Raw genomic sequence first — 103693 nt, 5'->3', positions numbered from 1 at the left:
CACTTTGGAATTTGTGAACTGAATTATTCCCTTTTCTTCATAGAACACCAGTTTTACTTGTAAGGATAATTAGCAGAGGAAATATACCTATTCAGTTTCTGGTTCTTAACATTTTCTTGAAAAAGAATGAAGTGATCCTGTAACTTTAAGGAAAAACACTGGTAGTGTTCATTCCCAATGATAAAACTTAAGCATTCATGTGAAAATTAGAATTTGGGGGACTGGGGATATACAGCTCAGTGATAAAGCACCTGCCTATGTGTGAGGCCCTGGGTTAGATCCCAAGCACCGGAAAAAAAAAAAAAACGCAGACAACTTTTATCTAGCACTGTGGCCTTAACCATCTAACAATACTTAAAGTATATTTTCTGGTAAGATATGTGATTATATTAATAAATGTTACATTTAAATAATATATAATGAAATGCATCAACATTTGGAAAATCTGCTCACAGTTTATATATGGTAAAAGATTGTCACGTTTTGCAAGAAAAACAATTGGATTTTAGTGTAACGGGCTATGAAAATTTTAAATATAAATTTAAATTTATATTTACATTATATTTACATTATATTTACCTTATTTAATTTATATTTACATTATAAACTATTTATATTTATATTTACATTATAAAATATCTTTTGGAAACTACCATCTTATGGTTTACATATGAGTCATGACCCCAAAGTTCATGCATGAGAGAATGCAAGAATTTTCAGAATTGGAATGATTAGATTATGAAAGGTATAACCTAATTGGTGGATTGATCCACAGATATGGATTAACTGGGCAGTAAAAGTACACAGGTAGGGTGTAGCTAAGGAAATAGATCACTGCAAGTGTGCCTTAAGCTCTGTCTCTGCTTGCTGATTGTCATGTTCTGAGCTTTATTCCCCCATCATGCTCTGCTGCCATGATGTTCTGCCTCTTCTTGGGTCTAGACCTATGAGTTAGCTGATCATGGACTGAACTCTGAAACTGTGAGCCAAAAATAAACTTTTCCCTCATTGTTTTTCTTATCAGACATTTTGGTCACTGTGATGAAATAGCTAACATACCACTCGTTGAGTTTCACTGTTGTAACGGTAGACTATCCATAATTACATAAAAAGACTATTAAATATTCCTACCTTTTTCATTACTTATCTGAGTGAAACTGGATTTTAATCATATACATTAGCCTGAAAAACATATTCCAATAAATTAAATACAGAAGCAGGTATGAGAATTCCACTGTCTTTTATTGCCAAACATTAAAGACATTTGCAAAAAAAAGTATAGCAATGCTACTCTTCTTTAAAGTATGTTTTGTTTGGAAAAACATGGCTATTTTCATTGTTATTTTTATTTGCTTCCTGTTAGTTTTATGGTACTGGGGATCAAAACTAATGCTGCACATATGCTAGCCAATCACTCTACCTACCTAGAGCTACATCTTTGGCCCTCATTGCTATTTTTAAGTGAATAACATTTTTTAACATTTTATCAGGTTTAGTTATTTTATTTTATTCTATTCATTTAATGTGGTGCTGGGGATTGAGCCCAGGGCCTTGTGCATGCTAAGCGCATGGTTTATCACTGAGTTACACATTTAGCCCTTATCAGTTTTAATTTTAAAATGGTAAATCTCAATAGATATAACGGATGTAAAACAAAAGTTCTTTAGGTGCCTCCATCATTTTTAAGAGTGTAAAGGTTTCCTAAGACTAATTCATTTGAGAACTGCTGATCTAATTTAGGAAACTGGAAGTCTTTGGAAATTCAGGAGGCAACTGGTCGACGGAGAACTGGATAGTCCACAAACTCTCAGTCTGGGCATGATTTTGAACATCATGAAGGCCAGGGTTCTGTGTGCTAGGCATTGTGTCAAGCCTCTTGTTCACTATCTTATTTCTAATGATCATCTGAAGTTGGTTTATTAGGCCTGCCCCTTAACAGTGAAGAAATTGAGACTCAGATCTCAGTTCATACAACTAGAAACTGGAGCAGGGACTCAGATTCAGCCAACCAGCATCAGATCCCAGTTCTTAATTACAACCCCATGCTACCCAGGACACATGTTCATTTTCCTTATGGTCCTTATGGTACATCCAGATGTCTCATTAATTATTTTTTATTTTTTGCCATTCTGGGTATTGAACCAGGGCCTTTCACATGCTAAACAAGGGCTATATCACAGAGGTACACCACCAGACCCTCCCTCATTATTTATCACCCTACAAATACCATAGGACTTGCACTGTAGCTCTTATTCAATTATCTGTGATTTTGCTAAATGAGTTCCCACACAAGATAGAGTTCAAAATTACCTCCAACAGAGAAATGAAAACAATAACCACCTAGGTCTTTATTTCTTCATTATGAGTTGACAACTTGCAATTTACCATCTACAGCTGTTTTTAGTTTTGTTATTTAGTTTACTAAATAGCACTCCCAGTTATCTGCAGTAGGATCTTTTACCCCTGCTTAAGTGGAAGGGGTGTTCATAAATATCAATATTCACAGGTTTTGTCTTTTTCGTTGGAAGGATTTAGAAATGCTTGAAACTAATTTTGTTAGAAATGTTCTGTCAAAGTAATCCAGGTAAACCAGAGTCCTAGATCAGAGGACCTACTCTGGGAGTTTCAACAAACCAGGTCTAAGTGGTTGCCCCAAAATCAAACAGAAATGATAATGGTGAAAAGCAGGAAAATAACTTTTAATCAGTGTAGCTACCCAGGAAGAAAAGAAGACCCATATCCTTAGGCCTATCTTTGGGGCACTGCCATACAACGCAGGTTTAAACAGAGGAATAGGTGGAGTCAGGGAGGTAGGCACACTTCAGTAGTCTTGGTCAAACTCTGATCCAGTTGGTCGTTCTCTAAGTTCTGGTTCTGTAAGGTAACTCTGGACAATTATCACTTGAAGGGGCAATTTCCACTAGTTGCTCAGGATATCTATTTCTCAGACTTGTGATCCTAGAAGAAGGTAATTTAGTTCCTTCAAGATGATTGCTCCTGTTTTATGAAGAATTTTTATCCTGGAGGTGATCCGTCTACAAGACTTGTGCTGTTCCTGGAAGGTCTAGGACAATGACTGAGGACTTCTAGGTGCCCCTTTAGTGGTCTGGAACAGGATGCTGTAAATGTTCTGCAAACCTTGCTTCAGTCTTACATGGGAATGAGGTAGGTTGGGTAAATGGAAGGATAAGAAACCTTATATTACTAGTTTCTATATGCACAGTCCTTAAATGACTAACATGCCTATGTGCTGACAGGTCACAACTTTTAAGGTAATAAAGGAGTCAGACACAGACTGAAGGCAGAGATGCCAAGGTTTATCCTACTTTCAGTGACCTATTGGATATCTGTAGACCTAAGAGTTGCTGCTTTTAACAAAGGCTGCCAAAGTTCATGTTAAAATTTACAAGTTCTATGGAAGAAGGTGAAAGGTAGAGACAGTTTTATGCTTAAGAATCTAAAAACGATTAATCCTTTATTTTTTAATGTCCCCCATTCTTAATATAGGTAGAAAGAGGTGGGAGAGCCCCAAAAAGAGAGTGTCTTCTATATGTCATCAATCCAACACCCACTCGAATTTTCTTTTTTACCCAAGCAAGGAAATTGAAACTCAGAGGGGTCAGAAACTTGCCCCAAATAACAAAGGTGCCAAAACTCTGAGCTTCCACCTAAAGGCTTGACAAGGTTTCCTTAATTTTGTGTCCTCAGATCTACCATGACCCAAGAGGGCTTGCTTGGTAGGCACTTGTGATCAACATCACAGATCAGGGATCCTAAGCAGGCGAGTGTCACCCTGAAGCCCTGCTTTCCTTCCTGGCTTACTCCTATGTGACAGGGTTGGTCAAACAGTATGAATGCCTTGATTGGGGAAGTTAAAGAAATCCCAAATTATTGATGACTGTGTGTGGAATACAGAGGCCTTTGGGGAGAAAGGTGAAATGGAAGGAGTTGATGGTAGCATGGTCACAGGTGCTACTAATTCATCTCATGCGCACAAAATTCAAGGTTTCAAAGGAAGTTGACTTTTTCTTTTTTGGCCTCTCCTACTTTTTCTGAAACAACCACTTGGGAGGCATAAGAAACAAACCAATCACAAGACAGCACCTTGGAGAGGGTTAGAATTTCTACCTCACACACTGCATTTCATAGTGTTCCCCATGGAAAGTGGATTGAAGTGGCCATCAACAACCCAGAAGGGAGCAGGTTAGAGTCTCCGGAGGAAAAACACCTGGCACTCCTTCCAGTTTGAAAATGTTGAAAATGGGGACCAGAAAGAACACATATACCATCAATCAACAAATATATGAAAAAATGTTCAGTATCTCTCACAATTAGAGAAATGCAAATCAAAACTAAGATTTCATCTTGTTCCCATCAGAATGGCAATTATCAAGAATACAAGAAACAATAAATGTTGGTGAAGATGTGGGGGAAAAGGTCCACTCATACATTGTGGTGGGACTGCAAATTGGTGCAATCACTCTGGAAAGCAGTATGGAGATTCCTCAGAAAACTTGGAATGGAACCACCATTTGACCCAGTTATCTCACTTCTCCATAATACCTAAAGGGCTTAAAAAGCAACATACTACAGTGACACAGCCACATCAATGTTTGTAGCTAAGCTATGGAACCAAACTAAGTGCCCTTCAATAGATGAATGGATAAAGAAAATGTGGTATATATACACAATGAAATATTACTCAGACATAAAAAAGAAGGAAGTTATGGCATTTGCCAGTAAATGGATGGATCTGGAGACTATCATGCTAAGTAAAATAAGCCACTTCCAAAAAACCAAAGGCCAAATATTCTCTCTAAATGTGGATGCTAACACACAATAAGGGTGGGGGGAGGGAAGAACAGAAGTTCACTGGATTAGACAAAGGGGAATGAAGGGAAGGTAGAGGGGATGGGGACAGGAAAGACAGTAGAATGAATCAGACATAACTTTTATGTTCATGTCTGAACACATGACTAGTGAAACTTCACATCATGTACAACCATAAGAATGGGAACTTATACGTTATGTATGGATAATATGTCAAAATACACTCCACTATCATGTGTATCTAAAAAGAACAAATTAAAAAAAAAAGAAAAGACTCTCATGATACCTCCTTGTTATCCCCTAGGGTGTTGTAGCCAGGAACTACCTTGAGAGGGGAGTTGGACTGCTTTAAGAGTCAAAAATCTCTGCAAAATCCCATTTCTAGGACCCCAAAGACATCCCACTGCACTGCTTCAGCCTGTTGCTGACTTGCAAACTAAACTTGTCCCAGCAGAGGGGCTCTGACTCAAACCTGCTGGGTGCCCTGCATGGCAGGAGAAAGCTGTTGCCACATGCTGAGGAGCAGAGGACACTAGCCTTGTGACCCAGGAGATCTGGGAGTCTGACTTCTGAGACCAGGGGTGGCCAGCCACATGTGGATTTGGGCCAGTGGCAGGACTGAAGGCAGTTCTCGCCACTCCTCCCAGCTCCAGCTCACAGACACCTGCTACTGCCAGGGCAGGAGGAAAACACTGGGTTCCTTGGCCGTGCCACCCACAGGGTGTGCCGAGATGACCTTGAGCAGTGTTGGCTCCGGCGGTCACCCCCCTCAGGGTACAGGTCAAAGGAGGTCTGGAGAGAAAATTTACTCCATTCTCGCAGCATCCTGTTTCCACTTGCTCTCAGGTGGGCACTTCGGATGAAAGTATCAGGAAGGGAAAAGGCACATCCATCACCCTGTCCTGGTTAGAAGTGGCCAAAGGGGCCCCTGAAGGAACCTCCCACACACTGGCTACCCCATCCATGCTCGCTCCTGGGTGGCACTGGGACTTAAAGCCTCTGTGTGTTGGGGGGACCTGGGCCATCATCCTCTCTTCAAGAGCACACATCTTGGGCAGGCTTAGGTACCACTCCTGAGTGGGCAGTCCCACGGCAGCAGAAAAAAGGAGCACCAGTTCCTGCTGCCACCACACGTGCCAGTTCCCAGGCAGGTCAACCCCACACCTTATCTGATCATGGCTGCTGTCAAGACTTGCTGTGAGCACCACAGAGAGGGTGCTGTGGTTCTCACCACTGCCTTTCCCCTTGAAGTACTGAGGCCTGGCAGACAACAAGGGCCTCAGGCCCCTCACCACTGCTGGTGCCGCCCATGCCACCTGTGCCCTAGGCCCTTGCTAATAACACAGCCAACACCAGCAGTGCCTGATGAAACAGCACCATTCAACTCGAACTCTCGTTGTAGGAGCAGCTACACAGGGTGTACCCATATCTACTGCTGTCTACATCGTACCTGTCTGAAATGCTAATGTCCCCATTCTTGTGTGGACAGCTGAGACAGAGGGTCTCTCCAATTCTGACAAGCTACATACTGTGCCCAAACTCATTAATTACAGCCAAAGAAAATACAGTATCTACATTACTGTTCCCAGCTGGAAATAAAGCCAATATTGCATAACAAATCAACACCCTAAGATACCTCTTCAGAAAAAAACTGCTTACTAAGAATGTCAACTCATAAAAGTGGCAGAGCTGGCTGACTCACTAGGTACACAAAACTCAATACAAGATCACTAAAAATATGTAAGACAAGATAAGATAATATGATACCTCCAACAGATCATAATTCTCTAGTAATAGATTTCAAAGAAATAAAAAATGGATGAAACGCCTAATAAAGAACTTTAAAAAGTTCAATGATATCCAAGAGAATACAGATAAACAGTTAAATGAAATTAGGAAGACAATACAGGATATGAATGAAAAACTCAGCAAAGGGACTTTGAAAAAGAACCAAACACAAATCTTGGCAATGAAGAGTTCAATAAATCACATAAAAATTCAGCTAAATCCTTGACAATAAACTAGATCAAAGGGAAGTTCCTTTTTTGTTTTGTTTTGTTTTGTTTTGTTTTTGTCTTTTTTGGAACTGGGGGGTTGAACCCAGGGCTTTGCAAATGTGAGGAACTTTGCCACTGAGCTACATCCCACCCCAAGAAAGAATATCTGAACTTGAAGATAGATCATTTGAAATATTCTATTCTGAGAAAGAATTAATTAATGCATTCATTCATTAATTCAAGATCTTTGGACAGCATTAAACCAATAAACATACATATCTTTGGAAAACCTAAAGGCAAAGAGGTAAAGATTAAGGGCATAGGAAACCTATTTAATAAAATAATAGCAGAAAAATTCCCTAACAATGGGAAAGACATGGTCATCCCAAATAGACATGACCAGAAAGAATTTCACCATGACATATTATCATCAAACTGTCGAAAGGACAAAACAAAGGAAGAATTTTTAAGTGTGCAAAAGAAAATCACCAAGTCACATTTAAGAGTATCCCCTTTAGGCTAACAGCAGATTTTTCATCAGAAATCCTATAGACCAGGAAGGAATGCTATGATATATTCCATTTCTGCAAGAAATTACTATACCCAACAAGGTTATCCTTCCAAAACAAAGACGAAATATCTTCCAAGGTAAGCAAAAATTGAGGGAATTAATGACACCAGATCAGACTCGCAAAAGATGCTTAAGGGAGCATTACACTCTGAAGCGGAAGAAAGAGAACTAGCATCAAGCTAACATGTGAAAGTATAAATCCCACCAGGAGAGTAGGCACACAAAGGAGAAGTAGAAAGTTATCAAACAATATCAATACAGTAAAACACCAAGCCACAAAGATGAACAAGAAAGAAAGAAAAGAACTATTTTCAAAACAAATGGAAGAAAATCAACAGAACAAGAAGAATACGCCCTTATATTTTTCAATGATAACCTTGAAATAGACTAAATTCTTCAATTAAAAGATACAGAATGGATCTTTTTATAAAAGGCAAAAACTATGTTTTCTATAAGAAATTCACTTCACAAGTACAGGGACACATAGATTGAAAGGGAAAGGATGGAAAATAATATTTCAAGCCTATGGAAACCTCAACTGAGCAGGAGTAGCTATACTTATATCTGACAAAATAGGTATTAAGAACAAAGCAGTAAGAAGAGACCAAGAAGGTCCTATATAATGATTGAAGGTTTAATTTATCAAGAAGATATAATAGGGACTGAGAATATGGCTCAGTGGTAGAGAGGTTGACTAGCATGCATGAGGTCATGGGTTTGATCACCAGCAATGCACAAAAAAAAAAGAAAAAGATGTAAAAATTATAAATGTGCATACAACTAATGTTGCAACACCCAATATTATAAAACAAACATTAGACCTAAAGGGAGAGAGAGCCTCTAATACAAGAGCAATGGGGTATTAAAATACCCCAATCTAATCAATGGGCAGAGATCATCCAGACAAAAACATCAACAAAGAAACATTAGAATTAAACTATACTATAGATCCAATGAACTTAGCAGACATTTACAGAATATTACATCCAACAGCTGCAGAAACACTCTTTTATCAGCACATAGAGCTTTCTCCAGGATAGACCACATTAAATCTCAAAACAAGTCTTAACAAACTCCAAACATTTGAAATCATTTCATGCCTCCTTTCTGATTACAATGGAATAAAACTAGATGTCAACAAGAAAAGAAGCTTCAGAAATTATACAAATACCTAGAGACCAAACAACACTTCTAAATGAATAAAATAGGTCTTTGAGAGAGTCAGAAGGAAACTTTTAAAAAAATCCCTTGAAATGAAACAAAATAGAAACATTATGTATCAATGATTGTGGATGCAGTACCTACAAAGAAGGAAGAAAGAAAGAATTCAAATAAATAACCTAATGATGCATACAAAGAACTTAGAAAAGCAAGAGCAAACCAAACCCAAAATCCATAGAAGGGAAGAAGTTATAAAGATTAGAGCAGAAATAAGTAAAATAGAGACTGAAAAGATCAATGAAACAAAGAGATGGTTCTTTGAAAGATAAACAGAATTGAGAAATCTTTAGCTAGAATAGTCAAGAAAAAAAGAGAGAATACCCAAATAAATAAAATCTTAAGCAAGAAGAGATACATTGTAAGAAATACTACAAAAATAAAAATGATCATTAGAGATTATTTTGAAAGATCGTATCCTAGCCAATAGGAAAATCTATTAGCAGTGGACAAATTTCTGGTCACATATGACCACCAAAATTGAACAAGAGAACATAAAACCTTGTTAAACAAATAAAGGTAATGAGATTCCATCAGTAATAAAAAGCCTCTTAACAAAAAAAATCCCAGAACCAAATGGCTTCACTGGTGAATCTTACCCAAATTTTGAAGAAGAACCAATGCCAGTTCTTCTCAAACTATTCCATAGCATGGTTTTCTATAAGGCCTGCAGTATTCTGTTAACAAAACCCAACAAGGCCACAACAACAGCAGCAAAAACTATACAACAATATTCCTGATCAACTCAAATTGCAAATTCTCAACAAAAAATACTAGTAAAACAAATTCAACAGGTTATAAAACAGATCATACACCCCCATCGAGGTGGTTTCAGTCCAGTGACGCAAGCATGGTTTGACATATGTAAACAATAAACATTAAATCGACACGATGAAGAAATATAAAAGAATCATACAATCAGCTCTTTCCAGCCGGCGCCCAGTGATGGGTATCTCTTGGGACAACTGGCACAAGCGCTGCAAGACTAGGGGAAAGAGAAAGCCCTACCATCAGAAGCAGAAGTATGAGTTGGGATGCCCTGCTGCCAACACGAAGATTGGCATACACACCGTCCAAGTGTGAGCAGGCAAAAAGAAGTACAGGCTTTGAGGCTGGACGTGGGGAACTTCTCTTGGGGTTCTGAGTGTTGTACTTGTGAAACAAGGATCGCTGATGTTGTCTACAGTGTGTCCAATAATGAACTGGTCCGCACCAAGACCCTGGCGAAGAACTGCATCATGCTCATTGATAGCACGCCATACCAACAGTGGTTCAAGTCCCATGAGGCACTGTCCCTGGGCCGCAAGAAGTGGGCCAGGCTTACTCCTGAGGAGGAAGAAATTTTAAACAAAAAGCAATCAAAGAAAATTCAAAAGCAATAGGATGAAAGGAAGAAGAAACCAGCACTCTCCTAGAGGAGCAGTTCCAGCAGGGCAAGTGTCTTGCCTGCACCGCATCAAGACCAGGACAGTGTGACCCAGCAGATGGCTCCGTGCTAGCAGGCAAGGAGTTGGAGTTCTATCTGAGGAAAATCAAAGCCCTGAAAGGCAAATGAGTCCTCCTCCCTCCTGTCTTAGCTCATGTAATAAAAGTGCTATTGTTCTATGAAAAAAAATCATACCATCATCCCTTGAATGCAGGAAAAGCATATGATGAGATTAAACATCCCTCCATGATCAAAGTCCCAAATAAATTAGATATAATGGATCATACTTCATCATACTAATGTCAATATGCCAAACCCATAGCCAAAATCACATTGAATGGGAAAAGGTGAAAGAAAGCATTTCCTCTAAGATTAAATAACAAGACAAGATGCCCAATCTTGTTGCTTGAATTTAAAAAATTACTAGAAATTTTAGCTAGAGCAATTAGGTAAAAGAAAGAAAGAAAGGGCATAACAATAAGAAGGGAGGAAATAAAAGTATCCCCGTTTGTAAATAAGATGATTCTATACACAGAAAAAAACCAAAGACTCCATTAAAAGAGCTTAAGAACCAATAAATTGGATAGAGTAGTAGGTTATAACATCAACATACAAAAATTAGTAGTTTCTTTATATGCCAATAACAAATTTGCTGAGAAATAAATCATGAACTTTATCCCAACCACAATAGCCACACAAAAATAAAAACAAAAATAGACTTAACTAAGGGAGTGAAAGACTCTCTAATTAAATACAAAACACTGACAAAGGAAATTGAAGAAAAGACTAAAAGATGGGAAAACGCCCACTTTTCATAGATTAGAAGAATTAATATCATTAAAATGTCCATACTACCCAAAGTGGTCTGTAGACTCCATGCAGTAAAAATACAAATGACATTCTTTTTAGAATTTGAAAAATCAAGCCTCAAATTCATGTGTACGAAAGACCCTAAACAGTTTAAAACGATCTTGAGCCAAAAGAACAAAGCTAGACACATCACAATACCTGATTTTAGTTTGCTACAGAGGCATGGTATCGCCATAAAAATAGACACGTGCACCAGCAGATCACGGTGGAGATACCAGAAATAAACTCATGCATCCACAACCAGCTGATTCCTGACAAAGGTGCGAGAAACACACATTAGGGAAAGGAAGCCTCGTCAACAAACGTGCTGGAAAAGTAAATATCCACGTGCAGAAGAGGGAAACTTGACCCTTATCTTCCATCTTGGACAGAATCAACACAAAATGGATCAAAGACCTAAATGTAAAACTTAAAACTGAAACTACTAGATGAAAACAAGGGAAAGACTTCAAGACATTGAGACAGGCATGATTTTCTGGATAGGAGACCTAAAGCACAGAAAACCAAAGTAAAAATTGTCAAATGGGATTACATAAAACTAAAAACCTGCACAGCAAAGAAAAGCATCGGCACAGAGAAGAGAACGTACAAAATGGGAGAAAATGTTTGCCACTTATACATGTGACAAAGAGATGATATCCAGAATATTAAAAGGACTCAGAAAAACTTAATAAGCTTTCAATTAAAAAGTGGACAAATGATCTGAATAGGTACTTCTCAAAAGAAAAAAAATACATTAATTTTTTTTAATTAAAAAGTACAGCTGGGCGTGGAGGTCCACACCTGTAATCCCAGGGGCTCAGGAGGCCGAGGCAGGAGGATCATGAGTTCAAAGCCAGTCTCAGCAAAAGGGAGGCACTAAGCAACTTAGTGAGACCCTGTCTCTTAATAAAACACAAAAGAGGGCTGGGGAGGTGGCTCAGTGGTTGAGTGTTCCTGAGTCCAATCCCCAGTACCAAAAAAAAAAAAAAAAAAAAAAAAAAAAAAAAAAAAAAAAAAGCACAAATGGACAATAAATATGAACAGATGCTGCTGAAGTCATCAGATAAATGCAAATCAAAACTACAAGGTACCATCTTACCCCAGTTGGAATAGCTATTATAAAAAATAAATAAACAACAAACAATAACAAATGCTGGATGGGATATGGAGAAAAAGGAACTCTTACATACTGTTGGCAGAAGTATAAATTAATACAACCATTATGGAGAACAGTATGGAAATTCCTCAAAAAATTAAAAATTAAAACTAACGTATGATAAAACTATCTCACTCCTCTATATATGACCAAAGGAAATGAAATCATCACATCAAAGAGACACCAGTATTCCCATGTTTATTGAAAGTCCCAGAAACAGATGAATAAATAAAACATATGTGCTACATATACGCGATGGAATAGTATTTAGCCACTGAGAAGAATGAAATCCTGTATTTGCAGCAAAATGAATGGACTGGGAAGACATTATGTTAAGTCAAGTAAGCTAGACACAGACAAGCGAGCACTGCATGTTCTCACTCAGATATGGAAAAGAAAAAAAGTGAACCTGAAAAGAAAACAGTAATTACTAGGAACCAGAAAAGGGAAAGGTGTGGGGTAGGAAAGATGGATGAAGTACTGTTGAAATGATCAATGCATACTTTATGCATGTATGGAAATGCACTGAACCCCATTAACATGCACAATTAATATGTTAGCATAAAAGAGTAGCAAAGGTCAAAACTGACTCTACTGTCATCTATAACTGAAAAGAACCAATAAAAAATAAAATTGAATAGAACTTTAAAAAATATATGAAAAATGGGAAACTCAGGTAAAAAAAATGTTATATAAATGGAATCATATAACATGTGATCTTATGAAATTGGTTTTTTCACTTAACAAAATTCCTTGGAAATTCATCTAAGTTGTTACATATATCAAAAGTTTATTCCTTTTTTATTGCTGTAGTATTCCATGACAAGAACTTACTATATTTATTTATTTTGTTGCAGTGCTGGATTGAACCTAGGGCCTTACCAAGCAAGGAAAGTGGCCTACCAATAAGCTGCTTTCCCAGTCCACTATATTTATGTTAAGTTGCTGAGGCTAGCTTTAAACTCATGATCCTCCTGTCTCAGCCTGGGATTACAGGCATGTAGCACTGAACCCGGCCTCATATCTATTTTAAGTGGTTAGTAAACAATATTTCTTGCAGTGCTGGGGATTTTACCATGCTAGGAGAGTACTCTGCCACTGAGCTACACCCCAGCTCAGTAAACAACATTTTTAACAACTCCATAATATTCCCATGGGTGAAAATGCCATGAATTTCCTAATTATTCCTTTATGGCCAAATTTGTAGGATGTTGCTGGTAAAAATAAATGTACTGAATATCTTATACACAAAGGGTTTCCTGATTCTGATTTCTTTAAGACAGATTTTAAGTAATGGAATAACTCAGACAAAAGCTATCACCAGTTTTCAGACTCCAATATATGTTACCAAATTACTTTTCCAAAAGTTTGTAGAAATGTTCCACCAGTGTTCTGGAACAACCTGATCCCAGCGTATGTGAACCAGCCCCAAGGTGCTGTGAGATTGAAGGAGCAGATAGATAGAGGATTGCACAGAGTGCAAGTTATTGACAGAAGCATGATTCTAGACAGCAGCAAAATGAATGTGTCCCTGCATTTTGGGTCAGAAGACAGGCTTATGAAATGATCAGGGCAAAAGTGACTTCATCCAAGCTGGGGCATACCTGGTTAAGCTCTAGCTAAAACAAACAAACAAAAAACAAAAACCCAGGCACATTCCCAGTGCTACTACTGTCCAGTTGTAAAGCTCCACACTCACCCTAACAGTTTTGTCTATTTATAGTATGCTGGGAAACCGCGTGGGAAAAACTGGCTAGTATTACTCAGGGGCAATCATGGTGGTTACATCTTTAAGATGGCTCTAGACATGTGAAGCTGAATACACGCTGTTTTAGTCAGCTTTTTCACCACTGTGACTTAACGACCTGACCAGAACAACTCTAGAGGAGGAAAAGTTTATTTGGGGACTCACAGTTTCAGAGATTGAAATCTCTGAAACAGACAGCAGACTTCATCCTTGGGGCTCAAGGTGAGGCTGAACATCATGACGGAAGAGTGTGGCAGAGGAGAAGCAGCTCACATGATGATGGTGAAGCAGGGAGAGAGAGGTTCCGCTCTCCAAATACAAAATATATCCCCCCATAGCCACGCCCCAGTGAACAGCTTCCTCCAGTCACGCCCCTGCTTAATTCTCTGATTAGGTTATCATTTCTCCTCCAAACCTTGCATTGTCCTACACTTGAGCTTTTGGGGGACACTACAACCAAACCATAACACACACAAACAGCAATGAAGAAATTTTCCTAAATTAAAAGTTTCATAATAAATATATAGCTTGCATTCTACGAAAGCCAACTCCATATTCATAGGAAAAACTAGTAAGTCCTATCATGTCCCTGTGTACTTGATCTGGGCATGTATGATCTAAAGTTATTTGGTATCATGACGTACTCTTTGTGGCCAAATGACTGGAGGCAGTGTGCTATGTGGTACTTGCTTGGTACAACAGTGGCCAGGAGACTTCAGCATGCTTTGATTTGTGCCTTCTCTGGATTTTTGTTGACTACCTCAAGAGGTTATATTAATTTGCTAGAGTTGCTATGACAACATCCCACAAACTGGGATATATAAACAATATATCTTAATATATGTCTACATAAACAATAAGACTTGTATTTTCTCACAGTTCTGGAGCTGGACGTCTAAGATCAAGGTGCTGGTGGGGCTGAAATCCTCAGACTTCTTTCCTGACTTAGAGATGGCCATTTTCTCCACATGTCCTTATGTGGTGTCTCTCTGTGCCTACATGCTTTTGGTTTCTTCTTGTCCTAATCTTCTCCTAGGACACCAGGCAGATTGGAATCAAGCCTATGCCAAGGCCTCATTTTAACCTAATTACCTCTGTAAAGACCCTATCTGTAAATACAAATTACATTGTGAGGAACTGAGAGTTAGGACCTTAACTTGTGAATTCTTTGCAGGGGACAAAATTCAATCATAACAGACTTATTACTGCTAGAAAGGAAGCACAGTGAGAGATTCTAGAAAGCCCAGAATTGAAAGGACAAGTGATTTTGAAGGATGCCATTGACATGTGCAACCCACTAATAGCAATACCCCAGGAGCTTCATCTTTAGGATTAACAGCTTAAAGCCAACTGATTGGAAACCTTTGTTGTATTTTTAGTGATATAATAACTAATTTCAGAGTAAAAATGGAATCCTAAAGGTGTCTCATCCACATAGTACAAAGATCTCTGAAATAGACATTCCTTCTTATTTAAGTAATGGAAAACTTCTAGTGTTTGATGTGCATGCATCCTATGTCATAAGGAACCCTCATGACAGGACATATTGGTAGATCTAGTTCAGGAAACTGCAATAAGATTCAAACTTACCTGGAGCCAGCTGGGAAGACTGACCAATATACAGGCAACCAAATCCAGAGCCAACCCTGGGAGAGCTTAGGTTCTTGACTGATACAGTAGACAGGACACAACAAATCATTTCTGTCCCCCCAGTTTCATGTGTTGGAAACTTGATCCCCTAATTCATACATTAATGGATTTGAGGTGGGGCCTTTGGGAGGTCATTTGGATTAGATGAAGTCAAGAGGGTGGGGCTCCATGATGGCATTAGTTTGCTTTGTACGAAGAGGAAGAGATACTTGAGCTATCACACTTGCTCTGTCTCACCATGTGGTGCCCTTTGCCGTGTTATGACGCAGCAAGGAGGCACTTACCATATGCTGAGCAGGGCTGGTGCCATGCTCTTCCCAGCCTCCAGAACTATGCACCAAATAAACTTCCATTTTTTATGAAGTACCCAGTCTGTTGTATTCAGTTATAGCAGCAGAAAATGGACTAAGAAATGATCTTTGCTTGAAGGGGCAATGGTTTTCAACAGAGTTGAGCATCTTCCTTAATAGCGCCACTGGAACCTAGAAGGGAGAAGTTGTAAAGGAGGAGTTAGGCTTCATGGTTCTGCTGATAGAATTCACTGTGACATGCTTCACTGAAGATCAGCCGTGTTGGTAGATTGCAGTAAGCAAAGGTTGCGCGTCAGGGCAAATGAGCCCATCAACATATATAACTAACTGAATTTCATCTTGCCCTGCTGTTAAGGTATGTAACTGTAAAAATCAGCAACCAAACATGCTTAGCATTGCTTGGACCCACACTCAAAATCCAGGTGACCCCAGTCCCTCTGGAGTGACTGGGTTTTATACCATGTTACAAATCTCTCACAAAGCCCTGTAGGAGTTGGTATGACAAATGTAACCACATGGAATCAGGAACCTAACTATAGGAAATCTATATAGAGCAAAAAACACTCACAGAATGGGAGAAAATATCATAACACTTTTATCTGACAGAGGAGTCATATCTAGAATATAAAAATACTCCTACAAATCAGTAAGAGAAAGACAAATAAAAGAATGAGCAAAAGATTGTAATGGGAACTCTGCAAAAAAAAAAAAATATACAATGTCCAATATCATGTGAAAAGGGTTAACTTTGTTAGTCACGAGGAAGGGAAAATTAAAAGCATAACGTGATAGTACTATACACCTGCAACTGGATTGGCTGCAAAGAAAAGCCGTTAATTGTTGGTGAATATGTGGACCAATCAGTATTCTCCTGTACCTGTAGGACAAGTATAAATTGATATAGTAATTTTGGAAAAATATTTGTCAGTACTTACTGAAGCAGAACATGCACATATCCTGTGACCTTAGCAGTTCTACTCCTGCGTATATGGCCAAGAAAAAGTGCTTATGTCTACAAAAACAGTTCCTCGAATGCTCATAGCTTCTCCACTCATTAGAGCCCCAAATTAGGAACTACCTAAATGCCCATCGACAATAAAATGAGTAAATAAATTCTTGTACACTCACACAATGAACTTCTGTATCAATTATACCACAAACTAAGTGGTTTAAAAAATACACACATGAACACACACTCACATATTCTCACACAGTTCTGGAAGCTAGAAGTCTGAAATCAAGGTGTCAGGGCCAAGATAATACTCTAGGAATCTAAGGGAAAATCCTTCCTTGGCTCTTTGTGTGTGTGTATCTCACTGGGCACTGAACCCAGGGCTTCCTAGACTCTTCCAGATTCTTGTAACCGAGGTGTTCCTTGCTTGTGGCAGCAATGCTCTAATCTCAGCCTGTCACTCCGTGGCCACCTTCTCCCCATGTGTAATTGTGGTATGAGCTGTCCCACTGCCTAGTTTTGTTTTGAACTTCCTGAAATTCTTGCAAAGAGACGATAAAATTTTTTTCTTGCCTCATACCAAAGTTACTGCTTACGCTTCAAGCTACCCTTAGACGGGAAATACATTATTATTAACATCAAGGAAAGAGAAATAGTCAAAGAAAAGCATGAGAATTTCTACGAAAGGAGGAAAACAGAATTGAATTCATTTAGGGCCCGGACACACCCATAAAGTCCTTAAAAAACAAAATGCTTAAGCTAGCTTTCAGGAAAAGCCTACAGACTCCACTTAGGGACCATTTGAAACAGGTTTTTCAAGAATGGATATGTGCAGAAGTAGATCCTCTGATTCATGACCTTTAGAATGTCATATCCCAGGTTTAAAATCCCCAGAGCAGAATATGTTACCTCCCACCATTAGAAACATTTGATCTGTAAAGAGACATGATAACCATCTGTGCCTGCATAAAAGAACCCTCAAACTCTACGTTCATGCCATCCAATCAACAAGAAACTTCACTCCTCCCTTCCTGTAAATTTGCTACTAGCAACCGACTGGGGAGACAAATTTAAGCTTTTATTAGCTCCTGGCCTCTATGTCCATGACACTGCAATAAAGCCTTTTTTTTTTTTTTTTTTTTTTCTTTTCTTTTCTTTTTTGAGATGGAGTCTACATGTTGCCCAGATTGGAAGTGAACTCATGACTTTCCTGTCTCAGCCTCCCAAGTTGCTGGGACTACAAGTTTGTGTCCCACGTCTTAAACCATTTTCTTTTTGCAAAACCTGGTGCTATACTACTGACTTCTGTGCATGTCGGACAGTGGGTCCTTGCTCCATATCAGAATGATGAAGCAAACATCAGGCAATATTTTAGCTTACATGTGAAAGGCAAACGTCTATCAACCTCAGCTACCTGCAACTCAGCAAGGAAGAAGGGGACCTATGGGGTCCTCAGGACTACACATAAACTGCACCTGAGAGCTGTTTTCGGTTTTTAAATACCCGATTCATAGTCCCTAGAGGTGGATCCAGGAACTACTATTCAAATGGGCTCTGAGGGTTTCTACAGCTTCAATAGGCCAAGAATGAGCATCCCACTGGCTAAGTAAAAAGTAGCGCAGCCTGCAATTTTGTAGATGAATATTTCTTGAAAAGATTTTCTCGAAATCTTATTAAACTAAACCATGTAAAATGGCTCATTTGAAATGTTCCTTTTCTGCAAAAAGAAATGTAAGGCCGGGAATTAATTCTGGTTATGAGAAATGTGTCGCGTCTTTAGTTATTTGCATTTGCCATAATTTTAATACTGATGTTATATTGAGAAAACTAGCATCTAAGACGCATTTCACAAAAAACAAGGTAGCCAAAATTTACTGGTAACGTCAGGCGCCAAACCTTGCGCTGGAGACTTGCAAAGTGCCGGCCTGCGCACGCAGATGCGCAGAAGCCTAGCCCCGTACAGGTTGCCAGGCTGAAGACGCGGCAAAGGGCGGAGCCCCGCCTCGCCGCGCCAGCCCCGCCCTCCCTCAGGCCCCGCCTCAACTTCCGCCCGTGTCGCCCTGCCCACCCGGCTTCTCCGGAAACTCTGCTTGGCCCAATTCCATCGGCTTCGCCTTCGCTGGGCGCTTGGCCCTCTTCCTCGCGGCCATCCAGCTTCCGCGGCGCGTTTTGTTTGCGACGCTGTCGTGTAACAGCACACTTTACGGCCGCGGGGACGGAGCGAGCCGGCGCCAGGGCCACTCGGGCCGGGAAGCGGGGAAGGCGAGCGAGGTTGATGCCCGGCGGCGGGGCGAGCGCGGCGTCTGGCCGGCTTCTCACCGCCGCGGAGCAAAGGGGAGCCCGGGAAGCATCGGCGTTCAGGAGCGGCCCGGGGGGCTCCGGCGGCGGCGGCGGCAGCAACAGTAGTAGCAGCAGCAGCAGCAGCAGCAGAGGCGGAGCAGGCGGCCCTGGGCCGGGCAGCGGAGGCCCGGGCGGCCCCGCGGGCAGGATGAGCCTGACCCCGAAGGAGCTCTCGAGCCTGCTGAGCATCATCTCGGAGGAGGCGGGCGGCGGCAGCACCTTCGAGGGCCTGTCCACCGCCTTCCACCACTACTTCAGCAAGGCCGACCACTTCCGCCTGGGCTCGGTGTTGGTGATGCTGCTGCAGCAGCCAGACCTGCTGCCCAGCGCGGCGCAGCGCCTCACGGCGCTCTACCTGCTCTGGGAAATGTACCGCACCGAGCCGCTCGCCGCCAACCCCTTCGCCGCCAGCTTCGCGCACCTACTCAACCCAGCGCCGCCCGCCCGCGGTGGCCAGGAGCCCGACCGGCCACCGCTCTCAGGTACCTCCCGGAGCCGGGTGTGCGGTGCGGAGAAGTAGACTGAGCAACTTCCCACCTGCGCTCCCAGAGCCCACCCCGAGGAAAATAAAGCCCCCTTTGGAAATGATCAACCCCCAGCCACTAGAGTAGGAAATTCAGGAGGTAGCTGAATTAAAAATTCATTACGAATTCGTGGCACCGAGAATTATTCGTCCCAATTGTACAGGCCATCAAGTCATTCAGGTCCCTGTAGGGCTAATTGTTTTAGTTTCTTAAATAAAGTTTCTCTCTCTAAATCCCATCTGAAGTGTGTAAAGTTAAATCAGTAGTGACACACTGGATCTGCCACAGTGAGTCTAAACCTATACCTCCTTCATACACTGCACTGTAAACACATTTGCAGGGGAGGGGAGGCAGGTACCAGGGAAGGAGTCTCTGGGTTGTAATCTCTGTGCCTCAGTTTTCTCATCTATAAAATGCAGATAATTCCTTGCCAGTAGAGTTGTTATGAAGAATAAAAGTACCTATGAAAAGTATTACTTGTTATTGTCACCAATACATTTTTTTGAGATGGATTTCAAACTCTCTTTCTGCCCCAGCATCCTCAGTAGCTGGATCACAGATGTGCACTACAGCACTCACCTATTGTTACCATTATTCAAATAGGTAGGGAGGATGCTTATATTATACAGAAGAGGAAATGTTATTGCCAGAGCTCCAATCTTAGTGCTTGTCTGGTACATACAGAGCGTCCAATGGGCATATTTTTAAAAAACTTATCAAATGATTCTGAGTTAGGATAGAGGATGTATTTGGAAGTAAGAAAGATGGCTTCCCAAACAATGAATTTGCAGTCTGGCTGGGAGAACATAAACAGTCAATAACAGCACAGTAAGGGCTGTACTAGGGGTCAAATAAAAAAATACAGGTAACACAGAGGAACAGCCTTTGGAGCTGGAAAGATTCCCAGAGGAAGTGATATTGTTGCTGGACATTGATTAGGGATGCAGGTAAAAGGGAAGAATGTGGCCTTGCAGGTATTGTTAAAAGAATTGGGTCTATTCAGAGAAGCGGAGAGATTTTGTCTGCCTGGAGTAGATTACAGGAATGGAAAGGGAATCAGGTGAGATTAGGAAGATGCGTGGTGACTAGATTATGAAGTGTCTTATGATGTAGATGTTCGGGGTTAATTTTATGCGAACTGGTCAAGTATTATGTTTAGATTTGTATTCTAGAAATAGAACTAAATGGCAAGGTGGGCATGATGGTGGATTGGCAGGGGCCAAAACTGGGATAGTGCAAGGTTGACTGAAGCCAACGAAGAAGAAAATCATAAAAAATTGGGAACTAAGGAAATCAGGCAGTCTGTCCTGCAGTTCATGCAAGAGAGGAGTGGGACTGGAGCTGAGGGCATGCAGTCTGGGGAGGTTGCTAGATATCAATAACTTGATAGATGAAGCTTGGTGAGTAGTTTGGGACAAAAGGGAACATTTAGCCTTATGAGGATGGTAACATTGCACTGTGGTGTACTGAAGAATCTCTGCAGCTTATACCCAGTCACTGCCTTAGAAAGCACTTGGGAACATTATAGTTTGTATATTTGTTTTCATTTGCATGTATAAGCTTTAGCCTTTGCAAGAATTGAGGCACTTAGAAAGCAAAGTTCTTAAATAGTTACAGAAATCTTAAGTTTCACTAATAGTGCCACAGATCATAGATTCCAAGTGAATTAATTACAGAGTTCACAAAGATACATATTTTATTAACCAAAACTCAGTTATAATTTAGTTTATAAAAATGTGTGGGTTGCAGTGACAAGTAACAGATGCTAATTTTTCTGAATTTGAGTTACTTTTTAAAAGTACCCATCAGAGATATTATTATACATTTTTGTTTACAGGATTTTTACCTCCTATAACTCCACCAGAAAAGTTTTTTCTTTCCCAGCTCATGCTGGCACCCCCAAGGGAACTCTTCAAAAAGACACCTCGCCAGATTGCATTGATGGACGTTGGAAACATGGGCCAGTCTGTGGACATTAGCGGGCTTCAGTTAGCCTTGGCTGGTAAGGAAGAATCAGTGATTTGAACATTCTTGTCTGTTTTTGAGATATTCTACTTGAAACAAAGGTCTTTGTACCTTCATTGTGCTAAGGGTTAGTTCTCTTTTCATTTTAAAGTGGTTCAGTACTGGATTCTAAATATATGCCTTTTTTAATCTACCCACCCCCCTCAGTGTTCCCCCTCCCCAGAAAGAAGTAAGCACATCTTGTTGTTTTGGAACTAGCTACACAGATCATCTCTGCAGAGTCTCAAAGTAGAGATGTTATTCAGTAGGATCTATAGACCAAAGGTGTGTTTGTGGATGATGTAGGGTGTGTTTTTCTTCGTAGTACTAGGGGTTGAACCCAGGGGCGCTCAATGACTGAGCTACATCCCCCGTTCTTCTTAAGTTTTATTTTGAGACAGTCTCACTAAGTTGCTTAGGTGGACCTCAAACATGAAACCTCCTGCTTCAACCTCCCTAGTAGCAGGGATTACAGGTATGCATACGCCACCACACCCAGCAGTTTGCTTTCTTAACTTAAAAAAAAAAAAAAAAAAAAAGGCAGACAAGTTACACAAAGGGATTTATCCTTTAAGAAGACAGTGTTCATTAAATAAATTTCATTAAAAACTCACCACTAATTAGTTTACAAGTTGCCAATTGAACATTTTTTTAATTAAGTCTGTTTTCTAATAACTTTTGTACTTGTTTGATTTGGATCAAAAAAAAATTGCATCAGGATAATTTTAATAGCATTTTTCTTATTTAGTGGACAATCAGGTCATGTCTAAGGCATTTTTTCATGGGTCTCTGGTCATTTTTCCTTTGGGTTGGTGGCCTTTTATTGACTTTTGAAGCTCTTTAATCAGGAAGATAAAGAGCTATTAAAAGCTGTGTTTTTAAAATGACAAAGTTTGAAATACAAAACATGCATTTGCATTTCAAGGAATTATAATAAAGTCAACCTGAAGCAGTTGCCTATGGGTTAAGAAAATGAATACCACTGGCATGGTGGTACATGTCTGTGGTCCCAGCTACTCCAGAGGTTGAGACAGAAAGATCTCTGGAGCCTATGAGTTCAAGACTAGCCTGGGCAATATAGTGAGACTCCACCTGAAATTAAAACAAAAAAGTGAATATTTTCAGGATCTGGTAGCTCCCTGTGTTTCTCCTGATTGCCTCCATCGGTCACTAACCCAACTTTTGTGATAATCATTTTCAGTTTGCCTTCCCTACAGTGTATGCCTGTAGTTTTGCTTGCATGCCCTCTAACTTGCCATGTGTGGAATCATACTGTATTTATTCTTTTGTACCTTCCTTCAGTTGAGTGTTGAGGTAAATCCTCATTGATGGCACATAGCTACTGTGGTTGCTTTTTATTATTGTGGTAAAAGCGTATAGGGAACACCATGTTCTTGATGGACACAGTAGGGCTGGGAGCATTCTTGAACATTCTTCTGGGGCACATGTCAAAGTGTCCCTTCTAGGTGGAAAGATTTGTATGTGTAAAACTTTACTAGGTAATGTCAAATAATTTTCCAAAGTCCTGTGCCATTTTTCATTCCCAATGGTAGCAAATGAGTTATTTTATTTCCTCCTTCATGTTTGATGATGTCAGGTTTGATACTTTTTTCCATTCTGGGAGGTGTCTAATAGTATTTTGTGTGTTTTGACGGAACCTTCCCTGGTCCTTAACATCTTTTCAGCTGTTTATTGGCCACGCTTTTTAAAATACTCTATTTTTTCCTATTGGGTTATCTTTTTTTTTTTTGGTACCAGGGATCTGAACCTAGTGGCACTTTACCACTAAGCGACAATCCCAGCCCTTTTTTTCTATTTTATTTGGAGACAGGGTCTCACTGAGTTGCTTAGGGCCTGGCTAAGTTGTCGAGGCTGGCTTTGAATTTGCAATCCTCCTGCCTCAGCATCCCAAACTGCTGGAATTACAGTCACGTGCCACCATGCCCAGCTGGGTTATTTTTTAAAATTGAAATGTAGGAGTTAAAAAGTATATTTGTGTAAATATATACACACACACATACTCTGGCCCTTTGTTTTTTTGTGTTGTAAAAAGCAAGTAGCTTTTCCCCTTAGTAGCTTGTCTTTTCACTCTTACTTGTGGTGTCCTTAATTTTTAAACATCTCCCATTTTAACCTCTTTCAGAACGCCAGTCTGAATTGCCAACCCAAAGTAAAGCCAGCTTCCCTAGTATTCTCAGTGACCCAGACCCGGATTCTTCTAATTCTGGATTTGACAGCTCAGTTGCCTCCCGGATCACAGAATCTTTAGTCAGTGGACCAAAACCACCTATTGAAAGTAGGTATATAGAGATTAATTTTACACCCTTGGTTTTATTTTATCAGCATCCACTGAAACTTTTAATGTTATTGAAATATCTTGTTATTTTCATTACTACTTAAACTTTAAGTAGTAATACAGAACTTCTAGGAAAGTGTCCATAGAGAACTCAGTGAAAATTAGTTTCTTCTTTAAAAAAGTTACAACTTGATTTATCATACATATACCTGAAGATGGAAATTCTCTGATTTTACTGAAATTAGTTTATTTTTATTATTACTTATTAGTTTTATAATTTCTTTAGTAATCTTATCACTATAATTACCCATCACTTTAAAGTTTTACTGATTTTACAGCTCTTAATTTACTTTAATTCAAAGGAAGTACTTAAAATTTGAAGTAATATAGCTGCACCTTTTGGTCTTACAGGCTTCCATGTTTGAATGATGAAGGCATGCTTTCTGCATCGGGATAAGAGCATTTTCTCCAGATTATAGTGTCACCATTAGTTTGAAACTTACACTGACTTTTCATACCATTTGGTTTACAGTGTATCTTTGGCATAAGTGGGTTTAATATTTGAAGTTTCATCTAGTCACAAGTGGGCGTGAAGATCCATGGCACATAATGGTTTGTTTAGTATTTACTCAGGCATAGCTTTGAATTGCATGAGCCTCCAGGAAGGTATGTGAAGAGCACATCACTCATGAGAAGTGAGTCTGGCCACACTCTGCATTCCCTCCTCACATAAGTAGCACTTCTCATGAAGCGTTAGACTGTTTCTTTTCATGAGTGTCTGAGGAGGGATTCAGGTGCCAGTCCTTGAGCTGAAAGCAATGGAACAGTGGAGATGTTTAAGTGTCATTTTGTAGCCAGAAAATAGTCATTTGCAACAAACTGGACAGTATAATCTCCAGTTTGATAGGGACTAGGATCCATATGAGAATAAGCCACTTTTTGGCCTGTGTGAAAACTGAAGTGAGGTGTGACAGTGGTTCACCAGAAACGTAGCCAGAGTTTATTTTAGTCAGTGTATAACATACAGGTCAGCCTTGTTTTATGAAATAGTTGAATATAGTCACTTCATTTTCTTGTTTTGTTTTATGAAATGGATATGGTATTTGTGAATTTGGGGATTCATGAAAGACTCCAGATTTGAACATTTCAACCAGTACTTTTTCTGTTCTGTCATCTCACCATACATAATTTGTCACTTGAGAGTTATAAGATGTAAATCTAAAACTCACACAAATCAGTGATCCTTAAACAGATTATTAGTAGCAATCAAGAAGAGAATGAGTGAAGAGGAATAGTATTTCATCTTTCCATTAAATGATTTACCATTCTAACAGTTGTGTCCTTTTGCACTTGAATGGTGGTCATGTGCAAATTAAAAGTGCCACCCACGGCCCTGCCTTCCTCTCCCATCCTCCAGAAGGTAATAGGTTTGTCTTTGGCATCATGCTGTTATATTGTTTTTTCATGCTCTTTTTTGTATTCTGAATGAAACCTGATTTTCTCAATCATTCCTGCTTCTGATTTTGAAGTGTGAGAGTTTTATCATGCTATTGTTAAAAGAGGCATTTGTGTACTTCATTAAGTAAAGTTTATTTGTGGTGTATGATAAATGTCATTCAAATATCACTTACTGATAAATGTCATTCAAATATCACTACTCTCATTACAGGCCATTTTCGGCCAGAATTCATCCGTCCACCACCTCCACTCCACATTTGTGAGGATGAACTGGCTTGGCTCAATCCTACAGAGCCTGACCATGCGATCCAGTGGGATAAGTCCATGTGTGTTAAGAATAGCACTGGTGTGGAGATCAAGCGAATTATGGCCAAAGCCTTCAAAAGCCCCTTATCTTCTCCCCAACAAACACAGGTATGTGTATCCCACATTTTAGCTTTAATCCATATGAGTTGTTTTTCATAAGGTGATAATTAAGCAGTACACTAAAATTGAAACATGAGTTAGCAGTAAGAAATCTCAAAAGTTTTTGGATCTCCGAAGCTTTGTTTTGCCCTTACACTTTTGATCATTTTGCTCTGGTAGGGCAAGAGGTCTGGTGACTCAGAATGTTTTGACCTAATGATCAGTTTGTTTCTGGCAGAGGTAAGGTAGGAGGGGCCTTACTTTTTGGCACACTCCTCCTGCTGTGTACCAGCTGTCCATTTTATATACATCATTGCATTAAAACTGGACCATAGCTCTTCTAAGTGAAGTAATTACATTTACCTCTGAGGGTAAGTGGAATTATTAACAGCTGATACAGGGAGAAGCGGTTCAGGGAAGATGCACTAGCTCCCAGCACACAACTCCCTGGTGGTAGATTAGAAATTAAAAATGCTGCTTGCTATCCACGGCAAGATAAGATGGCTATGCTCTGGGGAAAGACAGGGACATCCTTGTGGGAGGTTTCTCTGTGGTGAATTTTATTCAGTTTGCACACTTTTAAGTTAGAACTAGTAGAGAGATACTGACGTCTCCAATTCAGTCCATCACCAAAGTATTATTTTCATAGTCAAAATAATTAAGAGTTGCTTGTAGTTCCTTTTGTGTAGACCAGCCTGAAACACAGTCCACTGGGTAACATACAATTAGACAGGGAAACAAGCATAGAAAATTACAAGGAAAAAGTACTTATTTGGCCGGTGCTGAGATGGAACCCAGGACCTTATACGTGCTTGGCAAACACCTTACACTTGAGTTGTGTTCCCAGACCTGAAAACAAGGTTTTTGAGGATACTTCCTGGAATTGCCAATGTGGGTGGAACTTTGCAGTGCATCCTGCTCCCCTCCTTGGGTATTTCTGTTCTCTATCTGGGTGGGGTAGGATACAGCAGGCAGGCATTATTTCTGATGTTCATTAATCCTCTGTGGTTTGTGCTTTTTGGAGAACTAATTGGTAATTAAGATTGTTTCTGAGCAGGGTGCAGTGGCACACACCTGTTACCCCAGCTACTCAGAAGGCTGAAGCAGGAGGCTCACAAATGTAAGGCCAGTCTGGGCAACTTAGCAACACTCTGACTCAAAATAAAAAGGGCTGGGCATGTAGCTCAGTGGTAAAGTGTCCCTGCACTCAATCCCCTGTACTGCAAGAAAAAAAAAAAATTGGTTTTGTTTAGATGACAGAAAAAAACCTGCAAAGGACTTAAGGATGATATGACAATATCATTGCCAACCAGACAATATTGAGTCTGCTTTCCTGTCTAGGAGGCATCATGAGCAGATTTACAAATTGTCTTGAATGTTTGTATTTTAGTATCCTCAGAGTTTAAATCTAAATTTTAAAATGTTAAGACATAATGACCATGGGTTTGAGGGAAGAAATTGATGAAATTGATGAACATGATTTTTACACTTTGTGTGTAAAATATTTGCTTTTGTATGAAGGAAAAAAATTTCCAGTTTGACTTAAAAACCTCTATTTTTTCCTTAGCTCCTTGGTGAATTGGAAAAAGACCCCAAACTTGTTTATCATATTGGCCTCACTCCAGCCAAACTTCCAGACTTAGTGGAAAACAACCCTCTAGTTGCAATAGAAATGTTGCTGAAATTAATGCAGTCAAGCCAGATTACTGAGTATTTTTCTGTCCTGGTCAATATGGACATGTCCTTACATTCAATGGAAGTTGTGAATCGGTAAGTTTTGTATTTGATCTTATATGTGGGGTTATAAATGATTAAACAGCCAGAGAGAGAAGCTGTTACAAAAAGCTGTATAGTGTTGTTCCCCTGATATCGTTAGCCTAAGATAACCCACAACAGAAATAATCTGAGCCTCAGTGTTTACTGCATGTGAATTTAGCATCCATTAGTAAGAAATCTGAGGGTAGGATTTCAACGTATTTCATGTTAATAGAAGTGTAAATTAAATATAAATTGTTTAAATTTACTTCCCTATCATCTATTACCCTTATATAAATATATATATTAGGGGTTTTTTCTTAGAAACTAACATCTGCAGTATGGAAAATTCCTTGTCTTAAGAGCTAAAAGAGCCCCACTGGCTGCTCTGCAAAGCCATCTTTGCATCGTTCCTGGGCCTAGCTCCCTGCTTGTGCAACCACCTCCGCCACACGCCTCCTCCAACCTCGGATTCTGCAGCATTATTGCCAGAGTCCTTGAACTCTAGTTTCCTTTTTAACCCACCACATGGGATCACTGGCGTGCGCCACCATGTCAGACACCAGCCTTGGACACTAGCTACAATATCACCACTGAGGACTTCAAGAAGTAAGTTGTGGCGGAGGTAGAAAGTGAAGGCTCCCCTGCTAATGGGAATGCTAATGAGGAAAATGGGAGCAGGAGGATGACCATAAGGTAGAGGAAGAAGAGGAAGAGGGTGGTGAATAAGAAGAGGAAGGTGATGGTGAAGAAGAGGCTGGGATGAAGATGAGGAGTCTGAGGCAGCTACAAATGGGCAGCTGAAGATGATGAGGAGGATGATGTTGGTACCAAGAAGCAGAAGACCAATGAGAATAAGCAGACAGCAAAAAAGGAAAAGTTCAACTAAAAATAAAAGGCTGCCTGACCTATTCATCCTCCACTTCCCACCTCAGTCTAAACGTGGCCACCTTCGAGTAGACAGGCCCCATCCCACCCCTGTAGACAGTGCCACCCAGAAAATATGTGCTCTCCACCACCCAACCAGAACCACAGCATGAATTTGCAACAGGGGAAGAAAAAAAAACCAAAAGTACAAGGCCCTGCTTTTTTTCTTAAAAGTACTTTAAAAATGGAAAATTTGTTTTTATTTTTGTACATATTGTTAGGGTCAGCCATTTTTAATGATCTTGGATGACCAAACCAGCCTTTGGAGTGGTTCTCTGTCCTACTTATGATTTTATTTGTGGTAATTTCATGGGAGGAAAAAGCCTTGTGAAAAAAGCAAAAACAAAAAGTCTACGAGCATTCCAGTAACTTTATGTGTATGTACTTTAGCTGTATTGTTAAGTAGTTGGTTTGTATAAGATGGTTAAAAAGGCCACAGATAAAAAGGGTTTTTTTCCTTTTCCTTTTTTTTCGCCTGTGAAGTTGCTGTTTATTTTTTTAGCCTATGTATGTGTGGAATAATGTTGTCCAATAATAAACCAGAATTTTATTTGAAAAAAAAAAGCTGAGCAAATTCTAGGTATGCCATCATGGAGAGAGAGTCCCTGTGCCCTTCTCTCAGCTTTCTTATCCTGTTAGTAACCATCAGGGAAACGAACGTATGCCCTTCTAGATGTAATTTATTAATCTTATTTTCTTTACCAGTATATTTTAGCTAAATTATGAATTAAATGACCTTAAGGGGGTTGGCTTGGGAATCTACTGTTTTATCAAGTTGTTTACATCAAGGGTGGCAGTTAAGTCCTGGTTCACTAGAAACAGTACCAGGTTAGGCTTAATAGTCTGAGCTCCCTTTCATGTGGTATCTTGTTTGGATGACAAATTGTATGGTCCTTCTGCTCTGGGGGAAATCCATCCTGAGTGCTAGGCAACTAAATTTAGAGCACATTTTGGAACACCTTTTTGTAAGTGGAGACTTTAAAAACTGAAATTAAACTAATGAATGTGTCCTTTAAAGTTGGAGATTGTTTTAAACTTACTTGAACTAAAAATATGTTGATAAACTGGTGGCAGCTGAGCAAACATGAGTCTATGCATGGGGAGTGCCCTTTGAGGGACAGGAGAGGAAGACAAGAACGAGGTTTCCAAACTAACTTATCATTGGCAAAACCAGGTAGCTGCTCTATTTCCGCCTCCCTTGTCCAAGCCTCTTCATGAAGTCAAGACTCACTCTATTCAGTGGTTGAATGGTCTTTTGGTCTGTGCTGTGTTTGTGTTCACGGTATTCTTGTAGCAGTTAGTGTCTTTACCAGACATTTGGCCCTTAGTCCAAGAATAACTGTGTCTTGTTATCGATTGATTCTCTCTCTCTCATGTCTTGGAATTCCAAGGACAAGGTCCCATTTTTGTTTTCCCCCAGCACCTACCATAATGCAAATGCATTACTCTTGAGCATGGAACACACTTGTTATTGACAAAAATCTCAACTGAGTATAGTGGCTGGGGTACTTGTTTCCTTGAAGCATTAGTTCATTGGTGCCCTCAGGAAAGAAGTTTCAAGGTCAGATAAGTGTAGAAGGTATTAATCTTATTTTGGAAATTTGTACTTTAGTTAGCCTAGCAGACTTTGCAGTAACAAACCCTAACATGACCCAGGGTTTCCCAGATGAACTAAGCTGAAAATGGAATTCTCATCCCCCACCCCATTTTTATTTCTTTTTTAAACATTCCACACAATACTTCAAATAGTGGCCTTGGCCTTTACGACTCCAGACTCAGATTCTGGGTCTCCATGACATGCTCTTGTTATATCACAGCCAGTTCTTCCCTGCCATATTTCCCAACATGCTATGCTAATAATGCCAAGTTCCTAGCCTCTGTGCTGCTTATTTAATCAACTTTGAGGAAGGCTTCTCTCAGGTTTAAGTCACTTGCCCTTTTGTGGCTTTTTCTGGATTTTTTTACTTAGCCCTTATTTTAGCATTTAGTCATGTTGAAATGTTCACGTACAGATCTACAACTTCTCAGACACACTACCTCTTGGCAGTTATAGGTAATAGAGCTTCCCTGAGTGTTAAATGAACACAGTAACTCCTCAGGTTGTTGGTGCTTGTAATAGAAGAGACTTAGATTCAACCAGGAATACCTGGGAACATTATGCTTGAATAAATCATTAGTGATTAATTGCATTGTATAATTCTAAGTATATACTTAAAAACAGAAGTGTCACAAATCAGTGGCTGTGGTTCTTGTGTTTCTTTGCTGAAGAATACTTAAAACTGAAAAACTGGATCATGGTATCAAATTTTCACCACAGGAAACTTTGTATTTTACAGTTTTTTTTTTTTTTGTTATGTTTTGTTTTTTTAAATGGGTATTGAATCCAAGGGTTCTTCACCACTGAGCTACATTCCCCAGCTCTTTTTATTTTTGTTATTTTAAGACAGGGTCTAAGTTGCTTAGGGTAGCAGTAGTTTGCTTAGGATGGCTTTGAACTTGTAATCCTCCTGCCTCAGCCTCCCTTAGCCACTGGGATTACAGGCGTGCACCACTATACCTAGCTGGTTAACAGTACCTTTTGATGTTAGCAAATAAAATAACAGCCCATATTTTATTTTATGAAACAGACTGACTACAGCTGTTGATCTACCTCCTGAGTTTATTCACCTTTATATATCAAATTGCATCTCTACTTGTGAACAAATTAAGGATAAATATATGCAGGTAAGGGAAATTCTTATAATTTTATAAATAACTACTAAGAGAATGGGCACACTAAAACTTTTCCTTTTTCCTCCAGAATCGTTTGGTGCGTCTTGTGTGTGTATTTCTTCAGTCCTTGATCCGTAACAAAATTATAAATGTGCAGGACTTATTTATAGAAGTGCAGGCCTTCTGTATTGAATTCAGTAGGATACGAGAAGCTGCAGGCCTATTCCGATTGCTGAAGACACTGGATACCGGAGAAACGCCTTCGGAGACCAAAATGTCAAAATAATACCTCACCAGAACTACCCAATTTGTTGTTCAACTGTATTGTGATTTAGTTTTAAAACTGAAAACTGAGTGGATTGCTTGGTCTTACACATATAAATAACACTTTATCTACTTTAAAGCAAAAGTTTTGCTTTTCCTGGATGACTTTTCCCTATAGATGAATTCTTGGTAAGAACTTGGACAGAAAATGTTCTAAGGGTCTTGCTGATGACTCCATAGGAGGAATGATTATCCCAACAAGTTATTACAAAAGTAGATGAGGTGTGTATTTTTTAAGAGAACTTTTAAGCATTACAGAACAAAGTGCTTGTTTTTGCTTCAAAGGCAAGTTACAGGCTTCTGATAAATCAGGAATTCAGTTTTCCTAAGGTTCCAATGTTAAAGTATCCAAGAGCAAAGAAATTTTGAAGAAATTGTGATACTGTCATGTGGTGAAAGATGATTGTACCTCTAACTTCTTATTAAGGAGTCTGAACCAACGACATGCATATAACTTGGTCATGGGAACTTCGGAGACAGAACAAGTGTTTGGAGGGCCTCTTAAAAACATGGAAATCTTAGGAATGTTTTTTGAGGTTATAATAGCTGGTATTGTTTTTTAGGTTTTTTCACTTGTTGAGATGGTCCTCTGTTATTAGCCTAAAATGGACTTTGTTTGTTTTAAAGGAAAACAGGGCTTTGGGAGGGAGTGTCACCCCTAGGAACTGCTGTCTGGTGGGGTAGATGTGTGTGAGAGATGTAAGAGCAGCACAGTGCATGTGTCACCCCTCATGTCACTTTGGACAACAGTGCCTTCCAGTAAAGTTCTTTTTTTAATCAATTCTGTCATCTGATGCATTTTTTACTTGAAGAAATCATGAAAAATTCCTTTTACAGAACTTCCCAAAGCATATTTACAGGGAAGCAATTTGTTCAACAGGAATTGCCCTCTAATCCAACACTTTGCAAAACGTTAAAGAAAACCAAGCTTGATTTTTTTTAAAAAGTATTTTTAGTTGTAGGTGGATATATCTTTACCTTTTCTGTAGTGATGAGAATTGAACCCATTGCCTCACACATTCTAGGCAAGCACTCTACCACTGAGCCACAACCCCAGCCCCAGGCTTGATAATTTTTAAAAGTACAGGTTTCACACTTAATAACATTTGAGAAAGAGTAGTATGCCTAATTTATATCAAACTATATATTTCACTCTTACGAAAGCTTGGGAGTTGCAAATATGGTCAGAGGAATTAATGACAGCCCACATAACAGTTTAGTTGCCTTCAGACAACAAACGATGGCAAGAACGCCAATTTCAATGGAGGTTTCAAGATGGTGGACTAGGGGTCACTTTCTTGGCTGCTCCATAGTGCAGAACCAAGAAAGCAGATAGTTTCTCAGCAAAGGTGGGTGAACAAAAAATGGGGGAAAGAGAGTTTACTGGAATTTAAAACTGGACACTTGAAGCAGATCAGGGACTCAGAAGGCTGAATTAATTAAGGAAGAAATTTGTAGTGCCATTGCCACAGCTGGAGACACCAGCCAGGACAGTAGCTCAGCAAGCAAAGTGGGTGAGAAAATTAAAGGAACCTGCCTTTTTAGGAGGCCTGAGGCTTTGGGTAAAGGAGAGTCTGGAGATCAAAGACACTGCCCAGCTAAATTGAAAAGTGCTGCCCAATATCCTCGTGCTGGAAAGAGGCCACATCTCCCAGCTGTATGTAGGACTCAGGAGGGAAACATTTTGCAGCTGCAATGCAGGGGCCAGCAGCTAGGTGAGCCAATTCCTGGCAAACCTGAGTTTGACCCAAAATACAGGCCTGGAAAACCCACACTGCACAACAGTGTGCCTAAGTGACCAGGAAAAAACCAAGTATGGAGAGAGGCTTACCACCTGGCCTTACACCTGCCCCTCCAATCCACCTGCTTAGAGGACCTGCTGGGAGAGCCACACCTGGCCTGGAATTTGAAAGGGCAGGGCCAGCAGAGATTGAGTTTGAAGACAGAACCCAAGACCAGGAAACGGGTCTGCAGGTGACAGGTGACAGTGGACTAATTGGCTCCTTCACTACATGAGTGGAACCCAGGGAAGGTCGCTAGGATGCAGTCTTCCAGGGTGCACTGGTCAACGCCAGACCCTGGAGGTGTACTGATTTAAAACCTCCAGACCAACTGGCATCCAGTGAGAGCCTGGAGCCCACCTGAGCCTAAACCCCGCCTCCAGGATTAACTCACTCAAGCCACCCCACCTTGAGGGTGGAGCAAGCATCATCCTCCAGCCGACTCCACCTCACACTGCTGAGAAGCCAAGATTCTTCTGAACTCCAACAGAAAAAAAATTCTTTTAACTTTTAAACAGATTTATCTTCTTTTTGATTTTCTGTGACCCTAATGGCTCATGGACATTTATACATATTCGTATTTCTTTCTTATTTCTAGCATTTTTGAAGCCAGTTATTTTTCATGGATCAGTTGAGGACTAGGATACTTGACCAGTATATTTTTTTGTATTTTTATTTGTATTAATTTCTAAATGTTTTACTTTATATGTATTTTCTCTCACCTGTTTCCCTTGTTTCTTTTATCTTCTGCTAACAGCCAATCCCTATTGTTCTTTCACTCTTCAATTTTTTACTATCTTCTCCCTCATAATCATCACATTCTATATCACTTCTGTTCTCTCCCTGTTCACTCTTTGAAATTGTAAACACTTTTTGCAAACTTACTGTTTTTTTTTTTTTTTTTGTTGGCGGTGCTAGGGATTGAACCCAGGGCCTTGTACTTGCAAAGACAAGCACTCTACCAACTGAGCTATCTCCCCAGCCCCAAACTTACTGTTTTTATTGTAGGCAAAACTGCTTATTGTGACAACACTGTAGAGGTCACAGCAGGAACTATTTGGTTTAATGCTGCATATTTGCATTGGTGGTAGTCTTTAGGTAGTTTAGGTATTTAGGTTGTCTCTAAATAAATAGTGAGGTACTGGAAACTTTCAGGGACACTGTAAGTCCTCAGGGAACAAACTCTACTGGCTTAGATTCATACTGTTATATGGGAAGACATACATACAACATGAAAAAGCAAGGAACAAATTGCCCCAAGCAAACCAAAATACTCCAATAACAGAATCCATTGACACCACAGTGGAAGAAATGTCAGGAGTTAAGAATGTACACAGTTAAATTGAACTGCAGGAAAAAGGACAATGTAAGAAATGAAATCAGAGAGGAAAATACAGGAAGTGAAAGATCACTTCAATAAAGAGATATCTGGAAAAAAAAATCCAAGCAGAAATCCTTGAAATGAAGGAATCAATAAACCAAATTAAAATTCACCAACAGACTAGACCACTTGGAAGACAGAGTTTTAGGCAATGAAGATAAAAAAATATAATCTTGAAAATAAAGTAGACAGTGGAGAAAAGATGTTGAGACCATGAACAGAACTTCCAAGAAATATGGGACAACCTGAAAAGACCAAATTTAAGATTTACCTGGATACATGAAGGCTCAGAGATACAAACTATTGGAATGTAAAATCTTTTCAATGAAATTGTATCAGAAAATTTCCCAAACCTAAAGAATGAGATGGAAAATCAAACACAGGAGGCTTACAGGACCCAAATACACATAATTACAACAGACTCACACCAAGGCACATTATTATGAAAATGCCTAACATACAGAATAAGGATAGAATGTTAAAGGCTGCCAGAGAAAAGTGATAGTTCACATTTAGAAGGAAACCAATCTGGATTTCAGCTGATTTCTTAACCCAGACCCTCAAAGGTAGGAAGTCTTGGGGGGCTGGGGTTGTGGTTCAGTGGTAGAATGCTTGCCTAGCATGTGTGAGGCACTGGGTTCGATTCTCAGCACTACATAAAAACAAATGAATAAAACAAAGGTCTATCAACATCTTTAAAAAATTACAAAAAAAAAAAAAAAAAAAAAGGTAGGAAGTCTTGGAATACTATATACCAAGCTCTGAAAGAAAATGGTTACCAGCGAAGAATACTTTACCCAGCAAAACCCTGCACAACAAAATATACTCAATATATTTCATTAAGAAGGAATAAAAAATAAAAGCAAAAACCAGCAAAGGGAGAAACACTAGAATAATCAAGGGAGAAACTAATTCAAATTAAAAACCAGAAATAAAAATGACAGTGAATAAAAATTATTTCTCAGTAACATTGAATGTAAATGGCCTAAATTCATGAATCAAAAGACAGATTGGCAAACTGGATTAAAAAAAACAAGACACAACAATATGCTGTCTCCAGAAGTGTACTTGTTTCCAAATATTTGGAAATATTCCAGATAGCTTTCTGGTGTTGATTTTTAATTTAGTTGTTGTAATTGAAGAATATGTTCAGAATAACTTAAATTCTTTCATGTTATGTTTTCATTTTCATTCATTTCAGATTATTTTCCAATTTCCCTTGTGATTTCTTCTTTAATCCATTGTTACTTAAGGTGTTAATTTCTTTGTGTTTGTGGATACCTCAAATTTTCTTCTGTTAGTAATTTCTGATGTCTTATTAATTTCATCATGGGCAGAGAATGAGCTTTGTATCATTACTTATTACTTCTTCATGCTATATCTGAATCTTTAAGATATTTTAAAATCACTTTTCTCTGAGCTGTAAAGATTTTTATATTCTGAATGTTGTATTTTACTATTTGTAAATCCATATATTTTATCTGTATTTATTTGATCACTTTAATTCATTTTTCTATTTGATGCAACACAGGTATCAAGGAATATTGGTTTTGTTGTTGTTTACCATGGAAGTCCAATTATTTCAGCACCATTTGTTGAAACACTATCCATTACCACTGGATTACCTTGGCATCTTTGCTCAAAATCAATTCATGTATTCTGTGTGGGTCAATTTTTGAATTGTATTCTGTGCCATTTTTCTGCCAACATCACACTATCTTCATTAATGTCAGTTTATTGTAAAGTTTTAAGTCAGGTAATATGAGTTCTTCAGTTCTATTCTTTTTAACATGTTGGTTATTCTAAGTGCTTTCCATTTCCATATAAATTTTGTAATTTGCTTGCCAATTTCTCAAATGAAAAAATTTTAAAAAGAACACCAATTTCTCTCAAGGCCTAATAGTGGGCATCACTGTTCTGCAAATTAGATCCAACTATTCTTGGATAAAGAACAGTTCATTACTGAGACACTGTTTTGGAATTGCAGTTTCAATAAATGCTATTGTTAGAAACAACCCAACTTAGAGTCCATGTACTTCCGATTCTAGCAAAATATAGCACTGAACTTGAAAAGTCAACAGCACAGCACTTAATTCATGTCTGAATGAAGCTTAATCTAACACATATTTTACCCTAAAAGCATATCACAGTCTTGCTCTTTACCATGCTTATGGCCAATTTTAAACAGTGAAGTTGCAAACAAAAGTACAAAAAAATTTGGTACTAAATAGACCACGGAAAAGACCTGCTTGTACTATGACAGCAGAAACAAGGCAGATTGTTCCCTTATTCAACCAACCTCAGAAATGTATCAGGCGACTCAAAATTTCAACCCATGCTCAACTGAAAATGACTCCTGAAAGCGGTATGTGATGATTTTGGGGTTATAAGTGAATTTTAGTGAGAAGGCAAGTTTTTAAACATGAATTCTGCAAATAAGGAGGATCAAGATCTCACATAGTGTTTATTTGAAAAAGAAAAGAGTCTCAAATTTATTTCGCTTTTGCAGTGCTGAGGACTGAACTCGGGGGCTCTCACAGGTAAATCAGTCTCCCATTCTGCTATATCCCCAGTCCCTCAAATTTATTTTTAAATATGCAGCTTACAAATAATAATAGTTGTATTTAGAAAGTATTTTACAAAAAATAAGACTTGAGTTGAGGCTTACAATATCACAAAAAGGTTCATCACTAAACATGTTGAAAAGTAAAAGACAAGCTGGGCGTGGGGGTGGTGCCTGTAATCCCAGCTATTCAGGCAGCTGAGGCAGGAGCACCACTGTGCCCAGGAATTCAAGGCCAGCCTGGACAACAGCAAGATTCCCTTCCCTTCACCGGGATTCGATACTGTGCAATCAACTTTTAAGTACAACTGAGTTCAATTTAATTCTGTTAGACAAAAGAAGACATTAAAAATAAAACCTTGAGTTTTCAGGATTTTTCTGTAGTTTTAATATCTTCAAATCACCTGTTAAAAAAAAAGACAGCAATAAATAACAGCAGTAAAAGAAGTTATTTCAAAAGAGAAAGTTTGGGATCCAAAAATATAACCAAATAATACTCATTAACAGGATTTATTATTCAGTTAAGCAATTTTACAGAAATGGTTTCACTCAGACACTTATGGAGCATGTACTCATTCACCTGTTTTTAAATAGCACACTGTTCTATACATTCCCATTTTCTCGTGGAGAATGATGGATCACTCATTCTATTTTAAGCAATACTTCTGAGTGATTTCCCTTTAAGATAATGTAAGGGTATCTGGAAAATTAAGAAGAATGTATTACATGTTTATTATAATTCTAGCACCCTGTGCTTACTAAGACAAGTTGCTGTGCTGATTTCATTTTTCTATCCAGTCTGTTTTGTTATGCAATCACTACTGTTCAATTCAGGAAAAGCCATAAGAAACATCAAAAAGCTCCTGTATAATCCTAGAATTTGGAAACTAATATCAGCCCTCAGAAGGTACTGGTAGTCTCAGGCTTCTCTCATGAGCTCATGATACAGGCCCACAGCTCATTCAAAAGGATGGCCTGACATTTTCCTAAAATCTCAATCCCCTAGTCCCCCAACCTCTACTGGAAATTGGGCCAACATTCTCCCACTGAGCTACAGCCCCAGTCCTATCTGTTTGAGACAGCAGCTCAATAGGTCGGCCTTAAACTTGGCAATCCTCCTGCCTCAGAGCCCGTCCCCATTCACTGGGATTACAGGCATGTGCCACTGCACCCACATACTTTTCAACTCACAACTTCCTTTTTAATATGTTGCTGTAGAAAGAGGGCAAGTCTCTGATTATGTGGCTGATCATGACATGGTAGACATTTCACTTTTCAAACTAGTAATCCAATTACTAGCGTTTGAAATGCTGACAAGTGTTTTTAAGACTTTTAAAATTAAACTAGCTGGGAAAGGCACAGATGGCTCTTCTCAAGGGTGGTTGCCTTACAGAAGCATGTTATGCCACAAAACTAGCTTTGCTTCAAGCCAACGTCCTGTGCTTCAGGAAATGGCAAAGCAGGGCTTATCCTGGGCCCCTAGAAACTGCTTTTGACTAAAGCACAATTACCTCAAGTTCTAGTTAGTAACACATATACATGGACTTAATCTTCTCCTTCAAGAACAAATAAATTTTAAAGTGCTCAAAGCAACTGCTGTCAAATTAAACCATCTTATTGGGAAATTTGGTTACACTGGGTACTTCCTCCAGATGGACACACACCTATTTTTCAAGTTCCGTTATTATTTTTACAATTCCAATAATCCTTGAGGTGGTAAGTATGTGGGCACAGAGAGAGGTATTTACTACTTGGTCAAGCCCTAATGTCATCTTGAAGCCAGTGATTACTTTTTCTTTGAAACAGCCAAATCATTCCCAATCTCTGGGAATGCCCTTCTTAGCCCTCCCACTCAGAAAGCCTCCCCTAGGCATGCAGCTTCAATCCTGGTGTTACTGAGGTCAGGCCAGTGGGTCGCTTCAGGAGATTTTTGTCATTGTGCACCCAGAGAGCAAACTGCTAAGGGGGACACTGCAATTCGGCCTTTTATTGTCATCATTCCTCAGTAACCACAGGGAGCAATCTTTCTGGCATGGCGTTATGTTCAAGATACAGAAAAAGACAGCACATAAGAAACCAATACCTGCCAAATGATGCATGTCCTTACACCTCTCTGGTCCTTTGAGGTTTTCTGCTGGGAAAGTCAGAATGCCAATCAAGACTGCAGGGAGTGAAGAGGCAGGCAAGCAGAGAACCACCATGTGCTTCAGTGTCACCAACTCTGTTCCTTCACACCATTCCCGATTTTCAAAGTAAAAAACACTGTTCCACATTATGTGAACAAATGGCTTTTATGACAATTGTTAGGAGGAAAGTAACTAGATCTCTTATTCATTATACTCTTCATCTAGATTCCCTATATTCTCAGTATTTTATTAACTTTAAAGTTTCCATAAAGATTCTGGTAAGAATTAAGGGAAGCTATTTTGACATTTGCTGATTAAGAAGTTACACTTCTATAATTAACCTCAGTCTGTGACAGTGTTCTGAGACAGCTTCATTAGCTACCAAAAAGAATTATTAAAGCACTTTTCCTTACGTGTCTCTTGAAAGACAATCTACTTGATACAGAATCAAGAATGTATTTTTCTATTCACAGTGAACACAGAAGGTAGACTTCAAGATAACAGCTTTTATGGAAACTAACTTTGAGGCTGTCTGTGAAAACAAGTGCTCAAAGCAAGACAAATTTTCTATTTCAATAGCCCCTCTTATCAAATCTGGCTATACAGTTTATTTCAGTAAAACAACTCATGAAGTACTTTACTCCAAATAGCTAGACTCAGTTTATGTATATAGTACATAGATGGAGAAAATAAGCTTCAGAAACCCTTATATTCTAGATACAGCTATAAGATAAATTCTTTATACATTTTTAAAATTACATTTTCCTTAATAAAGTAAATAGTTCAGAATTAACAAAAGTGTATAGAATCTACACTCTACAGAAATAACTACTACGTAATCCTTGACTTCTACCTCCAAGAAGTGAGAAAAGAGCAGAATCTGTTTGGTCACTTTATAAAACAGCAATCTCCAAAAGCTTTACCTTTGACCTATGAGAACAGTAAACAAAAGTTTAAAAAAAAAAAAGGAGCGGGGGAATAGTTAAGCAAGGACTTGCTTAAGAACTAATCAAGAAAAACTGGTTACTTTATTCCAACAACAACAAAAACCAAAATTCTTCATCTATCACCTTTTAATTGTAAAGATTAAATTACAATTAGAACCAATATATTCATCATTATAAAAATGAATCATAGTACATCTATTTGATTTCCATAATCAAGCAGCAAATAACTTAATGCTTATGTGAAATATAAAGTCTTAACCTTTTATTTGTAGGAAAGGTGGACAAACTTCCCTCCATCAAGATGTCACAAGTAGTTGGTACTAAAGGGAAGATGCAATTCCTAAAGTCGTCTAGCGCTTTTCTCATAATTCCAGACGACAATGGAAATCGCTCTCTCAGGTTCTGAAATCTCTATGTACAATGCAAAATGTGCAAGAAAGCTATAGATTTCTCATCTTGCAAGTTTAAAGTAAGTTCTCGAAGTTTTTCCTTTGGAGAAAGCCTGTGTGATCAATTATTGAATGTAATCACACAATTCTACTTCAACTAATCTAAAATTGGTGTGCTTTGTCTAAAAAGCTCAAGAAACAAAATTAACCTTGTGTTTACAGTACCGTAGTAGCTAGTGTAGTATTTAGAAATAACCCCCTTCCACATTAGTGCCTTCCCTAGGCATCATCTGATAGTCCAAAATAATTTATCATAAACACTGTATTCTTATAGATAAATATGAAGATGAATCGAAAAGTCTCTTTAAGAGTAAAATATCTTAGCCCTCTGTATATCAAATCTGAATCTGAAAGGTAAAATAATGTACATTATTTTCAAGTATATAAACTGTGTGCTAAAATAAAAAAATAAAATGTCCTTTTTAGTTCAAACTATGGGTCTATCAGGGATGTGCACTAGGAGACGGGTCCTCCACGCTGAGGGTCACTCCTGCCGGCATCTACAACAAAGCATCAAAAGCCACCCTAGGTCAGTAGGTTGGTCAACACATTCCAAACTTCAGTTACACAAATACAGCTAACTCATCTGGATATGGTATTTCAAGAAACAAATTTCAGAAACATTTACATAAACTTACATGCAAAAATAATATCCCATTGCAGAGAAACAGTCAACAAGAAAAATACAGAACCATGTTTCTCATATATGCTAAGAGAGGGTTTCTAGTATTAGACAGTCATATTAATCTCATCTGCATGGTGCTACAAAAAAAGACAAAGTTTGAGCTGACAGTACTGGAATGTTTTCAATAGTAAAAAAGCAGATGTGATAATGATGTAGCCACCACTGAAAACATGGCTAACATTTATTGGCACTACATATGATCTTATGAGGTACAGACTAGCATGTCATTATCCCCATTTTATCAGGGTAAAGATGTGGAGGAGCTGGTGTTTACATCCAGGCCTTCAGGCTAGAAAACCAGGGGTGCAAAATCACTGAAGCTCAAAAGGTTTCTGAGGACTGTGGGATACTTCCCTCAACACAGCAGTAGAACCAAATATTCCACTTTAAAATTTAGTGGTAAAATAACATAAATATAACTGCTAATTTGTTTTATTTTTGGTGCTGGGGACTGAACACCAGGTTTTACACATGCCAAGCATGCACTCTATCAGAGTCCCCAGCCCCTATTATTAACCCTTTCTTTGACCTAAAGAAAAAAAATGGATTTACTTTTCAAATTGGAAAATACGAACGGTATATATTTATGATGTACGGCATGGTGCTCTGAAATATGTATAAACTAGAAAGGTTGAACAAAGCTTATTAATGTGTGTATTACCTTATATACTTGTCATAACAACACTTAGTCTAATTTTACCATTTTTTACTATTTTTATTATTTTCAAATACATGATACATTGTTAACTAGAGTCACCATGTCTTGAACTTATTCCTCCCATTTAACAGAAATTTTGTATGTTTTGACCAGTGTTGCCTTAGAGTCAAATACTCTGAGCTCCCTACAAGAGGGAGGAGTAAGTGGACGGGACAGTGGGAAGGCAGGTAGCAGGGACACTCACAGGGTGCTCCACTCATGGTTCCACACTGATTTATTAGCTATTACTTTGAGTCTAGTAACGTTTTCTTAACCATAAGCAAAACTGCATTATACTCTGCAAGTACTAATGTCCACTTAAAATAACTGATTTTTTAAATTTAGCATTTCTCAGTGTATACTGTAACTGCTACAGGACAGAAAGAACATTATCTTACAACTTACCAGTTAATTTGCTAGAGAATACTACTTAGGATTAAAGAAAGGACAAGGAGAAAAAATAAAAAGTGAGCCCCCAAAAGGGGCTGAAGTTTTCAGGAGGGAGAATCCAGCTTCTTTAGAATGTACCTGACATTTTATTGTTTTGTAAACCTAGTTTCTTTTTCCATTTTCTTTACTTCTATCCACTACTTTGAATTGTTATCTTACTTCTAAGTGGGCACCTGAGGAGACACTATGGTCAAGTGCAATGCACTACAGGTCACAAGGCAGAGACAACAGGAAACTGGAGACTGTTTTGAAGGACATTCAGAAGGACAGGAGCCTGTGTCTGTACATTCTCAAGGCTGGTCATGTGCCAGAGAAAGCAAATTCAGGTCCCTAAAGTCTGAGGCAACAGCAAAATCACAATGGTACCAACTTTGGCTTAATACAATGGGATGCTTAAAAATAAGAGCCATTTTTAACAAGATGCCCTGGAGTGTGGAGGGCAAAGAGATCAACCCTTACAACTTCATGGTTCTGTAATATCCATTCTCCTTTTTATTTCAAAAGGTTCTTTTTTTTTTCTGGTACTAGTTCAAAGCTTCAATTCTAGTGTGTCTACCTATCTTCACCTCACATGCTAAAAAACAAACTGACTTTGAATCTCACTGCTTAGAAAAATATACTCTCTTATCCAAGATGCAACATTCAAATTGGCAAGCAGCAATTCTTCCCAGTTACAATAATCCACGAGTTAATTCTAATAAAATTTCAGATGAGATTTTGACTAGGCGAAATTATTTTAGATTTAACCTTTAAAGAAGCAGGATACCTCAGACATTTTTAAAAGGAAGAATAAAGAAATCAATTTTCCCTGCCTTGCAATATCTGAACATATTTTTTGTGGAGCAGAGGGTATAGCTCAGTGGTAGAGCAAGTGCCTAGCCTGTGAGAGGGCCTGGGTTCAATCCGCAGCACAACGAAAGAAAAAAATCACAAATAATCATCACTCACTAAACAACCTAAGGCCAACTGGTTACATATTAGGAAAACAAACAGGTTGGTTAAATCTGCCAGCCACTTACCTAGCAGTGCTGTGTGTTCCCCTGCGTCTTCTTTATAAGAGGCGGGGCACCGAGGCCCAGACTCGCTAGAGGAGGAGGATGGCAGGCTGCTGCCACTGCTTCTGCCCTCCTCTTGTAAAGCCACACTCACATTCCCAGGCGAAACACTCTCAGGGGCAGACTCAGGAGTGGGCAGCTCCTGAACATCCTCGGCTTCTGCTCCCTTGAAAATCCGAATATAAGAAAATACCTTTTCTAAGTAACTCCGTCAGCACTTGTCTGTCCTCTTGCTTATGATGCAGTTAAGACATCACTGACATTTGAACACTGAATATGGCAAAAGTCAACAGGCTTCTGGACAACAGAATGCTTCACACTATATTCTGGCTTCCTTAAAATAAAACAAAAAAACAACTCGGTCCTGAGTCCTGGCTCCTGCCTTGTAGATAGGGATCTCTCAGCTCTCTCCGCTGTAGTTTGCCTCACCCTTCCCTCCCTTTTCATTTGTTAGTTAAATAAAATAATGAAAGGAGGGCCAGAGGCTCCACGGCATCATTACACTAAGCCTTGACATTTGGGGGATAACAAAGTCAGAGCGGTGTGTGAATAGATGACACTGCTGGAAGGTGACTTACAAAACCAGGGTCACCATAGCCTGATGTGATCACCTGGCTCACGGGGCACTCCACCCGTCTCCTCTGGGTTCTCAGGACACCACTGGCCCGCTTCGCCTGTGTCCAGAACCACCGCTCCTCCCTCGTCAGTGCTCACCCAGCACTGAGCATTCCCTCCCACTGACTCCCAACACACCAAGCAACAAATCCCATTGCTGTTGTGTTACTGCAAAGCCAAACTCCTGCTGAACCCCACCCCAAGCTGTTTATCTAGAAACCTAACTAACCTGGGGACGCACCATCCATCAACAGTATACTGAGGTGCTGGTGAAATCCTTTAACACCAGCTCAGTGGCCCTCCGTTTTCTCACTTCTCCTTGCTCAATGCTCCAGTCAGTACCCAGACACTCCTCTCATCATGTCTGCGTACTGGCCCCCACCAGTCCCAAGAGCCCTCGAGCAGAGGGGCTGTCTTATCCATCTTTGTCTCCCTACAGCAAGTTCAGTTCTAACACCTAAATGGCATTCCTTTGATCAGCGCTTGTTGAATGAATGAAAAGTGACAAGTAGCATGGAGCAAACCAAAGGATGATTCTTAAAGTCTGTGTCAGGAGCCACTGGTGACTCTCACGTGATTATTAAAAAATAGAAAACTAGAAGAAAGCATGCTATGCAAGGCAAGAGGAGTTGACAGGTCTAAAGAAAATGGCAAACCATATAAAGATTAAAACCCTAAAAGTAAGACAAGTGGATTATTTCATTAGCTTTAAAGTTACTGTAGGTCTCTACCCTTCAAAAACTAAATTAGGCATTCTGGGGATAAAAGAGTAGCTTTCTGAAATGAACATTCTAAGAAAGCAGCTTAACTTAATGCAAAACAAAGACTCTTGACTTTTAATACATGAAATATATATGGAGCTATGTTCCCAAATCAAAACTCATGAGGATGAAAGTCTCTACAGTAAGGTCAGTGAAATTCCCTCATACAAATGTCCAGAAATGAAAAGCAAGTTTGAAAATTACTGACTAATGAAGAGAACAACCTAGCAAGAGTTTCAGAGTGTACCTGATAAAAGATGGTAAGTCTATGACTGCCAAGAAAATACTCTGTCAAACTCCCTGTGTTCTAGCATTTAAAATGCTGAGCCAGGAAGGTTCAGTCCCTCGCTAAGATATAGTTTCTGGAGCAAAGAGGACAAGAGCCAAGCCCACTGGGGAGGCATGTTATGCCATGCTGAAGAAACAACAATGATTTAAAAACCCCACCAAGTGACCTTTAGAAATTATGGAAGCAAGACAACTTTTCAGGATATCAAAGCAGGATGAGGTTGGACTAAAGCAGTTCTGGGTTGCTGGCCTTCCTGCTTCCTGGGTGCATACAGAGAGGTTATCCTGGGACTCATGTCAGACAGAGCATTTCAAGGCAGTTACTAAGGAGAGGTTTCTTCAGTATCTTCTGAAGATACTGTAAGCTAGATGAGAGGAAATTTTAGACAGACCTGTTGCCAGGAGGTAGCGAACAGTCTTGTTTCACAGGTCAATTCTTTAGTGATACCATTACTGATGCTTACCTGACTATTTGGCTTTAAGTTGCATAAAACAATGCCTGGAATCCTAGGCTGAGAAGAGGATCATCAGCCAGCCTGGGAAACTAAGCAAGACACCATCTCAAAATAAAAAATAGTAAAAGGAGCTGGGGGTGTAGCTCAGTAGTAGAGTGCTTGTCTAGCATGTGCAAAGCCCTGGGTTCAAACCCCAGTACTAAAAAAATATCTGTCTACATCTTTGTAGTTCCTGTTCTATAATAAACTACAAAAAAACTCTAAAACTATGTTTAGCAACAACAACAAAAAAATCAATGTTCAAAATATTTTTTCATAGATCTTATCTTTAAAAATTTTATTATGAGAGTATTTTGACATTAACATTTTATGGAGACTCTGATAAGACAATAAACAATTAACAATCTAAAAAAATAACTTTTTCCTCTATATCCTTCTCTTTGGGTTGGGTAATAGTCAAGAATGTGAACTCAGAATTAAGCAAGTTTGTGTTTGAAAGCTAATCCCCCATGAACTACCTGCGCAACCTTAGATATTCAGCTTTTTTAAGCATGAGTTTCTAACTAGTAGGACAAGGAAGCTAACAGTTGTGGGAGTAAATATTATCATGTATTTAAGGCTTTTAGCAAGCACACAGCTGGCTGTTATATCTTTCATTTTGCCCTCATGTCTTCTGAGAAAGGTTCCTGACCATCTACCTATCACAAACTGAAAGATCAAATTCAACGCAGAACAATGTACCCAGCTTTATTTAATTTTGAAATCCAGTGATAAGGAAGAACAGATTTGAAGAAGTGTTTGTTGACTTTAGTTTCCTCATGTAAAATGTGCACTTAAGCCAGAAAAGTTATTAGGAGGTTCGTTCCATTTGAAACATCTTACAATTCTTGTTTATACAAAACTGATCACCACATAAACATTTTGCAGTATAGTATACCAAGTTATTTTGGTCTACATAATTAGAAACTTTCTGGGAAACATCCTGGCCTATTATTACACCATGAATTGAGTTCATTAACTTTTGATTACTTTAAGAACTTTTTTTTAATAAAGAAAAAAACTTCTTCAAAGAACCACAAGGCTATAAGAAGGAGCTTGTCTGTTTCTCTTGTCTCTGGTCAATAATGAAATCTAATCACTCGGAACAAACTGGGGCAGAGATTGAATATAAACAAAAATGTAACAAACCCAATATCCCAGGGCTTTGATGACATCAAGTTTACACATTGGACATGTTCGGTGATCCAAAAGCCATGGGTCAATGCATATTCTATGAAAAATATGCCTAAAAAAATTAAGTATGTGTTAATGTTTTAAAATAAATGTTTATATATCTTATAAAGGAAATAAGACATTCTATCAACTCATCCCCTCAGTACAAGTTAGCCAATGTCAAATCAACATTCTAGAGTATTTGTTTTTCCTAAATTATAATCTAATCTACTTACAACAGAATTTGGAACTTTCAGTAAAATATTCTCTTCATTCCACAAAAATAGCACGATTTATTTCCATCCCATCCTAGGGTGTACATTTCTGTGCACTTGATTAAATTACTTGCAAGTCTTTTGGGAATGCATGTGGTTTAAGTAAGCTAAGGCTAATAAATTGAATAGTGTATTATATGGGTTCTTAAAAGCAGTCAAATGGAAATACAGCAAAACATTAACAACCATCTTTGGGTGGCAGGCTTAGAAAACATTTTTTTCTCTTACCTATTTTAAAAACATTCATTAATAAACGAGGACCTATCATTATCAGAATTTTTAAAGGACATATATATTTTCTTCTTTAATGGTTTGCTGTTGTTTCCTTAGCTGTTTCCGCCCATGTGATGCATGAGGAAGACAGGGCATCAGGTATGGGCTTTGGAGTCACACAGACAGGGCTCAAATGCCCAATGTGCAACTCAACGGCCTTGGCCCTGGGCAAGGCTCCTCCGTCCCTCTTTGTACCTAAAGGACAGGCTACTCCGAGAGGCACAAGCAGCATGTGTGTAACAATGCTGAGCACAGCACATGTCTAGCGACTGTTCATTATCACTGTCATTTGAAGAACTTCTCTTCAAAGCGAAATCCCCCAAGTCGATTAAAAGTATCAGTTCTTAATTATATCATAGTCTAGTTCACCTTGCCTTTTGACCTTCCATCTGCAAACTAAAAACTGACAGATCCAAGGGAATAATTTTCACAAAAATATTATTGGGAATGTGTTGTATAAATCACAGGAGAAAATTGGGGATGAAGTAAAACTCTCTATGAGGAGACAAGGAAATGTACATGTCTGCATTTGAAGGTCAGCTCAGCCATCGGTATAGACACCTAGGCTCATCTGTGCAGTATTGTGAGCATTATTTTAAGGAAGACCTGTCCCAAACCAGCCCAGATTAAAAACTCTTTTTGACTTTAATGATGTTCTATAGGACATGATCAACCTGTACTGTTCCCAATTCATTAGGTACCCACATCTACTTTTATTCAGGAAACTTTTACTTTGTTATTCTGGTACTCATTCCTTTATTTCCTTCACAGAATTATCAAGAACTTAATCTACCCTGAAGTACTTGAATATATACTAAAATGCTTTGCAAACAAAGCAAAACACAAATATGTTAACTTATGACAGCTTCTAGAAGGTGTACAGTGTAACAAATTTATCTGACTTAAAACATATCATTTCTGTACATAAAATAAACCCTTCTGCTAAGAATTTTTTTTTAGAAGTTATCAATTAAAGTAGCCTGTTAGTATAAAAAGGAAATCACAACTTCCTGTTGCGAAAACTGAACTTGAGCAAAACTAAGTTACTGTAACCAAGGAAAAGGAGGAATATTTACTTCACACGACCTCAAAGAGAACTCAAACTCAGGGAGCAAACAGCAAACCACTGCCATCCCCCAACTGCTTCCTGCTAGCTGTTTTGGGCCCTCTCCCTTGGGTCCTTCACCTTTTTGCTTTGCTAAGTATACATTGGGATTCCCAGTAAGCTAATGAATACCTGCTTATGAGACTAAAAACTCACTTATGACAAAGATGTACAATGGGTCTAATGGTCATGGAAGTGTCCTAAGCAAAGCAATTTTAAAGAGCTTTGAAGACAGTACGAAAACCTAAGCTTTTCTTTCGAAAGACGAGATGATCAAAGATAGCAAGATCTTCATACCATAAAGGACACGGAACTCTTTTGTCAGGATACTGAACTTGTCAAACAATTGTTAATATCTCAGTAGGTAAAAAGAACATACTTGCATGGCAGAATTCTGATAACGTCCTTTACTTTAAAATTTTCAATACACACTGCACAATTCTCAGCATCAGTATCAATTCCCTGTAAAAAGAAAAGGAATGAGTTTACTTTATCCTTGGCATATAACACGTCCTTGACAAATGTTGACTAACATTTAACATGTTGACTAAAAAAATGATGGATTCTGTTTTACATTGGGATAACATGAAACTAAAATGCAAATGATTATATTTGGTATTTACTTCTTACCACTATCAAGAGGTTATCTAAGGAATGAGGCAGAAAAGGAAAAAATTGTATTGTTTTCCTCCAGAAGAAAATGGGAAAAATTATTTGACATTGGTGTTGGCAGTGGTTTTGGATAGGACAAAGAATGCACAATAATGATATAATTAATCAGACACAGCAGTATTTAAATACTAAGCTAGGGTTTGGAGTTATTTTTTTAAGTATTCATTTTTTAAGAGATATGGGAATGCAAATGCCTGAAATATGATAAAATAAATCAATTTTCAGACATAAAACTTGCAATTTAACGAATAGAATAAATATCCAGGAAACTACTTATTTCCTGGAATCATTAAAAAGAAACTTACATCTGCTAAAGACAGTTATAACCTGCATATGAGAAAATGAAAATGGCTATGTATCTGAAAATATCCACCTCACTAGTGCTAAAAGAATTACAAATAAGAATAAGTGATCATTTTTCATGTAATGAATTAACAAAAGTGCAAAGAAACAAAAAATTGCTGGAGAGGAAATAGTCTTGTGACAAAATTTCCACTTCTAAGAATTTATGGGTCACAAACCTTTTCATTGGTGTCAGCCCTCTCCACTTCTCTGGGTACCCCTGGATCCACCCACCTGGTCCTATCCCATCAACCAAACAGTCAGGGCCAGAGTCACTGTCCCAAGACAGAATGGAATTCGGGGACCGGGATTCAGGAACTCAATGTCTGCATGTGGCTGCAAAGTTCATTTAATGAAATGGCTACATCTTACATAATTACTTAAAAATACATTTAGCTAATATGCCACTATGAACAAGGAAGCAGTTAAAAACTGAATTTTGTACGTAGATGTTATGAAAGACCACATTAAAATCAAGTTTGTAACATTTTATATATTGCAACAGAAGTAAATATTGTCACTTATTTATCATATGCCATGCAAGAATAATGAAATAATTTTAATAATTCTTAAAAATATGTACCTTTTTTTGGTTTGTTTTTTGCAATGCTGGGGATCAAACTCAGAGCCTTGCTAATAAGCACGTGTTCTACCACTGAGCTACATCCTCAGCCCTGAAATAATTTTTTGAAGCCCTTAATAACAACATTAAAGTTTATGTATGACTATTAGTAAGTCCACACAAAAGAAAAATTAGAAAAAAAATCAGTATCCAAAACCAGGTTAAGATGTAGACTGCAAAAAAATACATTGTTCTATCCGTTTAAAATGTAAAACTGCTGTAAAATCCATGTATCTACGTAACTCGTGGAACACCTGAGGATCTTTTTTTTTTTTTTTTTTTGCAGTGCTGGGGATTGAACCCAGGGCCTTATGCTTACAAGGCAAGCTCTCTACCAACTGAGCTATATCCCCAGCCCCAGATCTTCTTTTTTTAACTATTACTTTGACAACTTTCAAAAAACAGTCCCTGGAAACATATTTTCAAAAACGTGCTGGATAGGAAGAAGATAATATCAATTTACTTAAGTTCTCAAAGACTTGATTCCATTCATTACACATATGAATCCAAGTCTTCTCACATGTAAGGCCAGTGGTTCCTACAGAGAGCAAGAGGCAAGCATGTTCCCAGGGGAACATAAAACCATACACCCGTCAAGTAACTAGTCATGTAGAATGTGTTTAGAATCTGGCATTAACTGAAAAGTCTCTCCCAAAGAACTCTTTAGTGATTTGTAAATCAGACTCTAATCTTAAACCATGAGAGTGGGTTTTTTTTATTTTTATTTTTTACTTTTTCTGTTCAAAACACTTATACAGAAAGAAATCAGTACCTTGTAACACACTATTAAGATTCAAATGTACTGCAATGTAAGTTATATTAGGGAAAGAATGGAAGCTACCAATACAATTCTTAAGAGTATCTTAATACTAAATATATCACATTAGCCATAAATAATAGATTTCAAAATCTTATAACTATAATTTAGTGTGTTATTTTTGCTTTATTCATCCTTCAAGTAGGTTAGAGGAAGAGATATGTACCATAAAAGTAGTTTCTCTTCCTTTTGGGGGGTGGGGGACTAGAAACTAGAGGGTGGAGAAGATTAAGTTTCAAACAACATAACAACTGAACCAATCCCACAACTAAAGTCAAGAATAGTCAGCAACATTTCAAAGCACCAAAGAGGGACCATTAACGGAATAAATACTACTGCGTTAGCAAGTTTTCCTTTTAGGCAATCTACTATTTAGTTCTAGATTCAGGATTTGTCCTATTCCAAAAATGCTTTAAATCTCTGGTATGATTCTGAATCTTAAAGTCTTAGCCCCAAAAAAGCTGCCCCCCCCCCCTTTTTTTAAATAAAAAAGTAGTTTTAAAGGTACTTTTCTTTTTCTTTTCCACAAATACCAAGTATGTTTTTCCTGTACTTGGGGGAATCAGAGAGAATGGACATGTAGTCTCAAATTGAACAGAAATGAATTAAAGGAATCATGGTCTGTGGTATGAACTTTAAGTTCTGCAGCTTCTTTATAGTCACCTTGATCTGCCCAACAGCACATTCTAAGATGATGGGCACGTCAGTGCTGTCCAACATGGCAGCTCTTGTCAACATGGCTGCTGAGCCCTTGAAATGTAGCTAGTGGGACTGAGGGACACAATTTTAAATTTAATTTAATTTACTTAAATTTAAAAGGCCGTATGTGACTAGCGGCTACCCCATTGGAGAGCACAGGTCTGGAATGTTCTTCAACCATGGTATCTCTGCTAATCCCTCTTTACAATAAACACATACACGAAAGTTACTACTAACTCAAATTCACCAAAGCACCACAGACTCAATACTGTGAATTAACAGAGTGGAAGGGAAGTATTTCTCAAGACGTAAACACATTCTCTAGTCCAAACCATGAAACAAAATGAAAACAAGCTATAAAAATATTACCTTTTCTCCATGCTTTACAGTATGAAGTGGAAGCTGGCCAATAACTTTCTTAGTCTCCTTTCTATAGCTCTTGGGGAGGAAAATACTGTTATTATTATTATTGAAAATTTTGAATCATCATTTTAGAAAATTATATGCAAGCATTTAGAAAAAATTTCATTAAAAAGGCAAAGTTAAATGATTACAATGAAAATAACTAAAAAGAACTACACCACCATTTAATATTAGTCAATATATACAACAGCCATATAACTTAAGAGCTATTTAATTGACAAAACTTATTTCAATTCTATGCCTGAAGAAGAAATCAACTTTGGGTGTCTGTATATAGTGCTGGGGATGGAACTCAGGGCCTCACACAGGCTAAACATGTGCTCTACACCTTCAGCCACAAGAAACCAATTCCTGTGTTTAAATATCAGCAAGAAAGAAACAGGCTGAGGATACAAGTACCAAATGCTCACTCTGTCAAGTCCTTCCCCCAACTTTTTGGAACTAGGGATTGAACACAGGGGTGCTTAACCACTGAGTTACATCCCCAGCCCTTTTTATTTTTTATTTTGAGACAGGGTCTTGCTAAGTTGCTTAGGCTGGCTTTAAACTTGCAATCCTCCTGCCTCAGCCTCCCAAGCCATGGGATTACAGGCATGCACCACCACGCCCAGCATCAAGGGCCTTAAAAACAAGAGCCCTTCCTATGCCATCAGTCAGGAAGGCCAACTTTGCACAGGCACAGATCCTGCCACTGGAAGCCTCTGGCTCCTCAATAGCCCTCCTCTCTGCTGTTACTGAGACTGGGTCTCTGAGAGGAAATGACTTGAGAGCTGTTGGATGCTCCTTCCCTGCCTTTAGGTCAAGTCAGAGACCCAGGGTTATGAAGGCAGGTTCACTGTCTGGTACCTTTTTTGCCATTGCTCTGTCTGAAAAAGGACAGAGGACATGTGCAGGAACTGAATGTACAAAAAGTGACCTGAACTTAAAAGTGTTTAATTTTCCACAAGATAGAAAATTTAATGCATTCTAATCAGAAGGTTAGTTTCAAAAAGTCATATGAATACTTAAATAAATAGTATGAGTGAAAAGGAAATCAAGAATATGATTAAATATAACTTCAAGCAATATATATATGGGATATATTTATGAACTCTCTTTCCAAAAGCAAAATTAAAATTATCCATAATTACCTGACTTCCAAACTGCGAGCCAGTATATAGAAAACGTTGTATATAGTAAAATATTAGCCAGGCTAAGGAGATAATCATCATAGTAATGAAGGCAATGGCCACAAACACCACAGACTGACCGCTGATGAACTCCTGCACATGACGGGTGCCAATCCCTATGGTCATTTTTACTGGAATTCCTTTTTGCACCAGATCTAAAATTTCTCTTCCTTTTGGATAGCTAATCATAATGACCACTATATTTCCTGTTCCTGGAGGAAGGAACAAAGAAATCAATGTAAAGAACACAAAATAAGACAAAAGGAAAGCTAAGTTCATAAACACACACATTTGAAAACTTCAAAAAAACTGAAAAATTTTCAGGCAAAACATCAGTTACCAAAACTGATACCAAAAAAGAAAAGAAACTGATCACATGAGGAAAAGTAGAATAAACCACCAAGAAGTACCCTCCCAAAAGCCAGAAAACCCTTCATTTTCACGGATGACATCTATACCACCAAACCTTTAAGGAACAAGTACTGCCAAGGGTATTTAAATTGTTCCACAGATGACTAGAAGGGGGAAAGAAAAGTTGTAAAATTATTTCTAAGATTATAAAACCAAACACAGTAATAAAAAGCAAAATAACCAGACTGACTAATTTCACTTTCAAATATTAATACATAATACCTAAAACATACCAATTAAAATCAGAGAGGCAATACGAGAATTTCACTACCATCACTATTATTTAACATTGCTCTAAAGGCACAAGCAACCATGAGATAAAAATAAAGAGAAAAGAGACAAAAAAAAAAAATCAATTTTACATGAAACGAGTCATAAATGAATATAACGATGATTAAATATAAATAGAATTTTAAAAAACTAAAGATGTTGCTTCTAAAGTCATTAAGGGAAAAAATAACCAGGAATGGATCAGGCAAACTTTTTAAACAGTCTTTAAAGTAAGTAAAACAATATGGTAGTAGTATATGAAAACACAGAATGGCACAGAATAAAAAGATCGGAAATAAACAAAAGAATTCAGTGTATGATGAAAGCAGAATTCTAATTCAATGGGGTAAAACAGACATTTTATTTTTTTAATCATGTGGGGCAAATGAGTATCATCTGGGCAAAAAGTTGTAAGTTTTTTTCACAACTTATGCCAAAGTAAATTCCAACTAAATCAAGAATTTAAGTGTGTTTAAACACACACACACACAGAGCCCAGAAGGAAGAGGTAAATTAAAAAACAAATTTCCTGGCCAGGGGTGGTGCTACACAGTTCTGTAATCCCAGGTACCTGGGAGGCGGAGGCAGGAGGATAACAAGTTCGAGACAAACCTGTACAACTTAGAGAGATCCTGTCTCATAATTTTAAAAAATTGTTTAAAAAAATGGGCTAGGGTGTGGTTCAGTGGCAAAGCATTTGCCTACCATACTTAGAGCCCTGGGTTCCATCCCCAATACTGCAAAGCAAACAAATTTCCTGTAAGAAAAAGGACAATAGAAAAACAAAGGAAGTCAGTTTTCAGGAAAGAAAATATAGATGGTTTTTAAAAATTGCAGCTTCAATCTATCAACACGAGACTCCCCTGGCTGCCTCCATCTTAGGATACTGCAGCCACCACTATAGCCCCCTCAATGTGGTATCCTCCTCTGCAGGACACTGGACAGGGCCTGGAGGCAGCTGCCTGCCAAAGAACCACACACCACAGCGCTGCATCTCTGAACAGATCACCCAAGGCCACCACACAGCCCTCCCTCGCTGATCTATCTCTGAAAGAGGTTGCTTCTATCTTGGGACATCTCTGCTGCCATCTTGGGTTACCTTCACTGCAGCCACTGCCAACTTTAGTTGGGGCAGTTTCCACGTAGGGACACTGGGTAGGGCCTGGAGGCCCATCAAGGTACCTGTAGGTTTTGCAACTACAGCCATCGCCACCAACTAGGGACATGGCTGACTCCATCTACATTCAACAGCCAAGACCTGGAAGATCAACACCAAGGTCCCTGCAGGCTTTGTTATACCTGAGGTCTCCCTGCTAGGTATGCTAGTATCTACCATCTGCAGAAGAGGCAGGAGACAGTCTGGCACAGGGTTGGTAGGCTGGAAGAGGGCATAAGGGCATCTTGAGCCCAGCTCACCCAGTCAACCAGCTCATCACCCACGGGGTTCCCAGGGCCAACTGTGGCACACTTGCTGGGACCTGACGCCAGCTGGGTCCCTGACTCCCTTCCCAAACTGGCATCCACCAATCACCTGGTCCCACCCGTTTGGCATCAACAGGGCCCTCTGACTCCCCAATCCCTATTCTCCCAACACCTCCCCTCTCTAGCCACCAACCCAGCCCAGCACCTGCAGCTATGTGGCCAGCCCACAGTTATCAACACCCGATCCTGATCTGCCTGATACAGAACAGCTCTCCGCAACAGGCGCACAGGTCCTGGCGTTCCGCCCACTCAGGACCTTCAGAGAGAGATTCCTAACTGGGAAGTCGAGAGTGTGGGACGAATACAGTTTAGAGACTAAATTAAGAGACCAGAAATTGTGGGGTCCACAGCGATGTAAGGGGCTAAGACCACGCTCCACCTCCAAGGCTAACCCTCCCACCCAGTAACCTTCACCTCTGAGGGTAGAGATACCAGCAAACTCCGGGCAGCTCCACTTTTTGCATGAGAAGGGAAGCAGAGAAGAAAATGAACTCAAACAATTCAATTTTCCTTCATGATTTTTTTTCTTTCTTTTCCAGTTCCCACATCCCCAACATTTTTGAAATCAAGTACTTTTCATGAATCGGGCTACTGAGAACTGATATGTCTGAAAAGTATATTACAGTTTTGTTGTATATTCTTTCATTTTTACATTTTTATCCTTCTTTTTCTCTCTTTACATATTTTCCTCTCACTTATCTATTTCCCCAGAGTCTCTTTCTCTTTTTTCTCCTGCTAACAGCCAACTTCTTTTGATTCCTCTTTCACTCTTCCCATGATCTAATACCTCTAAATTCTCAGCTCATACCTCATAAACATAACATCCTACAGCCCCCAGTTCTTTCTGTGCACCATTAAAACAGTAGAACCTTTTGCAAACCTACTGTTTATATTGTAGATAATAATCAAACACATCATTTCTGTTTATTAGGACAAAACTGTAAACGTCTTAACAGGAGCTATTTGGTTTAAGACTACATACTGTTCGCATTGGGTGCTGTTAATATTGATCTCCCCCTTAAGGGTGAGGAAACCTGAAGGTACACTGTAAGTCTATAGGGTACACACTGTAATACATCAGATACACAAGAGGGGAAGATACACAAACAACATGAAAAAACATGGGAAGAGAGGGCCCCAAACAAACCAAGATGTTACAATAACAATTCATTGACCACACAAAAGAAATGTCAGAAGAGTTCAGAATGTAAGTAGTTAAAATGATGTGTGAAGGAAAGGGTGATATAAGAGAGCAAATGCAGGCAGCAAAAATCACTTCGATAAAGAGAAAACAGAAAACACAGAGACAAATCCACATAAATAGTTATCTTACACTAGACAAAGGTGCCAAAAACACTTACTGGAGAAAAGATAGTCTATTCAACAAAAGAAGCTGGGAAAAATGGAAAGCCAATGTAACAAAATGAAATTAAACCTTTTTCTCTTACTCTGCAGAATACTCAACTCAATGTGGATCAAAGACTTAGGCACTAGAGCAGAGACCAGGCGCCTAACAGAAGGAAAAGTAGGCCCAAATCTTCACCATGTCAGTTTAGGACCTGACTTCCTTATTAACAAGACCCCTAAAGCACCAGATTAAATCAAGAATCAATAAATGGGATGGATTCAAACTAAAAAGCTTCTTCTCAGCAAAGGAATCAATGTGAAGAGAGACCCTACAGATTGGGAGAAAATCTTTACAACAGGCACATCAGATAAAGCACTAATCTTCAGGATATATAAAGAACTCAAAATACCACCACAAAAACGAATAACTCAATGAATAAATGGACTAAGAATTGAGCGGACACTTCACAGAAGATATACAATCAATCAATGAATATGTGAAAAAATGTTCAACATCTCTAGCAATCAGAGGACAGTAAATCAAAACTAAGATTTCACCTCACTCCAATCAGAATGGCAATTATCAAGAATACAAGCAACAATAAATGTTGGTGAGGATGTGGGGAAAAAGATACACTCATACCTTATTGGTGGGAATATAAATTGGTGCAACCATTATGGAAAGCAGTATGCAAATTCCTCAGAAAACTTGGAATGGAACCACCATTTGCCCCATCTACCCCACTCCTCAGTTTATACTCAAAGGACTTAAAATCAGCATACTACAGTGACACAACCAATCATATTTATAGCGGTTCAACTCACAACAGTTAAACTATGGAACCAACCTAGGTGTCCTTCAACAGAAGAATGGATAAAGAAGATGTGACACACACACACACACACACACACACACACGGGAATATTACTCAGCCTTAAAGAAGAATTCAATTGTGGCATTTTCAGGTAAATGGATGGCGCTGGAGAATATCATGCTAAGTGAAGGCCAAATATTTTCTCTGATATGCGGATGCTAGCTCACAATAACGCGGGGTGGGGTGGCCAGGAAAGAATACTTTAGATTAGGTAGAGGGGAGTGAAGGGAGGGGAAGGGGTATGGGGTAGGAAGGACAGAAGAGTGAAACAGATTATTACCTCATGTACATCATATATGACTTCAGTTTGTGGTCAGCTTTGTTTTCAAGATTATATATTTTGTCTTCATTGCCTGAGGTTCTGTCTTCTAAGTGATCTAGTCTGCTGGAGGTGTTTTCTATGAATTTTTCATTTGGTTTATTGCTTCATTCTTTTCAAGGATTTCTGTTTGTTTTTTTTCAGAAACTCTATCTTGTGTTTTTTTTAAATTTTGATGGTTATTTTTTAATTTTTTTGTTCTAATTAGTTATACATGACAATAGAATATATTTATGCATTTTGATAAATCATACATAAATGGAGTATAAGTTATCATTTCTGATTGTACACATTGTAGGATCACATTGGACATGCAGTCGTATATGTAGCACAGGATCAGTACAATCAAGGCCAAAGGTGTCTTAACTAGTCAGTTATACCTCCACACCATGATTTGTCAATGCACTGATGGTGGTAAAAGAATCAAGAAGTCTAGGATTTGGATCAACACAAACATTAAGTCCTTGTTTAGGGTAAACAATACAAAGATAGGTTAAGGAGATACCCTAAACATTACTACTGAGATAATTTGGTATAACTTTAAAGTGGTACAGATGGTTTCATCCGCATAAGGATAAGCTTTGCACTGTTTCCAAATATAAAAGTTTTTAAAAATTATTTATTTAGCTCTAGCCTCAGTATAAGGTGTTCTTAAAAATATACCTTTCTATATCAGAGCCAAGATAAAAGGGGAGTAAGTATAAGAAATCCTCTATCCAGAGTCCCTGGAATAGCGAGAGCTCTAGAAGACAGTGAGCTTACAAAGCACACTAAAGATAGGAGTTTGAGATTATGGGTCTGTGGCGGCTGTTTCTTCCTTTCCATCACCAGTTATGGCCATCTTGCGTAGCCAGAAAATTGCTGGATCTCCAGACATTTCAGTGGCCTGGGCACAGATCAGCTCCACTGGAGAGGGTTTCTGGGCTTTCTGGTAGGCCTCGTTGGCAAAAACCTCCAGAATCAGACTTCAGAGGGGGTCTTGGTCCAAAGAGGCTCCACTGATCTGATCAGTTTCTGTCCTTAACTCACTTACAGGATCCACAGTGCTAAGATATGGGCCAGGTAAGGCTACAGAGGAATCAGAAGTAAATCTGCCTCTGGGCCTCTGTGCAGGGGAAGAGTGGGGAGTGCTGCTGATGGTGGACTGAGTAGATGTAGGCCGCTTCTCTTCTTTTGTTCTTTCTCTGCCCTGCAACTTCAGTCTGTAGAGTGCCTCTGCCATTTGAAGACACTTGGTTTTCTGGGTGGTAAGGCCCTGGTGGAATGTGTATTGTTCAGAATAATGAGAGCTTTTCTGATTTGTTTCATGATCACAGATTTCACGATGTTATGGGTAGTTCTAGCCTTCACTACCTGGACCTTGTCCACACTGTCAATGGTCATGGCAGGGGACGATTCACAGGCCTCTCTTTCTCATACCTTGGTGAGGTGATGACACTTGCACTCTGGAATCGCTGGCTTCCAGGGGATGCATGCAGGAGTCCTGGGCCTGGGATTCTCAATGACATCATCATAGCCAAGTGGCAGGCAGTACATCCTCATGGATAGGCACATCTTGCCTACCGGTTCACTAGGCTCAAACCGAAGCACTTCTGGGTGTCTTGAAGCCATTGAAAAACTGGGCTTCAGGTGCTTTTTTTATACAGATTTCAGAGTTGAGTCCCTATTATAGTTTAAATGAGAGGGGTCCCCGAAAACTCATGTATGAGATAATGCAAGATGGTTTTGAGGTGAAATAATTGGGTTGAGAGCCTTAACCTAATTAGGGCATTAATCCACAGACAGGAATTAACTGGGTGGTAACTGCAGGCAGGCAGGGTGTGACTGGAGGAGGTGGGTCATTGGGGGATTGCCCTTAGGGTATATATTTTTCCTTGTTGAGCAGAACTGATGGTGTGTCTGTATCTGTATCTGTCTGTCTCTGCCTCCTGATGCCATGCTCCCAGCTGCCTTCCTCCACCACACACTTCTGCACACCTCAGACCTTGAGCAATCGAGTAGGCCATCTATGGACTGAGACCTCTGAAACCGTGAGCCCCAAATAAACTCTTCCTCCTCTAATTGTTCTTTTGGTCAAAGCAGGAAAAAAGCTGACTGAAACAGTTCCCAACACCATAACGAAATGATGTGACAACAACACTTAGATGCTGATGAGGAATATGAGGAATACTGTGCAACTGCTGCAAATTAGCAAAGCTGCCCAGGAGGAGTCTGTCCAGGGTTCATCCCTTACGCCTCTCCTTTACCTGCCAGTGTTTTTTCCTTATCACAATTTAAATATCCATCAAAAAGAAACCAACTATATAAGTTACAGTACACACGTGCAGGTTAAAGCAGCAGCCCTGTCAATGCTAACAATACTCAAGGTAGTCAGAAGAAATAAAAAGCAATGAGTAAATCCACGGGACAGCAGGCTGCCCTTAAAAATCTCCAAGAAGCTACGTACTCATATCAACACAGACCACCTCTAGAAGGCTACGCAAAGGCTGGGGCCAAGAATGCTTCTGAGGAGATAAGCTGGTGGCTACCAGCGGGGTGGGAGTCTTACTTTGCATAGTAGAAATTCTTTATCATGCTTACATATTACCTATTCAAACAGTAACTTCAAAATGCACATAATGTTCCCTGACATTACCCTGAAATCACATTATAACGCTATTTTACTATACATGGAAATTTAATCTATAGCACATCAAATATAGATCTCAGCTAATGGGATTTGGTTACTGAAATGCTAGAAGGGCACCCTCCTAAAGTGGCTCCTTGCAGGCTCCTGTCTGGAAGGTATCCTGTGACCTGCCCAGGGGCACATAAGTGTCCCTCAGCAAGAACTGTGGTTTCTGCAGCACTCCTGCAAACTACCATATAATCACTGGGTAGACACAATAGGGAGGTAGATGTTTCCTGCCTTGAGAAAAATAAACATCAGTAAAAAAAGATGTATACAGAAACAATTACAAGGGTGGGCTGCACAAGCCTGTAATCCCACATATGCAAGAGGCTGAAGCAGGAGGATTCAAGTTCAAGGCCAGCCTCAACAACTTAGCAAGACCATGTCTCAAAATAAAAAAGGCAAGCAGTGTAGCTCAGTGGTAAAGTGCTCCTAAGTTCTACCCCAAGTGCTTGAAAGCGTTTTGAGTTAAAAAAAAAAAAAAAAAAAAGAAAGAAAAAGAAAAGAAAAACTGAGGAAAATTTCAAGCACAAACTAAAACAGAAAGAACATTATCATGAATCTGCATGTCCCAACTCCAGTTAAAAACTTCAATACAGAAAGCGAAACTCTTTTTACGTTATGATTCATTATAGATGATAACAATTGCTGGTACTGATGGCATTTGCTTTGTGTGATAATGGAGAGAAAAAAAACCAACTTTGAACCTTTTTCATATTTACTGATTATTTAACTTGAAGTAGAGAGAGACCATATTATCATTCTGCAGCTAAGAACTCAGAAAGCTTGAGTTCTTCAATGTTATACGCCTGGAAGAGCCAGTTCTAAGGGTCTGAAGTCCAAGGCAGTGCCTTCCCTGTGCCCTAATCACAAGAGACACAGCTTCAGAGACAGACAGACCTAGGTTCAAATCTCACTGTTCTCTATGTTTGGGGACCTGGATGAGTTGATCTTCTCAGAGAATGTTTCTTCAGCTGTGAAATGAGGATGAGCATGAGTCTACTCTGGGCTACTGTTTAGTAATAAGCAAGTGGAGTAACAAAGAGTTACAGAAGGGAGGGGATAATTTTGTCTAGGGTAGAAGAAAATCTTTCCCCAGGAGGCATATTTGAGTTACATCTTCAAGGACAGATAAAAGTTTACTAAGCAAAGGAAAGAGCTTCTCAGACTGTGAAACCATCAATGAAAAAAATTAATAACAATAATAATAATATAATATATGGGTGGTGATAATAATATATATGGATGGTGACTGGTCTAATAAGGACAGAGACTAAAATATATGTAAAGGCATTCCACTGAATAGATGAATGAATGGGATGTGGGATTAAACGAGATTAGAGAGGTTGTTGAAAACCTAAAATCTCAAAACTGAAAAGTGAGGAATGGATCTTAATACAATGAATACAAGAACATCTTGAGCTGAAAACACCTGTACATTCATCTGAAACTTATCTAGAAAATTAACTTTGATTCATAAAGTTAAATTACGATATATAAAAAAAAAAAAAAAGTGCCTAGGATGAGCGCTAACCAGTTTGTTATGCTGTAAACAGAGCAGGAAGATTGCTGCCAGGGTTCTTTTCCCTGTACTGAAACCTGAACCCAGGCTTTACAAGTGCTTGTCAGGCACTCTACCCTGAGTTATACTCCCAGCCTTTTTTGAAATTTTATTTTGAGACAGCATCATCAAGTTTTAGCCCAGGCTGGCCTTGAACTTGTGATTCTCCAGCCTTTGCCTCCCAAGTAGCTGAGATTATAGGTGCACAACAATAGATCCTGGCCCAGGATCTATTTTAAATTAACAGAACTTAAGAATGATGACTGCTTCATTCATGACTGATGTGATTGATCTGCTTTCCCAAAACACTTCTGGGGATAAACTGGGTTAGGTAGGGTATCTGGATATAAACATACTAGCTCTGGCTGGGCATGGTGCACACCTGTAATCCCAGTGGCTTGGGAGGATGAGGCAGGAGGATTGTGAATTTAAAGCCAGCCTCAGCAACTCAGTGAGACCCTAAGCAACTCAGCAAGAACCTGTCTCTAAATAAATAAAACATAAAAAGGACAGGAGATGTGGCTCAGTGGTTAAGTGCCCCTGGGTTCAATCCCTGGTATGGGTGGCGGGGGGGAGGATGCATACTAGCTTTAGAGCTGGTTCATGCACAAATCCAAGGGGCGCCAGGCAGAGCTACTAGGATCAGCCCTACACTCACCTCCTGGTTGCATCAATACCTACCTGGTCAACCCTAGAGAGCTAACCTGCTCAAGTTATTTTGTATGACTGCCTTAATAGGCATGAAAGCATATCTCATTTATTTCCAAATGAAACAGATGAACTTCACAGAAGATATAGAAAGTCAAAGACTTGGAACAGGTGATAAAGCCCTTAGGATTTTTTCCTTTTTTCCCTAGGCCTTAACATTATTAAACATCTTACTTGACTAAAAAAAAAAAATGGTCACAATAAAAGTTAATTTAAAAAAAAAAAAAAAAAAAAAGGGCAGCAGGTGGGGGATGAGGGCTTACCTCAGTGGTAGATTGGTAGACTGCTTGCTTAGTATGTGTAAGGTCCTGGGTTGGACCCCTGATGCTAGGGATAAGAACAAAAGACATCCTGCACAATCCCCCCACCCCACATAGGAACCTACACACCTCACCATCAGGCAGGACAACTCCATAAAGGTAGTTTCTTTTAATTTTTGTCTTATACTTAGTACAATGTCACTGTACATAGTACATGATCATTAACCTACTTGTTGGATAATAGATACAAAAGATAGTAATTTTTAGCAAGCCAAATTACCCATAATTTAAAATTCTTTTGTGCAAAAATAAAATTATGTTCATTTCATTTTCAAAATTTCTGCGCTCTACTTACTACTCAGCAAAAACTAAACAAACAAATTAAAAAACTGAGTTGGCCAACAGCTTCAAAAATTCAGCAGGGACATTTGAATCTGTGTACCACTTCTCCTCCCAAGAAAGCTATTTAAAGAAGATTTCAACATTGTCTTGAAGGAGATGAGAGCTACTGAAATATTTAAAGTAGGAGATTTGATCTCTAGTCTAGAAAACTAACTCAGGCAGCGAGAAGTCACATTTTAAAGTTTCAGGAACAGAATCCTGAGCACTTTCAGGTTTTCTTTTTTCCAATAACTTAACTGCCATACATTCTCCATTTCTTTTCCCCTCCTTGGAGAATTTCCTGACAAATCATTAAGATTCAGCACAAGTTCAACTTGAGGCTGTTCAACAACAGACGTCTACCTCTTCACGGAACCAATGTTATCAACACCCCTTAGGTATTCCTCTTTTTATACACCTACTATAATTTCTTTATAGGTTTCTCTCCTCACTAGACGAGTACTACCTGTTCTTTTTTATTAGTTTTTGTAGCCCCAGTTTCAAGCAGAGACAGCCCATCGAAAGGTTTAAATGAGTCAATCCTCCATGACTATAGTTGCGATGAATTAATAAGGAGAATTATAGACTCCACAGCAGGGAAAATAGTACACCAAGTAAAACTGTAAACATCTTAGAAATACAAAAGCATTTCACAGAACAGAAATGTTTTCAGGGTAGGGGTGAGTTAGGACTCCAAAATAAATGCAATTCATTTTCTGGGTGCTACAGAATTTTAAATAACGTTTTGGACAATTTGACTTTCTCAAAAATATTTTGGATTTCTTGAATATACTCCTCTAATTGAGAACTATTTTGCAGCTTTCCCAAATGCATTACTTCATCTCAGACCTCTGGCCTTTTGCAGCGCTACTCCTGCCACCCAGAAGTCCTGTAACCCTCCCACCCCTACCACACACTACATACACCTTCCCCATCAACTTTCCTTGCCCTTCAAAACTCAACCTTGCTGGGAACTATCCTGTTAATCCCACTTTCTCTGAGGCCATAACTGTCAAGTCAGTCTTCCTATAGCACTAAAATATATCTTAAATTCAAATCTAAATTTGTAAATAACTTATGAGTACACTATTATAGAATCAAAAATTTATTATTCACTCATGAAAGGCCATGCTCTGCCAATACAAAAAATGCACATTTCTCAACATGTGACCGCTCTGAAGTCAGGGATTTCCTACACGTCTTTGAAACCTCCCTTGCTCTTACCCCCAACTCCCTTTCCCCAAACACAGGTCTAAGCCTTGCCAGTACTTGGCACTCAGTAAATAATTGTTCAAGGAATCAAACTGCCTTTCTTATAATATCATGCCAAGATTTCAGCTAAAAGAGCATCCTATTTCTTCTTCTTTTTTTTTTTTTTTTTTTTTTTTGGTACTCAGTATTGAACCCAGGGGCACTTAACCACCAAGCCACATCCCTACCTCTTTTTTTGTACTTTATTTAGAGACAGGGTCTCACTGAGTTGCTTAGGGTCTTGCTAAATTGCTGAGGCTGGCTTTGAACACTTGATCCTCCTGCCTTAGCCTCCTGAGCTGCTGAGATTACAGGTGTATGCCGAGGCCTGGTCTAGCACCCTATTTCTTAACCCATAATATCTGCAAAATCTAAAAGATTTTGTGTTAATAACTTGACTCTTACCAATTTCTACCTACCTCGGTCAGGCTAACTTCTATACCTTTGCAACACCCATGCCCTTCCTTTATGTTTCCTAAGTCCCTATGCATATATTTCTGGTCACGCCCAAACCTTACTGTCTCAGAAAATTCTATTTATCCCTCCCAAGAGACCACAAACTCCCCTGAGTAAGCATGCTTTTTATGCATTGCTGCCTAAGCAGGTACAATACTTTACACAAAATGGCTGCTCAATTTAAGTCTGCTAAAGAACTAACTTTGGGCATTAGGTTAACAGTCCTTATTGTTGTTATGATAGAATATTATCTTAAAAGTCATCATTTTTAAAAGTCACAAAATTGATTTAAATCTAAAAAAATATTCAGTACTGGATTTCAGTTAGACAAGCAATGGGTTTCAGAACTACAGACTTTCTCCCTGACTTAAGAAGACTGTCAGTATTCAATTTTACAAGCACACCTCCTCTCCCCACTTCATAGAAATCAGTGTTACACTGAACAGAGAATGTCTGAATCAGTGGGTTTTCTTGGCTGTAGCTACATTCTGACTAAATACAGGAAACCTAAGTCTAAACGGCCTTTAAGACTCTGCTGTCACATCTAATTAAACTGGATCCTCTCCACTCACAAAGTCACAAACCCAAGTGGGTCAAGTTTTGTGAGGGGTCAGTCCTTTCCATTTCTGCATTATTGGCTCTTACAGATCACATGGTAGCCCATGGTAGTCTGACTGAACTTTTCTGCTTTTCCTTTCTTTAATCCACCAGTCACACTATTACTAAAGTAATCTCCAATTAAAGTTAGTGGTTCAAAAAGTTGGATAATTTTGTCATTCGCTTCTCTCCTTGAGCATCTGACAGCTTCTGGAGACATTTTTGGTTGTTAAAACTATATAGGAGCACTACTGGAATCCAATGCAGGTAGGGGACAGGAATGCAATCGAGCATCCTACAAAGCAGGACAGCACCTACCACAAAGAATTATCTGACCATAAATCACCAGGTAATCTGGGCCAACTTTTAAAATTCTTTGAGTATCAGTTTCCTCATCTGTACAATAGAATTAAGAATCTACCTTAAAGTGTTGTCAAAAAGATTGAGTCACTGTATACAGAATACTGGGCACAATGTCTACACAATGGGTGTTTTCACACTTAAAATAAGGTACTAATTCTGTCTTTTACACAAGAAGGGTAGAATGAAGGACGATAATGGGAACATAAGTCCTAAAAAGAGGACCTCAAATGAACAATAAAGAGGTGTTTTTCCTGGGCCTGAATACATTATATGCTAATAATATAAACAAACCAAGGTGCTGAACCATGGTTAGAACAAGTGCTGTTCGCTTGGAAGGATGTCAGTATCATCAGAAAATGCAATTGATGCAGAATGATGAGCATCCCATTTAAAATAAGTCATTAAAATGTGTACACATACAAAAGTGTGTATACCCAGCATTGGGGGAATCATGGCACACTAACCTTTTTTCATTGATAGAACTACTAAATTTGGGTCTACTATGGGTAGGATCTGCAATGTTATGTGACACCTGGCAGGAACTTTCATAAATTTATGGAATGTACCTTGGACACAATGACAAACAGGTAGATCTGTAATCACTAGAGTAACAGCACCAAAGGTGGTGTGTAGCCGCATGCCACCATACAGATATCTATGCTCATTCCCATCTCTCTCCATCTGTGGCTAACTGCGGTCCACAAGTGTTCTGGACAAAGCCTTCTTGCCTTATCACAGATCCAACATTTTTAGTTACTTCTGCAACCTGGGATCCATCCAACTTCAAATACCCCTTACCAACTCTTATCCCACACTCCCTTGCTCCTACAACTTCAGCCAATTTCTCTGCCTCCCCACAATCTGTAGCCAAGTTTCTTGAAAGAGTTGTCCGTAAGTCTCCATTTTCACCTCTCATCTACAATTCCCAATATTCCACCAAATAGGCCAGATTCACTTTTTTGTCCTTATTTTACAGTTAAGTTTTGCATTGTATGCAAGCCAGAAAGAAAGAAAGAGACAGTAGTACAGGAAAAAGAATGTCTCTTAGTAGTCACAAAAACGTTAAAAAAAAAAAAAAAGGAAGTTCAGAATTAGTCAATCTTGTGATACCTAAAGCTAAGGTGATCTCAGCACAACAGAAATAGGTTTACTCTCTGGGTCCTGGCTATATACCACTCAGAAAGAACTCGGTTCCCAAGTATTTTGCAAAATAAGATTCAAACCACCATAACTGCCTGACGATGCAACCTGTTGCCCTGGGAAAGTGTAAGACCAGTACCCTAGCAAAGAGCAGGGTCTTCTTCTCCAGTTAACAGAGTAACTTCTAAAATTTCTTCCAAACAAGACAGAAAAAATGATTGCTAAATCATATATTTAACAAATGAGAAAACATACAGAACTTAAAGCCCAGGTTTTCTGACTCGAATCCAGATTTTCGGACAAAGATGAGAATATTGACATTTCATGAAAGTGAAGATACCAGAGTGAAAAAAATACCAGAGTGAAGGAACAGCACGACCCTGGATTGCACTGGGTAAGAGTTTTAATTCCTACCCACCAGCCCGATTTTGGTAACAGTGAACGGAAATGGGACTTCCCACTTGGTAGAACCACAATCTTCCTCCTGTAGGTTTTCGTTTCTTTACTGCTCCCCCCTCCCGAGGGCGCCTCCCTCCACACCAACCACCAAATGAGAAGATCTAATCTTGTGTGCAGACCTGCCTTCTTCTCAGCAGCATTGGAGAACTACAGGGGGCAAATCCAGAAGTCCCCTAATACCTCCCAACACCCAGAGACTGTCAGAGTCGTGCCCAGGGCCACATCCCGGCCTGAGGGAAAGGATTCGCCCCAAGGGCTTGCAGGCCGCCGACCCTGACTACCGTGCCAAGACCCCCCTCCACCTCTCGCGCCCACATGGCTCACCAGCGTGGGACATGGACGCTGTGAGGTTCCCGTAGCGCTCCTCGTTGTACACCACCACCGCGGAGGCGTTCCTCCGCGCCGCCGCCAGCACCTTGTCCTTGAAGGTGCAGCCCCCGCGCGCCACCAGGGCGACCCACGGCGCAGACCCCTGGCCGCCCGGCGTGGGCACCCAGAAGCGCGTGCCGGGCGCGCAGCCCTCGGGGTCTCCTCCCGGCGCGTGCGGGACGCCCACCAGGCCCTGCGCGTCCTCCTTGGGCGAGCTATCGCCGAAGCGGCCGCTCTCGGAGACGCTCCACACAGTCAGGTTCGTCTGCGGGTCCACGTACTCGATGCCCACCACGGCCGAGTACCACTCGAGCGCCCGGCCCCGGGCCTGGGGCGCGCACAAGGCCAAGGCCAGCAGCGCCAGCGCGCCGCGGGCTCGGATCCCAGCCATAGGCCGCCGCTGCCACGCCACGGCCTTACCGGCGGGCTGCTCAGGAACAAGCCAGGCCGCCGACCAGCGAAGAGAAACTGCCGCCGGCCCGCCGCGAATCCGGAGTGGAGAGCAGCTCAGGGGGGCGGAGCCGCGGCGCACGCGCACCTGGCCGGGCGTGGGAGCGCGGGGGCGGGGCTACCCCGCCCGGCCCTCTGGGGTGGAATGCGCAGGCGCGACGCCCTGAGCTCATTCGGAGGCAGGATGAGGAGGTGAGTGGCACGGGTGCGTCCGGAGGCCGTTGAGGATGGTGAGGGCGTGGCTTCCCGCGCCACGGCTTGCGCCACGCCTGACCCCCTCGGCCGGAGCGGAGCTTGTGCAATAGTACGCAGAGCGCCCCGAGTCCGGGGAAGTAACCGCCCGAGTAACGGGAAGCAGGGCAGCAGGCCAGGACCGCGGCTGTGCAAAATCTCGGCGGATGTCTGAGCAGAGTGGACCGCGCGACGCACAGGACAAAGACTGGGCTTGTCTAAACCACTTAAAGGATATTTTTAAAAGAATTCAGAGTCGTGCACGTATTATCCACGTGTTATCTGAATGCCTTTTTGTAAGTAATTTTGGTAGTGAGTTTAATTCCTTACCCTTCTCTCAAGGATTAATCCCAACAACCCTTTTTGTTATAGTGGTGTCACCCAGACCGAGGGTCTCAAGGAAGACCCAAGGGGAAGTGGGCCGCAACTTGGGCTGTGAGGGATATAGGGATGTATATATATGTATGTGTGTGTGTGTATATACATATATATAGACACAATACCTTCATTTACTTTTATGTGGTGCTGAGAATCTGACCCATTGCCTCACATGTGCCCGGCACGCGCCCTACCACTGGACTACAACCCCAGCCTCTATGAGGGTTCTGGACACTCACCACAGAAAGGATTTCAAGGACAGGTCAGTATGAGACACAGGTTGATCTTATGAAAAGAAAGCAAGAAGTACACACGTGAGAGAGAATAGAGCAGGAGTTAAGTGGAACATGCTGACTGAACCCTAACATGGGATGCAAAACATATACATACATATATATGATGTATGTTATTCATATGTATATATAAATTTATAAGATTTATAGCTTATAGACATGATCTAAGAAGGTTTTTTAGTTCTTTGTTTTTTGTGTTAATCACTTGACATGTTAATCATTACCTATTAGGGATTTGTTGGGGGAATTTGGGGGCTTTTTTGTTTGTCTGTCTGTCTTTTGGTTTTGTGTGTGAGTGTGAGAAAAATCTCAACTTCCCTCTGTGAGGATTCCATGATTTTGCTTTGTAAGTTTAAACAGTACTGTGTTACATTCATGTAACATTGAGGGGGTTTGTGCATTTTTTCAGGAATATGGTACATGTATGGAGTAATCAGATCCTAAAAATATAAATTACAGAAAAATCCTTTTCTTTTTTTTTTTTTTTTTTTTTTTTTGTGGTGCTGGGGATTTGAACCCAGGGCCTTGTGCTTGCGAGGCAAGCACTCTACGAACTGAGCTATTCCCCAGCCCTGAAAAATCCTTTTCTTGAGCAATGAATATGGGGGCCTATTTTTCTTTAGGTCCAAGTTAGGAAACAGGTTACTTAGGAACCTGTGCATAAGGTCTGATAACTGATTTAATAGTGTTGTATGTGAACAAAGTAGATATGGAATTTAAAACAGTTTAAATATGGCCATTCTTATTTTGTCCCATATGACTTTTTTCTATTTTTCATTGTCTTCTATCCTACCTCAGTATTCTATGTATAATATGTAAACTGCCATTTAAATGAGCACCTAAGTTATATTCAATCAATTAAAAAAAATGGGAAAAGAATTTTTTTGGAAATAAATACAGGTGATTCAAAGTTCATACAAAACTGCAGTAGATACAAAGTGTACTTGTTATGTAGCATTGAAATGATTCCAAACACAGTTTCCTCCATGAGCAATTCAAGGTTTGGTATAATAAGAACTCCTAGTGTGGAGCTGGTAGTTCAGTGATAGAGTACTTGAGGTCATAGGTTTGATCCCCAGCATCACCCAAAAAAAAAAAAAAAAAAAAAAAAAAGGAGTGTATGTCTTGTTTTCTCCTCTCTTGGAGAACGTGAAAAACTTGCAATATTCCCATATGTGAAAACTTGGAGTAAATTCCCCCTCCCCTTGAGAATGTGACATCATATCTAATCAGGCCCCATATGTGAGCTATAGTCATCGAAATACCTGTAAGCCTAAAAGTTTGACAGAGATACTTTGAGAGTCATGGCAAGTTACACTGTCAGCTGCTTCTCTGAAGACCTACAGTCGTAGGCTATGCAGACCTTTAGACTAAGCTGCCAAGCCAGGCCTACCCATGCTGGCATTACCCCCTAGCTTGGAGTGTTATCACAGATCTGTGTTGTAATGGTCAAACCAGTTTCTCCTGAGAACCACTTGTATAAATGTACACCTCAACCTTCAATTAGACTTTACTTTCCTCAGAGTCCTGTTTCCATCCTAATTGAGCAACTAGACTAATAATTAGGAACTCACCCACCAAGTGGTTAATATACCCGGAACTATCAAGTATCTTCCCTGTGAGATTTGGTCACATTATTCTCCTGCTGTTTAAGCACTGTGAACCTAAGGAAGAAATTCTCTCTGTATGGCAGTGAACTATGTGATTTGTGAACTCACACTTGACTTTTCTCCTTATTTTCAACATACAAAACACTGCTGCTGCGGGAAAAGAGGTTTAGGGCACAGACTTCTGACAGACTCATCTTCCTTCTGTGTACAGGGGTCTGTAATTACAGGAAATAGGTTGTTTGCACCCGCACCACAGTGTTTCACACTGTTAACCCCCCTCAGCGTTCCTCTTTGTCTTTCTACCTGTGCTCTAAGATGCAGAGTGGACCACAACCCTTAAGTTTTCCTGAAATTGGTTCACCCCTCCCATTTGGACACTAATTATGGAAGGTTGATAGATCCCAGGCTTAAGGCTTTACCTTTGTCCAGACCTAGAATAAGAAGGTAAAGTGTGGTCATCTACTGCAGGCTGAGAATAAGTCTTAGAACCTGCCCCCCAACTTTATGCTCCAGCAAAACAAAATACTGTAGTTCCCAGAATACATCATTGTGGTTTCATGTTATGTCTTGCAAATTCATTTCCTTCTTCCTGAAATGACCTCTTACTCCTGGCTCTTTTCCTGGCAAACACCAACTCAATCTTCAAGTTTTAACTCTAAAGCTGTTTCTTCTATGAAACCTGCTTTAGTTAACTACAGGCGAACTTAGGTGCTCCTCCTGTTTTCCACATTGCTGGTGTACGATGTGCTTACACATAAATGTTGTACCAGCATTACTACTTCCCAAGCCCATTTTTTTCTCAGACTACTGACAATATTTTTTGGTGTGTCAGTTTTTTTGTTTTTTTTTTTTTCTTCTTATAATGCTATGTACTTCACAAGGGCAGGGATGGTGTAGTTGCTATTTGCATGAGCCTACCTCAACTAGCATGGTGTTGTGTATGTGATCAGTGTTTTAAATGAGAAAATGACTCTTTTGTACTATTGCCAAGTTATGAACTCCTGATTGGTTACAGGGTGGCTGGTCAGAGAAGTCCCAACAGGCTAATAGAAACAGGCTTTGGAGCTCTTGAGCCCTGGGGCCCAGCCCAGCCTCTTGGTTTTTATTCTTTCATTACCAGCTCCAAGCCTCAATTGGTTTCCCCTGATTCAGAATTGCCACCACTTTCTCACACCTTCACAACTTTTTGTGCCCTGGCTGCCAAGTGTCACTCAGCTCTTCAATTCCCTTTCTCAGTACCCCAGAGGAGCTCACAGGCCTTGCCCCCAAGTCTTTGTTTGTTTTAGGGTAAAGGAGAGAGGTGTCTTTACCCTTTAATCGTTTTATTAAGGGAAATTTCACACATTTCCCAAAGCAGAGAGACTCCCAAAGCTGCATGCACTCATAGCAGATTCAGTAATGACTAACCCATGGCTAATTTGTTTTTAAATTTATCAACATTTCCTCTCTTCCCTGTTGGATTACTTGGAAGGGAATTTCAGAAACTGAGCCAGGCTCTGTGGTACACTCTTATGTCCTAGCTACGTGAGAGACTGAGGCAGGTGGATTGCTTGAGCCCAGGAGTTTGAGTCTGGCTTGGACAAAGGATACCCATCTCAAAAATAAATAAATTAGCTAAGTTTTAAAACATAATTAAATATCCAGTCAGTGCATAAATAGCCCTGATTTTTTGTCCCAAATGTTATTTTACATTGATTGTTTGGATCAAGATTCACACATTGTAATATGTTGAAATATTTCTCAAATTTTCTTCATTGATAGTTTCTCTCTCTCTCTCTCTCTCTCAATAGAGTACTGGGGATTGAACCCAGGAATGCTTAACCACTGAATCACATCCCATCCCTTTTTATTTTTTTATCTTGAGTCAAGTTCTCACCAAGTTGCTTAGGACCTCACTAAGTTGCCAAAGCTGGTTTCAAACTTACAATCCCCCTGTCTCATCCTCCCAAGTCTCCAGGAATACAGGTATGCGCCACCTTTTCTATTCCCTTCGAAAGATGATTTGTTTTCTATAATTTCCCACATTCTGTATTTGGCTGATTACAACCTCATGGTGTCATTTGACATTTTCCTCTACTCCCCATATTTCCTGTGAACTGGTAGTTAGATCAAAATATCCGATTTGATCTGGGCCTGGTTTAGGAACGAGGATGTATTTTATAGGTTGTGCTGTTTACTTCTATCTGGAAGCCTATCGTATTGTGCTTTTCTTCTTTGAAAAGTTAGTGGCCATTGATGGTCTTTAACTAAATCTATTATTTTATTAAAGATTCGCAAAATGGTGATAATCATTCCTTTTTCGTTTATCAGCTGGAATACTTCTATGAAGAAAAATCACCCCTCAGCAAATAGGGGTACAGAGAGGCAGAGTAAATGCTTCATTCTTATATTTATCAGTTTCCAGAATAATGAATCCCTAACTCCCCTTTGAGAGAACTCTTTAAAATTACCATTAGCAATGTATGACTTCACCATCCTTGATGTGTTTCAATACTTTGTTACTATTATTCTCATTGAAAAATAACAAAATTTCCCATTATAATGACATAAATTTTTCCATTACTGGCCAGTGGGAGCCTTTCCAGTTTGGCTTCTAAATGCATTAGACAAACCTTTGGAAATCTTCCTTGCTTTCTGAAGTCAGCAGAGAACCAGCCATTTCTTTAAGGAGTCCTTATAGAACACAATCTGTCTCCTGGATTTCTCTTCTTTCATTAATTGTGTAAATAATATGTGCTAATTATTAAAAAAAAAAAAAAAAAAAAGCCAAGTATAATGGTGTGTGCTAGGAGTCCGAGCTAACCCATAGACTGAGGCCTAAGGTAGGGGGATTGCTTGAGACTAGGAATTTGAAGCCAATCTGTGCAACATAATGAGACTCAAGACATAGCATAGATAAATTGAAAGAAGGTTTACTACATTTTAATACTACAGAAAGTTTAATACTACAGTTATTCCAGAGAAATACTGTTAGATTTTAGTAAATGACATTCTAGTCTTTTTTTAGTTCACATATATACCTTTTAAAATGACAAAGTACAATGCATATTGTTTGCTCACTTGCCTTTTAAAAACTCAGAAAATTTTCAAAAACATTTTTCTCTACCATGTATCCATTTCTCCAGGATATTTTATAAGGCTACATGGCACTTCATCAGTTGAAATCAACAGTTCAATTCCTGTTCTTGGACATAATTTTTCCATATTATAAAAGAAATTTTAATTTATGCTTTAGTTATAAATGATAATTAAGTACACAATAAAGTTTAATCTGTAATTTATTATAGATTATTTATAATATTCACCAATGAAAATTTGCACAATTATTTTCTCCAGAGGAGGGACTTGGGCTCCAGCAATTTACATACAATCCTCCTAATGATTCCAATGTGCAATCCATACCACAATGAAAACAGATGGATAATGTTGATTTATTTTTCCAGTTCAATACTGTCCTGAGCATCCAGGAATCTTCTTTCCTTCAAGCACATCTGGTGATGACAAGCAACTTGGATGGCTACATAGTCAGTACTAGTGGCTCTCCAAGGGTGGTCTTGGGCCAGCATCATTGACATCACCTATAAATTTGTCAGAAATGCACTTCTTTGGCCCTACCCCAGACTTGTCTAATCAGAAATTGGTGGAGTGGTGAAAAAGGAGGACCCAGGACCCAGTTTGGGTTTTAACAAACTCTTCAGGTGATTCTGATTCATACCTACATTTGAGAAGCACTGACCTGATCGCATAAAATAATTCCTGTTTGTACCTGGATTTTGCCTTTCCTGCTTAAGGAAATTACAAACCATAGCATTTTGCTTATGTATGGCTTGCTTTGAAAGATCTCCCGTGTTAGGTACAAATTATTATCACTCTTAATGGAGTTCTCCACCTTCAAAGTTGTAATTAGAAACACTCCTTTTTAAAGAAAGTTCCTTTCAGTGCTGGAGATCTGAACTGAGGAGTTTACACATGCTGGGTAGGCACTATACCTCTGAGCTACATCCCCAGCCAGAAAAACTTATTTAAATGTGTATTAGACCAAATTTTATTTGATCCACACATAATTAAATAGAGACTTTAATTATGCTACCAAGTTAACTTTTTATTTTTCATTTTCACCTGTGTGAAGGTTTTCAGAATCACAATGTAGTCACTTGCGTCAGACTCTATCAAAAAAATTAATAAAGCAGGGAGTTATGAAGGAGGGGATCCCATGCACCTAAGTGTAGTAACAAGAACTATCATAAAAGACTGCTAGAACCATAATTTGGTACAAAGGCCACCACAACCTACCCCAAAAATACCATGATGACATGTGCTCAGAAGTTATTCTTGTTATTGATCCATGTAGCAAAGCATCACTGTTTCAAAACAACTTATGTAATCTTCCTCCCTTTGCCTTTAAAAACTTCCTCTTGCCTCAACCTCCTTGAATGCACATACTTAACTACAGCATGCATATTTCCACAACAGTGCAACTTCCAAATAGAGTCAATGTTTGAAGCATCTCTCCATGTGTTCGTTATTTTAGTTTGACACCCCTAAGATTTGCCTTGGAAGCCAGCCATAGTGGTACACACCTGCAATCCCACTGACTCAGGAGGCTGAAGCAGGAGGATTGCAAGTTTGAAAACAGCCTGGGCAATTTAATGAGACCCTTTCTCAAAATAGAAACTAAAAAGGACTGCAAATGCATCTAAGTGGTTGAGCACCACTGGATTCAATCCCCAGCACCTCAAAAAGGAAAAGAGATGTTTTAGAGAGTAGGGCTGATATAAGGCAGAAAGGATCATTCATAACCACCCAATTGAAGAATTTTGTGTTCATCAAAATGTTTTGTTGTCTTGTTTGTTGGCTTCATAATACATGTAGTGGGGAAGAATTTCAGTTTACAATCTCAGGTGCACAAGAATTCTCCTATTCTTTGTTCTTTTGGGTGGTGATGTTTTGCTTGTTTTTAATATTTAAAAAATTGGACTGAATCCAGAGCTCTGGGGGCTGGGCAGGGCTTCTGGTGAGCAGGCCATTGTAGACACATTGTTCTCTCCAATGTTTGTGCACTGCTTCCCCACCTATCAGGGAAATGGGGCCAGAGAAGATTAGGAATCCCAGCAACCCCTCACCCGGGATCTCAACACCCCTCAAGGCAGCTATGAGTCTACGATGTCTAGCAGCCTGACTTTTTCTCTTCCTCCTTCCCCATAAAAGTGTGTTGCTCACCCATCTGTCTCTGGAATCCTTCTTCTAGCCCAATGGTCTTCACACTTAAAAGCACACATTTATCACCTGAAGAACTTGTTGAAAATGATTCCTGGGCCCCACCCTCAGAGATTCTGCTTCTGGAGCTGGGGGTGGGGTGGGGCCTTTTAACTCACTTCCCAGTTCCCAGGCTCCCCTAAGGATCAGCTTTCTGTTACCCTGGCTGTGTCCTCTGCGAAGGGAGGGAGAACCCTAGAACAGCTCCTGTTGTCCACTCTGCAAAATTTCTGAAGCAAAGAGACACCAAACCAGCCCTTGTTTGAACTGGGTGTGGGGTGATGTGGGCATGGAAGGAAGAACAAACATCTGTATTTCAAGGTAAATATTACTAGTTTGGAATTATGAAATTGGGTTCCACTAATAAAACATCATTGATCTGAACTTTTTTTTTTTTTTTTTTTAGCAGCAAGGGCTATATTTAAAGCATAAAGTGAACCACTGTTCCATTTCCTCACTATCAATTTCTGCATTCCATTTTTATGGAAAAATGGGAGACAACATCTCCCAGCTGCTTCCTGCAGAAAGAGGGCAAAGTTGGGGGAAGTAACCCAAAGTCCTTGTTTTCTATCAGATGGGGCATGGACAGGTAAGGGTAGGGTGTTCAACATCAGAGCAGTTCAGAGGTTCACAGTGACTGATCTGATTTAAATATAGATGAGAATTTTTGGGGGAGAAAAAAAAAAAAAGAAGATCCTAAGTTGATTTAAAGCTCATTTTCCAACTTTGGTTTGGGCAGAGGGGAATGAGGGGAGGGGAGAGAAGGGGTTAGGGGATGGGAAAGATGGTGGAATGAGATGAACATCATTACCCTATATACATGTATAATTGCATGAATGGTGTGACTATACATTGTGTACAACCAGAGAAATAAAATGTTGTACTCCATTTGTGTACAATGAATCGAAATGCATTCTGCTGTCCTATAACTAAATAAATAAAACCTATTTTCCTAGGCAGGGATTGCAACTTTTAGATTTTTATACCTTTATACCTTAAGAAGCATAGCAATGAAGGATGAATGAATGAAGGAGCTAATGAAAACTTATTAAAACAGAAAACACATCCACCTTCATGCAACATGTATGTATAAAAAACACTTGAAGGAATATCATGTAACTGTTAATGGCTGTTTGGGGTGTTGGTACTACTCTGAACAAATAAAAATGTTTTTGAACTGAGTTTTATTTCACAAAAATGTAAAAATTTTGGTTTTCTACTTCAGACATTATCTGTAATGCATTTGTATGATTTTATTGACTCAAAATGTTATGTATGGTGTGTCAAATGCATTCTACTATCATGTATAGAACAAATTTTTTAAATGGCTAAAAAGTAAAAATAAAAATAAATTAAACATCAAGAAGAACCAGCCTGAACTGATAGTTTCACCGAACCTTCCCGGTTTGGTTTGCTGCGTGTAGGCGTGTGTTAGGAGAGGAAGTAGAGGGCAAAGGACACCCGAAAGCACAAGGAACACAACTTTCCAAGGCTGCTGTGAGTGTGTCAGGGCCGATGACCATCGGCCTTCTCAATGGACTGACAGAGTACTGAGAAGCAGTTGCCCCAGGGTGAACTTCTACTGAGTTATAATCAAGCCAGAAAACCTAGGTGGCACCCGAGAAGGAGGAACCTATCTAGACTCATTTCAGTCTAGAATCTAGTCCCTCAGTGGCTCCAGAATGAACCAGGTTCTGATATGGGTCAGAGGCCCCTCACTTACTGATGAAGGGCTAATCTAACAATGTGGGTCATTAGACCACAATCTGGATATTATCAAATGTCCTTTTAAGGAGTCGAATCAAGCTATAATCAGGTCCAAGCCCAGCAACTGTTTTCACAGTAGCCTATTTTTTTTAAAAACATATGAAGTACCTCTCTAGTCTTTGGAACACTGTCAGCATTAAGAAATGATGAAGAACCTTGATTCTATTCTCCACAAGTTCTCTATGATGAATTTTTCAGAGAAAAATGTCTGCAGTTCTTCCTGAGGGCCCTGGTGTGACTGCAATATTAATTACAACAGCCTTCCTTTGGATATGTCAGGTTGCTGTGGTAGACTAGGCCGTAGGCTTCTAAGAGAAGGGGAATATGAGCCACATATGTAATTTAAAGTGTTTTAGTAGCCACATTGAAAAAGGGGGGAAAAAGGTGAAATTAATTTCAGTAATGCATTTTGTTCAGTCCCATATTTGCAAGATACTTCAACATGTAAACAATACTCTAAAAATTGAAATCATTTACATGTTTTGTACTAAGTCTTGGACATTCAGTTGTGTATTTTACGCTTACAGCAGATCTCCATTAGGACTAGCCACACCCCAAGTATCCGATACTCACGTGTGCCTTACTTAACGCACAGGAGCAGGTAAACACGGGGATTTCCTAAGACATTGCTGTTATGTCTAATTAGAACACATGCTTTGCTAATGGACTCCAACTGTGCCTTGATGTCCCCACACAGGGGAAAAGATCTGTACTGACAGGTGCTGAAGAATCAAGCTTTCTCTCAAGTGCCAAAGACCTTAGTTCCCAGGACTTTCATGTATCAAGTATCTCTTGCTTTCCAAATAGAATTCTCCTACATATATTCCTAAGTGGGTCCATTTTGCCTTACCAACGTTTGAAAATTTAGCTCTAATATATGAAAAGAAAGTGTACCGGAGGATGAAAAGTTATGAAATTTTAATAAATTGAGTATTTAGAAGAATACTTATATTCTTTTTATCCTACAGGATATGGCATCCTACAAACCCCTTGCATGCAAAGATTAGTAAATGGTTGTAGAGAGCTCATAAACAGGGGCTGTAATTTGTAAGTTCTTCAGTGCATCCCTATCTTTAGATCATCCAGGGTTTATACTCAGGTAATGAGGACATGAGAAAGAAAAGGCAAACTTCTTCAACTGGACTTCATTTAATCCTATTTAGATAACCAGTTGTAGCTTTAGAAGGGAACCTGAGAACAAAATAAATAAAAGATGGCATATGACAAATGCATCTGCCAATTTTCAACATGGCAACTATCTCCTTCCTTAATTTTCAGTCGGTTTTTGGAAATACGTGTTTATGAGCAGGTAAACAGATAGGGCTCCATTGTGCAGGTAACTTTTACATTTGCATTGCTGAGAACTTGTTTGTTTCATCTAATTATCTAATAAGTTGGCACTTAGCTACTCCTAATTTTCCCTTAAAATCCTACTTATGTCTATAAGGTCAGTAGTAATATCCATTTCATTGCTGATTTAATCATCTGAGTTGTTAAAATAAATGTAAAAGGGCCGAGGGTGTGGCTCAGTGGTGGAATGCTTGCCCAGCCTAAGTCTTGCCATGGATTCCATCCCCAGAACCACAAAAAATAAATAAATCAAAATAGAAAAAGAATTTGAGTCCTCTTTCTCTTTTTTTCTTGGTCAGTCTAGCTAAAGTTCTGTCAACTTGGTTTAGTCTTTGCAAAGAGCCAATTTTGGGTTTCATAGATTTTCTCTACTGTCTTTATTCTCTGATTCATGTATTTCTGCACTAGGCTTTGATTTGTTCTTCCTTCTGCTTGCGTTTAGATTTTGTTTGCTTTTCTCTTTTCCACTTTTTTTAAAGATGAAGATTTAAGTTATTAATTTGAGATCTTTTTAAAGGTATTTGCAACTATGAATTTCTCTTTAAGCACTCTGTTAGTTGGTATTTTCTAATTTTTTTTTTCCTAATTGATTGTACAACACCAAGAATGAACCCTCATGTAAACTGCAAACTTTGGGTAATAAAAATGTGTCAATGTAGATTCGTCAATTTTAATCAGCGTATCACCCTGGTGTGGGATGGTGATAATGGAGAAGGTCACGCATGTGTGAGTACAGGGAGTATAGAAACTTTCTGTACCTTCTGCTCAATTTTGCTATGAACCTAAAACTGTTCTTAAAACAAAAACAAAAACGAAAAACCCATGTCTTAAAAAAAATCTATCAGAAGGTACTGCATGCTGAGTAGTACTACTTATAGCTTGCTCTGCGATCCGGCACCAATCAATGGACTCATGAGATGAGTCCATTGGTTTATCATGAGATGAGGCGCTTATTCCAGAATGTAAATCAGTCTATTGTTTCCTTTATCCAAAAAGACTTGCTAGAAAAAGAAACGAAACCAGTTGAGTTGACAGTGTACTTAATGATGTGGAGGTACTTAATTTTGTGTGAGGTATTGTCTGAGGAGATGCAAAAAGCAATCTGACCCAAGCATACCAATGACAGAGTAGCAGAGATAAGGCATTCATATTTGTGTGACTTCCTTCTAAGTGGTAGTAAGTTCCCTAAGAAGATCCAAACAATCAAGAGAGAGTTTCCAAATGGAAAAAATGTTGTGCTTCTTCCTACAAGCGGTGAATTTGAAGTAAACTTTGGTGGCTGAGATTGGGATGAGTGGCTACGGGTGAGGTGAAAAGGCATTGAATTAGGACGCTAAATAAACAAGGTTCAAAAATGGGGAAATGAGGATTGTGTTTGGAGACTAGTAAGTAGTCAATTTTAAATGGAAAATATGATATACAAGTTAAATTGAGTGCAAGTGTTTGAAACCATATTATAAAGGACTTGAATTTCAGACCCATAGAGTTTGTCTTCCATTTGGTGCACATTAGGGACCCTTCTCTCTTTCTCTCTTTTTTTTTTTTTTTTTTTTTTTTTTTCAGTGCTGGAGATTAAACCTGTGGCCTAGACAAGTGCTTTACCACAGAGTCACATCCCCAGCCCACCCACTGGCATTTTTGAAGTAGAAAGTGGCATGGTTCAACTGTGATCTGCAGAATTAACCCCATGCCATTGAAGAGAAGTCATCTGAAGAGGAAGACACTGGAATATTAATTGGAATTGTATTTAAATACTAAGTGAGGGGCTGAACCAAGTGGTGGCAGTAGGATCCGAATGGAATGGTGACATTTAAGCAGATAAGATGGAGGCAACACTTACAGGCCCTGAAAACTGTTCAAACATTAACAAGAGAAAGAAAGAGTGCCAGAAGGTGATGGTGCAAAAACCAAGGGAGGAAAGGACAGGAAGAACTGGTTTGGTGGGAAGATGGTTTGGGCTTGGATCAGGCTTGAGGTGCTTGGCAAGACATCCAGGCAGAAATGTGCACAGGCAATGTAGGTCAGCAACCTGAGAGCCAGGTGAGCTCTAGAGGTCCTGATATGAGAGGTTACAGGGCAGAGATGATTGGGGAGTCATGAGGGCTGAGATGCTCAGCAGGAAAGATTACTTGAAGAGAGAAGAGGTTTTCAGCCAGAAGAAAACCTTTGTGGTGTGAGGGAAGGAGGAGGGAATCATGAGGGAAGGAAGAAGAATCATTAAAAATGGCAGATAAGTTGGGCATGACAGTGCATACCTGCAATCTCAGCTACTCAGGAGGCTGAGGTAGGAGGATTGAAAGTTGGAGGCCAGACAGGTCAACTTAGGGAAATCCTATCTCCAAATAAAAATAGAGGGCTGGAGATGGAGCTCAGTGGTAGAGCACTTGCCTAGTATGCGTGAGGCCATGGGTTCTACCTCTAGTACTGCACGGGCACATGTGTATGCACACACACACACACACAGGTAGGTAAACGTTCAGGGAAGAAGACTCCAAAGAACACTGCTTCAAGGCCTCCCAAGTGGGACAGGTTCAGGAGGCCATGGTGAAAGATGCCATTTGCTGGCAAGACTCAGTCCTGGCTGTACTGTAAGGGGTGATAAGCGTATGCTACTTCAGGTGAGGGTGAGACAAAGGAAGCGGCCCTAAAGGAAGGAGGTGTATTTCTTTCTTTGATACAAGGGAAAAGGATGAAAAGGTAAATGTGGGCACAGAGACATTTTAATGTGCGGGGCAGGAAGCTAAAGGCCTCCTGGCAGGTGGTTCACTCTTGTGAACAGGAAGTAAGGTCGGAAGAAACTAGATGGGGATGGTGTTGGGATTGGAGAATAAGGAAAAGGGTTGAAACAGCCGCTAGGAGTAAGATGGGATGGCCACTGGAAATGGGTGAACTGATTTCTAAAGACCATCGAGAGCTCGACTGAATCTAGAGCCAAGAATGTGCAGTCAAACCCCTTGGTACCATTACCCTGTGAAGCAGAGAGCGCATAGTGGAATATCCCAGACATGATTTATTAAGTCATCTATATACTTTACATCGACAGTTGGTTCATACTTTATTCATTATTGTATTTCCAATATCCAATACAATCATCACACTCATACTTAAAATTTAGTGAACAAATGAATGGAATGTGCAGCAAGGTCAAAATTCTCCCTAACTGCTACCATACAGCAGAGGAAGACCTCAGGTGAGAAGCAGTGTTGTTACTAAGGCTGAGTCGGTGCTCTGGGGTCAGCTGCCCTATTTCCACATGCCGGGTGTTTGAGGTGGTGCATGCCTGTAATCTCAGTGACTTGGGAGGCTGAGGCAGGAGGATTGCAAGTTCAGAGCAATTTAGTGAGGCCCTAAGCAACTTAGGTCCTCAGTATAAGTGCCCCTGGGTTCAATCCCTCATGAGAGAGAGGCGGGGTGGGGCACCGGAGGAAACCTGTGTCCCCCTCCCCTGAACCCCAGAGCTCACATGCCTGGCCTGTGCCGTGAAGGAGATTCATAAAAGCTCCGACCTTCCTTTCCTTTGTCACATGCCTGCTTTGCAATCTTAATCCCTAATTTGGCTTTCTGAGATCTCACAAGTTTAATATCAAAGCCATGATCATGGTTCACTACAAAGATTTTACGTTCTTTTAACATTAATAAATTGGCATGATGGCTTATAAACAAGTCCTGTGAACAAGTTCGTGGGAAACCCTGATTCAAGGGTGAGTTAATAAAACAAGCTCTAAAGCTGCAAACCTGGTCATCAGCATTAGGATCAGAGGCAGTTTATTGTAATTATCCTTCTTCCAGAAACTACCTTTCTATATTGCTAAACCTGAAGTCAAGAGATACAGAATTTGGAGCTCACTTCCTTTATGAGTATCTTATAGTTTAGTAAAGGACAGGGGCTTTTGGTGAAAAAAATTACAGACCCCCACCAGAATGACATAAGACAAAGTCAATAACCATTTAGATGTTATGCAAACATTTATAGTCTCAGACATAAATTATCAGAATTTCATGATTATGGACAGAATATGCTCTTAAGGATAGGTGACCTTGGACTTGTTATAGCCATAGACTGCCTCTCAGAGATCTCAAACTACGGGAGGTTTAATTGACCATGACTATTGACTGGGAGATTTAGTCAAGGATGCTAAAGAAGTTTCCAGAAGACACGGACCTCCTCTGGCCACCACCTTTGGTTTGAGGGCTCTTTGACCCTGTAGACCCTTCCTTAGATCACACATAGGTCTAGGACACCTCTAGCCAATCTTTCTTCGCTCTCCCCTTCACTTGGGGTCAGACTTGCATGGGGTCTACTGTGGCTCTCAACCTTTTCCAGCTTTCTCCTCATTATCTCTGACAGGCATAATAAGATCGTAACATTCATCTCATCCTGGAGTCTGCTTCTTGGAGGACCTGGACTGGCATAGAACTTTTGTATCAGGGCCCACAGGCAAAGAGGGGCTGATGGCTCCAGTCACTGCATAGGCTGATGCATTTGGAAATCAGCAAACCATCATTAGCAACCAAGCAAATATGCCTGCAAATCTTTTTCCTCTTCCCTCTCGCTGAGAATTGGTTAGTTCTAGAGCAGCTGGCCAGAAGCAGAAATGGACGATCTAAGTTGAGAGCAGCAGAGCTGTGTTTACTGACCTTGGGGGCTTGCTACCTGAACTCCCTCTGAGAGGGGAGAGAGAGCTAGACAGCAGTGTTCAGAGCATCTGCAGTGCCGAGCAGGACCCTTACCAAGAGGAATGTGGGGGGAGGACAAGCAAGCTGAGCAGCGCCAGCAGAAGCCTGATCTGTCACACATCACAAACGTTTCTAGGGCTTCCCAAACCACACCTAGGCAGAACAAGTGTTGGCAATCAATAATGACAGTTCTGCAGGGGGAGAGGATCTGGCAGGTTCCTTCTTTCCATTTTACAGATGAGGAGATAAAGGGGTGGTCTCTGTGAGTTAAGACAAGGCTAGTGAGCATATTCCTGTGACCAGACCACTGAGCTAAGTGTAGTGGGTGTCCTTTGGGTGTGCCTGGTCAGGATCCACTTCCTGTTTTTCTGGTAAGAGCATCACCACTTTGTTTTTGACACTGAATATAGTCTTGATGGGTGTCAATCAAGGTTCTTCTTTTGGTCAAGGGGTTAGACAAGTGACTCATTAAAGCAGGGTAACACTCTCAATATCTATCTATCTATCTATCTATCTATCTATCTATCTATCTATCATCTACCTGAAGTAGAGCAGCACAAAACCAGAGGTGGTTGGAGAAGATTCCTTTAGGATCCAGGGCTCTTAAGGGGCCCTCCCTTGGCCCCAGCACCCACCTCTGGCTCCTTCATTTCTATCCTCCAGAAGTCAAAAGCTTCAGCTTTCTTTCAAGTCTGTGGCCATCCCCAAAGCCTTCTAAAATGTTCCTTTCTTTAACTAATCATAAGTAATTTCCCCTGGTTGTGTTGTATTCCACCTTTTAAGAGAATCCATTAATACAAACCCAGAAAGGGATGGCAAGTAGACACTGAAGTTTTCCCCCAACAAGTGGGCAACGTTCTTTTTGAAAGAACTGTCACAATCAGTGTCTCAACCGGACTTCTCAAGATCACCGTCATCATAGTCATGGGTAAGTCAGGCCTGCCCAGGGTTGCATAATTAAGGGTTGACACATAGTCAGATCTGGCTGACTCAGCAATGCTTTCCTGAGAGTCTGAAACCACACTCCTTAGAGGGCTCTCCTTGGACTCGGCTTATGATTTGGCATCCCCTACTTAACGCCCTTCAGGACCTGGGCAGGAGGGTTCCTCTGGGCCTCCATTTCCATGTCTGTTGGAGTCTGTCTCTTAACTGCTGCTCTTTCCTTTCTCAAATTTTCTCTTTTTATGAGAAAATGTGGGTAGAAGATAGAATGTAAGAACAACTAGCATTTCCCTCTGTGCTTCACACAGGCCAGACCCTGTTCTCAGTGATGAATGTGTTAACTAACTCAATTCTCATAACAACCTGATGAAGTAGGCACTATGTTGACCCATTTTACAAGTGAGACAACTAAGGCCCTAAAAGATCTGGGAGATTTGACAGATCACACGATTACTGAGGAGCAGATCTGTCAACCTGCCACACATTGTTCTCTGTGACAGAGCACCCAGGAGGACTTGGGTTTGCTGTTGTTGTTCACTGTGGTGTCTACTCTGTGCTTGGTATGTAGTAGATGCTCAGTAAATGTTAAAATAGATGAACAAACAAGTTAAGTAAGGAGAAAAAGCAATAAATGATGAATAGGAGGGGGAAAGGAACCCAATTTTCTCCAAATCTAATTCTATGATTTTCCAGTTTTCTTGAAGCTCATTTGGGTTCTCATTATTTCTCAAGTAGGCTCTTTGTGTTTTGACGAAATTTCTGAATTAGTTGCCCTTTTTCCAGCTGATATGAAGATATGATTTCTGAATCTGCTTTATTTCTCTTTCTTATTTCAGGTAGAACCAATAACTATCTAAGAATATTTAGATGAAGAATGGGTGTAGTTTATTTTACCAGGGTTTAAATAAGAGAGAACCTCAGGGTTGTAAATTGCTGTGTTACAGCCCACATTACTTGGTTTCAATGGGGAGTTTTCTATGACCAATTCATTGGGGGGAAAAATCCAAGGGGAAAACCCAAGAAAACTTAGTTTATATTCTGGCATCCACTCGGAGAGAGCAAGCTTCAGAGCATGCCCGAAAGACAGCAGGAAATGGGAAGCCTGTGCCAGACTTCCTTGGTAGAGATGGCCAAGGAGATGGTTTATATTGATTCATGGACAATAATCAAACGTTGTCTATATAGACAGACTTCTGGAAAATAGAAAGATTGATGGCAAGGAGTCTTGGGAAGGAACACGTGAGTAGACATTTTGGAACAGCCAAAAAGTTTGATAATGTGTGTGTGCCATGAGGCTCTCTGAAGAGCAGCTTCAGTAGACCATAATAATCAGAGATTATTCTGTGAGTATCAGTCAGCCTCTTCTCCCAGGTGCCCCTACCCTTGCCCAATTGAGATAGGGATGTGGATAATACACAACTCCACAGCTTATACTTCCTCTCACAAGGCTGATCCAGCTACTGCAATCGTGACTCCTGTGTACTGGATCTTCAAAAAACAAAGGTTGATGCTGAGTCCCCAGTATGGTACCCGAGGGACCGAAGATCTACCAGGTGGGCAAGTCATTTGACCACATGGCTCTTCATGACCTTGGACCAAGAGACTGGGGTAATTGATCTTGATTGCCAAGGCAGAAAGGACTCCTGCAACACAAAGTGGGTTCAGAACACCTCGTAGTTAAATTTAATGAAAGACTATGGGCACCAATAAAAGTAAGACTGTAAAGGAACAAGACCTTTCAGGAATGAGAGTATAGGCCACTCCTCTAGGTAATGAGTCTTGTGTGAACTGCTAACCAAAATTTAAAGGAAAATGGAATGAATGTGGAAGAGGAAAGTTATGATCAGCAACTGTGACCTTGTGGCCAGCTACGTAACAGAAGACTGTCGTGGTTGTTATATTTTTTTTTCTTTTATTCCTGTTTATGTCTTTATTTGTATTAACTAAAAATCTCCCTGCTCATTTCTCACTGTTTTACAGGAGTATGAATAGTGGCTAAATTTACAATTTGGTCTTTGGGTTACCAAATATCCTGGCAGGAATCAGTATCACAGAAAGTGGGATACAATGGCTGATGGGACTTTTTGTTTCCCTTTTATGCAGAAACAAAGAGTGTCTTTTGTGCAAAGTGTAATTGCATCTTGAAATTGGAAGCATGAGGCTTGTCACTGGATGGATGTTTAGATGTGTATTGAAGGGTATAGATGCAGAATATTCAACGGTGTGGACCGTGCCAATTGGTGACCAATTGTTTCTTACATTCACAATAGCTCTTTGCCTTTTGATTCTGTGACGTTAAGCTGGAACCCTGCAAATTCTCTTGGAATGTCAAATCTGCGAATCCCAGATTTTCTTGCTAGTCAACTTCCTATTAACTGCTACTGGTAGGAGGCACTGATGGAAGATCCAAAGGTAGGAGAAGAGGAGAAACTGTACTTCTTTAGTAGGTGAAATCCCATACATAGTCAAGGGGACCTCTATTCAAATTAACTATAATTAAACACATAATCAGCTTTTTCAGATATTTGAGGCTAATATTTGGAGTTTCCAACTGATGAAGAATTTGAAAAGTACACTACCAAGTACTAAGATCACAAGCCAATATATTATCCTTATCACTTACATCACTAATACTTATCAGGTTTACCCTGGAAAATCTGACTGTTCGGCTTTAGCAAGACTTGGGAACATTATCCACACTGTAGGTCACTGAGCTTTCCTGGTTTATTAAAATGTGTAAAGAGAGCGTGCATTTTTTTCTCTGAGGTAACATTGAGCATCACTTTGATCTCTGTTGAATTCCTCTCAAAGAACTTGAAGTCTTTGTTGGCATCAGAAAAGACAAAGAGTTGTGGGTGTTTGATAGCTATTTGGTATTTGGCCTCTTTTCACTGAAACAATTGGTGTCTTTGTAGATTCATGCATTATTAATATTTGGTGAGTAACTACACATAAAGATCTGTGAAAAGAAAACTTTAAAAATAATCTTGGTTGCACAATACTGTGAGAGTATTAAATGCTACTGAATTGCACAGTTTAAAATGGCTAAATTCTCTCATGGGAATTTTACTTCAATAAAAACATATTTTTAAAGTACTTTTTCATATTGAAAAATTTATTTGATTGTAATTTCACCTAAATTGAAGGGTATTTAAAAGATTTTTAGCCACCTGCTTCAGCTTATCTTTATGCTAACAGCCTCTTGATATCTCTTAGATCTTGGGCAGTTTTTAATCTTCTGCGAAGTTCATGATTTTTAATCACATAATGGAGGAAACAAGATGTGAAGGACTCACTTGCCCTAGCTCCTGAACTACTTCAAAAGGATGAAAACAATCAACTGTGAAAAAATGCACAGAAGTCTCAAGATACTTTCTTATGAGTGCTCAAAAAAAAAAAAAAAAAAAAAAAAAAAAAAAAACCAACTTTAAATTTGTATGAAATCAGTAAAAAGGATTTTGGAAAAATATTAAATTCTGCAGAGATTTGTTAAGATAGTTATAATAAAATATTACACGAATATAAACAGCTCTGATTTTTTTTCTCAATATTACTTTTTATTTTTTACTATTTTTGTATCTATATATATATACAGCAGATTATTCTTTTTCCAAAATAAAGCTATTGAGGGAAAAATAACATCCAACAGGATGAACAATAGTCTTCTTCACATGTTGTTAAAGATTTTTTAATGTCTCATTATGAGGATTATCATTTTAAGTTAAATACTATAAATTGATGTGTATTAGCAAAATATATCCCTAGAGGATTATATTTTACCTTTAGTGCAGATTTCAAGTTTCAAGATATATAGTTCTTTTTGTTTTGCTTTACTAAAAACCTTATTTCCTTAGGAGTGATGCCAGTTCATAGCAAGAAAAGCTCTTTTTATCATATGCAGGTGAGACAGGCTACATCAAAATTTTATTTCTTCACAATTTTATTATTTAGGTCTCTAGCCTACAAACTAAATTGTTTGAATTTGAGGTGTCTCCCAACTCCTCTTGTGTTAATGCAGGAATGTTTGGAGATAAAGTGATTGGATTGAGAGTTGTAACCTAACCAGCTCATTCTAGTTTGAATGTATTGGACTAAGTGGTAACTGTGGGCATGTGGGGCATGACTGGAGGAGGTGGGTCACTGGGGGTGTACCTTGGAGGGGGTGTTCTTCCTTCCACCTCCTTCTCCCCTCTCTCTGCTTCCTGACCCCACAATGAGCTGAGCAGCATTCCTCCATTGGCTCTTCTGCCATGATGTGCTGCCTGACCTGAGCCCAGAGCAATGGAGTCAGCCATCCATGGACTGAGACCTCTAAAACCATAAGCTACCAAATAAGCTTGTTGAGTAGTTTGCTCAGTGACAAGTAGTTGTCTAAAATAGAAATTGATACCAGATATGGGGTTGTTACTGTGACTAAAATGACCATGTGGTTCAGAAATCTTTGGAGATGGTTTGTGGGAGGAATTTGGGAAAGTTGGAGATGAGACTAGAAAAACTTTTAAATGTAGTGAACACAGTTGGACGGGTGATTCTGGTGGAAGCTCAGTAGAACAAAATACCATTAGGACCATGCTCATGAGGCTTCAAAGGGGAACAAGGACCCTATTGGAAAATGGACTGGAGGTCACACTCATGGCAAAGAACTTGTCTACTTTTCTCCATGTCCTGAGATTTTACATGACATTGAATTTAAAAGTGATGGACTAATTAATCTAGTGGAAAAAAAAAAATTGAAGGTGGCTCAGCATTCTGTCAGTGGCTTGAAGACTGATGGCATATTTTAGCTGATTTACTATAAGAATCTGGAGCAAAAAAACAAATTAAATTATTTTTAAATTTGCAGCTTGGCCATACAAGTGAATGTAAGACTGGGGCCAAGGAAGTTGTACTTATTTAAAAGATTATAATCCCTAAAGAGATGCTAAGTACTTTCCACAAAGACACTTGGAAAGATGCCTTGGGTCATCTCAGGAATGTTCACCACACCCACTGCAGGCTCAAATGCATAGAAGGGAAAAATCCTTTGAGAAGAGATGGTGGGGGTGTCCTGCTTGCACAGGGATCTTAAGAAGTCGTTTTACCACCATACTCAGCTACACAGATACTCGGAGACACTGCAGCCATGATCCTAGGGAACTCAGTTACTACAGCAATCTGAGCAGACCTTGGTATCATCCATGTGGTGCTGGTTCTGCAGGATTGCAGAATGTTTGAATTAAGGGGTCCTGGAGGCTTCCACTGAGATTTCAAAGGAAAGTCTAGGATGCCAGGCAAAGTGTATCAGGATCAGAATCCCTGAAGTTTGCCCCAGAAAGGGCAATTTGTGAAGCTGTGAAGGTGAAGCTGAAGCAGGAATGGAGAGCCCAGGAATTAAGGATTACCAGCAATGGGACTGTCCACTGAGAAAAGCTGCTGACCGTGGGAAGAGTCAGTGCACACGGGCTCTTTTTCAGCCAGGCACTGCAACTGACCAGGCCACATATATCCAATATACGATGGACAGAGTAAACACTCCCATTCCAAAGTGGAGGACAGAGGAATAGAAAGAAGAAATGGGACCAAAACAGGACTAAAACCCAGGGAGGCAAGCAAGTCTTGTAACTCTGCATACAGCATCTAGGACACTGTCTTCTCTTAGTTCCTAGGCTCTCTACATATGCTACTTGCTTTTGATATTTACAAGGGCTCACAGTCAAGAGTTTGCCTTGAATCTCAGAGGATATTTTGGACTTGGACTTTGGACAATGCTGGAATTGCTGACTATGGGAGTCTTAGAGGTGAACTAAATACATTTTGCTTTAGATGGACATGAGTTTTGACCAGGAGTAGCCAGGAGTGGAATGTTATGGTTTAGATATGAAGTATCCCCCAACAGTTCCTGTGTTAATGCAGGAACATTTGGAGATAAAGTGATCGGATTGTGAGATCTATAACCTAATCAGCCCATCCTAGTTTGAATGGACTGGACTGGGTGGTAATGCAAGGCAGGTGGGGCATGCCTGGAGGAGGTGAGTCACTGGGAGTGTGCCTTGGATGGAGCTGCTCTTTCCTGTGGCCATTTCTCCTCTCTACCTATTTGTGAGACCACTATGGGCTGCTTTCCTAAACTGGGCCCTTTGGGGATAATGTGCTGCCTCAACTTGAGCCCAGAGTAATAGAGTTGGGTGTGTATGAATTGGACCTCTGAAAGTGTGAGCACCAAATAAGTGTTTTATTTTTTTTTTTTCCTTTAAATTGTTCTTGTCAGGCATTTTGGACACAATGATGAAAACAGACTAAAACAGCACTATTCATTTGGCATTATTATTTTAAAATCTTCCCTGGCCACCTTATTTACTTGAATTGAGTAAGGTCCAGTTCTTTCATGTGAACTCCGTCATTTGTTTGGTACCAGGAATTGAACCCAGAGGCACTTAACCACTCAGCCACATCCCCATCCCTTTTTATTTTTTGTTTAGAGACATGGTTTTGCTAAGTTGCTTAGGGCCTCCCTAAATTGCTGAGGCTGGCTGTGAACTTGAGATGCTCCTGCCTCAGACTTCCAAGCCTCTGGGATTACAGGCATGTATCACTGTGCCCAGGCCAAGTTTTTTTTTTTTTTTTTTTTTTAATTGAACCCTAACCTTCAGCTCTTATTCATTTTTCGTGTGCACTAATTTGTCATCAATATATACTGTACGAGTGTCCTATTGCTACTGTAATGAATTACCACACTAATTTATTGTCTGACAGTTCTGGAGGTCAGACTTCTGACAGAGTTCAAGGAGCTAGAGCTGAGGTGTCAGCAGAGTCATGTCCCTTTGTGGAGCCCTAGGGAAGATTCCCTGTCCTTGCCTTCCCAGGTTTGAGAAGCCACCCACATTCTTTGGTTCATGTCTCTTTTCTACCTTGGAAGCCAGGCCGGTTCAGTCTTTCTCACATTCCAACACTCAGATGTCTCTCTTTCACTACAAGAATCCTTGTGATTACATTAGGCCCACCTAGATATTTAATCCAGAATCATCTTCTCAAGAACATGCCCAAAGTTCCTTTTGCCACGTGAAGTAACCTATTCACATATCCTGAGGATTAGAAAGTAGACATCTTTGGGGGAATCCTTATCCTGCCTATCTCATGTATCAAGGGGTATAAATCAAAATAAAAACATAATCTTACAAAATATATTAACCATATGATTCCAATTATGTTAATATTTCAAGCACATAAAGCAATGCTACACAGTGTACAGAGGCACACACATAGTTTGTGTAGGTATGAAAATCACCAGGGGGATGACATACTTGCCACCTGCTGGGTAGTGGGGACTACTGGGAAGGAAAAAAGGGTGAGAAAGAAAAGAGATGAGGGAAATGCCAGTTTTGTTCTTTAAAAAAATCTGATTAGACAAAGGGGATTGAAGAGAAGTAGGGGAATGGGAACAGAAAAGATGGTAGAATGAATCAGACATTACTTTCCTATGTTCACATATAAATACAGGATCACTATAACTCCCCAGCATGTGCAACCACAAGAATGGGAAGTTATGCTCCATGATGTATAATATGTCAAAAATACATGCTACTGTCATGTGTGTCTAAAACAAATAAAAAATTAAATTAAAAAAATCTGTAGTGAGATATTTATATCTTTTCAATCTGAGTGATTTTTACATTGATGGATATCTGTGATATGTTGATATCGTTTATAATTTTAAAAAAATAGGTAAGATCCAGGAACTCAATGTTCACTAAGTTGAACTAACTCCAATTTGATTTTGTCATTATAAAGAAAATGGTTTCCCCTAACAATTACAAAGCATATTGGAAAGTGAATGAAAAAAATTTTTTTTTAATTTTTACATTTGTTAGAGTTAGCTTCACATGATATTTTTGATTGCTTTCTAGGACAAACATTTTTGCCTTTAGCACCCAAATTGATATCTTAGTTCAAAGAGTTGATCTTTTCTGATTCAAGACAGTAATTCTGGTTAGTTGTAGGATTTGAATGTAAACTTGACTGACAAGAAATGGCAGGAAGAAATGAGAAAAAATCCATTCATTGAAGATACTTGCCAGGTATTGGGAAAATTAACCTATACGTATCAGTTCTAAGACAGAGATAAAGAAAACTCTTAGATTTCAAAGAAAAGCATAAAATCTGAAATACCTCTGCTGGCAAAAAGTCAAATAACTTACCAAAACAAAAGAATAAGTCTGGCATTCAACTTTTCAAAGCCAACATACAAACAAAGCAATGATGTGTGTTGTGGAGGGCTTCTCTCCCACGTCCCGCTTGGATGAGAAAAGGGTTAACTGCCGGAGGAGGATGTTGGCTGTATATCACTCAATTACCCAAAAACTTATCTATTCAATAAACACACAAGAACCAATACTCCTTTTAAATGAGTGGGGGCGTGATGGGTCTGGCCATACCAGCTCTGGCCTCTAACAACAACAACCTGGAGTACCCCAACCCTCTTTTATTTATAGACAGACAGGTAAAGGGGGCAAGACCAGGAGGAGCTTCTGTGATGGACAGCGTAGGGTGGAGTTAGGGGAGCCATTCTCTCAGGGAAACTAGACAGGGAACTGTCTGATTCTGCTAAATAAGAATCGCTTTCCACAGTACATCATTTTTAAACAGGGTTGTTGATGCTGCTCAGTGGCAGTGCCTGCCTAGTGTGCTTGAGGCCCTGGGTTCAGGCCCCTCGGTTGGGTCCCCTGGGTTCAATCCCCAGAAATGCAAAACAAAATGAAACAATGAAAGAAAGTGTGGTAATAGTTTACAGAAATCTGCACCCATTGAACTTCCTTGAGGAACATTCTGGAGGATGACTATTGTCTAACCAACTCATGACTAGGAAAATTTTAATAAACAGACTGATGATGAATATTTAAAAATATGTAAATGTGCCAGCTAGTTGGAAGGTTGAGGCACACCTAGACAACTTAGTGAGACCCTGTTTCAAAATAGAAAATTATAAAAGGGCTTGGGATGCAGCTCACTGATGGAGCACCTCTGGCTTCAATCCCCAGTACTATAAATAAATTAATTAGTTACAATAAAAATAAATACAAACACACATTTAAACGAAAATGGTGCAAAGGTGAAAGACCAAAGTACAAATTTATATGCAATTATAAAGCAGAAATAAGGTAACTCAGTTGTGGAAGAAAGAAGCAAGAAAAGGAAAAACAGAATAAGCTCATTGGTTACTGTAGACAATAGGTGGACTTTAAAGGATACTGATTTTTTAAAAAATGAACCAGATAGTAAAAGTCAAACAAGAAAATGGGAGCAAGTGCATTTTAAGAATCGCATGCTCCTAGCATGATGGAGTAACAGCCAGAATTTACTCTCTCATTCAAGACAACCTAAGCAAAGGCCAACTATGCGAAAAAAACTGTTTTGGGACTTGCCCTTCAAGTAATAAAGGACAGTGATTCTGGAGAGGGGGGAAAGCATATGAGGTGAGAATGGTGCGTGCACAGCTTATTGTCCGGAGAGTTTCCAGGTTGTGTTGCAGGGCGTGGGGATCCCAGGTGGAGTAGGTGGAGCCAAGAGGTTTACCTGAGTATAGAAGACAAAACTTGGAGTATCCAGGAAGGTCAAGTCAGCCAGAGTTCACAGGGAAAATTATCAGAGAGGGGAGAGCTACATGTTCGAACATGTGGGTGTGCAGATACACATGTCCACAGCTCTAAAGATCTGCAAAGGACATGTCTGTCTAGCTAAGGATTGATCAGTGCATGCGTATTAGGAAATTACCTAAGGCTATGGGATGAATCACCTGGAAGTGAGTGGGAATAATCTTTGAATCTCTCACAGGACTAGGAATTGTTCCTAAACTCACCAACCTAAGGGGGGAAAAAAAAAAAAAACACTTATAATCATGGCACATTGAATAGAACACTCCTGAGGTTATTGCCTCAAAAGGTTAATATTCACCTTATACTTTCAAAGACTGCTTTGATCCCTCTGATCAATCTTTTAAAAAAAGATTCGAAAGGATCAAATTGTTTCTAAATAATTGAAGTTCATTACAGAACAAAGATCAAGAATATTTATAGAAATACAAGCCAGGCATGGTGGCTCATGCCTGTAATCCCAGCTGCAAGGGAGGCTGAGGCAGGAGGATCTTGAGACAGCCTCAGCAACGGCGAGGCCTTAAGGCAACTCAGTGAGACCCTGACTCTAAATAAAAAAATACAAAAATAGGGCTGGGGAAGTGGCTCAGTGGTTGAGTGCTCCTGAGCTCCATCCCCTGTACCCATTAAAAAAAAAGAATATTTATAGAAATATAAAAACATCAAATACCCAAAAAGATAAAATATCTATCATCTAATAAAAAATTAGGAGGCATGCAAAGGAGCAGGAAAATATAACCCATGCTGAAGGGGAAAGTGATTCAACAGAAGCCAACCCAGAAATGACAGGATGATAGAATTAGTAGAAAAGTAAACAGTAACACATGAACTATTTTATACATTCAAGAAGGAAGATAAACTTGAATTTATAAGCTGGGCAAATATTTGCGTGTAGGGCAACTGCACAGAATATTTGAAGCTGGCATTGTTGTTAAGAACTGCAGATATGTAAATATTTCACCTAGCTTCAGGGCTGGCGTTCAACTAGCACATTTTCAAATACGAGGTAAGTAGAAGAAGACAACACTGTACAGCTTGCTCTCCAAACACACTCTGCCTGGGCAGGAATTTGAGGTGCTTATTTGAGGTTGTATTTGCTTGTGCTGTGTCCAGTAAGCAAATGTGGAAGGGAAAGAAAAAAAAAAAAGAAGAAGGAAGGTAAATGATTGAAAGTGTTAAGGTGTAAGATATAGAAGATGCAAATCTTAACTACCATCTGGGAAATTCTGTGTTCTAGCCATAACACCACACACACACACACACACACACACACACACACACACACACACACAGAATCTTAAATAAAAAATACTAGAGATTTAAAAAATACAATGGATAGAATTAACAGCAGATCAGTCTCAGTCTCTAAGGAAGAAAGACAGTTTAAACTCAAAGGAAACCATTTGGGAAAAAAAAAAATCCCACGTTCCAAGACACTTCTGATAAATAAGTAAAGAATGCTTATGCTTACAGAAAAAGAAGCACAACAAATAAAATAGACATCCTTATAAAATATCATGACCAAGTTATACCAAACATATCAGTTACATAAGTAACTATGAGCCATCTTAACTCACCTTCTTAAATATATATAAGATTTTCACTTCGGGCTACAAAATGAGACCCAACTATATGTTTCCAAAAAGAAATACACCTAAAACAAAATGATTCAGAAAAATTAAAAATAGGGAATGGACAAAAGTATACCAGACTAATGAAAAAAATAAAAGGAAGAGAAATATAGAAAATGCCAAGATAGTTTCCTTCTTATATCTATTTTCTTTTGGGGGTTATTAACAGATTTACTTTTAAAATTGACCAATGAACACATAAAATCTTTCTACATTTGTACATTGTACATTGCCACTGTTATGTGACAACAGACTATAATAATTACAGCTGCAACTTGGAGACTGGTTTTGATATGCCAGGCATTGTGCTAAATTGAGGTTATTTAGTCTCATCTAATCTCATCCCATTTAATTTTTGTAATGACTTGATGGCAGTTATGTATTATTATGTCCAGTTTACTACTGAGAACATGAAGGGTCGGAGAGGTAAGTCACTCACACACTGGTAAATGTACACGAACCCAAGGCTGAGTGCACCACCTTGTATTCAACCAGTTCCCCACACTGCCTTTGGGGGTTTTCTTTTGCAGTTCTGGGTTTCAACCCAGGGCCTCATGCGTGCCAGGCAAGCACTCTATCACTGAGCTCTAAGCTATATGCCCCTGGACCTTCGTCAATATTTTTTAAAATACCCCATCAGGGCTTAACAAAAAATAAGGCAGGACTAGGAGTATAGCTCAGTGGTAGAGCACCTACCTCACATGTGTGAGGCCATAGGTTTGATCCTCAATACCAGAACAGATATTTTAAAAAGAATATGCACTGATAGGTTACTTAGAACCCAGGTCAAACTTAGTGTCAAATATAGAAACATACCATTCATTTTAAAATCGACTTTCAAATGTCTTTCCTTTTTAATTTCTCCTTCTCCTCCTCCTCTTTCTTGTTCTTTCCCTTCCCCTTCTTCTGCTAAGGAATGAAACAAGGATATAGTCTACCACTGTATTCTGTTTCTAATTAAGAAAATTGTGAGAAAGGAGTGGTTCATGTTAGCTGACGATTGCAACAGTGGTTATTATATAAAGCAAAAATGTACTTCAGAATCAGTTCAGTGGTATAATTCATTATACCACTGTAACCTAAATAAAGCAATCTGAGGAAGAGTCTCTTCAAAGAATAATGACATTTTTTTGAGAAAAGCAGAGCATTGCAGTGGGAATACATACACCATAGTACACTATGAGCACATTCAAAGGCATCATGAGATGTTTTGAAACAATAATCTTTGGTCACACAATGATCATTAGCAAGAGTAGGGACAATCTGAGGTTGAACCGGCAGTTGCTGGGCAGATGTCTTGTAGGATAAGTATTTTTTGTGGTGGTCTTTGCGCTAGCTTGTATTTCTGGCAGACTTTTTTGATGGTCAGAATCAAGCCATCATGTTTTACTTGATAACTTCCTCCTTTGTGTACTTGCTCTTGTTAAGGTTGACACAAGTGACTCCATTTTGATTTTGATGACTTTCACATTTCTTCACACCATTGGTATGTAGAATTTTGCCCTGGTCACAATTTGTTTTTCTTTGGCCACAATCAAAATGAGCAATTAACTATGACAGGTGTCCCTAAAATAATTTGGTGCTGTTCTAAACTGGCTTTACTTTTGTTATTTTGATGGGGATTGTTATCGGTCTTTAGACTGTTTTGAGTAGTGTGGTCATTGTTTCAGTCCCTGAGCACCTGGTATCTTTTCAAATGTGTGTCTTCTTCAGTTTTTTTCGTGAATATTTTACGGTTTTCAGTGTACAGATTCTTTACCTCCTTGGTTAAATTTTATTTTGTTTTTTATGTTTTGTAGGTATTGTTAATGGAATTGTTTCTTTTTGTTGTTGTTGTTTCTTTTTCAGATAGTTTGCTATTAGTGGATAGAAACACCACTAATATTTTTGTGGGATGGGGAATACTAAAGATTGAGCCCAGGGCCTCGTGCCTGTTAGGCAAGTGCCCTACCACAGAGTTATACCACGTTTTAATTTTATTTTGAGGCAGAATCTTGCTAAGATGCCCAGGCTCAAACTTATGATCCTTCCGCCTCTTTCTCCTGAACAGCTGGAATACAGACCTATGATACCATGACCAGCTTGGAAACACTATTGATTTTTGCATGTTGATTTTATATCCAGCAACTCTTCTTTTTTGTGCCAGTGTGTGCTAGAGTCTCACACATACTAAGGGTTTGCTCTACCCTCCAGCTACACCCCCAGCCTTACTTATTTATTTTATTTTACTTTTTATTTATTCATATTTTTGTGGTGCTGGGGATTATATCCAGGAACTCAACAGATGCTCTACAAGCACTCCATCACAGACCCCCTTTTTATTTACTTTTAAGGGATGAAGTCTTACTATGTTACCCAGGCTAGTCTCAAACTCCTAGACTCAAGTGATCCTCTTGCCTCAGCCTCCTGAGTATCTGGGACTACAGCCTTGTACCACCACGCCCTGCTCTGCTTTTGAATTACACAATTTCCATGGGTTTTTCAATACTAATGCAGACTCTACGTATATTCCTAATCTGAAGCATATGAATATGCTTTTGCACTAAAACACACAACAAGATCTTCCATAAGTTTGCATAACTTATTCAAGTAGCTAAAAAATACATCCATTACAAATGACATCACGCTGGGCACGGTGGCACACGCCTATAATCTCAGTGGCTCAGAAGGCCGAGGCAGGAGGATTGTGAGTTCAAAGGCAATCTCAGCAATTTAGCGAGGCACTAAGCAACTCGGTGAGATCCTGTCTTTAAATTACAAATTACAAAAATAGGTCTGGGATGTGGCTCAGTGGACAAGTGCCCCTGAGTTCAATTCCTGGTACCAAAAAAAAAAAAAAAAAAAGAATGACATCACATTTATTTTTATCTAGATATGAAGCCCCTAAAGTTAGAGTAACATGCACAATACAAATTCTGGGCCTCAGAAACTGTGGGAGATGAGAAACATTCATTGTATTAAGCTACAAAATTAAGGGGGTAGTCTGTTATATAGCAATAAAAAACTAAATCACTGAGATAGTGTCCAAATCAACTAGCAGATTATTTAGAAATAGTTATCGTCATGGCAGGACATCCCAAAACTTACTGAATAGTTCTAATTAAATCTATATTTAATGAATTGTTGGAGACAAAAGTTCTCATGGCTTATAGACTTGCCTATTGGGATATTACCATTGTCCACCAGGGGTCAAGAGCCACCAAGTCTGGGTTATGAGAGCACCTTGGCTGCATTCTCTGTTGGGGGAATAAAAATGATCTTGTTTTCCTGATTTTAAGTGAGTAACCCCTTCCAGTACATTCTACTCTTTTTGGTCTGTTCATATTCTCCTTGAGCAACTCTCTGAATAACCACTCAGCTCGCCTGGGAGTAGGAAAGAGGTCATAATGCCCTGAGTATGGTATGGAGCCCTGGGGGCGGGGGGTCTTTGGACACTGTCCTGCTCTAATCAGTCAAAGGCCATCAGCACAAGCCTGAAGGCCTGCTGCACTATTTCCTGCCACTCCGACACTTGACACGGTTCTGTTGGAGCAGAGGATTCAACACTTGACACGGTTCTGTTGAAAGATCATCCTCCCTCTTGGAGGCCATAGGCATGGCAGGTCTCCATGTGCAGTTGCTTTTAATACTAATAATTAATATATCCTTAGATTCAGATTATAGAGAATATCGGGGAGATTTCATGGTGCTGGGACACAAAATAACATACAATCAAGTTTAATATTAATACTTAGATGAAATTATAAATAAGCAATTATGATTTGCTCAAATTCGTAAGGAGTCTCTGATTTCTTTTAGTATACAAATTCTCTAAAAGTTGTATATAAGTATGTGAGAGTATTCCTCTGAACTTTGATGTGGTGTTTGGTCTTCATTGCTTTCTTAGTGTTTATGATTAAGTTTAAGGATATTTTTCCCACTTAATAAATGAATAGGTTAATCATAGGTACAATTTGTATTCTTCCTATGTCTAGTTAGAGTTTTAGTCCGTCATTGAGTACATGAAATAGAATAAATATTAACTATAAGCTAATATTCTCTTTTAGTAATAACAAAAACATTCCACTGTTAATAACTAACATTAGAGTTCTTGGAAGGGGTAACTTCTACAGAAACTTAATGACGTATTCTTTCAGGGAAATCAAAACTAAACGGAGCACCGTGCCCTCTACCTTGCTGGGAACTGTTTTTCTTTTTATTTAAGCTCTCATACAGTAAAAACATGTTTCTTGAATAAGATCATTAATTATACTCTTGAAGATTTTTTACTTAACATTTCCTTGTATTAACCATAAAATGATGTAATCAATACCAAAGAAAAAACATACAAAAAGACTCTGTGAATAATAAAGATTCAGACTCAGCCTCAGAACACTTGGTGTCTCTGTGTGCTGTTTCTCTACCGCGCTGATGCCTCCCACCCACCTCGGACCCCCGACTGCTGCTAGGGCTGAACCCCGGCAAAGGCCAAAGGAGTCCAGTTAGTTGGCTCTTGGAAATGAGGGAGACTGCTTATCAGTAGAACTACTGGGCACTTCACCAGAGAGATAAGGTCATGATGTGATTTGGGGGAAGGGAGGCAGTTAGGTAAAATTTAAACGAAGGAATATTTTGGTGGCTTTGAGGCAAACAGGTGTGTTTAAGAACATACTAGACTACAAACTAGACTCACAGCCCTGTTTCCTGGAAATGAGGAAGTTGAGTCGCTCTTCAGTGTTGTGTCTGGAAACCTGGTCTTCGTCTGTGGTTAAAGCTGGGGCTGCTTCTCCATGTGCAAAGATTTAGACCCTCCAGGCAAAGGTGGAACATTTCATTCTTACTGATTTGATTTCAAATACCAAAGTTCCTGATATCCTAAGATTTGGAATGCAGTTTCTCACTGACTGAGAAAGCAGAAGCTACTCAAAAAGGGGTTTGTTATGACATTGTACAGCTGCAACTTGACCTTGGGAAAAATACTGTTCCTAGTTAGGTTTGCAGCTGGCTTTTTGCCTATATGCTAGCCTGATTCTTGGCAGGGCAGATCTTTTCTTTCTGTCTGAGTTGAGTTGTACTTTCTCAATTAACTCCCCAGAGAGGGAATTGCTTGGATCTTTTTTTTTAAAAAAATCACCAAGTGTTTTGCAGAATATAGTATATCATCAATGAATACAATAAAAAAATTGCTATGTTAACCAAACCAAAAAAACCCACAGAATGTATATCGTTTTATTGTTCTCAAATATTTTTAGGTCAACTACATGATCCTTTCAAAAGTATCTAAAAAAAAGTGACTAGTATAAAGATACACTCAGATTGGTTTTAGATGTTGTCAAAAGACAAAAGTATAACAATTTAAAGATCTTAATTGGTTTATTTGTGAGTCTAGAGACTGGCAACACAATTCCATAAAATAGAAATGTTCCAATGAGCTGAGCAGATGAGGTTGATCTTATACACAGAAAAGAAAGCATAAACAAAGAAATAAAAAGTGAATTGGTGGGCTGGGGATATAACTCAGTTGGTAGAGTGCTGGGTTCAATTCCTAGCACTGCCAAAAAAAAAAAAAAAAGTGAATTGGTAGGGTCTGCGGATGTGGCACAGTGGTCAAACAGTTTCCTAACATGCACAAGGCCCCAGGTACAATCCCTGGCACCACAAGAGAAATAAATAAAGTGAGTTGGTGACTTTAAAATTATTTTCCTTGTAAGGCTGGAATGGGGAGACAGAACAATAGAAAAATATCTAATTGGATAAGATCAGGTTACTTGGGGTTACTTTTTAAATATAAGGTTTAAGACAGGAGGAAATTTAATATCATGCCAACTGAAACTGGCATGTTTGGGAAATTTGGATGTTATCTCTCGTGGTTTTTTTGGAAGGTCAGATAACAAACTTAGTTTTGGTTTGTTGACAGGGAAGTTTAGCATGAATGACTTCATACTGGTTTTTATTTTGGTCTTCTAGAGCTCAGAATAAGAGTTTAGTCTAAAACAATGACCTTCTGTGATTTCTATTTAATAAAGCAATTATGCTTCATGCATAATTGCATGATGACATAAGAAATGTGGGATATGGTCATGATAGATGCCTTAATTGCATGAGAAACTAAGAGATTCATGTGGAGCTAAGGATGTGACTCAGTGGGGCAGTGATTACCCAGCACATGCAAACCCTGGTTCAATCCTCAGTACCATCGAAAGGAAAGGGACTCATGCCATGAAAATGTCTGCTATGTTAGGTGGTATGTCAGTGTCCAACAGGGAAACAGAAGCACAATTTTAAGTAAAGAGGAGTTTAATGCTGGGAATTAGCTACAAAGAGATTGATAGGACTAGAAGAGCCAAAGACCCAAGAAGGGAAGAGGGCAAGGGGCAGGGCCAAAGTCCTTTCTGCACCGCAGAAGGCCACCATGAATCCACATTTGCATTATGGTTCTTGTAAATATGCTTGAATCAAAATCAAAATTTGAATCATGATTCCATTTGAGAAATACATCCATTAACCTGGGTAAGACTAACCGATGGCAGATCAGAGCAGGAACTCGCAAATCTGAGCTCACAAGAGTGTGCTGCCAATGAACAGCAGCGTGATTCTAGGCAGGTTTTCTCACTCTGCCATTAGAGAATAAGAGGCCCTGCAGATTATAGAAGAAAAAGTAGGTCCAAATCTTCACCTTGTTGGTCTAGGATCAGACTTCCTTAACAGGACTCCCATAGCACAAGAAATAAAAGCTAGAATCAACCACTGGGATAGATTCAAACTAAAAAGCTTTCTCTCAGCAAAGGAAACTATCAGCAATGCGAAGAAAGAGCCTACAGAGTGGGAGAATATCTTTGCCAATCATACTTCAGATAGAGCACTAATCTCCAGAATCTATAAAGAACTCAAAAAACTCTACTCCAAGAATTCAAATAATCCAGTTGACAAATGGGCCAAGGAAATGAATAGACACTTCACAGAAGAAAATCTACAAGCAATCAACAAACATATGAAAAAATGTTCAACATCTCTAGTAATAAGAGAAATGCAAATCAAAACCACCCTAAGATTCCATCTCACCCCAATTAGAATGGCGATTATCAAGAATACGACCAACAACAGGTGTTGGCGAGGATGTGGGGAGAAAGGTACACTCATACATTGCTGGTGGGGCTGCAAATTAGTGCACCCACTCTGGAAAGCAGTATGGAGATTCCTTAGAAAACTTGAAATGGACCCTCCATTTGACCCAGCTATCCCACTCCTTGGCCTATACCCAAAGGA

General features: G+C 39.5%; 2 protein-coding genes, 1 long non-coding RNA gene and 1 pseudogene across 5 annotated transcripts; 2 read left to right on the top strand and 2 right to left on the bottom strand.

Moving 5' to 3' along the window:
* Positions 1 to 9561: 9561 nt before the first annotated feature.
* LOC306643587 (small ribosomal subunit protein eS8-like) lies at positions 9562 to 10272 on the top strand (annotated as a pseudogene). Its single transcript has one exon. The product of its transcript is annotated as a small ribosomal subunit protein eS8-like (transcript).
* Positions 10273 to 12171: 1899 nt separating this feature from the next.
* LOC306643815 lies at positions 12172 to 18683 on the bottom strand. Its single transcript, XR_013759065.1, has 3 exons — positions 18607 to 18683; positions 15669 to 15929; positions 12172 to 14812 (listed from the first exon to the last, which is right to left on the bottom strand). It is a non-coding gene; the product is annotated as an uncharacterized lncRNA (long non-coding RNA).
* A 212-nt stretch (positions 18684 to 18895) lies between these two features.
* On the top strand, positions 18896 to 32236 carry CNOT11 (CCR4-NOT transcription complex subunit 11). Its single transcript, XM_079110103.1, has 7 exons — positions 18896 to 19532; positions 21412 to 21576; positions 23722 to 23874; positions 25544 to 25746; positions 27305 to 27507; positions 31047 to 31143; positions 31220 to 32236. The coding sequence occupies exons 1-7, from the start codon at positions 18986 to 18988 to the stop codon at positions 31415 to 31417; spliced, it is 1566 nt and encodes a 521-aa protein (XP_078966229.1). The 5' UTR covers positions 18896 to 18985; the 3' UTR covers positions 31418 to 32236.
* Positions 32237 to 37179: 4943 nt separating this feature from the next.
* Positions 37180 to 68757, bottom strand: RNF149 (ring finger protein 149). 2 transcript variants are annotated; one of them, XM_079110104.1, is made up of 8 exons: positions 68193 to 68753; positions 53279 to 53529; positions 52095 to 52163; positions 48953 to 49035; positions 46897 to 46993; positions 43554 to 43755; positions 39264 to 41202; positions 37180 to 37584 (listed from the first exon to the last, which is right to left on the bottom strand). In XM_079110104.1, the coding sequence occupies exons 1-7, from the start codon at positions 68626 to 68628 to the stop codon at positions 41159 to 41161; spliced, it is 1182 nt and encodes a 393-aa protein (XP_078966230.1). In that variant the 5' UTR covers positions 68629 to 68753; the 3' UTR covers positions 37180 to 37584; positions 39264 to 41158. The 2 variants fall into 2 exon arrangements, with proteins under 2 accessions (XP_078966230.1, XP_078966231.1); XM_079110105.1 differs by lacking the exons at positions 37180 to 37584; positions 39264 to 41202; positions 43554 to 43755 and adding an exon at positions 43762 to 45618 and having other exon boundaries at positions 68193 to 68757.
* Between the last annotated feature and the right edge of the window lie 34936 nt (positions 68758 to 103693).

Source organism: Sciurus vulgaris, assembly GCF_902686455.1.
Source record: "Sciurus vulgaris genome assembly, chromosome: 14".
NCBI lineage: Eukaryota > Metazoa > Chordata > Mammalia > Rodentia > Sciuridae > Sciurus > Sciurus vulgaris.
Note: the sequence above shows the minus strand (reverse complement) of the source record. Positions and strands in the feature narration are given on the sequence as shown.

Bases quoted from the DNA above. Each gene is read 5' to 3' on its own strand.
- CNOT11 (XM_079110103.1), top strand. From the start codon at position 18,986: ATGCCCGGCGGCGGGGCGAGCGCGGCGTCTGGCCGGCTTCTCACCGCC. The intron at 21,577-23,721 runs GTAAGGAAGAAT...AACCTCTTTCAG, and splicing joins GCTTCAGTTAGCCTTGGCTG to AACGCCAGTCTGAATTGCCA. The intron at 23,875-25,543 runs GTAGGTATATAG...CTCTCATTACAG, and splicing joins ACCAAAACCACCTATTGAAA to GCCATTTTCGGCCAGAATTC.
- RNF149 (XM_079110104.1), bottom strand. From the start codon at position 68,628: ATGGCTGGGATCCGAGCCCGCGGCGCGCTGGCGCTGCTGGCCTTGGCC. The intron at 53,530-68,192 runs GTGAGCCATGTG...TCCTTCCTCCAG, and splicing joins AGCGTCCATGTCCCACGCTG to GAACAGGAAATATAGTGGTC. The intron at 52,164-53,278 runs GTAATTATGGAT...TTCCTCCCCAAG, and splicing joins GCTCGCAGTTTGGAAGTCAG to AGCTATAGAAAGGAGACTAA.